Here is a 144,179-nt window from a genome sequence, read left to right on the forward strand (position 1 = left end):
GCTGTGTGGTTCGGTTGATATGCTGGAGGGAAGGAATGCCATCCAGAGGGACCTTGACACGCTTGTGAGGTGGGCTGATGCCAACCTCATGAAGCTTAACCATGCCAAGTGCAAGGTCCTACACCTGGGTTGGAGCAATCCCAGGCACAGCTACAGGTTGGGCAGAGAAGAGATTGAGAGCAGCCCTGCAGAGAAGGACTTGGGGGTGCTGGTCGATGAGAAAATGAACATGAGCCAGCTTCAGTGTGCGCTTGCAGCCCAGAAAGCCAAGCGTATCCTGGGCTGCATCAAAAGGAGTGTGACCAGCAGGTAGAAGGAGGTGATCCTGCCTCTCTACTCTGCTCTCCTGAGACCTCACTTGGAGTATTGTGTACAGTTCTGGTGTCCTCAACATAAAAAGGACATGGAACTGTTGGAACAAGTCCAGAGGAGGGCCACGAGAATAATCAGGGGACTGGAGCACTTCCCGTATGAAGATCGGCTGAGAAAGTTGGGGCTCTTCAGCCTGGAGAAGAGAAGGCTGCATGGAGACCTCATAGCAGCCTTCCAGTATCTGAAGGGGGCCTATAGGGATGATGGGGATGGACTCTTCATTAGGGACTGTAATGCAAGAACAAGGGGTAATGGGTTCAAACTCAAACAGGGGAAGTTTAGATTGGATATAAGGAGGAAATTCTTTCCTGTTAGGGTGGTGAGGCACTGGAATAGGTTGTCCAGGGAGGTTGTGAATGCTCCATCCCTGCCAGTGTTCAAGACCAGGCTGGATGAGGCCTTGGGTGAGATGGTTTAGTGTGAGGTGTCCCTGCCCATGGCAGGGGGGTTGGAACTTGATAATCTTAAGATCCTTTCCAACCCTAACTATTCTATGATTCTATGATTCTAAAAAAAACCAGCCTCAAGTAGTTTCACATGAACTTTGTTTTACTTGTATCATCACTATTAGATTATTATTTCTATATTATTATTTTTATATTATTATTATTACTGTTATTCTCTGACCATGATGAGAAAGACCACTTTTGTGAGCATCATCAGAGATTTGTCGCAGCCATGTCCCCCTGAGCTGTAATTTTTGGATACTTGAAAATACCATAGTCCTTCATGAAATAGTATTACACAGTTGTGCTTGGAAGCTGATTATCCACTTGGTTCTTTTCTTCCTTCCTACAGAGCTTTAGGATAATTTCCTGCCAGAGGTCCTGGTTTTCTTTCTGATAAGTCATAAGCTGCTAACATGACTGCATGCTAAAATGAAATGCCTCTTTGCACTTGGGGCAAGAGCTGGGGATGTTCTCTTGGTCAAATTACAGTTTGATAAAGTACATCCTACCTTCTGCAATAGCAGCCACACATTCAGCTGGATACAGTACTTATCACTTCCCAGCTTAAAATGTAACAATGAGGGGTGCTTTTAAGCAGCTGCTGCCTTCCACTCTCCCTCCCCCCCAGGTGGCTGCACTTTGCTGATGGGTAAAGTGATTTCTGTTTACAGAAAAAGCAGCTTTTATAGTTTGTAAATGGTTTTAGAGTCCTCTGGGAGGAAAGGCATGGTGCAGGAATGTGAGCTATTCTGATTCTTGTTAAGAGAGGGGGACAGAACCCCCTAGGAATTAGACCAAAACCAAACTCCTGTAAAAACCTCCAGGTGCACAGTCTCCAAGAGCAGAAACACTGGTTCAACAAAACGATCAGTTGTGGTTTTAATTGAAAGCTTTAAATGAAAATAAGGCAGTGAATATAGTGGGATTTCTGGGAGAGGGAGGGAAGGAAAGGGACTGGTTGATAAATAAAAGGTCCCACCCTCAAATATGTATACAACAGCAAGAAACTTCTCTAAAGTGCTCATGACATGATCAGAAACATTCCCAATTTGCAGTCAGAAGCTGATTTTTGGCAAGCTCACGTGGACTGCACTATGCCACGTTTTCTTTGTGGGACCAAGGAGGGATCCATTAAATTGGGACCCACAGGGATTTATTGTGCTAAAGATGTTAATCGATGTCTGACTAACTATGCATGCAAACACAGACAGCCCCCACGGCTGCTGACTTTGGGCTTCAAACTCAGCCCAGCACCACTGGCGAGCTTTAAATCCTGTCAGCAACGCGCTGAAGAGTCTCTCTGAGACACAGCCAAGATACAGGCAGCACACTGGGAACATTACCAAGTGGGAACTAGACTCTCCTTTCAGTACAGAAAGTTTTCTTCAATTAAAAAAGAAAAAGGAAAAAAAAGAAAAGAAAAAAGTGATCTGGGATTTGAATAAACTTGTTAGATTTTCATCTGCAAGCTTATGTCATTTTTTCCATGCTTCCCCTCAGAGAAATGGATTCCACAATTTAAATAAAAAATCTCCATTTTCTTGTAAAAATATTTACATTGACAACATATCCCAGAATCCTCCCTCATCCCCCCCTTCCCTGGCTGCTCTGCTGCTGGCGGGACAGGCATTGCCTGCTGGGACCATAGGCATTGCAGGAAGCAGCATGTGCAGGCTCATGTGCAGCACAGGCCCCCCTGTGTGTTGACATGTGGTGGGAATGGTACCCCACGTGAAGCCCCTTCCTTGCCAACCTAAGGTCCATGGTGTGGATCATGCTCAACACTGCTTCAGCAGGTTCACAATGAAGATGTGTTGAGCAGCTCAGGTTTAACAGGGAAACTTACTGGTGGGGTCTGAAGAGGATTTAGATTAGTGTTGTAGAGCTACCCGGGCACTTTCAAGACTGAATGCACACGTGTGTTTTTTTTTTTCTGATACACTTGTCTCACTGTGCTTGAAATGTATTAGCATGCTGCTCCAAAGGGATCTGAATGAAGTTTATATGCGAATTAGCTCCACTTACTGTTCCTAGCTGCAGATCACCACTCCTGCAGCAGATGCTGGGCTGGATGATCTAACCTGCTTCTCTTCTCAGCTGCCAGTTTGCAGTTCAGCAATAAGCTCCTTAATTGGGTTCACAGGGACATGGTGGGATGTGAACCATGGTGGTTCACACAGCCTGCCCTGCTCCTTTGCAGCAGAATGGGCAGTGGGCAGGTGAGACACAGCAGTGTCAGCTGTATCCTGCCACTGGGGATCCAGGCAATTTTACACACACAGAAGCACTGGCTCTGAGATTCTGAAAGCTATTTGTTTATTTGCTTGTTTGTAAAGAGGCATTTTATCACAAAAAACCCACCTAGTTTTAAAAGAAAGATGTAAAAGTACTCATGCTGCAGCTGTAACTCCCCTCTGCCCCCACACTATTACAGCCCAAAACTTTTAATGCTCAAGCCCTTACAGAATCCTGGGATTCATCTGGCATATGGGGCAAGCTCAGAGGAGAGTCCTCTGTGCTGAGACAAGGACAACTCAGCTTTAATCCCAAAGGCAAGTGGTAAAGGGCTGGACCATGGGGTCTGTACTGGCGCTGGTGGGCAAATGCCAGCCGGCGTGCAGCTTTCCCCCGCTGTGCCTGAAACAGTCATGTATCAGGCAGGGACAATAAGTGTTTCCCTTACCATGCAGATGTCTTGCGGGTGTGAATGAACCGGTTTTTCAGAAGGAGCCACAAGGGTTCTTAGTAAAACACTATGAATGTTACAACATGACCGGTGCCATTCCGGCCAGTGCAGACCGTCAGGGAGAAGCCAGGGGTCTGCAGCCCTCCCCACCAGCCACCACTCCATCTGGTGCAAGTGCTCCTGCTCACAGTCATGCGGCATGGCTATATCGTTCTCCCCTCTTTGCCACGGCCTCGTCTCCTTTCTTTATGGTGCTGTGAAAATAATGAATAGTAGTATCAGTAGGTTGGTTATAAATTAAGCAAACTATATTAAAATTGGTTTTGTGTTGCGGGGAAAAAGTAAATTATGAGGTGTTACAGTTGCAAACATTTTGTTTTATACGCTACTTTCAAGAAGAAAAATATTATGCCAAATGAAAAAGAGGTGTCGACCAATTGGCTCTCCCGATGCCTGTCCCTTCCTCCAGTAGTAATAGTCCCATCGTGCTGTTTTACAAGGCAGTAAGCCAGTCACCAAGTGGAGAAACTGCCAGACTGAAGTTCTCCTGGTTTATGCCAGGGAGGGAATCAAATTATGGTCTTGTAAAACAGTGTGATAGTGCTATTATGGGGCTGGTCCTACAAACTGCTTAAAAAAGAGTTTTGAACAAGTTTCCCAAAATATTCCCAGGAGCTGGTCAAGCACAGAGAGTCTGTGATGCCAAGCAGTGTAAAGCAGAGCAGGAGATCTGAAAGTAGTGTATGTCTACCCAAGAAAGGTGCGCATGAACCAGGACCTAGCACACACCATTCCTCGTGGTGGGCTGGACCAGTATCTGACTGGGGCTTGTCAACCTGATCATAGGATTTTCAGCCCTTTCTCATCTTCTGGCAGAAGAGGAAATAGACATTTAATGAGAAAATTTGTTATCTCGATTTTACAAGGGTGAACTAGGGTGTCAAGATCAAGGACAATTTAGCTGGTTTTGAGCACAGTGACAGAATGTTCTGCCTTGCCTTTTGTAGTCTGTCCAGGCCTCCCTACAACATTAGTGCTGAAAGGAGACAGTTCTTGAGCCACACTAAGATGCTAACTGTGATAAAAGCATATATGAGCTCCCTAGGCCAGAGATAAAAGTGGTGGTTTAGGACAAACCCAAGGGCAGTGTTTAAAACCAACCAGATGGGAGAGCAGAACAGTGATAGCTCAGGGGACGTCAGTTCAGAGCTCTCTTGGATGAAAAATGAAGTTTCAACCAAAAAAAAAAAAAAAGTCTTTTTCCACCAGAAAATGCTGAATTTCCATCAGAAATAAAAATTTCTGCTTGACAAACTAAACATCTCAGTTGACAGGAGGTGTTCCCACGTTGGAAATGCTGTTGACAGCATGAGGGCTGAAATGCAGTTGTCTCATGGTCCGCAGGGCAGGACTCTCCAGCCATGTTTTGTCTACCATGACACACTATAGCCAGGGATTTTTAGTGCTCACATTGTGTCCTAGCAAGAAAGAAGCCTGGGGTGTGGGAGGGAAAACATGGATCACAGAAGGAGTCTGTGCTCGGGCCAGAAATCCCCTCTAGTGCTGGCACATCAGTGAAAAAGGCACAATGTGAGCAAGGCATCTCAGGGAGAGACCTGCAAATAGCATTCAGGTACCCCTGAAATGCCACAGGCACACCCACTTACCCAAGACCGGAAGGCAGGGAACAGGACAGACTGAAGCTGTTTAAGTTGTAAGTTAGCACCAACTTATTTCCTTAACCTTTGAAATGTGGGTTGCAAAGGAATTAAGAAAAAAAAAACAACACAACAGAATTACAATCCTCGTCTGTGGAATCTACACTTGTATTTATGACTTGAGTTCTTTTAGGCAAGCAAAACCAGACTGGGAATAAGCTGGCACTGTTGCTGAGGAAAAGGCAGTTTTAACTTGTCTAATATTTGTAAATACACCAGAGAGGAAATCTCATTGCACTTAATTCTAGGCTCTGTTTGTTTGTTGCCTCCAGAAAATCAAATTTCCAGATAAAATTACCAATGGGCATGTGAGATTTTTTTTTTTTTAAGTGACATAATTACATAAGGAGTCTGGCAGAGCTTTAAATAAAATAAACAATGCACAAGGAAATCTATTCATTTTATTAGCTTGAATGTATCCATGGATGGTGATAAGGAAGGCAAAGCCCTGGTGCTTAGAAACTCAGCAATAGTGTTCAGAAAGAAGGCATAAACAAGGCCTACTTGCATTGTCCAAAAAAGGGTAAGAATGAACTAAGAAACAGGATTTTTTTCAAGGCCTCAGTGTAATCATATATTTTACATCTCTTTCAACACAACACTTTGTTTAAGCATGGGAATGTTCTAGCAGACTTATAACAATATTTCCATACCGTACATTTATTGTAGCTACTCATTAAGTCAAATTGCTAGCATATGAAGTCATGTGGAAAAAAGAGGGATTTAAGACATAACATTTGCAGGATGCAAACATTAGAAGTGAAGACTTTTTCATCAAACTCTGGTTCACAGTCAAAGCAAAATTCCAACAACTGTGCAAAGGCGAGCTAAAGGGAAGGGAATTACTATCAATTCAAAAATGATTTTATATTCAATTTCTTAGCAAATTGCAACCCTTGCCATTCTGTGGCATATGTATGTGTTGCTACTCATATGGAAACAAATGAAAGTGTATTAGGAAGTTGACCTTCAAAAGCTTTCAATGAAGAGAAATCAAAAGAAGCATTACTGCGACCAATATTTCAATAATTACTGAAGTGCTGTTATTCTCACTCTAACAATAACCCATGCAGACACTCTATATTAAAGTTTTCTGCAGAAAACTCTAAAGCACAATGTAACTGAGCAAAAGAAATAGTTGGGGTGTGACGTAAGCTTCGGTGTTGTCTCTTCCTCTTGAAGCCATATGTGTGCATACTGCAAATAATACTTTGACCTTGATTAGTTCTTTGGTTACGCTGCGTTTGCTCTGCCTTTCCATGCTAATTTTTGAACCTTAATGTTTCCGTGGTCACTGTTCATTGGACACAGCCGTATTTCACAAGTTAACTAGACACAAACCTGTGAGCTGTACTGCTCAGTATCCACCTTCTCCTGAGCTGTTTTCATCTCCCATTCGCAGTGGAATTGGCACCCGAGTTTGTGGAGAGGGCACAGCAGGAATGCTGGCTCCCCGCCCCGCCAGCCAGCCAGCAGTGTGGCCAGTTCCTCTGCCATGAGCAGGGCAGCTTCTCTGAGGGGAGCTAGTCCCCAGGCCAGAATCCTGCCCTCCACAAGTGCTATTGCTATTCTGGGTGGGACCAAAAAACAAGCTTCAGCCACGTGAAGAGGAAAGGAAGTGGGGGAAGTACCAGCGGGTTTGAGGGAGGCAGGGAAGAAAGACTATGGAAGCTATATGTGTGTATATATGTGTATGTACATTTTGCAGAGACAGTGAGACTTGTGTAACTGATGGAGTTAAAATATTGGCAGCGTGTTCCTGTTGAGGAACAACAGCTGTAGCAACACCAAGAGAAACAACAGCAGCCACCCTCCTGCACAGCACCTGGGGTGGTCAGTAGTCAGATGTTTCTCCTGTTCATCTCATTACAGCGTGACCAAAATATGTAGCTGTAAGAAGGCCTTTGCACTCCCTGGTGTATATTATTTGCTATTCGGTACAGCAGAAGGGGGGGGTCCGTAACAGCTGCTGCAGCAACAGCTAACCCTGAGGGTGAAACAAGAGTTTCTGAGAGGTGAGTCCCTATCTCTGGCAACACTGTATTTCCCCAGCATGGACAAATCTAGGAGTGAAAGGGACAAATAGGGGCTAAGTGTAGAAAGGAGGCAATTCTACTGAGAAGACAGCAGTTAAAAAGAAACTAGAGACTCCCCACCACTCCAAAACTCCTGTGCCTGGTAGGACAGGAGCTACTGAGGTACCTGAGCCACACCAGCTGGAAACCTCAAAGGAGGCACACAAAAAGAAACAGCAAATAAAGGAGCACAGAGGTCTACCTGCCTTCCTCCAACCTAATCACGCAAGTCGTCACCTGCCTACTCTGGGCAGCTCAAGAGGAAGTAGGCAGGCACATCCCAGACACAGCGATGCTTTCAGGTCTTCATTTAGGAAGAGTACCTTGGTGTTCTGCCTTCCTCTGTTTTGGTATGCCTCCTCCTCTCCCCTCCCTAGCCTGCCCAGGTTCTTCTACCATATTAGCAAGAGTTTCACACTAAAAGGTCATGGTCTATCTCAGTAGTTCAATTACATTTTCCTGGCAAAGTAAGAAATGTGTGCTCTTTTCCACTACATTGTCAGCGGATTTACTGACCGAGAATAGAGATGGGGGTTATATGCTGATGGATATGACAGGCTCAGGAGACCTGGATTTTTAATCTTGTTATTTTTCATTAGTGTAGTACTATCAGTCTCAGAAAGCCCAGTTAGATGCTCAGGTATTGCTCCGTGTTCATCCTTCCTTCCTCTACTTGTGCAAGAAAGGAGAGTCGCTTACCTAAACTGACCTGGTAACTGCTGGGCACACTTCCTCACTGTTCACTTGTGAAACCAGCTTTGCTCTGGTTAACCTCCAAAAAGCCACTTCCCCAGACCATGCTGCAATTTCCTCACCTGTACAATGACTTCTTTGTGAACTACCTCAATGCCCACTGTATCACAGCTAGGTATTTATAATATTACAGTTGATCTGTTTTCAGATGGAATGACTCCATTTTAGACAGATTTTTTCAAAGCGTTGATACATTTCTCCTTTTTAACCCTGGAATGTATAAGCACAGTGGATTGCAAATTTAGAAAATCCCAAAGAGTAATTTTATTAGCTGCTGAAATATATTAGTGTTCCTGGACTTTGAACTAGAATTAACGATAATAGCCTTTCCTTAGAGTGGAATTTTTTCCTGACAGACATTTTTCTGATGTTAGATTAAATTATCTTTGTACTGCTTTAGCTTTAGTGGGACAGAAATAGCTCCTTTTTACCCTGCCTTTATGTGAGAGGACAATAAATACAGCTCTCTTTTTGATCTAAGTTACTTATTGCACAGTGATGGTTAGCCAGATAATGGCTGTTTTGGGCAAGCTCAAGAAAGAATCCAAGCCTGTGATCTTTCTTGTCACTTAACAGGCCTTATTTTTTATGATGGCAGTTTTACCTGGGAGGCCTGTAAAGAATCACAGGAAGGCATAGAGAGCTGCGGTTGGAGAAATGACTGATGATGTATCCTGTGCTCCGTGTAAAGCCTCTGTGGAGAGCACTCACCATCTCCAGTCACCCAACCTTTGTGCTACTGTACTGGTAGTTACGGAGGGTAAAGTGATATCAACATCGGGCAGATCTTCGTTCAGACACCTGACTATGCTAAATATCATCACACTGAATACCTTATTCTTCTGCTGACTTTGAAACCAGCTCAAGATGTTGTCAGTGCACTGAAGAAGCAGGGTTATCAACCTCCTTGCCCCATCTGAAGGTGATTTACACCATACTGGTTAAACGTCTGTGCAGTCTGGAAGAGCCTGTCTGGGTCCATAGGTACTCCGTTACCTGGGACTGCAACTCTTTTGTACGGTACCTTCATATACAGGGACTGTGGGGGACCTCTCCAAACCTCCCTGTTTAAAACCGAGATGCAATTCTTCTAGTGCCGGTGAGAGTGAGTTCTGAGTTGCGTACACCACTGCCAAGTGCATAGAAGACTTTTTATTCCATAAGCATTCAAGAGCTCATTTAAAATTCTTTCCCTTCCTCTCATGAGAGGTAAGAAGTTGTTCTTCTTAAGCTTGAACATTCAGTATTTGCACACAGCAAACACCAAAGGTTCACAGATATTCAGAATTAAATTCAGAATTTGATCAAACAGCAACAAAGAAAAATACCTTCAAGTTTCACAGACCTAATTGTCACAGAGTTTATAAGGACCCAAATATACAAATTCAGAATGAAGAAAAGTCTGTGCATCAACGTGTATGAGAAGATTAAATAATGCTTCCTTAGCAATACATTATTCACTGCTGAGGGTACACATTGCTATTTTCTACATACTTAAACATGTTACATACTGTTACTGTAGCTGAACAATCAGGAGCCAGATAAGAAAGAAAAAAAAAGAGAATGGAACAATGACAATCAGGACTTAAAAAAAACCACCAATGCAATTGGTCCTATTGTTAAATGGATTTGAAGGTGTGTAATCATCATACCAAATATTAGTCAAAATTGGGATTAACAGGAAGTTATACTGAAAAAATGAACTCTCTTGTAGCACCATATCTGGAAAGCTAAAGAACTTCCTGGGGGTCAGCAGGCCACAATTATGTAGTCCTAGCTCTTATAGAAATAATGTCCATAGGATTTTATCACAGGTTTCCTGAATTGCAGAAATCTAGACCAGGAGCTGAGCATCAGTTTCGTGAGCCACTTCCCTACAGCAGCTGGTGGTCAGAAAACCGCTCTCTGAGATGGGACTGCTATACATCTGTGTAGCCCTGTCTGCAACAACCCAGACACCTTGGGCACTATTTGCCCTGTCAGCTAGTCAAAGAAAGAAAGACTGTATAGAGGTGGGAGGCAAAAGTTTGTCATCTGCACATTGAACACTATTCAGACACATCAGTACAGTCCTCATCCATGTGTCAGTGGCGGGGAGCAGTGTAAACTTAGGAAAGTCCTTATGCGTATAAAGAAACTTTAACACCTGCTTAGTCCCAAGGAAGCCAAAGGAACTGCTTGGGAGTTTGAAGCATGCATGAAAGTCCCCAGTTAACGAGTGAGGGTGGAATTTCTAGGATAAAACCTTGCCACTGGGCATTCATCACAGAAAAGCAAACACTGGAGGTTCACATTCATGTTGGTTTATTTTTTTTTAACAGTCATTTGCTGTTTCTGACTCTTCAGTTTCACATTTTAAATCTTGATCAAATTCATTTTCAGTCTTACACGACATGTTTTTTTCAGATAAAACATTTACTCATAAAAGCCAATGAAAAGCAAAGTTCTAAATGGTCCCAAATTTGGAACAAGGCCTCACTTCTGTGGCTGAACACCATCTGGGCATCGGTCATGTGATAAATAGGAACAGGAAAAACATTTACAAAATTACCCTAAAAGCCCTGTATTTCCTCATGTTCTCCAGCTTATCTGGCTGTGGCTCTGGCCTTCCCATATACCTGACTGAAGACTTCATTCAAAGCCTGCTCTGAGGTTGATGGAAACAATTCTATTGTTCTACCAGCAATTTCAGCAGAATCATTGACCGATAAGAACAGAGACTTTTCTCTCTTTTTTTTTTTTTTTTTTTTCCCTCCCCAAATCAGCCACTGATGCATTTTCAGGTATTTTAAAGCTTGCTTTTCTCTTCCTAGAGGTGCTGATCCATGATTTTATCCAGATCCTCAGGATATCTGGAACCTCTTTCTTAAACCCTCAAGCAGCTAACTTGTTGAATTGAGTGTTTTTGTGATTAGTGTCTGGACTTCCCAATTAAAATTCAAAAAATATGGTGCAGCCATAAGCCACAAATGAAGAAAGTAAAATAAAAAGAATGTGACTTCCATTATTGTATGCATTTTTAACACTTGATTTAAGGTAGTTTAAAAAATTTTTGATGCTTGATCATTATCACTTAATTTTGGAACTGGCAAACCCCATAATTTCTTCTCTAAAATTTTGGTTGCCTAGTTCTCAGCAATATTAGTAGTACATGTTCCCTAAATACTCATTCTAAACAACAGCATGCTCAATGTCTTTTCTGCCAATATTAGAGTCTGCATCTCCACATCTTCTCAAGCTGGCTTTCAAACTCAGCACTGAATGCTGACCTATTAGCTCTGTCACATTAAGAGTAGAATCTATAGGTTTCAAGCACATGTGAAAAGGTGGTGTATCAACACACACATGATTCAGACTGCAGTGTTAACCAATGCAGGTAACACTTGCAAAAGGAAAAAAAAAAAAAAACCAAAACAAACCAGATGAGGAAATGAGGAATTGTAGTAATACACAGTAGCTGCCTGACCACAGGCTATTTTATATTGCAAGTCTGTAATTGAGAAATGTTATCTGCTATCATTAGGCTCCAAGTGCCACCATCCCCCAGCATCATACATGAAATGATGTTGGATAGGAGCAGAGGATAGTGGAGGGCTACAGATATACTAAATTGGGTTTATTAAACTGTCACAGACTGTTTATACAGAAAGCTCAGGGGAAGGCAAAATCTAGCATCTAATGTCACAATGGATGCACTGCTTCCACATCAAAAATTTGCCAATTCAGGTAATATTTTTATTTATCAGTCATATATCAGTAGCCATTTCAGCATTTCCCATTAACATAAAGAGCTCTGTTCTCATCTCCCTTATAAAAAAAATTGCCACAGATGTAGATGTAGAAACAGCATGTGTCTTCTCTGCTCAGCCAGTAATAGGTTACATATGGGAAGACAAACTGATTTCATTTTCATGACTTTCATTAAAATAATGTGATGCTCAAAAAAGGTATTCCTGAAGGCCATTTAATAAACAGCAAGCATTCCAGGCTATTGCCTTGCTAATGAAATTTAAAGTATACCAATCTTCTTTGGGAGGCTCAGTGCAATTTTTGCTTCCATCTGCATGGCTACTGGAAAGGGCATCTGTTTAACATCCCACACAGAACATTACCTTTAAAAGAAAACGACCTGTCTACAGCTATGCTTCAGTATCAGTACAGATAGAGGCCCAGCTTCCAATGTACAATCTCAGCTACTTTGCCAGGCGGCGCAGAGTACCTTGCATGAACGCATTCCCATGTTTAAAAAGATGTGTCTTTTTCATAATGATGTAAGCAATACATTAACACAGCATCTGTCTATACTGAGGGTTATGTTTAGAACAGTCTCACAGAGACAAACACAGCAGGAAACTCTGTCAGTGAGTACATTAACATAGGAGGATTGGTTTGAGTTTGTAAACAAGAGGCAGCACACCTGGTCTGGGAGACTTTATACACTTTCACAACAGTCCAGATCCTCTGGAGCAAAACTAAGGCACCTAAGCTTTCCACATCCTTGAATGGGTTTTAAGGAAGATTTCAGAGCTGTGGGTATAAAATGCATATGGAATAGAAGAAGGGGGGGGGGGCAAAAGAACTGGGAACAAGAGATTAATTCAAAAACTATCAGAAGCAGGGACTCACATGTGAATATTTTTTTTGGAAAAAAAAAGATTTGTTATTTTCTTTTTCATACATGGAAAATGCTTCAAGTTCAAGCCATGCTTAAAAGAATAACCATATGGGGCAAGAGAGCAAGAGAGCAACAGCTGCACTCAGATATTTTCTTAAGAGATGAACATTCATGCTCACTCTCTGCTATATCAAAATGAAAATTCTGTATATCAGCTTAGTTCACAAGTGCTTTTGAAAATGAGTCATTGTTCGTCCTTTCCAAAGCCATTTTTATCTGGAGCCACCATTGCTCGCTCTTCCCTGGTGACGCACAGTATGCTGGATCCTCCTAAGTGGAGTAAAATATCCCTTTTCTGGCAGTAAAGAGGGCACTGGCCCCTTAATATTGCCTGAAGAAGGAGAAAGTGAGGAATATGTTCTGCCCAGGAAATTTCAATATTTATCCATCCTTGAAATAAACATTCAAGTATAACATGTTAAAAATAAAATATTCAAGATCTTGTTCATAAATACCTTATTTATGGCTTTGAAAATATAGGTTGGAATGTCAAACTGAAATATGTCCTGCACTTATAAATTATACACCACCATAAATTTACTGGACATTTTACAAATACAGATACTTCCGCTGTCCCAAAGAATTTAAGTCTAGATCAGGCATGACAAACAGAAGGCATGTCAGAGGACAATAATTCAAGACAAGAATGATGATAAAAGATTAAACATTGTCTGAAGTGATGGGCTTAAAGGAGAGAGGGGAGAAGATGAGATAAAGGTCTCCTTTTAGGTGCAGGAGAATTTTAATTTTAAATGCATCTCTGTTCCCCAAAGAATGACAAAATGGATCTCTGGGTGTCTTCATTTACTGATAAATCCACTTGCTGAGTTTTGAAGCTTCGTTTGGAACTTGTTTATGTTTTTGTTGTTAATAGATTATTATTCCAAGTGATTTTACAGAAGGACACTGAATTTACAAGTGACAGCTTTTGGCTTAGTAACAAAGCCAAAAAGCTCAGCCAGAGGTGGCAGAGGGCTTTGTTTTGCTTTGTGTTCCCAATAGGAAGAGCCTGTGCCAAGCACAGAGGGAAGCCATGGCCGCGGTGCAGAGCTGACTTCACAGCAAGCATGGACAGAGTCAGCAGCATCTGTGCAAAGCTGGCTACTCGGGAACTGAGCTGGTGCCAGACACCCAAATCTAACTCGCTGCAATTCTGGCTGGCAGAAACAGGGTTGATATCACTGACAGTACGGGCTGAACTGTGGGCTGGGACCAACAGCTGCTGGAAGACCTCAATGCATCTGCAGAGGGCTGCCACTTCCAGGAGTCCCTTTTCTACCAAGAAGGCAAGAATGGGGTTTTAGGGTGGATGAAGTTGGGATTAAACGATTTGGACCTCAGAAAACTGGACAATAATTACTTGGAGCTCAAGGATGAACAAACTCTATGTACAGTGCTTTGAGGCAGTCACTTTCTCAAATATGTGTTAAAAGCACAGAGAATTATCAAACTTTTCTTTGTTGGTCTTTTCATCCTTCTGCAATAATGCATTAATTCGCTCCTCTTAATAAATTGTCGGGACCGGTAAAAAGCCAGAGCTATTCCTCTACACCATAGCAGTGGTGTTATAGCTAAGGTACCTCATGGGAGACATAGTCCAGCTGCAGCACCAGCTACAGTTGCTTCAATGCAGGAGACTACTGTGATCTGAGACAGACAACCTCAGACACCTGAAACCCTTGTAAAGGACTTGTGGGAGCTTGGCAGCCATTTGGGAACACAGCTGGTGGGAAGGTGTGATATCCCAGAGAAACTAAAGTGATGCTAGGCATCTATGCTCAAGCAACTGAATTTCTCCCATGGTGTCAAACAAAAGGACAACAGGGGTAAAACAAAAATTACTTTAATACATGGAACTGAAATTATACTTTGCCTCAGCCATTGTTTCCTGACTACCACGAAGCAGCAACAAATCTAGATGAATTCTCAAGCCATAAAACACCTTGTTTACCAGCAGCTGAAGCTGCAGAATTTTTTGAAAGCATCTTTTGCACCATACCCACCTCGGCTTTAGATAAAACCAGCCTTCTTTTGTTGGTCTTTGGAAGTTAAGTGGAGTAGCTGAGTGATGAAAGGGATATCAAGTTGCCAGAGGTGTACAGACCAGCCTGGGCCTTGGTGGTCTGACACGTCCCAGAGAGGTGCAGGACAGACGTTTAGCAGGACATGCGATAAGACACAGTATAAGGAGCTCTGGCAAACGGCACATTTTGGCAGCACAGAAGCTGAACAACTCCCCTGGCTGACTGCATTTAATAGGCAGTGGAGTCAAAGCTCCCTCAATACTACTCATCCTTCTTCCCAGAATGACTGCTGTACACCACTGTCAGTCTATAGAGTTTGTCAGTATGGGGAAGCTCTCTGGGAATAGGTTGGCATCCACAAATCTGTCAGGGAAGTGGCTGGAATATGTACTTACATTTCTTACATTTTGATTAAACTTTAGTTACTCAGACTGTCACAAACAGCAAGTTTATATAACACTGCAATCTCTCCAGACAATGTTAAATAGCTACACGTTATGGACATTATCTATTACATAGGCTAATTTAATATAAGTTTCAAAGCTATGTAGAACCAAAACACTAATAATGAAACAAATGTTGTTTTTGTTTTTTTTTTTTCCAGGTAATTAAAGTAATCGAACCCTGACAGACTTCCTTTTTTTTTTTTTTTTTTTTTTTTTAATGGGAGCATGTTAGCATCTTGCTCCATTTTGGAATAAGCTTTGTTTCAAACCATTGGAATTTCCTTCAGAACAGAAATCCCAATTCCCAACCATTTTTGTTCCCATTGTTCCTGCATCCCAGATCCCAGCACCCAGAGGCTAAACTTCTTTTCCAGGGCATGTCCCCATTCCACCTCCCCATGCCCACAAATCCTGCTGTGTAGAGTCTCACAGGCTGTCTTTTAGAGACACAGACTGCAGACAGCACAGACACACAGCCCACTCTTTGGAGAGCAATTGTATTGTGCTAGATTCCTGCGCCTACGGCTCTTTGTAGCATAATCTCTTACAGAACTAACATTAACCATCTGGTATCATTTAAAATGAGAGGCCCTGTGGACTACATTACCCAGAATCCTTGACAGAGGAGTTGATGAGTAGCTAATGAGTGAAGAATAAGGCTCACTGTGTTCCTCAAAGTCATGCTCTTTTTCTTGGCCAGACATTCACGATGGATGATGGTGACATCAGGTTAAATTGTAATCCAGACAGGTTGCGCTTTGGTTCATCTCAATAATGAGTGAAAAATTCAGGCCCAGTCTTTCTTTTCAGATCTGTGAGTTCAGCCAGAATATACAAAAACTTTGCTATCTCCTGACAGAAACATCCAAAAAGTCACAGTCACTGTAGAATTCTAGGTAAAAAAAAATAAAAATATATATATATATTTAAAAAAGCCCAAATTCTATGAACAAATCACTCACTGAAATTAACCAAGGTTAATCCCAGTAGAGTAGCTGGAAGCAGTGGTTAAACACAGATGAGACTGCAGATGCTGTAGCAGGGCATCCATAATGATTGCATCACAGGCACAGCTGAAGAGATGCCAAACTTCCTCACTACAACTGGAGCAGGTGACAGCGAGTATCTGGCTCTTCCTTAAGCAGCCACACCACAGACAGCTTGGCATTTGCACCCTCTCCTACCAGCTTGTTCAGATCAGAGTGCTGCTGCTTCCAATGCTGACAGCAGGCATGCAGTTTCAGAGATGGATCACTATACTTTAAAAAAGCTTCCTTAAAGTTTACGATTGTGGAGATGTCACATAACATTTGGCTTTTGATGTGATGCAGTGTAAATGCTGTAATCATATTTACAAGACATGATTGATAACATGCTGTGCATGAACTCCTTTCTTTCAACTTTCCCATAAAAGACATTCATCTGCCATTTCCGAATCTCAACTACCAAAGGATCCAAACAAAAAAGACTAAAATAAGTCCAAGCAGGGCAAATTGGCCAGGAGAAAGTTCAGCTCCAAATCTGTGTTTGCTGAATGATTATGTGAGATCCCAAGTAAGGCTAAGTCCCACAGCCAAACTCTTCACCTGAATACCAGTTTAATTAATCCTTTCTTTCAGCAGTGTGATCTCACCGATAAAGTTACTCCTGAGCTTCACTGCTGTACAGGGATCCCCAGCAGATGCTGTAGAGGGGACTATGGACTTGTTGAGCTGCTCTGCTGCCTGATAATACTCTCCTTACTCCCACAGTACATCACCCAAAGTGACTGCTATGTTAATATAGCTAACTCCACCAGCAGGGAATCAGGGAGCACTTTTTTCATCCTGTCTCTAGAGCTGGGAGGTGGTAATCTCTGATATGGGTGTAAGATACTTGTTAGATACTAAAGACTTCCACTGCAGCTTTAAGCACCATGGCCTGCATCTGGGGAGGGGACATTTTACAACTGAGTCAATCAGTTGCTTGAAACTCCCTTTCAACACTCATACAGACAAAGTCTGACTTCTGTAAAAGACCAAGAATGTGACCAGCTCACACAATAGGAAAGGGATTATTGTAACTAGATGGTGATGGAGCAATTAAACCAAAGGAATAAAAAGAAAATTTGCCACAGTGAAGGAAAAACATGGTAAATAAGCCCAACTGGAATGGAAGATCTTAATACACATTTGTGTTGCACTATACTTTCACATGATTCAGAGAGTCAGGCTATGATGCATTAGCATGTTATTAGAAAACTCCAGTTGCAAAAGAATCAAATTCAATTTTTGTGTCGTACAGAAATGTATTATTTTTGAATTTACAGCCAAGAATGTTTAAAACATGCTGCAAACCTTTCAGCAAATAGGAGATGAAGTTAAAGTTGGAGAAAAATCATCTAGCATCCACGGTCTGGCATGTGGTAAAGTCATGCTGGAATCAGTTAAGGTTATCTCATGTAGTAATGGGAGACACTTTGAATGGTAGAAGGACATCCAATCCTGCAGATGTTCAGATAACAAATGTTTGCAAGGCACTTTGAAGATGAAGCACATAAATAGAAGGTTTCATTATTAGATATTAGGAAGAGTAATAAAAACAAATACAGTTCACACTAAAGAACATCTGAAGGCTCTTCTATGAGATCCAGCATAGGGGTCTTTTTAAAGTAGTGATTTATTTTTTTCACATTACTCCTTTTCATTAGCAGAGTTCAGAAATTAATTTGAAAATTTCTGTTTCATTCAATCCAGCAGTGTCAAACATTTCTGCCAAAGAAAGACACAACTCAGACAGCATAAAAAAGCTTGTAAAAAGCTACTAGACAGAGAAGTTCACTCAACCACTAGCATCACTGATTGGATACAGAGCCACAATAAAAATGGATAGTCAATATATGCCCTTACCTTAAACCATCTCAAATACCACACAAAGGAAAGGGGGGCAAAGGAGCAAAAGAACGAACTGTAGAAAAAACAAAATGAAAGCCATACATCCAACATCTCAATTTCGAGCAGTTGTGTAAAACATCTGGAAGTTGCAAATCCTGAAGAACCCAGCAGTCCCCATATCTCATATTTCACCCAAGGACACCATAGTTCATCTCTACGAGCTAAAGAAGAGGAACAAAACCAAGCATAGCAGGTCAAATAAGGTGTGTGCACAAGCTAGAGATTTGTTGGCTTCATTACAAATATTTTCTGTATGATGAATGAGAAATGTTTTACAGACTTGGGCTGTGAGAGCAGTATACAGCAAAATTCCTTTGTTGAATGGACAGGTGTTAGAAGAGGATCTTACATCCCAAGGCTTACATCCGTTAAGTGTGTTCTTGCAGCAATGTCCCTACAGTTATCATAAATGCACACTTTTTCTAGTCAACCTTTTGCTTTTCCAGGCATTATATGTAATGACAGTTTTAATGGATATACCTTCAAGAAGAGAAATTCCAGTAAGAATGTAGAAGTGCCTTTGAAGTAAGGAATATGCTGAATCACAGCCACTAAAAATTTATGAGGTTTCCTTTACCGTTACAAGAGAAAGCTCTGTGGTATTTGATAGACCTGAAGTGACACATATTGCAAATTTAAGTACCGCATACAAGAGAAGGTAAGAAAGCAACTCATAATGTGTTAGGAATAGAATGTGTTATCTTGTGCACAGTCCGAGGCAATTTTTTTGAATGCTACGGTTATCAGACAAATCCTTTCACTGAAATACCAGACAGGACATCCTCAGAAAGAAGGACAGAGCAGAGAGCAGGGAGGTAGAAACAAAGCACATGCTGAATAATTGTCAATTTGCTCAGTAAATGACCACTTACAGAACTGAGAACCAAAGCAGGTAAGGACAAGAGTATCCTACAGAATACAAAGCTCATGATTTTCCTTGCAATTCTAGAGAAAGAGAGGGAGAAAGGGTGGGTTTGATTTTGGACAAATAAATACTTATTTTTCTGATTTAGACATAAAAGATGGCATCGTGTAGAAAACCCACAAGAAGTCTTCAGTGAAAGAGAAGCCTAGGAAATATAAAGCATATTTCAGGAACTTTCAATTAGGGTTAGGAGTATAAGGATACTGAAAAGCAAAACTATTGGGGACTGCAGTATTTTGCATGTGTGGTGCACACATGTAGAACTAAGAATACACAATGAAGCTGCAGATTCAGTTCTTTACAGTGAAGAACACCAGAAATTCTCTCAGCCATAAAGTCTTCCTGGGTTCACTTATGTGTGTGCCTCAGGGTACAGTGAGGACCTACAGGCTGGGCTGCTAGTTATTGGTGTGTGCCATCCTCAGTGTTCTGCATGTGCCTTCCGTGTGATTCAGACACAACTTGAAAGACAGAAGTGACAAGCTGCTTGTAGGTCTCTCTGTTTTTTCTTCTTACTATAATACTTGAGAGCTTCACAGACTGCATTTATAACATGCCTATGAAATGAGGGACTACTATAAAGATGGGATTTAAAGCACAGATTCATGTCTAAGGGGTCCACCTCTTTTAGGTGCCTAACCTGGGGCTCTGAGGATTTATTTTATTTGTCAGACTTTCTGGCACTAGCAGGCACTTTACATTTTCCAGACACCACTTCCATTGACTTCCATGGCTCTTGTGAATGCTCTGCAGTTCTGCAAGTGAGACCCCCTGCACACAGCAAGCAACGGCCTGCTAAATTCTTGGTGGCATGATGCACATTAAATGTATTAGAGAGAAAGAATTCAGTTGTCAGTGGCAGCGTTTCACTACCCGAGCTCTACGTGATTCAGTAAATACCTTCCAGTTTCCTCAACAATGAAGGCCAAAAAAAAAAGATAACAAAGTCTTTCATTAAAAAGTCCTGTCCCTTGTGCTACCACATTCAGGGTGCTGAATAGGCCCACTCAGATTGTTGCCAGAAAGGGTCTCTCATGCAAACTAAAGTAGCAGTTTTCTCCTATTATTCCAATGAGATTCCTTTTCTTGGAGAATATCTAAATTCTCACTGTGAATCCAGTCATGAAAGGTGAACTCCATATTGGAGTTCCCACTGGAAATCCTATTCAGCAATTTTAAACTTAAGCAAGGCAGTGGGATGGAGTCTGGAAAATATAAATCCTGCATGGATGCCTATACTCCTGTTTCCAGGGAAAAAAAGAAACCAAATAACCAAAACCCCAAACAAACAAACAAAAAAAACCACACACTTCTTTCTAAGCTTTCAGGCACTCTGGGCCATATGCACTGATACTGCATGCCTGTTACAGCCTCGAAATTCAAGAGCATAATGAGTGATTCAGACCAAAGCTTGAGTGGGGGAAGGTGGCGAGATTCAGCACCTAATTTAGGCTCCATAGTAAGCTGTCTGGATATTCTGTACTTCAGCAGATCAGATGAATATCCTTTTGACGCTCTTTGCCAAAGAACACAGCACTCTGCACTTCACAAGACAGAGTTTTAGCCTCAGCTTTTTACAACTACATGTGAACTTTACTGTAATAACACCCAAGAGAAAGAGATGGATTTCCCCTGTTCAAGTTGCTCACAGCATCAAGATCTTTGCATATTCATCGCTCTAGGTTGTCTATGACTGTCTAGCTGCAAAGTTAGAAGAAGCATGGAGGTTATATCAAGCTTGTTTTAACTTTCATTTAATAACATTGATTATTGATTATTGTTATGTCATGTAGCAGCTACAGAATTGCTAAAGCGTTTTCAGCCAGCTCTGTGCTGTCACCTGCGACCTGATGAATCCAAAATACCCTGGCATTGTCTTCCTGAAAGGCTTGCGTTGACCTGCATATTTTTTGAATTTGTTCCAATTTCCAGCAGCTTCTCCAAGATTTATTCAGACGAATAAGCATTTGCATTTGAGGCTGTTTCCCACAACAAAAGGACACAGTCTCTGAATGTAGTCTTTGTGCTTTCTCTTTGACCCCAGTTATTTGTTGCACAGACGACATGTCGCTGTTGCAGCTCCCTGGCATCTGTAGTTACCGTTGCCAATAATCCAGTAATTTCTAGTCCACATTTTAGGACCATGCCAGCCAATCACTGCTCTTTGATTGCCTCCTGTTGCACACCACACGCTAACCAAGCCTTCAAAACAACAGTGAAACTCTGCAGCTTGACACAGTTCCATTAATTTTCTTAATTGAATCAGTCAGAATTTCCTTTGTTTCATTTGTTCTCCATTTGGAGAAACATTTTTTGCTAACAATATACAAACTACATAGATTCACCACAAACTTTGATAACTGTACTAGGTAAGTACAGAGGCTCATGGAGGTTAGCTTTATATAGGCTGTCTTCTCTGGCTTCTCAAGTAGCTCACAGCGAGCGTCAATAATCACTCAGATAAAAGGTCTCACCAAACATTTATGTCATTACACTATGCTTCAGTTTTTTGACCCTACAGCTTCTTGAATGTGCTGTAGAGTATGTGCAAATTTTGATAGATAACTCAATTTGTGGTACTCTGACAATGTATCTGCAGAAAAAACAGCACAGAGAAGGCATGAGGGGATATCTTACTGCAGGCACACTGGAATTAAGTGTGATCTTATGCTTTTCAGCAAGCTGACCTAACCATAAGTAGAAAACTGCCAATAGGGTGGTAGTGGGTATATCCTTAGGAGGCAAGAGACATTTTAACTGAGAGAGAACTGGCTATAGGGAATGGGGGCAAAGGGCCAGGATAGAGCTGAGGACCTAGGATGTATGCTGTTGGTGTTGGATAAAGGCTATAGCTGATTTGGAACAATAACTCCGGCCTTCACATAGATGTACCAAGATGGCTGCTATGATCTGAATTTACAGAAAGGTACGCTTTGAGCACTAAGAATACACATAATCAATATTGAACAAAAGCCACAGCATTCCCTGAAAGAAGTAACTGCTTAGAAGACATTATTTATGCTGTGCACAAAATTGTCAAACTTCCCATGCAGTGTTTATCTCAGATTTTATACATTTAACCCTTAAAAAATAAAAAGGGTGAGGTCTGCAAATGAAGTACAGAATACAGCAAACCCTCACAGGGAGAAGAGAGGAGAAAGCAAAAAAAGGCCAAGAAGGATGTACTGTCTTTTTGGAATTTCAAAGAAATTTAGGTTGGTTTTTTTTATTAGGGTTTTTTGGTGGTGGTGGTTTTTTTTTTTTTTTTTTGTAGTTATGCTTTTCAGTGAACATGACAGGGTTCATGAGAAGAACTTTCAGTGTTTGGGAGCTTTTACTTTATTGATAAATGTTACACACAAAATGCTGTATTTTCTTTTCTGCATTTCTTCCATTCACCCCTCTGGCATATTTTCCTCAGAGCTTCTCACTTCACCGGTTCAGAGGCATTTATTGCCAGGATCTTCTATCCTTATTTATTCAAGCAGAAGAACTACATCTACTGTCCAGAAAGAAGGCAAATCATTACAGTGAAAAAAAAAAGTTTTTCGAAAGAGCTACAAAGCCCCACTACTTAAGGGCTTTACAAAATAGAAAAGAACTACCTGGAAAGAAGAGCAGGTAGTATTGCTTAAAATCCCTAGGTTACTGCTTCAGCCTGTGTACAAATTATCCCTCTAGAGGCCAGCAGAGTATCAAAAAAGTTATCATGAACTAGACCATAATAGCTCCGCAGACCCAAATCTTACCCAAATTATTAACATTTAAAACTTCTTCCAGCTGTCCAAAGGCTGTCTTTTGCACTGAGACTGAACTGTCCTGCAATTACAGTAGGAATTTAAGAAGTGTGCTGTAGTATTACCTTTATTATAGATCTAAATTCCTTACATGGGGCCATGGGTGTCTGAAGTAAGAGTGCTTACCAAAACAGATATATTGCCTTCACTCACACAGGGAAGTTCTGCTCATTTAAGCAGTGTGTTTGAGATTAGTGCATGTTTAGGAGAAACAGTGTACTGTAGTCAGAGTCATACTGGGGTCTGCCATGCTCTGGCACCTACTGCTGTCTCTCAACTTTTTGTCTTGGTATTACCATCTTTAAAATAGATGTTGTAATACAATGCACAGTTGACCTGGAGGAAACCTCCTGCCTCACAGAAGTGATGAGAATATTAACGACCTTAATCAGTTACATGGAAATGCCTTGTTAAAAAGTGCAACAGGAATGCAAAGCGATGAGAAATTTGGCAAAGGAAATACGTACATGCATGCTTTAGTATTTTTTTACTAATGAGCTGATCTAATTCTTTCACTTTAAGCAGGTCTTATTCTAAGGCTTGCTCCTGCAGTGCTCACACAGCCACATTCCCACAGAAGTTTTTTTGAGGAAGGCCTCGAAATTCAGCTTTGTGTGTTTTGTCTTGATGCCAGGAAATATTATCCTTTTAATTAGCAGGTCCATTTCTTTGATAAGTGTTTAAGTGGTTTCAGTGCAATTTCATCTCTTCAGTTGTCATTCAGCACTTGGGAGGTAAGGAAAAAGGAAGCCAGCACTGAATTTTTCCATCATTTCTACAGAGGGATATTTCTGTACTTTTGTGGGTGGGCGGATGGATGGATAGACAGACGGAAAAGGGAGTTTCCTTTATGGGATTCCAATAATTGGTATGTGGTTTACATTCCATTCATCTGAAGGACTCTTATTTTAATCAAAAACAGGCTTAGACTACTAAACTACCTCTAGTGTTCACGCCCCTGCTTTCAGCCAGTGGCTTTTCTCACATGCACCTTTTCTTTGACACCCACAGGCCCCAAAGAGTAATGTGGTCATTTACCACCAAGAACTCAGTGTCAGGTCCTATAATAGGAGTTGGTTCAGAGCCCTGTTCCAGGCAGAGGTTTTCTGATTGCTAGCTTCACAAGCAGAAGGACTTTACAGTGTGGTATTTGAAATTGGCATTGATTTCTCAAAAAGGGTTTTGGTGGTTTTTTTTCCTAGGCTCATCCAGCTCTGGGAAAGCCCTGCCTGGACAGTGTCGTGGAGGTTTGGCAGCACAGCTTGGTCTTAGTATCCAGATGCTAATGCAGAAAACTGCCAACGACAGCCCAATATTTTGCAGCGGGACTTGCTGCTGTGCATTAAGCACAAATGAATGAGGGGCTAACACCTTGTCCAGAACTAGTCAGACTAAGTAAACAACAACACAAGACAAATTTCAGCTTTGGAGTTGGTGAAAATGCGGAGAACTTCAATATTAACTGCTGTCATCCAAGAGAAGGGAAAACATATGATGACTTTTGTAGTACTATTACTCAGAACTCTCTCTGGACCGTTTGTGATAGGCCTGCAGAAAACCCTAAAATCTCTTCAAATCCTGCATTTCCCCATCAGCTAAATTGTACTGCTGTCCAGATTTTTTACCTTTCACTGTTAATTATGCATTTCCCAGCATATTTATCTTTTCTGGGCCTCTGTGGATTAACCTGTCTAGATTGCAACTGCACAGGCTTCGGAGATTTCCATACCATCCATCCTTGAGTGCACAAAGTACTTCATGTCACAACCCCCTCTAGTACTTACCCTTTGGGCAGGTCTGTCAATCAGCCCAGCAGGAGACGTGTTGCAGGATGCTACACAACCTAAGAAAGGAAGAATAGTTTCACAGCTCAGGTCTACAGCAACCTGGGTCCATCACAGATTTCTTGCCTTGTGCCTCAGCTTCCCCATGGGGAGTGGGTAACTAGGGACAGATGCAGATCTGACATCAAAGGGAAGGCTAAGCCTCCATCCCCTTCTTTCTACATGGAAGATATGAAGCAGGAGGTCTGTGGCACTAGGCTATGAACCCAGACAAGAAAGGTACAGTTCATTCCAGCTCCATGCATCCTGCAAAGACAACGTGCAACATGGCTTTGGCAATTCATCAGTCATTGGCATGCACCAAGCAAGTAAAAATTGCTAATGGCATGAAGGAAGCAAAAAAACCATCAAACACTTCTTCCTTCTACCCCATGATTCAACAGCCTCTGCATTTCTCTGCTGTTTATTTAGAACTTGAGACCCTTGGGACATAATTTAGCCTCAGCATTGGCAGATAAGAAGTATCTGAAGTTGGGTTGTGGGTTGCAAAGTTCTCAGCAAAATCATCCATCTGCAACCTGACAATTTCCTCTCTCTTGCCTCAGTGAAGCAGGAACACCTCTCCTTGGGCAAAGGTCTTTAGACTCTGATAGACCTCTGAGAAGCGTGGGTCCAACCTGTGCTACCCAGGGCAAGGAGATCATTAATGCATACCTGTCACAGGATGCCTTAACCAAACTATGCTACCATGCATTGCCCTGCCTGGGCTTTTGTTGATCCTGATCTCTCAAGCTCCAAGATTTCTGCCTGAGATTTGCTTTGAAAGAGATCCTTTCATCTTGATTCAGCCCAGAGCAATAATGAAGTCAACCCTGAAAATAAAAAGGTCCAACAGTTGAGGTGCTTGCTACATTGCTCATTTGGAGTAAATCTATCAAGATCAGTGATATCCTGATCACTGAATACAGGATTGAAAACAGAATTTGGAGTGCTCAGACGTGTTCTGGCCAAACCACTTCCAATTAGGTGAATCGTAACATTTTGTAACGCTCCCTGGTGCTGTTATTTGGGTTTCACCCACAGTTGTTGGCTGGGCTCATTAGCATCCCAACTGCCTTCTGGGATGTTTTTTTTGTTGTTGTTGTTCTTTTTTGTTGTTGTTGTTTTGTTCTTCTTTCATTTGTTTGTTTTTTCTGCCATGAAATAGCCCAGAATTTATTTTGGATGCTGAGATTTAGCACAGAGCTAGCATTTGCTATAATAACGCTTTGCTGCTGGACACCCATGGTTTTCCAGGGTCAAAGCATTTACTTACATCAGACATCAAAACAGCTTGATACAAAGAGTCTTTAGATTCATCTTTTCTGGGGTAACTACAATGAGTTTGTACCACATTTGACTAAAGGAAGGTGAAATGCTGAATGAAGGTGAACACTGGTCTTGCTAAACTATGACCAATGCACCACAGGAGATGCCTAGCAGCACAGCCGGTTCCTTTAATCATTCCCCAGTATTCTCCCTGGACTGATCAGACAGTACCTTCACACACCCAGACCTATAATCCAGCCTTTAATGTTAATTAAAGTATGACTGCTTAAACTTCTGTGGGTTTTTTCCCTTCTCTTCCTCTAGCTGGCCACAACTGTTCAAGTGTTGCTGAAGGTTATTCTGTTTAAGTATTAAAAAATGCTTAGCTAAATAGGTTAGCTTATTTTCTTTTGCTAATAGTAGCAGTCCACCCACAGAGCCCTTTCAAATATCTTCAGTGTTTTGGAAACTGGATAAGGGACTTATTCAGTGACGTGCAAGTTTTGCCTGAGCCAGGAATGAAGCATGCATTTCATGAAATGAGAAATAACCTCAGACCACACACAGAGTATAATTTCTGAACTCTGTCTCGGGCTCTCTTCCCCTCATACCCACACACACACACACTCCTGCTAAAAAACAAGATGATGACTGACATCCCTAAATCCTTTAAGCATTCTTCTATAGCTAAGAGCAGAGAGAGGTTTTCAGAGCTTAGGTGGCTCATTATTAGCAACAAGCTGATGAAAAAATGGATTACTACAGTATGTGCATACCATACCAAAGAGAAATAAAAGTTGACGCCATCTAAACACAGCTTTCAAGAGTAGAAACTGCTGATGCAAACATATTAAAGCTATATTTACTGCATAATGAGATGAGGAAAAGTCCTCCCCACAAGAATATTTCCTTAAGAATAATGTTCATTCTGTCACTGCTTGTTTAGTTAAGCTAAGATCACTGAGTACTTCTCATGTTACTTTCCATTATAATCCAGAGAAATAAAACAGGTAAGTTTATTGCATATGAAAACCTCACATCCTTTCCTCTCCCAAGCGTAGGAGCTGTGTTGCATGGCTCGTGAGAACAAACTATACAAAGAATAGGCAAAGGGCAAACTTTTCCGCAGCTGTTACTCCATTGCCTCAATATCACCTCCAGAGCTTAATTCTCCACAGCCTTACAGCAAGTGAGTGCACTTAAACACTGAGATGCTGGCCAAACCCCTGCTCAGCTCTCCTTGAATATTTCCGTTATGCTGGTCTAAAAGAAGTAGCTTCATTGCGTTCAATAGTTCAGGAGCTCTCCTGCCTTACACTTGTAGCACCTCTTCTGAACAGCCTCTGCAGAGCTTAAAATGAACAAGTGAACATGCTTACAGACTGATTTCTGTACCTCATTCATTGCTGTGTACCTGATCAGTAATACTGCCATACAAATAAGCCATTGACACCTACTCCATCATCCTGGATACTCTCTATCTGCTTTGTGCACACAAATGTACATTTATACTTGTATTGCATGCACTGCTGTTACTTCCTCCAATAGTTAAGCTTGCTTAACGCTTTCCATTATAGGACCCTGCTTTCAGTTGTTTATAACTTTGCCAAACTCTAAGTGCTCAAGATGAAATTTTCCATGCTGAGTGTCTGTGTCAGGCTGACTTTTTTCTGGTAAGTTTCAACTAAAATAGTACAGCTGTTCTGAATATGGGGTTAAAGGGGAGCAATCTCCCTCTTCCCTATGTTTTTCTTACAGCCATTTCACTGAGAATCTGTTTTGTCTGCATGCTTTGGGAGAGATATTTAGGGTGGGGAAAAAGGTGTTACCTTACTGTAAGGGATAAGACTGTCAGGGTCATGCCCAGCTGAAAACCTGACAAATTTTGGCGAAGTTATAGAGTTCTGAATACTGTGTTTTATCCATGCTCCATATAAATCTCCTGGAGAGCAGCACCATTGTTTTCTAAACACTCCACCGAAACAGTAGACGACCCTGACCTCACACACCTCCACATCCATCACCAGACTGTGTGCATATCCTTCCCAAAGATGAATTGAGCATCCTCCCAATTACAATGTCATTTATAGGGCAGTTTGGGACTTTCCATGCAATTTCTGATCCTGGCCCCCAGGAGCTGCTGTGGCACCAGAACTGAGCGCTGAGAAATTCGGTTGTACCATCAATACCCGTGGATGGTGCCCAGGCAGTGCACTTGAGGAAGATTGTTAGCTTGGAAACAAGCTGAAAAGGAACACAAAAGAAATGGAAAAGCAGGGCAGACTCAGCAGACTCCAAGAGACTGATGCAACATAGCCAAGGCATAATGATCCATTGTGTAAAATACACAAACACTGTCTTCAGATTGTAGAATAGAACCAAAAATTCAAATATGCTTCTTTTGTTTTCAACCAGTTTCTGTGACCTCTACTTCTTTCTGTTACTGGCTGGTCCACAGAAAAGACTGTAACCTATTGCTTCCTGCTATTAGCTACTTCGTTTGTTCAAACAGGAATGTGTGATTCTACATGTTCATTATGATACATCTGGGAATCAATCACCTCCAAGTAATGGAATTTTCTTTTTATCTGAAAGATTTCAAAAAACACATTGTCAGAACTGCACAAGAGATATCAAAGTTATAAAAACACTAAAAAGAAAATGAGAGCATTACAAATGCTCATGCAAACTGGTGTAAATGCATCACAGAACAGTACTCAGCTGTATGCTCACCAATACTAACTTTTTCCCAGGGACATCAACCTTCTTCTCTGCAGAGAACACCACAGCTCTGAAAGACTCCTTTATTTCTTTTTCTTTCAGATCTGGAGTTTTCCTTATGACTGTCCTAGCACAAAGCCAAGAACGAAGAAATTCCAAGTTGCACCCCAGATCAGCTGCAGCCTCTGTTGCTGTAAAGAGGCTGCAGCTGCACAGTGGTTACCATCTCGACTCATCCAAACCAAGCTACTGGACAGCTATAATCTTTTCTACTTAAGTCACAGTTCCCTGCCTGAACAACAACAAAAGGTAAAGCCAGACACATATCACAGACTTCATGTCTGTTACCCTGTAATTCTGCAAAGCTAAAAATGGAAGCTCTCTACTATCAGGAGGAACAGACTCACTGCAGCTTTCCAGGGGTTCTGAACACCCACTTCTCGCTTGAAGGAATGAAACAACAAAAGACAGACCAGTGACATGCTTAAATTACAATAACTCAATTACAGAGCATTTTATTGCTCACTCTGAGTCTTTAACATGAACTCTTCTGCTAAGATGGAGAGCAGAAGAGCTCCTCTTCTGCTTGGAGGCCTGTAACTAGTGGAGTGCCTCAAGGGTCGGTTCTGGGACCAGTATTATTTAATATATTCATCAACGATTTAGATGAGGGTATTGAGTGTACTATCAGCAAGTTTGCTGATGACACTAAGCTGGGAGGAGTGGCCGACACGCCAGAAGGCTGTGCTGCCATCCAGAGAGACCTGGACAGGCTGGAGAGTTGGGCGGGGAATAACTTGATGAAATATAACAAGGGAAAGTGTAGAGTCCTGCATCTGGGCAGGAACAACCCCAGGTTCCAGTATAGGTTGGGGAACGACCTGTTAGAGAGCAGTGTAGGGGAGAGGGACCTGGGGGTCCTGGTGGACGACAGGGTGACCATGAGCCGACACTGTGCCCTTGTGGCCAAGAAGGCCAATGGCATCCTGGGGTGTATTAGAAGGGGGGTGGTTAGTAGGTCGAGAGAGGTCCTCCTTCCCCTCTACTCTGCCCTGGTGAGACCTCATCTGGAATATTGTGTCCAGTTCTGGGCCCCTCAGTTTAAGAAGGACAGGGACCTGCTGGAGAGAGTCCAGCGCAGGGCAACTAAGATGATTAAGGGAGTGGAGCATCTCCCTTATGAGGAAAGACTGAGGGAGCTGGGTCTCTATAGTTTGCAGAAGAGGAGATTGAGGGGTGACCTTATTAGTGTATATCAATATATAAAGGGGGAGTGTCACGAGGATGGAGCCAGGCTCTTCTCAGTGGCAAACAATGAAAGGACAAGGGGAAATGGGTACAAATTGGAGCACAAGAGGTTCCACTTAAACCTGAGAAGAAACTTCTTCTCAGTGAGGGTGACGGAACACTGGAACAGGCTGCCCAGGGAGGTTGTGGAATCTCCTTCTTTGAAGACATTCAAGACCTGTCCTGGACACGTTCCTGTGTAACCTTATCTAGGTGTTCCTGCTCCGGCAGGGGGATTGGACTAGATGATCTTTTGAGGTCCCTTCCAATCTCTAACATACTGTGATACTGTGAAGATGAGTCTTGGGATTTCCACCGTGAGGAAAGTAAAATAAAAACATCCCATTCTATTTTTTTAAACTCCCTTAAAACTTTCTAAAATTATTTTCTTACCATGATTTTTTTTTTTCCCCAGAACACATCATCCTCCAGAATACCAGTAGGAAGTTGTCTCTACACATGGTAGAAGCTAAGACTTTACATATGAGATGAAAAACTGAGGTCACACTGAACCTACCACCACTGTCTAAATACGTAACCATGCAGAGAAAACACCGCAACATTGCTAAAAGGCCTGAATCTTTACCTTTCTTGACTGAAGGTAGCAGAAGAGTTTGACATCCTGGACAATAGGGTCTCCATGTGAAAACAGATTCCATGTCTTGGGTTTTTACACTCATTAGCTAGGATATTCCTCCTTTACTGGTATTCATGAATGTTAATATGCGCCTGAACCAAAGGTAAAAAAAAAAAAAAATTAAAAAATTTAAAGAAATCAACTTTAAACAGCTTTCCCTATCACTGAGGATTTTACTTTTTCCCTTACCTAAGCAGCATCAAATCCAGCTTTCCCCTTTAAAAGCCTTCCTACTACTTCTGTGTCCTCCAGTGAAATGGAAGTTAAGAAGAGAATTCCTTCATACATACCCATAAATGTTTCAAGACAAATACCACTGGGCTAAGTGCATTTTCTTATTTAATTTCTTCTACCTTGTTCATGCTTTCAGCTTACATAGGATCAGAAACGAATGCCACTGAATTCAGGCATTTGTTACGGATGCATGCTGTTTTTAAAGTGTTCTCTTAGCAGCCCAAGGTTTCTGAGTTTGAAATAAAGTGCCATCAGATGGTGAATTACCCAGTTGCAACAATTTGATAGAACCACAAAATTCTAAACCACAAAATTATTTACTTTCCCAAGGTTCAAATAACAGTATGTCAAGTATGTAGGTAAAATACTTACTATTTGTTTTTCCACAGACCTAAAATGTGTGTCATACAATCACAGTTTCTTTCCATATATGTTAGAATTTGACTATATTGTACTGATAGTCTACCATATAATTGTAATTTATACTACAGAGACGTAGGTATACAGAGTATATATATTATATATAAAATATACCAGTGTATCTATCTCATTGTGTACATATAAATATAATATTATGTACTTCTAATGATTGGGGCATGTAGTAAAGTCAAGCAACAACATCCATTATAAGGAACTTAGATTCTGGTTTTGTCAAATACTGCATAGAGTGACACATCAGAAGCAGAATGGAATCTTAAGATTCAATTAAAGAGAAGGTATTTCTCAGTACTCCCTCCAAGTATAAGAGTCCTAAATTAGAAGTAGCGTACAGTAATACAGCAACATATATATTTGCAACTACAAAACAGTGTGGGGCAGAGAGGGAGGCAGGAGGAGCCTGAATTACTCTAACCATGCTATTACAGTATTTGCACATAGACGGACTAAGCCAAGTTCATATCCAAATCCACTGGGGTGGTGATGAGACCAAAGCACAAAAGAGCAGTTTTAAGACAACAGCTTTCTCAGAGACACTTAAATTACATTCCCAATTAGACGACATTGTGAATTATAAAACAGAACAACTAGAAACTCTGCTGGAACTTCCATCACAACCTGGATCAGACAGGCCAGCTCTTCCAATGGTTGTGAGCGTTTGCCTCAAACAATATAAACAGACATCTGGTATTTGTTTTTAAAGTAATTGGCATAGAATGATTTTCAGGGTGATATAGGAGATCATGTTTATATAAGCATTCACTTGATGGAAACAACTTAATATCAAACCATACAGGAAGAAAAGCCCTGTAGTATAAACAGTCCTGTTGAACTAAAATACAGATTCATTTTGAGTTGAGCTGGTATTTGTTTAGCATCTGAGCTATCCCCACTGCTCTGCCATTGTCTTTCATGGGTGCAGCGTTAGGGATTGTGAAGTTGATATCAAATATGCAACCAGTGTTCAGTCATTGGAACATGCTGCAATGGACTAGTACAAATTCTAATGTGATTACACGGCATGTGTGCATTTTCAGAAAACAATGCTTTAGTGCAGCTGGCCTGCGCATGGCTCAGTTTAAGTTATGTGTGCAGTCGTAACCCAGTCATACCGCATGAGGACACACAGAGACAACATCAAGTTCTGACCATCCTCTCAGCTCAAGCATACTCAAAGAATAATTGAGATAATAATTTAAAAAAGAAATTCAGCTTTTTGGATGCCAAACAAACAAAGGTTAGGATGTTAGCAAACAACTTTGAAACCCTGCAATCATCTTGTTTAGATGTGCTTTACTTCTCTCTCAGAATTAGCTTCCAGAATCACAGAGATACAGACTCATGTAGCATCACAAGGACCATCCTATGATCTACACGTGATCTACAGGAAAACAGGCATACCTCGAGTGTTCTCAATCATTGCCTTTCTCATCTGCACATCTAGACACCCAGTTTAGAGAGAATAAATTGCATTTCCTGAATTACCATAAGCCAGTCAACTATTCTCAGGTGCTTAATCAGGAAGGTAGATTCTGGCACACGGTCTACTTAGGTGGTCATTACTCTTTTTCCATAGGATGCACCAAGTCAAGATGTGCAACTTGGAATGAGCAAATGCAAGGAGAGAGTTTTCATAAGAGTATTACCTCATTTGTTGCATAATCTGGAAGGTATGCAGTGAATAAAATATGCAGAGCACTCCAGAAACAGAAAAATACGTAGCAGCTAAGGCAATTAAATGCTTCCTTGGAAGAACAGAACCCTCTCTTCCTTCTGCTGCTAAGATTCCCAAGTAACTTAAACCATCTTTTTCAGACATAGTATTATGATCTTTGACGTATCCTGTGATACTTTGATTGTGCTATTGCCAACTTCCTTTCCCTCTTATTAATGCCGCTTTTACTCACTGTGCTGAAGCCATGGTGCTGGCATCAGTCTGCCTTTCAGTGCTTGAAGTCATGACCTGCTAAAGCTGAGCAAATACATCCTTTCAAACCGCCTTAATGTGTTCACAAAATGTTTGCATGCACTCCCTGACTTTCTCAAACATATTCATTACCCAAAATTATGCAGTATGCCTCCCCCAGACCAAATATGAAATCTGTGTACCACATGGCTACTCCCAAGTGTAGTTATAAGCATAGCTCCAGTTTGCAAACCATGGTTAAGATCCAAACTTCACTGCAACTCAGACCAAGGGCACACAGTGTTTTTAACTAGGTCTGGTGACAGTTTTGTAAACAGGTTGCTGACAGAGCTGCATTTGTTAGCTTAGGCGGGGTCAGATTTCTTACTATTTCACAGACAACCTTTTTTTTTCCCCCAAGTTTTTTTTTTTTTTTCCAATCAAAGAACTTCAGTTGAAGAAAATGCAGGCTATTGGTACTCCCTGTTAGGTCAGGGACGCATAGTCAGACCCACAGGAATCCCACTGAGTAAAAGAACAAGGAAATTGCAACAAGGAGCAGTAAAAACCTAGTCTGCCATTTCCAGCTAAAAGTAATGACAAAACAGACACCCTTCTCCTCCTGGCTGATTTATACTGAAATCAAGTGATAACTAACATGAAGCTACTTCCTTACACTAGAAGGCTGTCACAGTTACCCTGTAGCCTGTACCTCCCTGCAACCATGCAGGAACATGCGGAAGCTGGAACTCCACTCACTATTACATTCCCCCCCAAACTTCCTTCATTTTTAAAGCCAAAGTAAATGATAATCATGTATTTCCAAGAAAACAAAATTGATCTTTTGAGGGTTTTTTAATAGTTAAGGAATATACCTTCAAACATAGGTCAAATTCTTCCCTTTTGAATTTATTCAGATTTTTTTTTTTTTTTAAATCATACAGACATCTTTGTCATGACATAAATATTTTATACACAGATCCCTAGTGCAGTAAATTGCAATATTTATGGTTTAGGTGACATTTCCTAGTAAAATACATTAAATCTGCACAGGAAGCTACAGAGTGACATACACCTTTCTTCCAAGACATCTCCCTGTAGCTCAGCTCAACTGCAGATAACAAATGTATATCCACAAATATACCATCAGGACTTGGCACACACATGAATAAAACATGCACTTCTATGGATGTTTTGATTTATGCGTGTGATATTCCAATTACTTCAGGAAAATGAAGATGGCTTCATACTTTGTAATCAGCCGTATAGTTCAGCCTTCTACCTGTACAGTTCCACTGCTCTGAGGTTCTTCTAAAATAAGTAAAATACAAAATCTTACCTACCTCAATCAGATTTTGCTCTCCCAATGTCTCCTGATGCAGACTATGACTGAGCTGGTGGTGCTCAGGTGAAGGCTCTAACTAGTGCCCTGATAGCAGCTGAAATCAACAAGCCCTTGAAGCCCTCTGACTAGGAAGTTACCAGTCCCTCCTGGCCTAAAACACATCAGTTTTACTGATGCAACTTCTAACAGATACTTCTCTCTCCTACTCTGATGAGCACTACATAACCTATTACACAACATGTACTCTCACAGATTTTCCCTTTTATCTAACTTCAATTATATTTGGTGCAATTTAAGCCGTTTAATTTTTTTTCTTTTTGCTGTGGACATGAAGGGACTATTCTCTTTCTCTGTGCAGTCTTTTTCTGTATTTGATGATCATATTCTTGATTCCAACAAATCATTGCTTCTCTGAGCAGCAGTTTGCCTAAGCAGAAGAATGCTAACCTGTAAAGAAAGTCAATACTGATGCCACCAATAAAAGGCCTTAGTTTATGCCATACTTACTAAAATCAACACGAACAGTGCAGATATTCAGTCTCAAGTTAGCTTCCTTCAGCTGTAAATAATGCAAATGAATGAATAACCATCAATTTTCAAGTTCTTTTATTTTCTTAGTTGTGATTCTTTTTAAAGCTGCTCCAATTGACTATCCTACATTTCAGTTTGTATCTTAAATATCATTGGGTATAATAACGTGGTAAAAGCATAGATCAAGGGTGAGAAAACCAATTAGGGAACACATTTTTCTTACTTATGTTAGCTGCTTATAAATACCAAGGATTTTACTACTTTATCAAATATGTTAAGTACTGAGCTCCTTGTTCAGGTAGTTAACTCAGATTTCCCTGTTAGCTTTTCAGATGGCTTCCAATTACAATAAGTGCATAATAGTTAACACAGAGACAGAGCAAAGCCTAGAATGACTTCTCATGACCTAGAGTAGAAGCTGCTGCAGATGAAATTTAAGCTGATTTTCCAGTGGGCAGACATCCAGACCACAAAAACTACCACCATTCACAGACTGCTGCTGTGCAGCTTCAGTGTCCAAGGTTTTAAAATTTTGTAACATTCACCCTTGGCATAAAACAACTGATACATTATATTCAATGTACAACTCTTTACTAATACGGCATTACATCTGAGATTTCAAAGTTTACAAAAACCGAGGATTAGAGTTAAGGTTTCCAGAGCAATACGAAGCCCTGGCCTCTTTTGCTTACTATGATAAGGTACTGCTTCACGACCCCACACTGACAAATGTGATTAGACTACTCAGCAAATAAGATATGACATATCTCATTACCACTCCTCCAATCTGTGAAGAACAGTTTTCATTTAGAAATTTTATTACAGCAAGCATTTCAGAAGTTGATAATTTGCCAGTATGTAGAACCCCTTTACTCCATACATACTGTATTGCATATTCTCAACAACTGACAGGTGAACCCTTCCTTTTTGAAATACTGGTAGCATATGAAGTACTGAAATAAAAATGAGATCCAGCAGCTTTATTTTGTCATAGAAAAATAGAATGGTTAGGGTTGGAAAGGATCTTAAGATTATCAAGTTCCAACTCCCCTGCCATGGGCAGGGACACCTCACTCTAAACCATGTCACCCAAGCCTTCGTCCAACCTGGCCATGAACACTGCCAGGGATGGAGCATTCACAACCTCCCTGGACAACCTATTCCAGTGCCTCACCACCCTAACAGGAAAGAATTTCCTCCTTATATCCAATCTAAACTTCCCCTGTTTGAGTTTGAACCCATTACCCCTTGTTCTTGCATTACAGTCCCTAATGAAGAGTCCATCCCCATCATCCCTATAGGCCCCCTTCAGATACCGGAAGGCTGCTATGAGGTCTCCACACAGCCTTCTCTTCTCCAGGCTGAACAGCCCCAACTTTCTCAGCCGATCTTCATATGGGAGGTGCTCCAGTTCCCTGATCATCCTCATGGCCCTCCTCTGTACTTGTTCCAACAGATCCATGTCCTTTTTATGTTGAGGACACCAGAACTGTACACAATACTCCAGGTGAGGTCTCAGGAGAGCAGAGTAGAGGGGCAGGATCAACTCCTTCGACCTGCTGGTCACATTCCTTGGGATGCAGCCCAGGATACGGTTGGCTTTCTGGGCTGCAAGCGCACACTGCTGGCTCATGTTTATTTTCTCATCGACCAACACCCCCAAGTCCTTCTCTGCAGGGCTGCTCTGAATCTCTTCTCTGCCCAACCTGTAGCTGTGTCTGGGATTGCTCCGACCCAGGTGTAGGACCTTGCACTTGGCATGATTAAACTTCATGAGGTTGGCATCAGCCCACCTCACAAGCATGTCAAGGTCCCTCTGGATGGCATTCCTTCCCTCCAGCGTATCAACCGAACCACAGAGTTTGGTGTCATCGGCAAACTTGCTGAGGGCGCACTCAATCCCACTGTCCATGTCAGTGACGAAGACGTTAAACAAGACCAGTCCCAACACCGATCCCTGAGGGACACCACTCATTACTGGTCTCCAGCTGGACACTGAGCCATTGACCGCAACTCTTTGTGTGCGGCCATCCAGCCAGTTCTTTATCCCCGGAGTGGTCCATTCATCAAATTGACGTCTCTCCAATTTAGAGATAAGGATGTTGTGTGGGACAGTGTCGAACACTTTACACAAGTCCAGGTAGACGACACTAACTGCTCTACCGCGGTCCATCAGTTCTGTAGCCCCATCACAGAAGGCCACCAAATTGATCAGGCAGGATTTCCCCTTGGTGAAGCCATGCTGGCTGTCACCAAGCACCTTGTTGTTTTTCATGTGCCTTAGCATGCCTTCCACGAGAATCTGCTCCAAGATTTTGCCAGGCACAGAGGTGAGACAGACTGGTCTGTAATTCCCTGGGTCATCCATTTTCCCCTTCTGGAAAATGGGGGTTATATTCCCCTTTTTCCAGTCATCGGGAATTTCACCTGACTGCCATGATTTTTCAGATATGATGGCCAGTGGCTTATTCATTTGCCAGCTCCTTCAGGACCCGCGGATGGATTTCATCAGGACCCATGGACTTGTGCACGTTCAGATTTTTAAGATGGTCTCGAACCAATTCCTCTCCTACAGTGGGCCCAAGGTCTTCATTCTCACAGTCCCTGCATCTGCCTTCCAAGACTTGGGTGGTGTGGTCAGAGCCTTTGCCAGTGAAGACGAAGGCAAAGAAGTCATTTAGAACCTCAGCCTTCTCCAAATCCTGTGTAGCTAGTTCTCCCGAGAGCTTCCTAAGGGGGCCTGCCTTGTCTGTAGTCTGTTTTTTATTTGATACGTACCTATAAAATCCCATTATCTTTCACATCCCTAGCCAAGTTTAATTCTATCTGGACCTTAGCCTTCCTAACCTGGTCCCTAGCTTCCTAAACAACATCCCTGTATTCTTGCCAGGCCGCCTGTCCTTGCTTCCACCTTTTATAAGCCTCTTTTTTTCTTCCAAGTTTCCTCCTCAGCTCCTTATCCATCCAAGAAGGTCTCCTGGCCCTCCTGCTGCACTTCCTTCTAGTTGGGATGCAACGCTCCTGAGCTTGCAGCAGGTGATCCTTGAATATCAACCAAGAGTCTTGGGACCCCCTGCCCTCTAGGGCTATATCCCATGGAACTGTACTAAGCAGGTTCCTGAAGAGGCCAAAGTCTGCTCCCTTGAAGTCTAGGGCAGTGAGCTTGCTGCACGCTCTTCTCACTGTCCTGAGGATCTCAAATTCGACCATCTCATGATCGCTGCATGCCAAGTAAACAACTGTCCCTGAAGTACACAACGGAATGTATTCATTATGTTCTCAGATGTACAAATTTGCCTGTTTTGTATCCAGAACACAAATTAGAACTCTGAGGTCATGTTCCTCACCATCTTAGAAAGAATTAGCATGTTCTGTTACGTAAGTAGTTGAATGGGGTGCAGTCTGTATATTCACAACTGGATAAAAAATATTATCCATCATTCTTTTTTTTAACCCATGCATTTGATGCATCAGAAGGAGGACTTATGGTTCAACCCAATCCTAGTTTTCCACATTTTTCTCCTGAAAGCTTGGGACTGCAACACTACATAGCATTAGTAAACTGTTGGGCAAAGCTATTGTTTAATAAAAATTATTTGGCCAGAAAGCTGAGTGCAAAGTAACAGTATACATTATTTGATGTTGTAAGAAATGCTATGATCATAACCAGGTCCATTCCAACTCCAGTGTTGAGGATAAAGTCAAATGTGGAAGACAAATGCAAATACATTTGCTTTGGCTGAAACATGGCAGACAGAACAGGCACCCAGCAGCTCTCATGCCAAAGTCAGAACACACAACACCCACTGCTACAGACAAATCTGCCTACATAGCAGAGGTGGCATAAAGCAGGGACTGGCACCAGTGCTTTCCTCAAGCATAGACTGCTGTATAAACATGCTCGAAGGATAACAGAGTTAATAGTCTGATATGATCAGGAACACAAAATTCCGTATGCTTTCATTGCTGAAAGGATTCATGGTGCACACACCCGGTGTACCTGTACATAAATGTACGGTTATTTATTCCTTGAAGTACTGGTCACCTGCATAGATGAAGATAAAAGGAGTAGCATGAGAGAAAGATCTGTCTAGAAAGTGCGTGATTGACTGATCTTTCGTAATTAAGTGCGACTGATCCCTACAGGGGTCCTCCAGGTAGCAATTTTGGATAGTAATTCTCCTCTAAGTCCACTCTCATGAGACTCCACCTGGAGTACAACATCCAGATATGGGGTCCCCAGCATAAAACAGGCATGGACCTCTTTACAGCAGGTCAAGAGGACCGCCATGAAAACGGCCAGAGGGCTGGACTGGAAGAATTGGGGTTGTTCAGCCTGCAGAAGAGAAGGCTCTAGGGAGACTTCACTGTGGCCTTTCGATACTTAAGGGTGGCTTATAAGGAAGACTGAGAAAGACTTTCTTACAACAGCCAGTAATGACAAGAGGTAATGGTTTTAAACTGAAAGAGGGTGGATTTAGATTAGACACAAGATTTTTTTAATGACGAGGGTGGTAAGGCACTTGAACAGATTGCCCAGAACAGCTGTGCAACCCTGGCAGCTGTGGTCCCTGGCAGTGTTCAAGGCCTGGTTGGAGAAGGCTTTGAGCAACATGGTCTAGTGGAAGATGTCCCCACCCACACTACTGGGGTTGGGACTAGTTGATCTTTGAAGGTCCTTCCAACAAAAACCATGCCCTGATTCTATAATCGTATAGGTTCTTGAAATTCCCTCAGGCAGCTAACTGCTGTGTCTACTCTAATTTATGTATTATAAGACAATAAAAAAATTTGCGAAAGATATTAAGACACAAAGATATCATTCCGATCTCATGAAGTCCCTGAGTCTCTGGCAGCTGAGAAACTATGTGAAATATCACAGTCAAATCCTGCTAATATCATTAGGTTCTACATTGATGACTGAGGATATCCAAATGTAATTAAACAGGAAAAAGTACTGCTACTGAGTCTAGGAAATAAACAGAATTCAAGAAAAAAAATGCACTCAAAACACTTAAAAAAGTTTAATTTAAAATTAATATATCATAACTTACAATATATAGTATTTATGTACTACTATGCATATATGTACAATACATAGGTAATAACATATATATACATATCTGTAAAATGCATATCCATATCATGACTTCATCACTTTGCCTTTAATCTCATGAAGTTATATTTTGCTGAATACTGCTGAAGCTGTGGATATTTTAATGTTCAAATAAAATAATTATAGTGCAAGTCACATAGAAAACTCTCATTTTACTGCACTACAAAATGTAGCAGTAGATGGCTCATCTGAATCATCTGGACTGTATTTTTTCCATAGAAAATTTTCATTTTTTTTCCAAAGAGAACTTTCATGCACTTCTCTCTCTTCTGTCACTGGGGGAGGAGCTGCTTTTTCACATAGCTTCTCTACAACTGCTATGTCTGTGAGCTTTCTGAGGTTCTCCTCATTCTGATCATTCAGCATGTCCCAGAAATCTTTTGGTCTCTCCTTTGATTTTTCTACTTGCCCTGAAGGGAATCTCCTTAGTGAGTCTCTAGGCCCACTTCCATCATTTCTGAAGAGGTCATTGAGAATAGAAGTATCTCCAAGTAAGTCCACAAAAGACTTTTTCTTACAAGTATGAGCTTTTCTATCCCCATTTGCTGACTGAGACAGGCATCTTTTTCTTGGCAGCTGTGTTCCTTCTGAGTCCTGCTGTCCTTCACAACTTTTTATAGGCAGCACCTCAATTATTTCTGATTTATTGCTTAATGAGCCAGATGCCATAAAATCCTTGAATGCTTGACTGTTTCTCCTTTCGATATGTTGAGTAGCAACAGTGGGCGATTGTTTATATTTTGCATCAACACACACATCTTGCAAGTACAAGTCATTGTGAAGCTGCTCTACTTTTACTTTATGGCTCTGCTGGCTCTGTGTTTCTGTAGTTCTGCTCCGAGGTAGTCCTTTAGCTGATGAAGGTGTAGGTTTAGATCTTCCAAAATTAACAATGGATTTTTTTTTGGAGTGTGTTGTACCCAATTCTCTTTCTTCACAGTCACGTGAAGACTGTGCTAATATTTCAGTTTGGAAGAAAGACTCCATCTCTGGATACTTCGAAATATAGAATTCCCTCAACATCATCTGCCTTGTTTCTGATGTAGCTTTTACAATATGTTCTGCAAGTTCTTCTGCTGATCCCATATTAAAGTGGGACACCATTTCCTCAAACTGTCTCCTGTAATTAACAGGGAAAAATGTTATTTTGATACCTTTAACTAGAAACAAAAGCAGCTTTCAAGCCATTCACTCAATTCTCCTACTTCACATATCCCAGAAAGTAATCACTGAAAGCAGCTTCCTACTTTAGTGGGGAGAGGTGACAGGAAGGGAAGAAGGAAGTAGCTGCTCAAACTCCTTTTAAATTACTTGCTAAACAACAGCTGGATAAACACATTCACAGGAGACAGGGACTGTACCTCCATCCTATTCAGTAAGCTACAGAGTATTTGTTTCTGCTGAGAGGCCAAGCTCTAACTAAAGGAAATTACCCTGAGTTAGCCATCACCTAGAGACTGTTAACCTAACTGGAAGGCTGGAGAGGCGCGTTTAAGCTCCCTTGTCAGAGAACGAATATGAAACGTGTTACCTTTCCTGTATGAGGGCTCCAACAGGCAGTGAGATTCAACCCCTTCTGGACTCAAACACTAATTGACTGGCTAGCTCCAACTATATCCTTTGTGATGCGGTGACTGTAAACGGCTTCCCATTCTGCCTTACAACACAAACTGAGGCATCTAATAATCCTCATTAATTGCACAGCACATTCAGATGCACCACAAAGTAACTGCAAGCCACGTGTTAACAGATGACCTGCTTAACATTTAAGACTGAGCATGCTTTTAAGCTTTTTTGCAAGAGCTATAATAGTAAGCAAGTCTAGCACTTCAACAATAACAGTACAGCTAAAGCTAGATGGCTAATAAGACAGATTCTGAACATTAACAGGTATCACCCAGGTACATAACTATTGTATAGTAATCTAACTGTCTCAAGGCCAAACTGAATATATATACCAAATACCAGTTCTATAGGTTTGCCTAGTTAGCTACAGCTTTCTCCTATTTCCACATACCACCTGGCTATTGTTCTTGAACTTCTATCTATATACCAATGGAATTTAAATATTTATAATAGCAAGACCTGGGGGTAAAAGGCAAAACAAAGACAGAAAAACTATTATCCTTCAAAATATTAGGGGGCCAATAAAATCAAATATTAAATAACATTAAGACCTATGTTAAAAATCCCATTAAAGTCCAGTGCTCTTCAATAGTCTTTCAAAGAAAGTGATGAGATCAGAACAAAACCAGTAGGCAGTCAGAAGTTCACACTATAAAATTTCTTGTTTCTCTCCAGTTTAAACATTGGTTTGTAGTACTGTATGATGCACATAGCATGAACACTCATGGTGATGACAACTGCACAGTTCTGTAATATATGAAACATTGAATCAACATGTTAAAGTGATTTGTGGGTTCAGTTCATCTTATTAATCAATTGTGGTACTCTTTGTGCAATGTGAGTGGAAGTTTCCCATTTGTTCTGCTCTTGCCATAGAAAATAATCAGTATTCTACGACTATGGTTGAAACAAAGGAAAAAGCAACTCCTCACAAGGAGATTAGTTTCAGCCTTAGGATTTTACTTCCATCTCACTAAAACAGTCTCACCTGCGGATTCCTTCAGGTGTCTTCCCAACCAAGAAGGTGGTTGAACCTTTTTTGTGTACTTTTTTGTTTTTCTGGGTCACAGGATGTATAACATACAGGTGGTGTCGATTATTGTTTGCCAACATTTCTTGTCGTCCCTTCATAATGCTCTTCTCTGCTGTGTTGTCTTCATTTCTCTAGTTAAATGAGACATGGAAATCGTCAAAACACTGTGTCTCCAACATAATGATAAGATCTATTGCACCCACTTCAGGCACTATTAGCTAGCACTCTATGATTTGAATGCTAAGACCAGGGATTCAGGGCTGCAGTGTAGACTCCCTAACTCAGTCACAAACTTTCAGAGACACCGACGGCAGTCTTGGTTCTCCAAGAATAAAGTGAGATATTTTTTCAAACAGGTTAATTTTAAGGCTAAATGGAAAGTATCTGAGTAATCTAATGCAAAACCAGGGGTTATAGAAATGCTTAATCCTGTACTGTGGGACCCAAAGGCCAGTTACAACCTCCAAATATTGCTATAAAATAGAAAATGCCTGTGTCAATAGCTTACACTCAGAGAAAAAGAAAGCTAAAATTAATCACAATGCCACTCAAAGATACCAAGATAAGTGAAAAATTTGTCAGGATCATAATCTTTAACATACACACACTTACTCAGAATTGTGATACTTTTGGAAAAGGTATCACTATACTCACATGTAAAGGAACAGAAAAAAAATGGAACATTACACTCATAATACTGGCAAGCCTAAGACACTAACAACCACACAACGCTTCTTACATAAAGAACGCCAATTTCAAATACAACAAAAAGCTAATGTTTTAATCAAACTCAAGAAGACTTGAAGAAGATCCTACAGATCAACTCATCATGCATTGACAGTCACTGAAAAATATAATCCTATTTACACCTTATTTTTCAGAAAATTCCCCTTTGCCAAAAGGTAAGCCAAAAGAAATATGAAAACTAAATAATGTGTTTGAAAAGCAGGGAAAAACAGGAGGAAAAAAAACCCCAAAACACAACAGAGGAGCAACTTTTCTTCCACCACCTTTAAATTTATTTTTCTCAAATGAGTTAGGGGGAAAAAATGACTGCTTAGTGATATCCTCAGCCTCCCTACTAACGCTACTTCAGAGATGAACACGCAACCTATGTTCACAACTTGTCATTTGGAGTTCAAAATTTGGGTTTGGGTCTATAGTGTTTCTTCCCAATGTGTTTCTATTTGATCCATATCCATTGCCTTTACTTCCAAGGGTTGTTCACAACGTTCTTGAGCTTTAGGATCTCACGTCTGTTCTCAATCCATTACTTTGGCAAGTAACCTCAAACTAGAATACACAGAGTTAATATTAAAGGACCTACAGGCATAAATTAGCACTTGTAAAGCTAAATGCACAATTCCAAAGATGAACATTTCACTTCATTATTAAAAACACTACACAAAACCAAAACAAATGTTCCAATTAGGATTAAAACCCTATTTTCCCAATAATGTTATGATGATGGTAGCAAAATTAAAATTGAATTAGCAGATGTTAATTATCGCATAAATATTCTAGTTATTTTGCCAGGTCTGTATACATTAAAGATGTTTAAAAATTATTATTAAGATACAAACAGATAATACTGAACTTTACTTGTAAAATTTATTGTAAAAGAAAAAAGTAATGCTAGGTTTAAGACATGTTTATTTTGATGGAATTTTTGCATGAAATATATTCATAGTGTTCAGATCTCACTATGACAAGACCCAGTGCATTTATCAGTCTGTCATGAAATCAGGACTCTTAATTTAATTCAAGCAAGCGTAACTTGCATAGAATACAACTTCCTTCTGCAAGTAATAGTGGAACCACAAGGAGAGGTGCCATGCTTGACCTCGTGCTCACCAAAAGGGAGCGGCTCGGTGGAAATGTGGCACTCCAGGGCAGCCTTGGTTGCAGTGACCACGAGATGGTTGAATTTGACATCCTCAGGACAGTGAGAAGAGCATGCAGCAAGCTCACTGCCCTGGACTTCAAGGGAGCAGACTTTGGCCTCTTCAGGAACCTGCTTAGTAAGGTACCATGGGATATAGCCCTAGAGGGCAGGGGGTCCCAAGACTCTTTGTTGGTCTTCAAGGATCATCTGCTACAAGCTCAGGAGTGTTGCATCCCAACTAGAAGGAAGTGCAGGAGGAGGACCAGGAGACCTCCTTTGATGGGTAAGTTGCTCCGGAGGAAAATTCAAATGAAAAAAGAGTCTTATAGAAAGTGGAAGCAAGGACAGGCAGCCTGGCAAGAATACAGAGACATTGTTTGGGAAACTAGGGACCAGGTTAGGGAAGCTATGGCCCAGTTAGAATTAAACTTGGCTAGGGAAATTAAGGATAACAGGAAGGGATTCTACAGGTACATAGCAAATAAAAAACAGATTAGGGAGAAGGTAGGCCCCCTCAGGAAGCTCTCGGGAGAGCTAGCTATACAGGATTTGGAGAAGGCTGAGGTTCTGAATGACTTCTTTACCTCGGTTTTCACTGGCAAAGGCTCTGACTGCACCACCCAAGTATTGGAAGGCAGATGCAGGGACTGTGAGAATGAAGACCTTGGGCCCACTGTAGGAGAGGAACTGGTTCAAGGCCATCTTAAAATCCTGAACAGGCCCAAGTCCATGGGTCCTGATGAAATCCATCCGCGGGTCCTGAAGGAGCTGGCAAATGAATAAGCCGCGGGCCATCATATTTGAAAAATCATGGCAGCCAGGTGAAGTTCCCGACAAGTGGAAAAAAGGAAATATAACCCCCATTTTCAAGAAGAGGAAAATGGATGACCCAGAGAATTACAGACAAGTCAGTTTCACCTCTGTGCCTGGCAAAATCTTGGAGCAGATTCTCGTGGAAGGCATGCTAAGGCACATGAAAAACAACAAGGTGCTTGGTGACAGCCAGCATGGCTTCACCAAGGGGAAATCCTGCCTGACCAATTTGGTGGCCTTCTGTGATGGGGATACAGAACTGACGGACAGGGGTAGAGCAGTTAGTGTCGTCTACCTGGACTTGTGTAAAGTGTTCGACACTGTCCCACACGACATCCTTGTCTCTAAATTGGAGAGGCATCAATTTGATAGGTGGACCACTCGGTGGATAAAGAACTGGCTGGATGGCCACACACAAAGAGTTGTGGTCAATGGCTCAATGTCCAGCTGGAGACCAGTAATGAGTGGTGTCCCTCAGGGATCGGTGTTGGGAGCAGTCTTGTTCAACATCTTCGTCGCTGACATGGACAGTGGGATTGAGTGCGCCCTCAGCAAGTTTGACAATGACACCAAGCTGTGTGGTTCGGTTGATATGCTGGAGGGAAGGAATGCCATCCAGAGGGACCTTGACATGCTTGTGAGGTGGGCTGATGCCAACCTCATGAAGTTTAACCATGCCAAGTGCAAGGTCCTACACCTGGGTCGGAGCAATCCCAGGCAAAGGTACAGGTTGGGCAGAGAAGAGATTCAGAGCAGCCCTGCAGAGAAGGACTTGGGGGTGCTGGTCGATGAGAAAATGAACATGAGCCAGCAGTGTGCGCTTGCAGCCCAGAAAGCCAACCGTATCCTGGGCTGCATCAAAAGGAGCATGACCAGCAGGTCCAAGGAGTTGATTCCGTCCCTCTCCTCTCTGCTCTCGTGAGACCTCACTTGGAGTATTGTGTACAGTTCTGGTGTCCTCAACATAAAAAGGACATGGAACTGTTGGAACAAGTCCAGATGAGGGCCACGAGGATGATTAGGGGACTGGAGCACCTCCCATATGAAGACAGCCTGAGAAAGTTGGGGCTGTTCAGCCTGGAGAAGAGAAGGCTGCGTGGAGACCTCATAGCAGCCTTCCGGTATCTGAAGGGGGCCTATAGGGATGATGGGGATGGACTCTTCATTAGGGACTGTAATGCAAGAACAAGGGGTAATGGGTTCAAACTCAAACAGGGGAAGTTTAGATTGGATATAAGGAGGAAATTCTTTCCTGTTAGGGTGGTGAGGCACTGGAATAGGTTGTCCAGGGAGGTTGTGAATGCTCCATCCCTGGCAGTGTTCAAGGCTAGGTTGGGCGAGGCCTTGGGTGATATGGTTTAGAGTGAGGTGTCCCTGTCCATGGCAGGAGGGTTGGAACTTGATGATCTTAAGGTCCTTTCCAACCCTAACTATTCTATGATTCTATGCCAATGCCTATCTTTAAAGTATTTTATATCCCCTTATATGTGTATCCATCTACCCCTTATTAAACAAGACCAAAGTATATGAGGCAGCAATACTTTGGTTTATGCATCTGTTTAAACACAGAAGATTAAAAATCTATTTGGGAAAAAAGCCAAATGTTGTAAATGCACTGAAAGTCATAAAGTTGCTTGTTTTTGCAGGGAACCAGAATTAATGTAAAAAGTACCACTAATTGCAAATAAACTCACAAATGGTATATTTAGTTTTGGAAGTACAAAATTTGAGCACATTGACCCACACTGCCACACCCGAAAGCAAATCAAAATACCACCATATACACACAAAGAGCTCCTCCTCTTCTACCTGAATTAGCCGCTCTAAGCTTTTTCTTAAGATAAAGTGACTATAAACAAGTTACCCCAAGAGCTAGAGCAGCTAAAGCCAGTGGAAGCTCATGGCCAATGTGAATTTCTCCTGAAAAATTTATCTCAGCTCTCTGGAACAAAGCCAGTTAGTTAAATGGCTCCCATTAAATGGCTGAAACACAACTGGCTCTGTTGATCTTGTTAATGTTTTAGAAAGTTTGCCAACTTAATCCAGCTCCCAACTTCCAAATCCAGTAATTTATTTTTAAAAAATAATAAACATTTTGTCAGTAGAATCAAAACACTTAGAGAACACAGAGACATCTTAAGAAAAACTGAAGGTCAAATCTGAAGTTTACTATTCTGAGCAATACGTGGATGAGGGTCTAGATAGAGGAAAGTTTTTACACACACAGATGAAAGGACTACTAGTATTACCTTTAAAGAAAGTGAAAACTTCAGTGAACATTCCACACTATTTTGCTTTCTTTTGAATTCAACTTCATCTGTTATTCTCCTGAATTCTTCTCTCCTATAGCCAATTTCTGATTCTTTTTTAACTTCTAACACAACAACTGAAATCTATTTAATGATGAAAATTTCCTTTCACAAGCTTTCTACATTCTGTTCTTCAACTACTTGTCTACCAAACTACTGTGTGTGTGTCCCCATTATTTGCTCCTATATGAAATCCCATGTTGACCTTACAGAACTGGTTACATTCACCTGAATTATCATGTATCTCATATGCATAAGACAATCTTGCAAAGCAAAATAGACATTAGTACAATTTGATTGACCTAAGAACCTCTGACTGTCGTTCTTACACTACTGATACTAGCACGTTTACCTGTTTAAATTATTGAATGTCCAGACTCATTATGAATAAATGTTATGACAAAGAATAAAATAGTGAAACAAAAAAACTTTCAACACAAGACGTATTCTGTACATTTAGAAGTGTGTGTAATAGTTGTTTAACTGAAAATAGTATATACTAATTAACAGAGTTAGGTAAGTGCAAGTGTTGCTGAACTTTGTGAAAGAAAAATTTAATAAGATCTGACTGCAGTGTTTTCAAATCATTATTGTAAAGATGCTAGTGATTAGTACCTAAGCATATCTCAGGACTATAAAGAAACTGAAACTGATTCCACAGGAAGAAAGAAAGGACAATTGAGAACAGGTCAACTTTTTAGTGTAAAAAAAAAAAAAACAACCCAAAAAATTTAACAAATTTAACACAGGAGAAGAGAATTAGTCAAGAAACTGAAAGGGCACAATTACTGACCCAAATTCTTTCTCCCGGAATTAAAATTCCATCCCGTACCAAAATAAGTAGTAGCATGTTTTTCTCACTCTAAATATAAATATGCTTACGAAGTTTCAAAGACATTATTATGGCCAAGCTACTCTGAATGACAAGTAAAATCATAGTATCAAAATCCAAAACTATTCTTGCAAATATTATACCATACACATATGTACTGTTAAAACTTTTTCATGTGCTGCACCTAGCGCATCTTCTGATTAGCATTCTGAAATACATGACACAAAACTAAAGAAATACTTCAGCTTACTTTTACTTATAGTGTCTGCTATATGTAATTTAAAATAATTTTTACAAAAAAATTGACAGCAATCATGAAAACAGTCTTTGCCAAATATTTAACTACATTAAAGATAACATTTGTGGTGCATGTACAAAATTTCCACAGCTGAAACTGGGAAAGTTTCACTTAAAGTTGTCCACCTACTTCTCAGTCGTATCTATCTATATATTATTAACGCCATTACACATTTTGGTATTCTTCATATTTTCTCCTTTCTCAATACAGTACTTCAGTGGGGGAAAAAGGTGCAGCAAAATAATTTCTTTGACAAAGATAAAATATTTTGATTGAATTATTGAATGTAACGTTTTTACTACTTTAGTCAACTTTCTACACTTCCATGGGAAAAACCTTCACACAAAGTTCAGAAGAAGCAATTTAAAGTGCATACATATAAGAGAAAGGCCACCCATGCAAGTTGCTTAGTAGAAGGCAACATGTTTTGGATTCAAAAAATTACATGAGAAAAGGTGACACTACTGAAAACATACCTGTTAATGTAAAGAAATAAAGTTCATGACTATATACAGTAAAGTGAAATTGTGAAGTGCTGTGTAAACCACAGAAAACAGCATGTAGAAACTCAGTCATTCCTTCCTGATTTACACTTGTTTCCTTATTCCATCACCCCCTCATTTACTGCACATATTCTGAAGAGGCTTTCCATATATCACAATGGGAAAGAAGTGGGATTGTTACATAGCTGTGCAGAAAATAGTTTTTAAACTATTCAGAAAACCTAGGGACTCTTACCACACATGAAAGAATACTTCAAAGCAAGCATTTGTTTTCAGTTTTCATGTTCCATTTAGTCTATAGGTTTCCAACATGAACATGTTCTATCTTCCTGCCACAGCAGATCTTTTCCTCCATTCATTCCTTCTTGTTTCATTGTTTATGTAGCTTATTCTTAAAAGTATATATCAGCCTTTGGATACCAATTATGAGCATCCATTTATTTGAACTGCATATTAAATACAGGCTGTAATCAAGAGTCCAGCAAAATGGTAGCATCTGCACATTTAGAGTTCCACATCAGTTCACAGTTAAGGGTAATGGTCTTCAAGCAGAAGGAAGACACGCAGCTGAGCATCAAGCAAAAATTTAAGTGCCAGAATGCAGGAGTATTTTTTACTTAGAGATTGCAACTTGAACCTGCAACAACTCCTGGATCTGTTAGCTCTGTGTAACAGTCTTTCCTACAGCATAATTTTAAAAAGAGTATACACCCACCAAACCCAACTTTTGCATATCTTTGAAGTACAAACCTTCAGTATCTGTTCTTCCTACAGGCATTATGAAGTAGTTCTATGCTCTGGAACAATGAATGATAATCCATGTATAAGCACCCTCAGACATTACTGAGATGACTGGCCACCTTCAGCCTATGACTTCCTTTTTCCTCTCTTCATCCCTTGCAAGCAACGCAAACGAAAACAATATTCATCATTTTACATACAGCATGATGAAAATGTATGGGAGAGTAAGTAAGCAGAGGCCAGGAGCAAGATGAGTAGAGAAAAAGAGAAACGGAGATTCAGAAATACTTGGTTTTTAAACTGTGCCACATTTGCGGTTAATTCCTCAAATCACCAGCCTTAGAGGATAATGAACTTCCTTCAAAAGCCTGAATATGAAGTTGAAAACATGCTTGCATAATGATTCCTCTGCCACAGTTGCACTGTGTCTGAGCATCTTTCTCTGTTTTAGAATCACAAAATGGTTTTACTGCCTGACTATCCGAAGTATCACCACTGTAAGTATCTTAGCAGATACTGACTTCCAGTCAGCAATAACCCTCACTGACTTCCCCACTCACAGCTGAAACAGGGTTAACAGGCTTTTGTCTTCAGGTATGCATGAAACCATTACTGCCAGACATCCAAGATACTTTCCACTGCAGTTTGTTTGTTTTCATTTCTAAAATAAACAAGAAAAGCCTTCTCAAATCTCTAGCTGCCTTGCAAGTCATCTAAATCATTCAAAAGCATGAAGCACAGTGAATTCAGTATGACTGTCCTCTTAAAATGCAGCTTACAAGCAAGTAACAAACCCTTATGCTATATATTCTACTTCGTATTTTCCCACTCTCCTCAAAACTTGAGAAAACATATGACTTTGCAGATATATCACAAATTGCAATAGTTTTAGATAACTGTTATTATTTTGATCAAGTGATACTTACTCCATTCCAGTTATCTACCCAAATTACAATTCTAAGTTATTTCAGCTAATCTTTTTCCCTTCACAGTTTTTGCTGAATTCCCCCCCCCCACTCCTGCCACTGGGAATATTTATGAATTATTATCACCTTTCTACATGCTTTTCACGAACATACGCTCTAGTCCTAGATATTGCTTTTATTTTACCTATGTCTTCTCTAATTGTTGGGACATAGATAAATACCCTGAAACATTTGCTACCTGATTGTTTCTTCCTGGTCTGCTTTCCTTCTTTTTTATGCATCTACACATGTCAAACAAGAATTTCTTCTTAAATTATTCTGCATGCTAAAGAAGATGAAGTATAAGTGTCCACATAAAACTTAATGTAGTTTTTCTAAAAATGAGGTCACATGGTGAAAACAATAAAAAAAGTTGTCAAATAGTAAGGTTTTTTTCTACTTTTACCTGACTCTTAAATGAAACAGAATTGCTTTTCTGATTACAGAGGACACACTACTAAACACGCTATACTAAACGAAGCTAAGTTACAGCTTTGGATGGTTATGGCTAGTTACCCATTTCGCTGTATGAAATAAGCCTGAATCTTATGATATTTTAAGACTATTTCTGATGTGGACATTAGTTTTCCCTCTGAATTTAACTTTCTTAATTGAAAAGCAGTCCAAGACTGAATTTGTCTACTGTTCTAAGAAAACAAGATTGCAAAATAAGTATTAGAGGTAATTGTATAGCTAACTGTCAATACCTCAATTGTGGTAGAAAGTGAAGCTAAACTGCTTAAAAATTTTAGACTACTCTAGGACAATCACATTTATACCCAAGCTTTCTGAATTAAACAAATACTCAGGATGTTGGCTATGACTACAAATGTTTCTAATATTTGATAGTATAACAGCAGGCCAATAGCTACAAAAACTGTTTGGCTTATTCTGGATCTGAATTACTTCTCCAAAATACCCTGCCAACACCCAGAGACCAGCTATACCTGCTGATAAAAGTAAAGAAATTTTATCAGAGTAATACATAGTTATTTTTTGCCAGGTTGTCTTATCTAGCTTTTCTGCTTGTACAAACTGAGTCGAAGGACATTCCATGAACTCTAACCTTCTGCTTGGTGGTGGAGAATCAACTACTAAGTCAACAGAAGATAGACTGTGTTCTATTTCACATCTACTTCTGTTTTTAGTCCAATCACATAACAAAGCAAGAATTTCTCACGGGGAGCAGTTCTATTTAAATTGTTGACTCTTTAACAAAAAGAATTCCTATAAGGCGTACCACCTTCTTGCACCAAAAACTTGACCATGAACCAACACAGTTACTACTACTGTTGAGAATGAGAGGACATAATCAGCCTGCCTCAGAATTCAAAACTAAGGTAATCGCTCACTCCAGCAGAAGTGGGCTTGCACCTACTTTCATTCACCCCCTCATTCCTCCATCAAACAGTAGCAGAGCCAAAAACCATGCAAATACATCATATAAAAATGCAACTACATGATTCACAGGATGAGGGTAGTGAGGCACTGGAACAGGCTGCCCAAGGAAGTGGTAAATGCTCCATCCCTGGCACTGTTCAAGGCTCAGTTGGACAGAGCCTTGGGTGACATGGTTTAGTGTGATGTGTCCCTGCCCATGGTGGTAGGGTTGGAACTAGATAATATTCAGGTCCTTTCCAACCCAAACCATTCTATGATTCCATGCCATATATGACTCACTGCATTTAAGAAAAAAGAAAATAAAACAACTGAAAGACATACTGAAATGGTTAATTCCTCTGTAAACTGAAACAGTAAACTCAATAAAACAGCATTACAGGCCAATCATTTGGGAACAATTATTTTAAAGCTGAATAGCATTCCCCATCCTAGAAGAGCAAGGATAATGGCATGTTATCTCTCAAAAGCCTACTCTTTGTAAACAACTATCTTAAGTTGTTGAATTTGAAAGCTGTGCAAACACACTGCAATCAGAGTTACCATAGCTGGTAGAAGTCTTTGTTTAAATAATCTACAAAATGTCAATGTAATACAAATAAGATAAAGAGGAGTTCTTAATGACACAACTTTAGTATTTACAGTATTCTCAACAGCACTTAAATCTGCATTGGAGATACAAAGGGCACGTTTTTTCCTAGGCTGACAGCATGCTTAGTTCTCTCATTTACACCACATTGCAATAACATAAAGAGGGGTTTACCATTAATCCAGGTTTTACTACAAAGCATCCCGTTATTTCTCTGTCAAACACTGGCAAGACTGCCAAATGTCTGTCATCCAATTCAGAGGATTAAGTCTTCTTTTATAGTGCAATTCTTGTACGAATTTATAAAAATACAGATATAGTTTCTTAGAGCTGGTCACAGTCTATATTTTGGCCTGAATTCATGCCGCAGAGGTTGAATATGACAGCTGGCAGGAAGCTGAGGGGAGAATACATCCTCCCCCTTTTCAGTCACCACATTTCTGTTGCCATAGTGATTAATCCTCAATTGAATGGCTGTCTTTGTACATTTCTTTTCAGTAAAACTTTAAGTAAACTTAAGTTGAAAACATGCAGTTGACTGAAAAAGAAAAAAAAAAAGGAAAAAAAGATTCCACATATTCAACAGGTACAGCACAAGTTCTTGTGACTAATATTTTTCCACATATTAAAAGGTGCAAATTAGCTTTAATGCAGGACATCATCAGTTTTTCGAATTACTTAGTATGCCTGTTCCCATTTTGTGTCTTTTTTGTGAAGCCTCCAGGCCTTCTCCAAAGTCATCCCCATGCTCCAATCCCCCAGATTCTTACTGAAGAAATACTACTCAAATTCAGCCTTACAGGAATGACAGAAAGCCTAGTCCGAACTTATGCACTTGTGTAAAACATTTCACATACGCTGTTTTTGCCAATTAACATAGAAATTAATTAGGAAATTAAGGAATGTAGTCATTTAATTCAGAATAGACTAGAAACATTAGAAGGCATCTGTTGACTTCAGGAGGCTTTTATTTCCTATGTCAGCTAAGAAAAAGCTTCACAAAAAGGAGTGCAAAACCAAAGTAAGTAATGACCTCCTGCAGTGAAAATCATCCAGGTTCCTTTGGAACATGGAACTCATCAGAAAAAAGGATCAAAAACTTAAAGCCCCTAAAAATACTTAGTAGACACCTATGGTCTTAGAAAAGTTCTTAACACTTTTCCCCCCCCCAATAATAATGTCAGAATAATTCTGAGCAAAATATCACATGAATATCTCAAGGTTTGGTGTGGTTTCCTCCCTTTCCCCTTCTGTCTCCCCCCACCCCCACCTTGAAAGGCTGAACTACATGTAGATCTGCTCTCAAAATTATAGTCTGGCTTTTTAAATCTGCCATATCCAGTCTGCAGGCTCATTTCATGTGTTTTCTTTTCGAAACTTTTGGTTTTGACGTTCTTATAGCTGTAGTTACACAAGACTGTTCTTCACTCTGGATTTCAGCTATCTTCTTAACAGATAGTCATGGGGCAATACAGACAATCTCTCACTTATTCAGTGAAAAAAAATGAATTTTTAACAATGCCTATTTGGACACACATGTAAACAGAAGACCTGAATTTAAATTAAAATGTAGAACACAGATAACTCAGTGTCATTAAATCAGGCTAAACCGAATAAAATAATACAGGAAAAAACAAGTTAATTATTCCACTAGTTTAACTTTTAATGTAATCTTTCCTCACACATCTACATGAGGACCAGAAAACCCTTCCTCTGAATAATTTGTGAAATAGAATTTCAAGGGTGTTTTGTGGTCATTTGCGTAAGGAAGCAACAAAACCCACCTCTCAGTAACTTTTACTGGAGTGGCTATCTTCCACGCTAAATGATGTGCATGTTCTGCCCTCAGATGTTTAGAATACTGAAGCCTGGCATGAATTCTCCCACATCATGCATCACGGATCTGACCATAACTTCTGCCTTAACAGTTACAGATTACTACAAAAGATTACAAATAGCCAGAGATCTTCAATTGAAAAGAGACACACTTGTCTCCTTTCTAAGACACTTGGGTTCTGGGACATCCAACAGGTTTTTAGAACTACGGAAGCTGAGATGTATTATTAGACTATAATACAGTATAAACTGTATCTCCAGAATTTTTTCAGGAACAGCTTTCTGTCAGACTCTGCACAAAACAAAAATTCCTGGTTTGGTTTTGATCACTGAGGCTTTTAAACACCTCTAATTACTGGTGCTTCAGCATCTCCTACATATGCAGCACTACCAGAAACATCAACTATTTGAGAGAAGATTATCATACTTCACTATGTCCTTCTCAAAATCTACACTGATTTCACAGCCAGTTGCAGACAATGGTCAGAAAACAATCTTCAGACACGTGATAATACATACAGTTCAGGAACTGTCAGTCATAAGTTAAAATATTTTACTGTAATTCTAAGCATTCTACATTTAAGGGATATCATTATATAAATGCCATGTCTACCTAAAACCCCCCAAAACTATTAAATGCTCTCCCCACTATACTTTCAAAATAAGGTATAAGCTGATCTCTGCTAATGTAGATGGACTTACGAAAGCCATCTCCGTAACAGACAACATTACCTCTCTTCACTGAAAACGCTACTCCTACTTGCCTAACAGCTACAGAATCCTCTACTTTCATGCAGTCCCATGGATTTCTGTGATGAAAGGAATATACTCCAAAACACAAGCTAATTTTCCTTTCTTCAGGATCTTACAATTAAGAAAAAAAAAAAAAAGGAAAAGCTTTCACATTTGTTTCCTTTTACTATCAGCATATACAAACTATCTTCAAATAATTTCCTTTAATTCAAATGCTAAACAGGATTTGACTAATGATATTCAACCAAAATACGGTTTATTCTCTTGCTTGTGCAATTAAAGCATACTTTATACTGTTACTACTGTTAGATTTTACCTCACATTTCACGGCTGGTAAGTTATGAGAGAGTTCTCATGATGTTGTACATTTCTTGACAGCAGACTTCATATTCTGGTTGCTGTTACCTACACTGTATTTTCAATAGTCATACAGTATTCAATACTGTAAATTTGAACATTCTAGCTAAACTACTTGTCAGTTTACACAATTGATTTAAAACAAAAAAAGAATAGAAAATATGACTTCACTCCCTACCACCTCTGGAGAAAGAAGAGTCAAAGGCTCTGTAGCAATCTTGAAGCCAAGTACCAGAATTGTCATGGAGCCTGGAGCATAAAGCAAGCAAGAACAGAAGAAATAGTAGCAAGACCTATTTTTTCATAAAAGTTCTATTAAACCTTTAAAGGTGCAGAACAATAGCAGGTTAAAATAACGTATTTTATGACTTCAGAGTAAAGGTAGCTGGGCTATATGAATACTAGCACAGGTATTAATGACAGACTCACTACTTATTACTGGATTAAACAAGGTACGCTGGATTGAAACCTGCAGTTTCAAAGGCTAACAGAGATTTGGCTGAATTACGTTAGTGCCAACTGTTCAGATCCAGCACAGACCTTGGAAAGCCAAGTTAAGGAAAGAAACTATCACCAAGGCCAGCACCTTTTTCTATCCAAAAGTTCAAATCTTACAATTTTTAGAAGCAATTTAAATCCAAAGCTTATTTATTCACTAGTTAACCATGTTCTTAAACAAGATGTTCTACATACCTTCAAAGTTCTCTTTTAAGAAACAGAACACCCTTGCACCTGTCCCTTCTACCTTGGCTCTCAGGGATCTTCTTCCCACACAACCTCTCTCACTTTGAAGGAAGTGTTTGCACAGGTTCTGCATTTTGCTTCAGTTTTAAGCAGTCTTTACAACGCAAGTGACTGCATTAGTCTCCATGCTTCAAAAAAAAGGAAGCAGTAATACACCTGATTTATACTCCTTTTAGCCACTGCAGGTAGAAAACCATAAATTAGTTACTGAAACTAAAGAGCTTAAATTACAATATAAAAGTTAATAAGAATTTAGCGAAGCCAAAATGCGATGACTAGTCAATAGCAAGAAATAAACAAAATACCAACATTCTTACATGAGGTTTTATTATTTATTACACTTTGCTTAATATTTATTATTATAAACTTGTTTATTTTTTATTAAACTTCACTTGAAATCACCATTCTCTTTATGGTAACGCAATCAGTTACTCTAACAATGAATGTCGTAACTGATGGTAAGTGAAAAATGACCAGCAAAGACCAATGGCCAGAAAAGCAAAAATGATCATGTTTTTCACAGAACACCTTGCAAAATAGTGAAAAAAATGAAAATAGTAGTAATAATATTCTAAGAAGATCATATTTCAAAGTTGTCTATACCCTAGCTGCTCTTCTTTTAAGAAGAACATTAAAAATTCAAAGCTCTGCATTTAAGAATAGGCAGACATCTCAGGATTGTTTCTAGATAGTGCCTCTATATAACAGAAAGAACAGGAAGTGAAAGAAGAGGCAGCCTTCCTAATAATTAGTGATATTTTTCTTTTTACTAAGATCTCCAAGAGAATTTATACTATTGCTTCTGGGTGAAAAGTACGCAGCGCTGAAAAAAATCACTGACAAGTTAGTTGACTAGTTAATTTGTTATACCTGCAGTCACAAACTGTAAAATAATGAGATATAAGACACATGAACAATACAGATGAACTGTCAAAGACTAGTTTTGAACACCCGTGGATCAACAAACATTTGCTCGAAGTACTCTCTTCAAAGTTCCCTTCTAATTATATATAGTTTTAATAATATTGTGAGCCATTGACATTAAGTACTTTTCTACAGTATTCCTGAGTATTTCTGACCAACTCTTCTGTTAATAAGGGATATTCTAATGCAAATATGTTAGAATTGAAAAGACCTCACTTTTACTAGTTCGCCTGGTTTGATCTTCCCAGTGTAAAAATTCTTTGGCATCCCTGCTAATGGCTTAATTAAATACAGTACATAAACAACACTGGAAGAAACTCTGCTACCTCCGGCGGATGTCCAACACCCCAGAACACAGTCCTATGTCTACAATTCCTATAATGATTGCTAACATGTTTGTAAAGACCAAACTGCATACTCACCAATTCCTTACTCTATGCTTGTGGTTTATCTTAAGAATCAGTGTAGGAAACTGCAAATATTTATTACAAGGCAAACAACAAAGTGCCCAGATAATCAGAGTAGATTCAAACCACTGTGTAATGAGAACAAAAATCTGAAAGCTGTATCTGAATTTATTCCAGATTTGTATGTAGTCTAAATGTAATTAAACAAGACGCACGACTAACAAAAAAGCATAAAACGTATCCATTGCTAAAAATTAGCACTCCCAGTAAGCTCCAGTTTTACATTTCGGACCTTAAACATAGACAATTTGATTTATAGCAACTTCATGTCCCCTCTACTGCCCCCATTCACAAGCTCCCCAAAAGAACCTGCAAACTGATTTATGTTTAACTCTCTATGCTACAGAGATTCCAGTATGCACTGTGGCAACTGGGTTTTTGTTAACTGGATCCAAGTTGAGAAAACTTATTTTTTCAAGCCTCAAATCAGAAAAACATGGCATAGAATTTGATTTCAAACACACAATCTCTAATCCAACCATTTCTCTCACAGAAAAATCCCACAGAAGGTGCTGGGCTGCTTAATTCCCAACTCTTTCAGAGCTGGCCAATGTAAAAACCACCCCAAAAACCAAATCACAAAAGTAATTTATTAGACCTCCTCCTCCTCCACCCATCCTCAGTGGCTTTGATCATTCATGGTGGTCATTAAGAGAATAACAAGTCTGTTAGAGCTTCTTAAGATGAAAAATGAGGATTAAACAAAAAGTAAAAACAACATTTCCCAAACATTCTCTTTACCTTGGCACTACAGACTGCTACATTAGCAGGGAGCTGGGAAAACTGCTTCAACTCAAATACGTCTCGTACGGCCCAATGGCTCAAGTGATTCTCAGCCTTGCTGGATCCAACTACATTCTGATTTGAATGAATATATGCCACCTCTGGAACACCATCTAATATTAGGAGAAAGATACAATCAAAGATGTGACTATTCCAAAACTCTGAAGGTATACAGTTGCACTGAAGGATACTGGAATTAAAAAACCCCCCCCCCCCCCCCCCCCAACAAACCAACCAAACAAAAGAATCAGAGTTGTAAAATTTGCTATGATTTTACCCAGCACAAAGTTTCTCAGCTCCATGAAATCAACAACAATCATTAGACTTATTCAGATTTATTTAGATAGTTTAATACTGCTTTCATTTCAATGTGGGGTTTTTTTTTCAGATGGACAAAGAAGTGTCAGAGCATCTATGCTTTAATGTCTGCAATATTAATAAAGTTGTCTCTAACAGAACCAAATCTTCTCTATGGTATTTCAAATTCCCAGATCACTTTTTTTAAAATCTACTTTTTATGATCAGCCCTGTCAAGACTTTTAAGGGTTTACATTTCAAGTATCTAGATTTGTGAATTCTTAACACATCTTCAACCAGAGCATCTTTCAACAGACTGCTTTTAACAAAGTATTACAAAGCTTCTCCACACCTGGGAACACAGGAAAGTAAAGCTAGCAGTTAAAAAATGACAGAGAAAGATATCACTAAATAATTTAGCAGAGCACTTACTCCTGTAACAAAAACATGTATAGCAGGAAGAACTTTAAACCTGCCAACAATGTTAAATTAAGTATATGTTACTACTTTAGTAGAAATAAAAAATTAAAAAGTTACCTAAATATCTGTCCATTGATTCCACTTTCTGCTCCTGATGCTCAAATTCAGTTTTACTTGCAGAAGTTCTACACACAGTGTAACTGCCAGTCTTCATTTGTGCAACAGAGGTATCTTGAATAGGATAGAGTATTTTAGACCCGAACCGAACTCTGCCTCTCTGGTTTTTACGCTTATAGCTTTGCTTTCTGGCGTGTGTTTTCTCAACTTGCAAGTTATCTTCAGAGGATGAAAATTCATCTATATTCTGAGAATCACTTTCCTTTTCTTTTCTATTGGGCTTCTTCGCTTGTAGCTGAGGTTTTGAGACATTACCTTGTCCACTGTTACGGGTATTTTCTTTCCATTTCGGAAAGCTGCAAGTTTTTGACTTTCTTGATTTAGAATTATGGGAAATCTCAATATCATCGGACTCGTCACTTACATCACTTGCTCCTTTCAATTCTCCTGTACGGTTCTTGATGTTCTCAAAAGACACAGTTTTGCTGAAATTTGACTCACTATTACGGAATCCAAATTGCCTACTGTCTTCCTTAAATACAAACTCATCTTCTTCTGCTAACTCTTCACAATTTTCAGATGTTGACCTGCATAATTCAACTTTCTTAGTAAGCAGTGGTTGCTGGCATGCTGAAACTTGGGTAGGAAAGATGACATCATCATCATCACCTTCAGAACTGTTTTCAGTATTCATGACTGTATCACTGTGCTTTGAAATGCCTTGATCAACACTTTCTATGTCCCCTTCCTCCTCAGAGCCTGATAAAATAAGACAGTCTATACTACACAAATTTTGTTTATCAGTTCTTTCTGGTGAGTGATCAGTGTTCCCATGCTCCAAAACAGACACATGGCTTTGACATTCCTGACAATCAGTGTGTTTGCTATTTACATTTGTTTTTAAAGTCTGATCAGCAGAACTGGAATGATGAGAGTCGTAATTATTATCCTCTTCTTTGGTAGCTTCAACTTCTCTCTGCAACAGCTTAGAGAATCCACACTGCATTAAGGAAAGCTGTCCCTTGGTTTCCACTGAACTATTTGCATTGCAAGGCTTCCTTCTGTGGCATTTTTTCATTGAAGTTTCCAGAATATCATCATCACTAAAGTCATCACAAAAGTCTATTTCTTCTCTTAGTAATTGTGCCTGAATGCTTTGGGAATCTCTATCTTCTCTACAATCTGGTTGTTCATACTGAAAAGAAATTACAGCAAAAGTATTTTTAAAAACACACATAACATATGTAACACACCTAATTCCAAAGCAGTGTAAACAAAAGTGGATATGTAACACACCTAATTCCAAAGCAGTGTAAACAAAAGTGGGTTCTCACTATGTTAATCAAAAAAATGTATGAAACAGTATTACACAATGTCATGGTTTAAACCCAGCCGATTTATACTAATCTTGTTGCCGCTTTTCATCTTTCAAAGGTGGTTTGAAAAATGACTTAATAATTCAAACCTAATTACTGTGTAATGACACAGCAATGGTCAACCTCCTTGTGTTTGGGGGCTAACAGTTTAAAAGAGCAACAAGTACATAACATTCTGCTCTAAAATTAGTTGAGGCCTACTGCAGTCAAACAAAATTACCCACAGGCAACCTTAAAACATTTTGAATACACAGAAGTCCAGAATACAGATCTAGAAATACGTACTACTGAGACCAGAATTATGATAATATGTAAAGCCTGAAGGGTAAATACTAAATTCTTTTACATTAAGTTTTAAAATTGATGTATTAATCCTGTTTATCACCCTATTTAACATAAGATGAAAAAGTTGGTTTGCCACCAAGACCAATCTGACATCATGACCATACAGTGATGTAACAGCAACGGGAGGTTACGACGGATGTGACAGCATCCTGATTTAAATATTGACATTTACCCACAGAAATCTCCAGAAGCATAAGAGACAGTGACTGATTTTTAGTACCATGCAGTGTGGTCTAATCTAACAATATTTTCATGCTTACAATGCCATATAGTAGATCAAACTGCTCCTTTCCTAAAACACATGAACACTGTACAGTTAAAAAAACATTCATAAAAATGACCCAAGCTTTTCAGGGGGAAAAAAAAAATAATGAAAAAAAAAAAATCTTATTCTAGAAAGAAACTGTCAGAAACAGCATTTGGGGGGGAGGGGGGGGGGGAAAAGTTGAAAAAACCCACACCAAAAAAGAACCCCAAAATAAACAAAAAAACCCACCCGAAAGAAAACCGAAACAGAGGTCCACAAAACCTTGAGAAAGTTTTCAATCCTCAAAACTAACTGTACTCCTTTCCACAATCTCCTAAGTCTTCTAAACAGTATCTGTCAGATTTTCAACTGACTTCTTGGTCAGAAAGCTGTTATGTCATACTGTATGACAAGGCTTAAGACATTACAGAGCAATAGCTACAGGGGACCTACAAAAAATCTAAAGAGGGACTTTTTACAAGGGCATGTAGTGACAGGAAAAGGGGGAATGGAGACAGTAGATTTAGATTGGATATTAGGAAGAAATTCTATACTGTGTGGGTGATCAGACACTGGAACAGGTTGCCCAGAGAGGCTGTAGCTGCCCTATCCCTGGAATTGTTCAAGGCCAGGTCAAATGGGGCTTGCAGAAAGCTGGTCCAGTGGAAGGTGTCTCCTGTCAAGTACAGGGGGATTGGAACTGGATGTTCTTTAAGGTCGGAGAACATAAAGAAGGACTACAGAACTCTGAGAGGTGGTTAGGGGCTCTGGAGCTCAGACTGTGTTTTTGTCAGTTCTCCAGGATACAGGGGAGGACCTTAAAAAGGCTTGGAAGATTGGTCAGGTTAATAAATGGTTAGAACGGTGGTGCCATAGTCAGGGGTTTGGGTATTTAGAACACAGAACCCAGTTTAGGAGGCCAGGTCTACTGGGGGCTGGTGGAGCTGGTTTTGGTAGGAGGCTTCCCAGACTGGTCAAGGATACTTTAAACTAAATGTTTTGGGGAAGGGGGGCATCATTCCATCCCAACATACCCAGTCAGTTGCCAGCACCTATAATAAATGCTCAGAGCAATGTAGAGATATTCCAGCTGCTCCAGCCAAAGAGCCAGCTTTATTTGGAGCTCGATTCAGATGCCTCTATACAAACACCTGTAGCATGGGTAACAAACAAGAGAAATTAGAGATGTGTGCTCCTCTAGGGGGAGATGATATTATAGGCATCACAGAAACATGGTGGGATGGCTCCTATGACTGGAATACTGGAATGGAAGGTTACAGGCTCTTTAGAAAAGACAGGCCTGACAGGCGCAGAGGGGGAGTTGCTGTTTATGTTACGGATAGGCTGGAGAGTATGGAACTCTGTCTGGGGCAGGTGAGCAGTGAACAGAGAGTTTGTGGGTCAGGGTTAAAGGGAGAAGAGCTATGGGAGACATTACTGTGGGGATCTGTTTACAGATCGCCTGTATCAAGAGGAATCTGTGGATGAAGCACTCCATGAACAGATAGAAGCAGTCTCATGCACACAGGTCCTTGCTCTCATGGAGGACTTCAATCACCCTGATGTCTGTTGGAGGGACAGTACAGCCTGGCACAAGCAATCAAGCAGGTTCCTCAATTGTGTGAAAGACAACTTCCTCCTGCAAGGAACAGAGAACCCGACAAGGAGAGGCGCCATGCTTGACCTTGTGCTCATCATCAGGGAAGGGATGGTTGGAAATGTGACTTTCCAGGGCAGCCTTGGATGCAGCAATCATGGGATGGTTGAGTTCGAGATCCTCAGAACAGTGAGAAGAGCGTGCAGCAAGCTCACTCACAACGCCCCCTCAGGAAGCTCTCGGGAGAACTGGCTACTCTGGATCTGGAGAAGGCTGAGGTTCTGAATGACTTCTTTGCCTCAGTCTTCACTGGTAAATTCTCTGACCACACCACCCAAGTCTTAGAAGACAGACACAGGGACTGTGAGAATGAAGACCTTGGCCCCACTGTGGGAGAAGATCTGTGGACTGAAACCATCTTAAGAACCTGAACATAGACAGGTCTATGGGACCTGACAAAATCAGTCCGGTGTCCTGAAGGAGCTGGCAAATGAAGCTGCTAATCATATTTGAAAAACCATGGCAGTCAGGTGAAACTCCCAATGACTGGAAAAAGGGTAATATAAACAGCATTTTCAAGAAGGGGGAAATGGATGACCCAGGAAATTACACACCAGTCTGTCTCACCTCCGTGCCCAGCAAAATCTTGGAGCAGATCCTCGTGGAAGGCATGCATTTGACACTGTCCCACACGACATCATTGTCTCTAAATTGGAGACATCAGTTTGATAGATGGAGCACTCGGTGGTAAAGAACTGGCTGGATGGCCGCACACAAAGAGTTGCGGTCAATGGCTCAATGTCCAGCTGGAGACCAGCAATGAGTGGTGTCCCTCAGGGATCGGTGTTGGGACCGGTCTTGTTCAACATCTTTGTCAGTGACATGGACAGTGGGATTGAGTGTGCTTTCAGCAAGTTTGCCAATGACACAAACATGTGTGGCTCGGTTGATACGCTGGAGGGAAGGAATGCCATCCAGAGGGACCTTGACACGCTTGTGAGGTGGGCAATGCCAACCTCATGAAGTTTAACCATGCCAAGTACAAGGTCCTACACCTGGGTCGGAGCAATCCCAGACACAGCTACAGGTTGGGCAGAGAAGAGATTCAGAGCAGCCCTGCAGAGAAGGACTTGGGGGAGCTGGTCGATGAGAAAATAATCATGAGCTGGCTTCAGTGTGTGCTCACAGCCCAGAAAGCCAACCGTATCCTGGGCTGCATCAAAAGCAGCGTGACCAGCAGGTCGAAGGAGTTGATCCTGCCCCTCTCCTCTCTGCTCTCATGAGACCTCACTTGGACTATTGTGTGCAGTTCTGGTGTCCTCAACATAAAAAGGACATGGAACTGTTGGAACAAGTCCAGAGGAGGGCCACAAGGATGATCAGGGGACTGGAGCACCTCCCATATGAAGACAGGCTGAGAAAGTTGGGGCTGTTCAGCCTGGAGAAGAGAAGGCTGCGTGGAGACCTCGTAGCAGCCTTCCAGTATCTGAAGGGGGACTATAGGGATGCTGGGGAGGGACTCTTCATTAGGGACTGTAGTGATAAGACAAGGGGCAACAGGTTAAAACTGAAACAGAGGAAGTTTAGATTGGATAAAAGAAGAAGTTCTTTCCTGTTAGGGTGGCGAGGCACTGGAATGGGCTGCCCAAGGAAGCTGTGAATGCTCCATCCCTGGTGGTGTTCAGTACCAGGCTGGACGAAGGCCTGGGTGACATGGTTTAGTGTGAGGTGTTCCTGCCCATGGCAGGGGGGTGAAACTAGATGATCTTAAGGTCCTTTCCAACCCTAACTAATCTATGATCCTGTGATTCTAAGGTCCCTTTCAACACAATTCATTCTATGATTCTCTTTCAGTAAACAATATTGTTGTGTAATAACAGCATATTAGTAAAAACTTCAGACTGAAGATATGATATCCAGGTGTTGTAAAGGTCATAGAATACCACATTACCAGATATTCAGAATACTCTACTTTAAATACACAATGAGAGCATGATATTATCCAATACTTTACAATACATGAAACCAGGGGCAAGCAAGCAATAAAAGACACCAAATTCAATCTAAGGTAAACATATTATCAGTCTAATTACATACTGTCTATAATTGCCTCTACAGTGTCAGGAACCAGAGGGACTACCATGCTCTAGTTCACAGTCCTCACCTTTTCTGAGCTGCATGGAGAAGTCTCTTCCTTTAGCCACGTAGTTGCTGTTATGACTCCTGCTTCTACCCGTCCTTCCCTCTAGAACAGTCAAGAATGTTTGCAATAAATTTTTTTATCTGTTCAAGTTAACAAAGGCAAGCCCAGTTTTTCTTCCTTTTTACAGATGTCTAAGCACCAGAAACACAATCAGCAAAGACCAGGCTTGCATTTTGGCAATACACTTACTGCTCTTCGATCTAATGCATATCCTGCAGTAGAAGCAACATGCTGCATAAATTTGGAGCATTTGATTTGCACACTATTTTAATAATTTTAAACTTTCTTTTCCTAAAACAGAATACCTGCTTCAATGCTCAAATTACATGCCATGTTTTAATTTAATTTAGAGAAGTTTTGAGCTTAATATCCCCAAAGTTACTCTTTTGGCTATGCTAACTTTGTGTTACTGTATTACATTCCCAAGCCTCCTCCTAGCAAAGACAAAATAACACAACAGAGGGAAAGAAACCTAGAAGAAAGCTGCAGTAAACTCCAAGATGCAAGTTAGCTGCAACAAACATACTGGATACTGAATATACTTAAAATCAGTTTGCACTATACACTCTGAAACTGGACCATAATTTTTTTAGAATAACTAAGAAATTAAAGCATAAAGCCTCAGTTATTTACTTCACCCTGTAACGTTTTTAAACACAGCATTCTAAAATACATGTTATTAGATAGCTTTTGACACTTCAAAATGTACTATATAAAGGTTACTGTGATCATAAAAAAAATATTCCTATTATCAGAACTCTGGCTTACATGGTCACTGATCTACTGATGAATAAAAGGTGCCTGTACACAGTGTTAACAATATGTGAAAGTATTACAACAGTAAGTTATGGCATTTTTACTAGGAAAAGAAACATATTGGCAAACTTTAGAAAACTATAATCAGAACTTTTTCCAGGTTTTTTGTCTGATTTAAGGAAATTTAGCTGGTCTACATCAGAGTCAGGAATTAGCATGCCTGTTTCATTTAATGCACTCCTAGACAGGTACTTTTTAGATTTCACCATTCAGCTTCATAAAGTGTTTCCATTTAAAATTGTAACAAAGTAACTAATGAGGAAAGCAAAAATGTAAAGCTAATATCCAGAATTAAAAGGGTAAGACTTCACACCTCCAGGATGTCTTTGGTAAGACAGGACCCATGAGTCCTAAGTTTGAAAAGGTTATGGATCCCAAAAAGCTCTCCTTGATGTTCCTTTGATCCTTGCACTGCCTCAAAATACCGCTTGGCATTTTCACTTCCAACCACCGCACAGTGAAGTTGCTAAAACAGAACAACACAAAAGATTTCAGAAGTGTTTGCTCCAACTACTCATCAGAATTTCCTGGCATCCACATTATACACACAGCTTTAGTTGGAGCAGGCAAAAATTCCTACAGGAGGATATTTTGTTTTGATTTTCCTGGCAGATGTCAGTATAATAGATTGTGTTATAATATGAACCTGCTTGGTTTTACAGAAGAAAAAAAAAAAAAGAGTATTTCAAGTCTTTCACTTCATTGTTGTCTGATACCAGACACCTACCGTACACACTACTGACACTTCTCTGTACCTTGACTGCTCATCTTTCACCAGTACTGAATGTTTACTAACTTTTACCATAGTCCTTTGCATTGTATGTTTACTTGGTAAGGACTAAATAAGGCCACAAGATTACTCCCAATGATCTTTGAATATTTTAATTATCATGTACTCTAAGTAGACTGAACAGAAGTGACTTAAAAATCTCCTAGGTAAAAAGGAAAAACAAGTAAATGGTTTGTCAGGCAGAACTAAAACATTTTTGTAGCCAGGCAGGTTTCAATGACTGTAAATTTTCAATATTTGGATAACTGGTCTATTTGATTTTAAACTGAAGAACATCAAAACCATGGTTTTATGGATGCAAGACTTGTAATATTTTTTGTGACAGTCTCTAAGTAGTTGGTAGTTCTTCAGTTCTCCTCCTAGTTCTAGCACTGAACAGGCATTTTCCTGGACAGCACATCCCTGGAATTACACAGGCCAGTAACTAACTGTACAGTCAAATTCTAGTTAAACTTTAGCCAAGCACAGCTTACATCTTTCTTGAATTACTCATATTATTTACAAAAGTATACTTTAGGATCCATATATAACTTACCTGGGTTTCTATTATGTTAGATTTCAATTTTATTTACATCAGATTACTCAATCACAAATGACTACATCAGACAATCAAACACCACAAATTAAAAAAGAATGTAGCAATTTTAAAGTCAAATAGGTCCCTTGGTTAAGAATACACTACAAACATGAGAAAGCGTTTTCACATAAACTTATTTCTGAAAGGCACAGATGACAACATTCAGCTCTCTGAGAGCGCATTTGTATAGCTCACCAAAAGCCACATGCACACAAGTACTCTTGGTTTCTGAACTTTCAATATCAGAAAAACGCATTTGCTTCAAAACCAACTGAAAAATTCCTAACTGTGTTCAGGTCAATAGCAGGCAATGCAATACAAGTGTAGACTAGAAAAATTAAAATTCAAGATTTATTCTGTTTATTGCTTCCTATTCAACTTGAAAACCACAAGCCAACTTGGGGCAAAAAAAGAAGCCCCCAAAAAACAAACCAACCACATGAGCCTTTCAACAAGTTTTATAGATGCCTCTTGGAAAACCAAACAGACCAATATCCAGGTTTTCTTTATCTACAGGATTACCACCTGCAAAGACCTCTGTGAAGCATGACACTCCTCCAGGATTTTAGTGAATACAGCTGGTGGTAAATTGCTATTGCTCATTTTGTTAGCCTGAGATCTCACTACCGATAGTTGCTGTTGAAGTGAATCCTCCTAAGTACTTTGCATGACAGAAACTTTGAAACAGGATGCTCTCTAAGCTTTTCCATTAATGTGGATATAAAGAATAAATCGACGAGGTTTTTTGGCAATGAACGCTCCTTTAGACCTTGCTAAAGTAACGTCCATAGAGCAGTGCAATTCCTGCTCCTGATGCGTTTGAAAACTATATTACTACTCTAGAATCACAGAATACCTGGTTGTGAGGGACCTCAAGGAACACCTTGGCAAAAGCAAGGTCTAGCAAGATGTCACAGCACCCTGTCCAGCCATATCTTAAATGTGTCCAATGTTGCTTCCCTGGGGAGATTATTCAAATGGATGATTGTTCTCACTGCGAAAAATTCTCCCGTATCCAATTAGAATCTCCTTGGGAGGAACAGGTACCCATTACCCCTTGTCTTTTCCGCATGACTTCTTGTAAAAAGGGAGTCTCCATCTTCTTTGTAGCCATCCTTTAAACACTGGAACATGGTGATGAAGTCTCCCCTAAGTCTTCTTTTCTCAAGGCTGAACAAGCCCAGCTCTCTCAGCCTTTCCTCACACAGCAGGCTTCCCACTCCTCTGATAATCCTTGTAGCCCTTCTCTGGACTCACTCCAGCCTGTCCATGTCATTTTTGCAAGGCAGAGATCAAAACCAAACACAGTATTGTAGGTGTGACCTGACAAGCAAGGATAAGAGTAGGATGACTTCCTTATCTATGCTGGCAATGTCCCTGTTGATGTAACCCAGCATCTCGTTGGCTTTCTTTGCCGCAGCTGTACACTGTTCACTCATACTGAGCTTGTTGTCCAACAGGACCTCTAGTCTCCTTCCAGAGCTGTTCCACAGCTGGGTAGATCCCTCCCTGTGCTGCACTCTTGGACTGTGTTTAGCCAGGTGCAAGACTTTCCAGTTTTCCTTGTTGAACTTCATACGGTTCTTGTTTGCTCACTCTTCCAGCCTATCCATGTCCTCGTGCAGACCAGCTCCCCCTTCCAAAGTGTCCATTTCCTGACTCAGTTTGGTATCATCAGCAAGTTAATCAGGGTACACTTCATCCCATCTTCCAGATCACTTATGAAGGTTTTAAGCAGTCTTGGGACCAACATCAATCTCTGTGGGACCCAACTAGTGACAGGTCACCATTCTGAAGACTACCTATTAACCAAGCTATTATTCATTAGGAAACAGTTGCTAGATTCTGTGTTCCTCAAACTTCTGGTTTTCCCACTCTTAGGTGTCTAAACTTATCAATGTAACTAGCAAAATTTAGAAAGCGTTCCAGGTTCAGTATTGTGGCAAGCAACATCTCTTCTTCTCTTTGTAATAGCAGAACTACAAGCTGGTTTTCCCCTCTTTTACAAGCAAGTTTTTAAAGGCAGGAGCGCAGATATGCCTTCTTGCTTTTCTTCCATAGCACCAGTAAGATTTTTGCTCGTCTTTCTCCAACCCTTTGTTGGAGGGTTGGACAAAATCAGACTCCAACCAAATCAGACTGCTGCAGAGTCTAACTACAACTCTCAAAGATATATTTTACAAGTCTTGAAGTTTTCCATATAACTTGATAAATGTATATTGTATAATTAAGCTGTCCAAAGTTACAGAAAAACTCAAATACAAATATAATTGTTTTGTTCTTTAACAATTACTTAAAGCTGTACCTTTGCTTAATCAGTTAAGGTAATAGCATATATCATATAACCGAGGTAAACTACAATTTTGCTATAGGCTATCTTGGCTTTCAGTCACTGAAACTGCTTCAAAGATATCCCAATTTAAATAGTTTCTGAACTTTACCTGTTTATAAACTTGTCGCAAGTACATCATCTCCTCCACAGTTCCTAAGGATATCAATCTGAACACTTTAACAGGTTTGTATTGGCCAATCCTGTAAGCTCTGCAGGGACAACGACATTAAAAAAACATTTTTATCGGTTAAAAAGAGAAAGCACTCTTAGGAGTAGTAAAATAAATAAGTAAATAAAAGCATTCCAATAAAACACTAGTACTCTAAATCATTTATGAGTTGGTTGTGTTTTTTGCTAGTTTGTTTTTGTTGGGTTTATTTGGGTTTTTGTTTGGTTGGGTTTTTTACTTTTCCAAATTTTCCTCAGTATTTAATTCCCTTTACCCTTAGTTTTCAATATTTCTTCCAAGGTTTATCCAGTTGAAAAATCTCTGTCCTAAGTTTGTATCACAAGGCCTGTCTCCCACCTCTCTTGAAAACACATCTTCCAATACGTTTTCTCAGTTGTGTTTTTTCACCACTCCATCCCGTGTCTCCATCTGCTCTCTCATAAGGTATTCTATTTGCACTATATAGGAGTTAGATCACAGGATTACTTGGGGCAGCCTGTTCTTTCTTAACTATATAAATTACTTTGCAAGTCACAACATCATAAAACAGCTAATAAACAGGTAGTGTTCTATCTAAATGGTAAATTCTGAGACTTCTAACAGATTATATTCCAAAAATATCAGAGGCTGATCCAATTTATAGAAATGTGATCTTACAGAGATTCTTTAAAAGCAGACCGTTTCAACAACACGCATTGCTGAAACAGATATTTCTTAGAAGCCAGAAAGACTCTTAAGATGGAATTACATAATTAGAAGGGACAACAGAAACAAGTTTATTTCTGCTCATGAAAATACATATGTATCTACTAAATTTACAAGGCTTCCAGTATTTTTTATTTCAGCTACTCAAAAGCCTGCCCTGAATTCCTAGGCAAGCATCTTACGGTCAAAAAGCCCTAAAAGAAAAATCCAGATTCCTGGAAATACTCCAATGGCATAATATCAGAGATGGGAGTGAGTGCTGAAGAGACACTAATCTCCACAAGTGGGAAGCGGAAAAGAGCATAAATTTTTTTTCAAGGATTCTGGAATTCAAAACATCCCTTGAACGAGGGTCAACTACAATGCATTTTGTCTTGACAAACAGGAGAAATGCCATCCAGCTACACAGACACACACATTCTAGAGATCATGCAAAGTTACAGCAGCTACAGTTTGTTGTTTGCTTGGGTTCTGGTTTGTTTTTTTTTTGGCGGGGGGGGTGGTGGGGGAAGATGTGGTGTTGCTGTTGTGTTCTGGTTGGTTTGTTTGGGGTTTTTATGACCCTACATAACAGTGCCACAAAAATAAAATGTAAAATAAGAAATAAAATTCAGGGTTTAAAATATCAACGCTAAAAAATAATTTAGCTGGACATCTCTTACTATCTCATGGACAAGCAAGACTATATTAAAAACTTCTTCCCTGAGGAAAATTCTACTTGAACAACCAGATTATAGAATCAAATCTAAAGAAGAATACAACATGGACTGAGTTCTGTATATTCAGAATATACCTGTCAATAGCCTGAAGATCATTTGCTGGGTTCCATGTAGGATCAAACAGTATAACAACATTGGCACCAACAAAGTTAAGACCCAGTCCACCAGCCCTAAAAATATGAAAAAGAAAAAATAGGACTATTTGACAGTAAGAAAAACAGAACTCCCTCTCCCCCCCCCATCCCGTGTATTAAATCCACATTGACATACCTTTCCCCTACATAAAAAAAAGACCACAATAGAGATACTGAAAATAGTGGGGTATAGCTTTGTGTTACTGTTGTGTTAATAACCACTAAGTACTCAAATAACCACTGCTGTAAAATACAGTCTTCTCTCTTAAGAAGTAGATTACAAACTGTATGACTAGCTGTCATAACCAACTGCTATCACTTTATAACAGTAGAAGCCCTGACTGCTACTTCATACCCACTAAGCCCTACACAGGTCTACTCCACCAACGATTTTACTGAAATTCATAACCACTTTCATGCCAGTTAACATTACAGAAGAAGGAAAACTATAGCTTAAATAAGAGTCTGCATTAAACTTTACTTCCTCTAATCCCAGTACATAGTTTCACAGTAATGCTATGCAGTTTCTACTAAAATGGCCATAGTCTAGGATATGCCATACCTTTAAGAATTAACAATGGTCAGTTACCTAGAGCCTGGCATATGCATAGCTCAATGTTTTATTTTGAAGGAATAAAAGTAAGGAAAATACCACTTTTCATTCAGCAACAAATCAGGCAATTAATAATTCTTTTCAACTGGCTCAACCAACACTCCTACAGGAAGAGACAAGATCCTACACAAGCATGTACTAAATACTATTATTAATTTAACTTTTAAAACAATTCTTCACATTGACATAGGCAGCACTAATTTTTAAGTGTGTGTTTTTTCTGAGTGAGGTACTGCAAAATTGAAAACGTCAATCCCATTTAATTTATCAAGCACCTAGTTTTGGAAGAATACATTTTGCACAGGGAAAGTTAAAATTTTCACGTGTAAGAATGAATGGATACAGAAACTAAAAGCTTATGGAACTCCACTAGTTTTTGGTCTACATGGATTTCCTGTCAATGTAAATACAGTTGTGGCCTCTTCCTTCCAGGTGTGATGTGGTGTTGGGTTAGTTAAATCTGGGAAAAGAGAGGAAGTGAGAACCTGCCAATATTAACGGAGGTTTCCAGTGGATAAGCATTCTCAAAGTTTGTAATGCTGAATAAAAATCTTTGTATTTTTCAGAATACCTTACTGTATGTTGGAATTTTGGTGTATTTCTTTTTAGTGAAGGCAGAATTCAGCCTCTCATCTTACCAAACCAGCCCTGTAGTCAAAGTGAAATATAAGTCAACATGTTTCTCCAATGCTTTTTAAAAAAAATTGCAATATTTGGAACTGCAATATGAATTATACCTCAGTGTAAAGCCTTAGCACAAGTAAAACATACTGCCTATAAAAATTAACTGAATAGGCTACTTAGCTTTTTAAAGATTTTGCCTTTCATTATTTTTAGGTATGTCACAAAAATTCAGATACTCCAAAATGGAAAAAAAATGGCTGCTATATCCTTAATGGAGACAATGAATACAGTAATCAGTTTGTGCACACTAAATAATATCTTCCATTTTAACTAGCTCTTAGTCACTGCTGCAAGATGGTCCATGCAAACTACTGTAGTATGACTCAAATGAAGAGCCCTATATGAAAGGTCCCATAACAATTCTGTTACAAACAGCAGCTTTGAAAAGATCATCTTACTTAAAATTGCACACTGTGTTAAATAAATGCCTTGGTTTTATAACCCATCACTGACAGCTTAATACCTCAATGTTCCAGAGAAAGGCTAGCATGGAAAACCCAGTAAAACACTTTGTAATTTTAATCAAGGGCCTCTCTTTAATCACAGAATGGACTGGGTTGGAAGGAACCTTCAAGATCATCCAGTTCCAACCCCCCTGCCATAGGCAAGGACACATCCCACCAGACCAGGTTGCTCAAAGCCCTGGCCAGCGAGGCCTTGAACACTGCCAGGATGGGGCAGCCACAACTTTTCTGCGCAGCCTGTGCCAGTGCCTCACCATTCGCACAGCAAAGACTTTCTCCCTAATATATATTCTAAATCTACCCTGCCATCTTAAGGCTATTTCTCCTCTCCTGTCACTACGTGCCCTTGTAAAAAGTCCCCCTCCAGGTTTCTTTAGGCACCTTATAGGTACTCTAAGAGTGCTCCCTTAGACTTCTCTTCTCCAGGCAGAAAAAGCCCAGCTCTCCCAGCCTGTCTCAACAGGAGACCTGCTCCATCCCTCAGGTTATCTTCATGGCCCTCCTCTGCACTTGCTTCAACAAGTTCACATTCTTCTTGTTTTGGGGGTCCCAGAACTGAATGCAGGACTCCAAGTGGGGTCCCATGAGAGCAGAGTGGGAGAATTACATCCCTCAACCTGCTGGTCATGCTCCTTTTGATGCAGCCCAGCATACAGTTAGCTTTCTGGGCTGCAAGTGCACATTTCAGGAGCTCATGTTGAGCTTCTCATCAACCAACACTCCCAAGTCCTTCTCCTCAATTCATAGCTGCTCTCAACTCATGATCTATACTTAATGGTTTGACAGAATTGACAAGCTCTGTAGAAATCAATCATATTTCCTCTCAATACCCATAAAATATATTTATCCATATAGCTACATTATTCATAGCTATCAATAAAGGTATTATGGGTGCCTATGACTGTTTAATACTACCATTAACTGCAAGACTTGAGAACTAACACACCTGAAATTGAGTGGAATGCCATCAGCGTGAGTGAGTATCCCACTCAAAGGTCTGCTAGACTCAGACATACTATGCTCAGATTCTTTCTGAGGTCCCACTAACATAAAACTAGTAATGAAATGTTTATTTCAAAATGTTCATTCCATCTTGTCCCCTCTCCCCTTTTCCCTTCTCCTATCCCATTTTTTTTGGCATTGGTTAATGGGAAGCACAGGGGAGAGGAACTGCAGCGAGTATGGTACCTGGGCTGTATTCACAAACAGGAGCACCTCTTAAAAGGTCAGATACTTTCACTATCTTACAGCAGAACAGTTGGCATACCTTCCTTAGGTTGCTTTTTGCAAAAGGTGACCTTTTGAGAGAGGGGAAATTCTTAACAATGGATGCTAAATGAACATTTATGTACTGTTGAGTTACCCTGTGGTCCTCAAACTTGCCTAATCCTTATGTTCTGTTTCTTCGCTGGATGTTTGGCTCCCCATGCCTGCGGCAACAGCGAATTTACACCTATTAGTGATCATCCAATACATTTTTTTAAAATACTGACTGTACCCTTGGAATGGATTCCCATAAATAATTCCTTTCCACTGGATGGTTTTATTTTCATAAAATCACAGAAACATTGAACAGTCTGGGCTGGAAGGGACCTTAAAAATCACCCAGTTCCAGCCCCCCTGCCATGGGCAAGGACACCTCCCACCAGACTAGGTTGCTCAAAGCCCTGTCAGCCTGGCCTTGAGCACTGCCAGGGATGGGACAGACACAGCTTTTCTGGGCAGCCTGGGCCAGTGTCTCAGCACCCTCATAGGAAAAAACTTTTTCCCAATATCTAATCTGCATCTCCCCTCTGTCAGTTTAAAGCCATTCCCTCTTGTCTTTTCACTACACATCCTTGTAAAATGTCACTCTGCAGATTTCCTCAAGGCCCCATTTAGGCTGCTATAAAATCTCCTGGAGCCTTCTCTTCTGCAGGCAGAACAAGCCCAGCTCTCTCAGCCTGTCCTCATAGGAGAGGTGCACTGGCATCTCTAGACATCTTCATGGCCCTGCTCTGGGCTTGCCCGAAAAGGTTCATGTCCCTCTTGTTTTGGAGGCCCCAGAACTGAATGCAGGACTCCAAGTGGGGTCTCATGAGATGGGGAGAATTACCTCCCTCAGCCTGCTGGTCATGCTCCTTTTGATGCAGCCCAGCATACAGTTAGCTTTCTGGGTGCAAGTGCACATTTCAGGAGCTCATGTTGAGCTTCTCATCAACCAACACTCCCAAGTCCTTTTCCTCAGGGCTGCTCCCAACTCATGATCTATACTTAATGGTTTGATAGAATTGACAAGCTCTGTAGAAATCAATCATATTTTCTCTCAACACCCATAAAATATATTTATCCATATAGCTACATTAGTCATAGCTATCAATAAAGGTATTATGGGTACCTATGACTGTTTAATACTACCATTAAGTGCAAGACTTGAGGTCTTGCTATACGGACACATGGGATTTTTTGTTTGTTTGTGGGTTCTTTTTTCACTTAAGGCTCCACTTCTCAGAAAACTCACCAACCAACTAAAATGACGTTTTCCAAATGCCTGTGGGCTGTACGTAGCCAACTGAAGGCAGAAACAGTGCTTTGCCAGTATTAAAAAAAAAAAAAAAAAACGAATATAAACTAGGAACATTGTAAATTTAACAGTGAAGTCACCGCCACTGTCTGCTCTGCAAACGGAATTTATAGATTGGTGGTTCCTGTTTTAATGCTGTATGTTGCCTATGCCAGTGGAATACAACGGCAAACTTAACATCACTGTGCAGGGAATTCACCCTTTGCAGAATGCATTCTACAGCCAAAAGACTGTGTATTTTCAGCAAAAAAATCAACATTTGGTTCTCCAACCAATACGACTTTCAGAACACATACAGGTTGACTACACGGGAACAGTTGGCCAAAACCAGACATAAGCGTATAACCCAATTCTTTTAATTCACTATGTGTTGAGAAATAAAGAACATACTTGTTGTGGTTTAAGCCCAGCTGGTAACTCAGCACCACACAGCTGCTTACTCACCTCCTGTTTCCCCAGGTGGGATGGGGAGGAGAATCAAAAGAACGTAAACCCCACGGGTTGAGATAAGAACAGTCCAGTAACTTAAGTATAATACAAATACAAATGCTACAACTACTACTGCTGCTACTACTAAAAATAATAATGATAAGGAAAATAACAAGGGGAGAGAATATAAAACTAAAAAAGGGAAAGGGGCAAAAAAAAGCAATAAACACAAGTGATGCACAGTACAATTGCTCACCACCTGCCAACCGATACCCAGCCTGACTTGAGTGGTGAGCTGGCCTTTCGGGTGGGTCCCCCCAGTTTATATGTGCTGTGGAATGGAATACCCCTTCGGCTATTTTGGGTCAGGTGTCCTGTTTCTGCTTCCTCCCAGCTATTTGTGCCCCTCCCTATTGGCAGAGCATGAGAGACTGAAAAGACCTTAATCAGGTCATCAAACAAAATACAGAGTGACTTATTCACTAAACATTAGGAAGGCAGAATGAAACAAATTTCAAGTTAAATTTTCTTACATTGTAGATACAAGACATATGTTAATTTCTTGAACGCTGTTGAACTCTCTTACAATTCTCATTCTATCTTCTGATTTTGTATTTCCATCAAGTCTTCGGTAATCTAGCCCAGATGCCATACAGTATTGTTCCAGCACATCTAGCAACTGGGTGGGAAAAAAGAAAAAAAAAAAAAAAAGAAGAAGGATGAAGTGCTTACGATTATCTTTCTAATTAAACTTAATTACGGAGGACATGTTTCTGAAACAAGAGGACATATTCTATTTTTAAGAGATCAAGAATTGAAAGGGAGAGCAAATCTTTGTAGTTTTGATATCAACACTGACTCTTTAGCTGTGATTCTACAGCACTCAAGGTGATCAGTATTGGTCTGCTTTGGTCTTACTCAATCCTCAAACCATTATTTGCTGTCCCCCCCCCCCAAGGTATGGTGAATCAGTTCAAACCAACAGACTGGAAGGCAACATAAACAGTTCTCTACCATCTTAGCAAATTACAATGGCTTGAAATACAGTAAATGAACACCAGGAAAAGCAGCACACTGGTATGCACAGTCAGAGTTCAGAGGAATGAAGTGAAAGACATGTGAACATTTTGCTGCTGCATCCAAATACTGAACTTGCAATCTTTCTTGAAAAAAAATAATTAAATATTGAAGACTATGAACTGTCATTGATGCTATTATTTTAAAATACTTTTTAGCACTATCATCACACATATTTAAGAAAATACGTATTTTAGCTTGCACCATTTCAGGAAACACATTACTCCTTAGCAAGAAAATCAAGAAAGTCTCCTAAAAGCAAAACATACATACACCTCTTGCTCTAGTTAACAGTTTTAAGTTCAAACCAACTGATGAAGTTTCATGGCTGCTGCTGCTCAAAAGCCAATCGAGCAGAAAAATTTACCTAATTTAAATGGTAACACAAAGGTTGTGGGATCCTTCAGTTGTACTTGGCTGTGACACTGCTCTAACTCAAGACACACTAGCTGAACTCACTATGAGCTATCTACACCTGAAGTAATACAACAGTTTTGAAGAGCTCTTAAGTAAGGCAGCAGTTTTTCGTTTGTTTTGCTATCACCATTTTTATCATGTTCATGAGGTTTCAATGGGGTTCTGGAGCATGTTGCACTGTCCTCATCATTATTACCCATAGCACAGAGAGAAAGAGAAGTAGTCGACAGCTGTCACCTCCAGGCTTTACACTTCAGAACTTGCTACTGCAGTTAATCGATAAAAATCATACGGACCTCACCTTTGTGGAAAAGGAGAAAAGAAGAACTTTATCCTTGTTCCTTTGGAAGTGATTTAAAAGCTGCTGAAGGACCTGTAAATGAACCAGAGACTTTACCTTAACACTTACTCGTGTTTTCAGTCTTTAAATAGGCTACACCATAATTAATTGTTTGCAAAGCCAGAGGCATAAGAAACTCTACTAACGATAAATATGCCAAGCATACATTTCTTCAGTGGTGTACTTGGAACTCCTGCTGTAAAAAGGCAATCATACCACTAATAGGTAAATTCAGAAGCTATCTGTGTCAGTGCATAGACTGCAAAAAACATTCCTTATCTCATGTGCTAGCTCAGCTTATGAATTCTTGTATTTCACAAATGCACACAGTACCCTGAAAACATGAAGGCCTGTTTAAACTTTCTATACTACATCTGAGCTCAGAACTGCTTGGAACTTGTCTTCTTAAAATAATCAGTGAGATGTATGCCCCTCCTGATTCCCACTCTTGCCTCTTGCTCTGTTTACAGTAGGATCCAGCTTCCCAGAGTCTGCACAGACCTTGAAATGCCAATAATCTGCCCACACACAACGTTCTTCTGGTGGGGAAGCAAATAATCCAGAGCCTTGTATATAACAGTGATACTGTTATTTTCAAAGGAAGCATGTCCACATCTGGCAACGGCAGCTCCAGAGTACCGTGCAGAAGCAATACACAAAGGGGAAAGAGGAATTTTCTGTACCAGGCCTGCAGCTTTCTCCCACTGGGCAATAAATATTTTAAAAATTTGTATTTATTTAGTAATAAACATATAACTGTTAATCAACACTGATTTCACCAAAAGCCTAACAAATCTTATTCAACCAAATAATGATGAGTGTTCATATTAATCTTACAATTCTGGATGGTATCTAGACTATAAAATACTAATTATACATCACTTACAAGCCTTTTTGTATGTGTTAGCCAGCCAGTTACAAGTGAAAACAAGGTACAAATGAGAGCATTTGCCTGGCTTGTACAAAAAGATATAATCCTGAATTTATTTTATTGGGAAAAGTCTGTATCAGGTAATTTAGAAGAGCTAAAAGATTTATATTTGCATTTCAATTTAGCTACATTTGAATGTCAATTTACCAGTGACATTCTTTGAAAGTAGAAGGAATGTGGCTACGGTACTGTTGCTATTAAAGTACAAGTCAAATAATGAATTTCCTGTAATACACACAAACAAATCCACCCATATTGTTTAAATAAAATGGATCAATGGCATGCCCTTTGGGATTTCTGGTATTCTGAAGAACAGCTCTGACTAACAAGGAAAAATAATGGTTTTGCACCAAAAAGAAATAAATCCTGTGTTTGCGCACCAACTCCTGAAAGTTGTTAAGTCTGAAAAAGACACACTTGATCAGACTCAAACAAAAGTAGAGTGCTCTTTTTAAGAGACCACATGGATTTAAATGTGTATCTCTCCATTATTACACACTGTGAGTCCCCTGTGACGAAGTGGTACCTATCACATTTAAGAACACCTTGTCTGCATACAGATGTCCAAGTTAGCCTACAGTGTTTTTAGGCTTCAGAGACACACCTGCCTGGGTTAGGGTTAAGTTTAGCAGCAGAAGTTACTATAATTTGCAAGGTGCTCTGAAACACATACATACTTCACTGAAATAATGATAATATGCTAGGTAAAAATAAATAACAGCCTCTGCTCTTTTGCCACCACAGTTACGCTCATACTCTGGCACTGCAATAGCAGAACCTTCTTCCTTACCACCCAAGATCACCACACACAAGCATGAGAAAAACCTTACTGCTACCAGCCAAGGTTACACCCAACCCACACAGCCACAGCCAGCTGCACCCGCCGAGAAGTCCCTGCAGTCTGTGCTGTCCCAAAAGCAACTTAGACCTAGAGCCATGGTGTGGAACAGATTCCTCTCAACAGGCAGATGATGTTGGGACCTGTGTCTTAACTCAGCCATTTCTGCTTGCCTGTGTTGTTTGCTACTCCATCAAAACAGACATAATCAAAATGTTGTAAGGCAGTGTTGGAGTGAAGGATGCAACAGCCTTAAGACACAAATTTTTAGAGCAAGGAAAGTTATTTTTGATCAATAAAAAAAGAGCTTCATAAGCACTACTGAAGATCACAGACTTAGTTTTTACAGGTATGTATTAAACATTTGCTGGCAATTTAACAATAAAGTTGCTTTTCATGAGATGACTAAATGTTTATAACCAAGCTAATATGCAGGCCTCTCACATGTATGTAGTAACAGAAATGAAAGATGTTGCTCGCATAATAACAAACCTATAAAGTGATAACCACTGCTGCTGCTAGAAAAATGTGGCCCTGCCACTGCTTCCCTGACAGTCCCAACTAGCAACTGTAAACATGAAGATTTATAGAGAACAAAAATATAGTACACTCAATCCTGCATAGCTCCTCGCCTCCAATTACCCTCAGGCCAGGAACGCTCCTAAACCTAGTACGGTTTTCTTTCTAATTAGTTATATTCAACGTCTTTTCCAGTTATTCATCTTGTTCCCCTCTGAAACCAGAAAAAGTCACCATTTTTCAGGTAAGGAGTTTTACAGGTTTAGACTTAACACATTTATTTTGTTCATCTTTAATGTGGCTATTACTAGCTTCATTTGATGTCTGAAGGGTTAGAAGATGACAATAAGCACTCAGTATGTCTTCACCAGTACATCTTCACCAGATGCTACTCATGACTGTGTAGGTCCCTTCTGAATTCATTCTAAGACATTTTTTCCAGGCTGAAGAGCCACATCATATTTGGTTGCTTCTGTCCCACGGTACTGATCACCTCTGTGGCCCTTTCCTGAGCCTTTCTCTGAACCTTTTCAAGGTCTAACAGATGCTTTTTGAGAGAAGGCACCGGAACTACCCACAATACTGAAGGTGTGCAGAAATCATGAAGCCCGTAACGGTTTTGTTTTGCTCCATTTCCCAAGTATTTCTGATTGCCACCGCATCAATGGTTTCATGGAACTCTGTCATAATACGTCTCTAACCCCTTGAGTGTAAGGGTCATTTCTGTGCCCATCACTGAATATGTGAAGGTTATATCTTAGATTATCTCAGTATCACAGATCACTCCTTCGAGTCTGCCCACAGACATCCTGATCCACGACAAGAGCTACCTGTTGTCATGGTAGCACAACATATATTATTCATAAACAGAATTATTAAAAACCAACAACCATTGGGTGCACATTTTCTTATAAGCATCTACTACACTAGCAGACCTATTACTATTACCAACACTTAATTTTCCTCTAAGAACGCGTTTACCTTCATTTTTCCACTGTACTTTGGATCTGAAATGGTTTCAAAGGCTGCATCTTTGCTTAACTGCACAAAATCTGGAAAACTGGAAAACACTTGGCTGCACACCCGTTTGATATGTGCTTCCTGGAAAAAAAGCAGAAAGTTTGAGTAAGCACTAAAAATTACAGAACTACACTGGGAAACCAGTAAGCCATATAAGGAGTCAAACAGGCTGAAACAAGTGACCTGCTGAAGTAACTCAAGCAGAATGACTCTAGTGTTTTTATTCAGTCCTCTGCAAGAGTGCTGGATAAAACATCTCCTGTGTGCTTCAGTTTGCTTCATTTAAAAAGGACCTTAATCTGAAACCATGGATTCTAGTTACTACAGTAAGAGATGTCCAAAATTTCTTCTCCGGAGAGAGACAGCAATAGGACTGGCCAGAATCATCAGCCTCAAGAATCCTGATGATCTGAGGTTTCTGTTACCCAACAGGTATGTACCAGCATTTATTTCTTCTGACCCTCCTGCATAAGCCAATACATTAATTACGTACTGTTCCACCAATATGACAAAAAAAAAAAAAAAAAAAAGAAGTGGGGAATGCATTTAAACTGTTCAAAAGCCACTGCTAGAATTTGGGTAGCTCAGATCTTGACCACACACTCTAAGTTTACCTTTTCAGAAGAACAGAAAAGGTCTTGTGACTCACCTAAGAACGGCACATGTGATAGACTTTAACCCTAAAGGTAAGAAGTACTACAAAATACCAGTTTCTTCAGTAAATTTGAGAGGTTAATAATTATGTACTCCTATATTGTTATTCCTATGGCTATTTAAACTCTCAAATGTTACTACAACAAAAACTACATCCACAGTACAAAAAAAAAAAACAACAACAAAACACAACCCAACAACCAACCAACAAAAAAAACAAAACAAAACCAACACTGAAAACATTTGGGTATATACTGCATATAAGACTATGAATACTAACACTCCCTAAAAAAAGTCAAACTGCTTTAATGGAACAAACTTGCTAGGATTTTCTCATTTCCATTCCTCTGTGGCTTCTGAGGGGAAGTGGCAATACCCCTTGATCCCTCTGCTCATTCTTGGATTTTAAGGCTCACATACAATAATTTTTAAAAACTGTGGGTCTTGTAGGTGAGATGCCACAGTAACAAGATAAACTGATACTGATCTCTCACTGAATATGAAGTACCACAGGAAAAAAACAATACATTCTAATTGCTATTATTTATTTGCACAAATATATTCCTTTTACTAGGCACTTGTCATAAATGGGACAGAAATGCCAATATTATAAATGATTACAAATTACTCTCTCCCTTAAAGCTCTTCAGTGTGTCTATAACCCTTATTTTAAAATATGCATCAATTAAATGATATATAGAGAGGTGTTACACAACATTACAAGGCCTGCATTCTAAATTACTGAATGGAAAAGGAATTCTGCAAAATATTTTAATGTCAGTTAGATAAAACTTAAAAAGGAGGCCAGCAGCAATTCAAGAGCTTCCATCCTTTTTTCTATTAGACCATCCCTTACATACTTCCGAGACTAACCTGCTGCTTGCTAGTGTTGTCTGTCTGCAGCAGTGCAGCATGATTTGCAACCTTCTGTAGAATTGTCAGGTAACTGAAGCGCAGCGACTTAACTGTTTCACCGTAAGCATTTTCCTACTCCCCATTAAAAAAAAAAACAAAACAGAAAAGAATGGTTACACAAACAAATACTCCTGAAAATAAGAAAACATCTATAATAACTGCTTTACAAGGTTTAATGCATTAGCAATTGTAAGTAGTACTATAATTGATCCCAAATAGATGTATACTGTATTTCTAACAACAATTAAATGGCTTTTTTTTTTTTTACTCAGCTTTGTGATACCATTAACAGAAAACATCTTCTCAAAAAGAAAAACCCCACACCTATGTTCATAGTTCGATAAACATTTCAGATAGCATGGTATCTACAGAAATTATTAAAATAACCAAGAATTCCTCAATAGACAAAAAAAAAGAAAAAGACAAACTTTACAACTGATGCAAAAGTAAATCAAACCAGAAGTGTTTGTATGAATTCTTATGTAATGACTCCTAACTTTACAGCAAAAATGTTTAAAGTTTTATAAAGATCTCAAGTAACATAATTCAAACAAAATATTCTACAATGCAGCAGCAACAACATCAGCTGTTTTTCTGGTTATGGTTGCCTGATTCAACCAATATTTGTTTTCCTTTCCTTTCTGAAGTTACTAAATTTCATGGTTAACTTTGGAATAAGACAGTCCTTGAGAGCACTTAAGTATCCGCAGGCCTGCTTACTGCCCTTTGTGAATCAAGTTCAATAGCATTTTAATTTTTCTACAAGACATCATGAGAAACAAAAGTCTGCAAAGAACTAATGCTTGTAACCATGAATTATCAAACAGGCTGGTTGGAAGACTGTTTTAAAAGAATGATGTGAAGACTGAATAAGCTACGTCATTTGGGAAAAAAAAAAAAAAAAGGCCAAACAAAAAACAACAAACACATCCACAACATGAGGATCAAAACAGGACAGAAGGAAACAGCGAGATGTAAGTACGAGACATATGCTTCTAAATGCTTAAGATGTACTTAATCTGAGTGACATGGGCAAAACAAACCCAAAGCTGGACTCACTGAATGCAAAAGAAGTCTGTGGAAGACAGAAGAAATCTGCAAAGCTGCTACTACTGAACAAAGTTCTGCTTGTGCTCTACAGCTACTGTCAGAGTTCTCCTTTCAGTGACGCAAAGCAAAGCGCATGTTTATTGGCACAGAAAGACAATCCAGCTGCAGTTGTAATGCAAAGCTCAGCAAGCTGCTAGGTCCAGAATGCCTCTGGTTTGCAGCTTCTGCACAGACTGCCGGAGGTATATGGGAGCAGTATGCCCGACACATCCTGAACATGCCAATGCAATACCCATGCCAACATCAACTATATCACAGGTGGACTTCAGACAAAGATCCAGAATTTACTGCATAAACACCTGCTTGGGGCATGCAAAACAGCTCTGCTGTGATCCCAAAGTGCCAAACACCATGATGCTCCTGATGCACCCACCCGTTTCCAGTCAGGCCTTCCCAAACAGATGGCTTATGAGCATGCAGCCATTTCAATCAGCGTTTCATTGGCACTGAATCTCTGGAGAAAACCAGAAAGATTACATTCTAAAATCCAAACAGTTCAAGTTCTTACTTTGTAACAACAGTTCCTTCTTTTACGACTGCTGTTGCAGCTGCAGGGCTCTCCTGCTCGTAATACTAAGCTCACATCCTCTGTCTCTAGCACAGCCTGGTACACTGCTTTCTGGAATTCGGTGAGAGAACAGTACACCATCTGCCAAAGAGAAGCCCCAAAAACACAATTTCACGCAGCATGCAATGAAAAGCAAAAGAGTACTGAATCAAAAAACATACACCATAGAAGACAAAGTAGCAAACAAGATTATATTTGCTCAAGTAGTTACAGAAAATTATTCTACCACGAAATTAAAAAATGTGGATCTTGACAACAAAACAGCATTAAATTGTAGCCAAAAATGAATGCATACTTTTTTTATCACCTCCCAGAATTCTACAGAGTGTCAATTTCAAGCTACAAGAACCTGCTGCTAGGTTTCTATAAACCTTTCAGTATGGCTTTTGTAGAGGTGGAAGAAGTAAGAGAAATAAACATGTAACTGTAATTGTGGACTTCCCTCTGCTTTGCCAGTTGCTTAATTTGCCCTTTCGTTCCTCTTTTTAGGCACTAGCTGCTGTAGGGCACCACCACAGGCAGGGCAAACAGAATAAGGAATGAGAAGGCAAGGATCTATACAGTACTATGGCCAAAACTCTTATCCCTCTTCTTAGAGACCATGGGTGGCATCTCCATGACATCTTTAGCCTTAGCAGCAGGAGACAGAAATCCCAAGATCATCCCTTAACCTAGGCTACCCACACAGCAGCAGCACCATGCTGAGCTATAATAATAAAGCAGTAACTTGAACATATACTCACATTAACAAGAGAATAAAAAGAATAAAACCTGCTAGATTCAGAAAAAGCAACTGACTGATGTTTGTGTTAATCTTCTCTTCCAAAGACAGTTTAGATGACATTATTATACACTAAGGATAATGAATAAATACCAGATTTTGAAAATAAAACCAGCTGCAAACTAATGTATTTGTCTATTTAGAAGGAAAGCACAAGAATGTGCAATAAGAATTTATCAGAACTCTCAGCTGTAGTCATAAAGTATTATCACTTCATATAATGATTACAATGAACAAGATCCCAGACCTATCAACAATCAGGATTTAGCGTTTTCTTTTATTTAGTGATCAAAAATGAGGGAATTAAAAATTAAAAACTAAAAACATATAGTTCCACGCACAAGGTGTTAAGCTGCAAATTCTGAAGTCCTACATAGAACTGAGAGATTTACATACATTGTACTGGCTTTGCACAGATAAGTACAAAAGTGCACATAAAATAGATGTATAAATCACTAGTCAGAAGTCTAGCTGAGCATTTTCATGCTTGATTAACCCCATTTCAACAAGCAATCATTGTAATTATGTGAACAAAGCACACTACTGCATGTGCATTTTTTCCAAGGCTCTGGATTATTCTTAAATTTGTAAGTCCAAGACAGAAACATAAACTACTACAGGCATGATGAAAGAAAACACAACAAAAACAAAAAAGAAGATATATATTCATTAACACTGTATTTGAAATGTGCAGGCACTCTTACTCTGTCTTCCTTTTTTGGCAACTGATCACTGATAAGTGCTTTGGTTCGCCTCAGAAACCAGCCAGACATTTTTCTTGCTAGCTCCACCATGGCCTTACGACCTGTTGCTAGCTCCCTTTTAGTTGCAGTGTGCCTCTGGCCATGCTCCACTGGATCAGAAAACTTCTTCTTGAAGTGTACTCTGCTACCCAAAAGTCCTGGTACAGCCCTATAAAAAACCAAAAGGGTGGGGGGGGTGGAGTGTGTGCAAAGGAATAACAGCATTTTCTTTACTCTAAGGCAGTCTTCCTTTTTCCATTAATTAAAAGCATACCATGAATTGTTTCTGAACAACAGCAAGAGATCTTAGAAAAATAAATAAAAATTGGGTATATAGATAAAAACATATACTACTTCCAGATATGCCATTTTTTATCTGCCTTCTGTGACCCTCAAACATTAAGAGATTCCCCTTAAGAAAACAGTTGTTACCTCCAGAAAAACAAAAGCTCAGCAGACTAACAGAAGTCACAAGTATACAGAACTTCTAAAGTATCAGACCATTACTGTTCTGGAGCCTGAACTGGAAGCTAAGCAGTCATGTTCTCACTTTTTACTGTTTTTATTAGAATCACATTATGCAGATATTACAATTTACTAAATAAAATCTTAAGATACCCAACAGCAAAAAGGGGTTGGTAATCACTGGCAGCTTTACATATTGGAACAATTTATTAACAATATCAGCATACTTTTAATGGACTGGATGCAACAGTAAACTTACTGTTAAAATATTTTCTTTGCCATATTTCAATTCACTATGTATATCCCTATATTTAAGGTATGTTTGCTCTGTTCCTCCTCTGTAGAGCATCTCCAGAAAGTCGCCTACATTTCAATTTCTACCTAGGGCTCGTTCCACCCCTCCCGCTCCTTTTTCTTGGAGAAGACTATTGCTTTGCAATTACATGCACTTGTGTATTTTGGAAAACAGTAGGATATCATTACTTTCATCTTCTAAGTAAGTCAGAATGACCTGCACATATTGGACAGAGCAAATGCACAACAGTGTTCAAACTTCTGTAATGACTCCCCATCTACCCTGTGGAGGTCAAAAGAAGAAGGAGAGAAAAGTCTGTCCTTGGAAAAGAAAGGTAAACATGGAGGGCAGGAGTGGGATGGGTAGCATTTTAACTGCTTCCCATATTCCCCAAAGAAACCAGATCTGAGGAGTTCCAAATGTACTAAATAACATAAAAATTCTTATCAGGAGCTTACCTCCGCAGATGCACTGGAAAAACATACTTACATACTGACAAAACATTGGGGTTTTTTGGGGAGGATTATGACTTGTTGGGTTTTCTGACACAGATGGGTCCATATCATCCATCTCCTTCCCAGCCCCACTACATGGTTAACATATAGAGATGTTTGCCCATAAAAAAAAAAATAAATAAATAGATACTTTATTTACCAGTCCATAACACACCAAAGTTCCTTCATATCATTCTGAAGAATGGTTCCAGTAAGACCAATGCGAACACTGCATTTTAATGACTTCATGGTTTGAGTTATTTGAGCCTTTGGATTCTTGATTCTATGTGCTTCATCCACTATTACAGCAGACCATTCTACACTGCAGATCGATAAAAAATACTGTGTTAACTGAAACTGCTTACCCCATCATTCTACATGAAGTCAGCCACACAAGCAGCTGTGATTATTATAAGACACTGTTACTTTTTGTTTGCATTACATACTCAGTTTCTCTGTTTGTTTAATAAATTCAACTGCCATAGTTGAGTATAATGGCTAAACAACACCGCCAAATAAATGAACTAATGCTAAATGTATCAAATGCTTTCTCTGAAGAAGGCAGCTTTCAATATCTGGAGCAATCAATCCAGCATATCTCACCAGCACTAATTTAGCTCATAAGTAAGAGTTAGAAAAATTAAATCTCTGAAGATAAACTACTGAAAGATGCTTAATGCAGGTATGCTTCATTTTCCCAATGAAAACTATCCAGTGTAACTAGAAGCAGATTGAAAGCACTTCAATCTGCATGGTGTCCTACATCACTCAACTTCTTTAGTATGCGTATGATACCAATATGGCAGAGGAGTTTAAATATTTTGTGATTTCGCAACTAGGAGAAACATATCTAGAAGCAAGAACTGAAAGGTATTTTGCAGCCAATTTCAAGCATAAAACTCGGAGGTAGAATGACCTGTATGTATACTGTGATACTAATTTAAGTTATCAAGTACGTAGGAAGACATTTGTTAACTGTATGAGACTGCTTTATATACATGAATGCATATTTCACAGCAAAATCATATCCACTTCAATGACACTTCAGACCGCAAAAAGCTGAAACAGACAGGATTAGGAAGAAACCTCTCTCCTGAACGGGCTGCATTTAGTTCACTAATCTGAAAGCCAAACTTGTGGCATTTTTGATGCCTGTTACATTCCTTCATATCCAAGTTCCTTATGTTCCTAAGATCTGCTAAAAATTGGGAGTTTCTGGAGAGGGTACAACAAACTATCATATATTAGCTCCTTCAACTTAACCTCTCACTATGTGGATGTACACACATAACTGATCCCATGTATTCTTCTCCACAATAGTTAATTACTTAAGGCCAGTTGAGACCAATCCATCATTCTAGTTAAGCAAGACACATAACCTCTCCCAACATCAAGGTCGTAGGTTCATCCAGTCACATGCTCTGTAGAAACAGAGTATGGGTAAACCTGTATGCTGCAGCAATGTATCTGCAAGCAGTCGATCAGATCTGCTCTGCATATATACCTGTTTCCTGAACATAGCCGAAGGAAAGCCAAAACTTCTAGTTTGAAAATCCTGACAGCCATGGCAGAAATAAAGTAGCATGTCTAATACATTCACTGTCAGAAAGACCTTGATTCTACTAAGTCCATCAGGTATTTAAAACTATACAGAGACAAATATACATCTTTTATCTCAAGTTTTTTTGGACTCAAGAATTTCCTGAAGCTGGTGAAAAAAACACAACAAGGAAAATGCACATTTTGAACATTTGCTAAAAATTCCAGATTTTTACCTTACACTGAAAGATAGAAAATATCTTCTGCATACCCCTTAGCTACCACCTGTTTTCAGACAAGCAATTCCTATGTCTTTTACAGAAACTTCATGAATGGTGAAGACTACCTTCAAGAAAACTATTCAATTCGTTACTTTTCCTGAGCATCCCATAATAAAGATAAAAGGGTAAACTGTGCAAAGACAGTTAAATAAGATTTTCCTCTTCAGCACAGTGAGTCACTGAATTTAGCAGTATATGTATGTATCACACAGGAAGAATAAGTACTTGCAAAGAACAATGCAAAACTATATAATTAAAATTCTGTGTGTAGAAAAATATACTAAAATCATTACCTATTAAATTCATCCAAATACAGGCGAAGTACCTCATACGTTGTAAGGGCAACTTCACATTTCCCTTGCTTGATGCGACTGAAGTCATCATCTTTTTTACTGCCATGTAAGACACAGATCTTAAAGTACCCCCATGTGTCTAACTCATCCTTCCAGTTGTAAAGCACTGAAAGAGGGGCCACTATGAGGAAAGTCTGAAAACAAATAGATGTTATAGCATTACTGGAAAAACTGCAACCTAGCACTTCTTCCTCAATAACAGAAAGCAAATGCATGGTATCTATTTTACTGATTTCAACACTTTGAACATGTCTAATTCTGTCACTTTAAAGCATATATAGAAAATACCTGAAGAATCACTACAAACTCAAAAGTAATGTTTACTCAGTTTGTGAGTAATACAGAAGTACTGTATGTCAATAATACAAATGTACTGCAATACTAAAAAAACCCCACAAAGTAGTGTTAATTACTCAAATTACACTCTAAAACTGCAATAAGACATATGAGATACTACCACTTTGCTTTGCTATAGCATCTGTATGCCATAAAATGTTTTACAGATGGAGAAAACAAAAGGATGAAGAGGGTAAGCAACTTTGTCCAATCCACAGGTCATCATATGACTTCAAAACAGAAAGACATGAAAAGGCTTTAAAGATGTAGGACAGATCATACAACTGATTTAATATCATAGAATAATAAAATCAGTGAGGTGGGAAGGGCTCTCAAGAAGTTTCTAGTCTTAACATACTGGTCAAAGCAGGGGGTAACACTGAATTAAGAACCGGTATAAAGGGCTCCCCCAGTTCAGGTCTTCAAAACCCCGCAGGGATGGGAGTGGTCTACAACCTCTCTCTGTAACCTTCAGTACTTACTCAGCCTCAAAGTGAAACTCTTTCTCTTATTACCAATCAGAATTGTTCCTAGTTTGTTTTTATTTGTTTGGTTGTTTTCCTTCTTTTATGTGAAGTGCTACCCCTTCACTTTTTCCTCTCTGCCTCTATGTCCTGAGAAACCTGCATCCAATCCTCAGAGAGCCATAGTCATACAAGCAGCACTGCCAAGTATTCCAATTTTTTCAATATGATAAAAACAGCACTCAAAACCAGAAATTGCTTAAGTCCTATGCTGGATAAATTAAAACAATCTTCAGATTTCTCTCATTCACACAGAGCTTTTAAATGTATCTTTATTAGCTCTAATCCAATGCAGTTCCCCAGATCATCAGTCTGACTCCAGAAATTATGACAGTCATTCAAGAAAACACGTGCAGTCACAAGAATATTAACAATAAATTTTCCAAATATATATATTCACCTTAATTATTTATATATCCTGTTAATACAGGTGCACATGCTTTTCTTACTTGAGAAACACAATCCTGCAAAACTGTAGTTTTCTATTTACTGACACAGGCTTTTCAAATTACTTTAGCCATAGATCTCATGCAGGTATTTCCAAACATTTTATGTTACTGCTGATCAACAGTTTTACCAGATTCGACAATAACAGTTAAGTAACACACTATGACAGTCTGGAAAACTAAAGGCTTCCCTAACACTACTAAGACCATGAGCCCTTAATCTGCTAAATTAGCTGAATTTTAAAAATAAATATGCATAAACTCCTAAAGCAAGCAAAAAAATGGAAAAAAAATAAAAATCTAAGTATTGTCTTTTACCAAAATTCTTAAGCTTGTATCACTAAAAGCTGTACCTTCTTGGGGTTACACTTGGGTTCTTTTTTCATTGTCCTCAGTAAAAATTCTGGCATATTATTTTCAATATCCTCACGTGTTCCCTTTTTGTGCAACACTGCAGCCAAAAACGAAATGACCTTGAGGAAGAAAACAATTCTCAGTGATTATGTACAAAAATGCAAGCAGAAATTGAGTGAGATCCACTGGGAAAAAAACCAACCAAACAACAACAACAAAAAAAACCCCAAACCTCCCTCCCAAAAAAAACCACAACCCCCCCAAAAAATAACCCAAAACGTTTAGGACAAAATCTCGGACGGGATGTTGTAAAGTGGTTTGGAGCGGAGCTGGGATTTTGTTTGGGGGGTTTTGTGTTAAATCGATCTAATTTTTAAAATAGGAACCCCTTCCCTTGAAGAAACCCGAATTCACAGTAAGAGCAATTAACTGCTCTATTTTACACGTTCATCCTCTAAGTGGAAAAGTCCCCAAAACACAGAAGAGACTATGAATGAATTTGGAAAAGCTAAAACTGAGGTATGCCTTGCAGTTTTCCATTTTCAGGATGATACTTGACTCAGCATCAATAAAAAAAACTAGAGTAAACAGAAGGAAGAGATACTTGCTGAGTACCTCTTAGAGAGAAGTATACTCCCCACTATACTTATGAAAAAGCAAGAGGTTTAAACTAGAGCTTAATTTAACAATTTTCACTAGTATGTTGTTTCCCGTATACTCCATTCCTTCCAATTCCTGTCATAAACTTCAAAACCAGCTCTTCCTGTTGTGTTTAGGCTTCACTATCTTACCTGTCCCAAAACAGTCAAGGTGATTTTCCTTTGATTATGGTAAGACATCCGTTATTATGCACCACAACAAGGACAAACATCCCAGGGTAGGCTATTACAAACTTCTCCCATGGCAATCCAAAACGGGAAGGAGGCACAGAGATAGGCCAGTATGCGCATACCGATAAAATCCACTTGGGATAAAAGGTATCCATGGGGCTAAGCAGCAGCAAGGACCAGATGCATCATCAGAGTGGTGCCCTTCTTTTGAAAACTCAACAGGCCCCCTTTACTCTGAGCAGTCAGCTCCAGGCCCTTCCTTCTGCAGCTGCTACACAGCTGTTCATAGCAGGGCTGCAGTAAAGCTATCAGCTGTTGATTTCCAAAAAAGAGGGAATTTCCAGAGCCTTCTCCCCCTAATGGGAGGGGGAAGAGGAGAAGATGGAGAAGAGAGGGCCAGACAGGAGTGCAGAAGTCCAGGAAAAATACGCAAGAACAGTAAGGGCTGATGAGCAAAAGAAAGAAGAAATCCATCACATATGTGGCCACAGGGTGAGAAAGAGATACACAGGAGAAAAGAAAACCAAACATTTGCATACATAATATTTCATATAAACTGAGGCTAAGAGGAACTGCAAGTTTTCACGTGTTTGACCTTTTTTCTTTAGTCCTTTTGAGAGTAAGAATGAAATTCAACCAAACATAAAATCTCCATGTGTCTTCCAGATCCTCAAGTTTTGGAAGAATTATGCATCACAAATTTAACAACAGAAAAGACTATAAAAGGGCAACTGTGATGAGAAACCTTTGGTTTGTCCAGATAAAGCACGAAGCAACCTAAAGGCCTTGACAGGAAACTAACTTAGTGCAATCACATTAAGAAACAACATTATTCTACTTGCCTCCACCTCAACTTCATCTTGAAATTAAAGAGCCCTACAGTCAGGACAACTCAAGCAAAAATCAGTTCAGAAGTACAAAGAGTATTAAAATGTAGAAGTTGTGTAGAACACCCTTTATGTCATAAATCACCCTATAATTCAGAAACAATAAGGCTTATGCAACTGACAAACATAAGTTTTCTGTAAGACTAAATAATTACTTGAAGTTTAACTGACACTTCTTTTTTAACTACGTGAAATCCTCTTTTACTTCATATCCACTGGACTGCCTTACCCCTACTGAACCTGAACATAAATGCTGTGTTTTATAAGAAATATACAAGATACTCTTCAAAACTTGACACTATGAGGAAAAGAAATAACCACGAGATCTTAATTCCACACAGGAACACACTGTCACTGTGTGACAAATGTGACCGAGTCACTACAGAATCAGCTCTGAGGTACAAATACATGCATTGCAAGCAAGACAACTCATTTCCTCCTGTCCAGTTTACTGTCTTATATAGATGCTTCCTGCTACGTGAAATTGGATTATTTGCAGTTCTGAGTAGTAACAAACTTCTGTAAGTACAGAGTTCTTAAAGTGCCATGGACAAGAAACATGGTTAAGCTTAGTAAAACACAAGGTAAATGGATGAAGTTTAGTTTCAATAAACGTGTCAACAGCAGCAGCTACACAAATTTGTGAGGGACCTCTAAATGCTCTATCCAGAGAGGTTTTCCCAGTTTAATTTACTCACTCCTTTTGCCAAGCTTGCTACAGAATAATACTTCTTTGCACTGAAGGGTGTCTGCCATCGTCCTGAATGGAAGGGTGAAAGACAACAGAAGCTACAGCCTGTATTTGTCAATGAAGGAATGATCTTGCATCTGACACAGAGAGGGAGAAAAGAGATGGGGACAAACACTAGCCACCATAGGATTCAAGCTGCTAGCTTAAAACGGGAAAGAATAATGGGAATTCTCAAATGTAAAATCACCCTAATTTTAGTAAAATAAATAAATCATTTGGGCCAGACTGATCCAAAGCATAATGGAAAAATCCTGCTATACTTTGTCTTTTCATCAACCAAAGTTGTATTTCCAAAAGAGTAATAAAATATAGAACATCTAAGCACTTTTTCCAGAAATGGGAGTAAATGTGGCTGCTCCTATTCATTCCCAGTACAGCTGAACTGTTTGTTTTCAGGAAAAAAAAAAACATATTGAAAGAACAGTCTGATAAGAGCTGTAAGTTCTTTTAGCACACTCCAGTGCAGATTGTTTTCACGATGTACAAGTAATCCTCCAGGTAAATTCAACATAAAATGAATACTAACATTTTAACCACCATAATTATCCACGCTTCCACCAAAAGGGGACACAGCTCAGTTTTGACGCTTGTCAGGAGTGAATCTTAAAACAGCAGTGGCTCCTGGCCCTAAGTGCTGTCCTGGACAGTCACATCCTGCCACCTCCAACTCCACAACAGCAAAGGGAGGTTAAGCTCACTGACATGGCTTTTCTTAAATAAGTTACTTTTAAAAAGATTAAAACCTCATAGAAGATACATTGCCAAAAAAATTTAAAGAATACCTGTATTGTCTTTCCAAGGCCCATATCATCTCCAAGAATACACCCCCTTTTATTAGCATAATGTCCATACAGAAACTGGACTCCCTCCCTTTGATAATCACGCAGGTATCTGTTAATTGTATATGGAATAAAATCACCATTGTCAGATAATTTAAAAGCAACTGCAGGAGACGGAAGATTCTGGTCAGGAAAATAAGGCTTTTCCAGATCACCATCATCAAATATTAAGCTTTTCCAGGGCCCTCTTCTGTCTTTGACTCTACAAAGTTTAGTTATTAGTATTTTCCTTTCTTCAGACTCTGAGAATGATACAACAGCAAATGATTTTCCATTCTTGTCCTTTTCAATAGAAGATATTGTTCCTTCATGAAGTTTCCCATCTTCAAGACAAGGGGCAAGGCACTTCTCCCCAATATGCCAATTATCTACAAAAAAACACAAAGACACAGAGTGATAAACTGGCCAGACATACAAAGCATTTCATTATGTCACATTAATAAAACATTGGCTATAAATTTATTTCACAAAATGCATAGAACTTACGATAGAAGAATTTATTGAAATAGCACTAGAATCAGGATACCTGTTATTGTTTATAACTAAATCCTGAGGTAGACATAAAATTATAGTTTGCTGAAACACTGCTATGTTACAAATATCTGGAAGCGTGTATGAAAAAAATCTGATGTAAAAGCAAAATTCTGATACATTAAGTTGTTACATAGTGGCTTCATATTTGCAAATACTGATGCCTGCAGGTTTAAGTGTCCAATTAAAAGACCGTGGGACCTTCCTTATTAGACACTTCGGATCTACCAGAATTCACTACTGCAGTGTTAGTAAATTGTTTCATGATTATAATCACAAAGAAGAACATCACCTTTCTCACAACACAGTCTGGAACAGGTAAAAACAAACAAACAAACATGCTTGGAAACAACAGAAGTGTACTTTAAGTGCATCATTTGCCTATATTGTTCAAAGTGGCTAATTACTCATGAACTAACTGCCTACAGCTGTCAAGTCTGGAACTGTTAAAATCCCCTCCTCTAAGTGGTCTCACTACAGCCTTATTACAGCATATCAACACCACAGATGACTGACCTGCTTCATTTTCAGCTATCTCATTTTTACATTTAATGTGCAAAGACAATTTTTTTTAAAGAATCATAGAATCATAGAATGGTTAGGGTTGGAAAGGACCTTAAGATCATCAAGTTCCAACCCCCCTGCCATGGGCAGGGACACCTCTCTCTAAACCATATCACCCAAGGCCTCGTCATCTCTAAAAAGAATACTGTAGTAATATACATCCCATCTTACATTTCCCCTGTATGGCCCGTATTATTTCTTCTCATCTGTATTTAAGTCAAGCAGGTTCTGTATCAATAAGTACATGCATGCTTCCAACAAAGAATAGGGAAGATAAGAACAGCAGTGTATCAGAGTTCAAATAAACCACATTGAAAAACCCAACAAAATACCTCTATCAGAAAAAACAAGGCCATCACTCTTCATAGTAAAAAGAGAAAGACCTTGTAAGTAACAGTTGTACAGTTTTCCAAATCTGAACTGAGGAATTCTCATCCTTCCAAATTTGTGAAAACAGTTTCCAACTTCCCCAGCTCTGCCACCCCAAAACAAAGAAAGGGACATGTAATTAATTTTAGGACTTTTATTGTTTCTTATCTATTTGTTGGAATAAGCCCTGCTACTTCTGAGAAAGTCATTATCAGTAGCAGTGAGAGGTACCTCAGCTTTTTATGGAAGCAACCAAGTCAGACAGAATCTTACATCAAAGCACGTATTTGTACTTCATACCTATGACCAGTGGTAGTCCACTGTTTCTGGACTTCTCAACCCAGCTACTTTCCAGAGGGAAGAAAAATAAAACGGGAAGTCCTGAAGGCAAGAAATTCCACCTTCCCCCATTTTTCTGTGTCAGTGCAAAAAAAAATTTCATGAAGACAGGATCTTCTCACCAGTTCCTGAGGTCCTGGAAGTGTACACTTACAGGATTATTCTCTACAATGTACGAGATCAGTGATAACTACTCATTTAAAAAATTTAATTAAATTGTATATGCTAAAGAAAACAAACCACTCCAGTGGTCATAAGCTGACGTCCATATAATAGTAAAAATAAAATAGTAAAATAAAAGAATGGGCAATTCTCTTCTAAAATACTTTGGCCTTAAAGTATTCTTTAGCCACACAGACACCCTGGGCTAGGTATAGCTTGTGCATGTAGCAAACCCCAATGCACTCCTCTCTTTCAAGTAGCTCCATTTCCTCTTTACCACATGCAGATTCCTTGCATTTGGGGTCTTATGACTACAAATTTTACAAGTATGCTCTTTAGCACTGTCAAGCTTTTGCCTGCTATGAACTTGCATCCCACAACCTATACTGATGGCCTGGTTCTTATACTAACAAGATTATAACTACAACCTTTCAATTAGACTCATTATTTGAAGGTTTCTTTCATAATGCCTCCCATCACCCTCACTTGAGAAGTTCAGCCCCACACCCTGCGATCAGTATATAAACTACCCCATACCTTCGGCCATTCTCAATGGTTTTCTCAGAGACTCGAAGCTCAAACGTATCTTTTTGTGGCAAAGGGTGAAGAAGAAACAGTATATCCAACATATCATACATATCCAACCTCTTAAAATTTAAGGCATCTGTACTGTGCATCACACATGCTCAAATCAATGCAAAAAATGTGCACACGAACTTCTCCCAGTAGCATCTAAGTCTTTGAGCAATTTCTGAAAAACAAGAAGCAATACTGAAAAAACAAAAGAACACACTGTTAAATATGCAAAACAAAGTTTAAAATAAGACAGCGTTTCCATAATTACTTTCTTTTACAGTAATACCTGAAGCAACATGGGACAGTAAAGACTCTCAAGTTAAAACCAGGATTTCAAATGGCAGCACCTTTGTCTTTAACTAAGCATTTTCTTGAGTTTAATAAGCTGCACATAACTCGTCAGAACTGGAATACCAGGTGCAAAGTGGAATAAATTGCATGCTTCAGTGCTACCAAATCCCAAACCTTGTGAGAAACAAGGCACAGAATAAGAAAAAGGGAAAGAAAATAAATGCAATGGTAGTAACGACACCATTGCTACAAAACTCCAGAAAATAATGCTGCACAAGCCAAAGCAAGAATTACTACTTCAACCAGATTGATTCACTAATTTCTTGGGTTACGAACCAAAACTATATCTGTAGGGTACTACATTTAAAAATGCAGAAGATCATCTGGTATGTCTTTCTAACATCGATACAGTACACATATCATCAACAAAGGAAGTTAATATGTCAGCCTCTACTCATCGCTGTTGAAAAAAAAAAGTGCTATTACATATTTACTATGAGTATTAAATCACAGTCATAGAATCAGGTAGGTTGGAAATGACCTTTAGTACCATCAAGTCCAATCTTTACCCCAGGGGCAGCCAGTTTCTCCAGAACACTGTGTGAGAAAGTGTCAAATGCTTTAAAAAGGTCCAAACAGACCTTATTAAATGTCTTAACAGACCTTATTAAATGTCTACAGCCTTTCCCTCTTCAACCAGGTGGGTCACCTTGTTGGAGGAGACCACGCTGGTCAAGAAGGACTTGCTCTTCATGAACCTACTGTCACACACTAGCTCCTTTCAACAGTTACTCCTTCACAAAAAAAAAAAAAAAAAAGTTAAAACTATCATGACTGCTTTATAATTTTTGAGGACTGATCACTGAATGTAGATCACAAACGGAGTTTTGTACACTCCAGTAAATTACTTGTCACAGCAAAATTCAAGGATACTGTAAAGCAAAAGCATTGCCATACTTCAATTGTAAAGCTTAACTACGAAGTTGATAATCAGTCTAAAAAAAACTCAAAAACGTTCTCCTCCAAAAGATGACAAAGCAGGATGTCATGAGTTCACACAACCACGCATCCACTTGTCCCAAGAACCAAACTCAAAATGTATGCCGCTGGTTAACAGATCCAATTTTAAGAGCATTTTCTCCCTTACTATTTCTAAAACATATACATGGGCACACTCCAGCACCTTAGGTCTGCCGTTAGCGAGACCTCACAGCACCACAGTACCAAGATGTGTGTCCTGGGCACTACCCGATCCCACGGGCCCGCCGTAGAGGGAAGCACCTTCTAACTACCACACCTGTTTTTTCACCTGAGCAAAGGTGCCTGCACATCGCTCTGGGAAAATAACACGAACATGCTTACCTGGGACACCAACACTCACTTTAACCTTTGGCCGTGCAACACCCTTGCCTAGCCGAAAGCAACCAGGGGGCGAGCGCAGATCCTAAGCCTGCCGGAACGCCGCCCTAGCGGCCTACAGCAGCAGGACGGGAACACGGGCCGGCCTCGCCGGGCACCACCACACCGGAGAGCACGGGCAAAGCAGTCACCCGGCAGGCACCTCACACCATGCCAGGGAAGGGAAGGACGCTCACCCCCCTGCCGACTCCAACAAGGGCCGGGCAGCCTCACTGCACCCCTTGCCCTGCCGGGTTGCGGGCACAGTCCGGCACCCGTCACCAAGAGAAACCCTCACCGCATCCGGCCACAGGTGCGTCTGCAGACTACTGGAGAAAGGGAGCTATCGCGAGAAGAGCGGTGTGGCGGGACTTCCTTCTTAAAGGAGCCCGCGGTGAAGGGCGGGGAGCAGGGAGTATCGCGAGGTTTGCTGGCCTTATCGCGAGAGGCTGGAGTGGGGGTGGTCGTGCTGTGTGTGTCGTTGAGAGCGGGGGAGTGTTCTCTCTCGCCGGTCGTGGGACCGTGTGAGGCAATCAGTAGCCGCGGTGCTGAGGCTTGAGGGGCGCTTGGGCCAAAGGTGGCGAGCCTCCGGGAGAGCACCGCAGAGGGCTGGGAGTAAGTCGTGTCTGTGCCGTATTACACCCACAGGAGCGCAGCGAGATGTAGTACGTGTTAGCCGCTGCTGCAGGGTGCGGCGTTGCCCCTCAGCCTGGCTGCTGAGCGGGGCAGAACTATTCGGGGTGGAACCGTTTGGCATGTTGACCCATACTGCTATACTGTAACGTGAGTTTCCTCCTAATGCAGCCCTTGTTTGTAACAACATCTGGAAAGGATGTTGTTGCAAACAAAAGAGTCAAAACAAGCCAAGAGCGAAAGTTATTTTGCATGAAGAATTTGCACAGGTAAAGAAGTAGGGAAAGAAACTGGTACCCTGCAGACACTGCAGAGCCCAGCGATGCAGCTGGCGTGGTGGACAGAGCTGGCTGCAGTGGGGTGGTGAAAGTACAGTAAAGCCCGATGTGCCGCAGGAGATGGCACTTGGGAACAGGCCTAAGTGAGAGGTTCACTGATGCCCGTGCTCCACTGCTATCTTCAGGAGAGCTTGCCTGGTCATAGCAACGCTTTGCAAATTGTAAACTTGATCTGTAACAAGCGTCTTGCTCTTGCTGAAAAAATCAGACCCACCAAAAAGCACCCAGGTTGCTTCACATCTTAGTAGGAATTTAATAGAAAGTACATGAAGGACAGAATTTTCGAATCCCTGTTATTAGCATGGCTCTATGACAAAATGCTTTCAGATGTATCTAGCAGTGCAATACTAAGTAGTTTCACTTACAAGAGTTAGGTGTATTATGTGCAAATATAATGCAAGAAATATTTTTAAACCTTCAATACAGAAGACATTAGTTTGGGATGAATCATTGCTTCTACTTATATTGTAAGTTCAGTCATTTTAGTGAGATGTTAAGGAGGGATTAAGCATTAGAGAAAAAAGTTAGGATTCTTTTGGCATATGCAGTAAAACTGCATGCAATGAAGATGGATATTCAGACTAGCTAATCAAAATCCTACATCCTACAGTATTTTCAGCAACCAAGGCGATACATTTTCTAATACATGGGTCTCCATGCTGTTTCTGCATGCAGCTAACATTTAGGCAGCTGCCTGCCTGCTCGAAGAATAATGAAGCCTTATAGAAACTGGAGCAGCATAGTGCTGCTTCTTTAAGTTGTCTGCTATTAGCCAGAATTTTGTTCTAACAGAAGTTAATGAAAGATGGATGGTGTTTGATCAACTAATTATATTAGACTAATGGGCATATAGCAAGTATGAAAGCACCAATATAGTTGTTACAAAATAAACTGCATTAATATTGGGCACTGCATATGTTGGGGGAGGTTGTTCAACAATAAAACATAATACAGTACCAATAAATTACATTGTTTTAAAAATATACATGCCATCATGCACTTAACTATGTTCATGCCAAAAGAATGTGGGAAGAACTAAACCAACATTAAACCAAAGCAGAAAACAGGATGGCATTCAGATTTTAAAAATCTGACAAAATAAACACAATATAACTTTACCATGACCTCAGATACTTACACTCTCAGATTCTTAGATACTTTATATCTCAACACTCAGAGCATCTTGCTAAAATCAGCAAGAACATAGGCTCCAATTTGGACACAAGCTATTGAAGCTATTAAGCTGAATCATGTTTGAAGATAAAGGTGTGTTTATACTACAGGTGCTAATTTAACGAATGCTATGTTGCATTTCACTCTTAGCAAGATATTTGTGCTTAATAAAGACATTCTCATGAGGTGTACAGCTATTATTATAAAGACGTTCTCAAGAGGTGTACAGCTGTTATTTTAGTCACAGATACAGTATTACAACTTCACTTTTAGAAGGAAATAAGAAACTTATTAACCTCTTGCTCAAACATGCTAATTTTTCTAATAAACAGGCAGGTAAATTCTGCCTACACTCCAAGAATCCCATTATGCTTTTATGTCAGTGGTAAGACCTCAGCTGGTTAGCTGGAAAGAGAATTGCGCCTGAAAATCCCAATGAAGTCACTAGGATGAGTCTCCATTACAGTTGTTAGGTACACTCTTGATGCTCTTCCCCTCAGGAGGGAGATCATTAAAATTCCCAAATTAAGAGCAGTTTCTGTGTCTTTACTTAGCTTTGTTAAAAAAAAAAAAAAAAAAAAAAAAAAAAGCTATAAAACAAGATGGCCCAGTAAGATTAGGCCTTTTTTCATGTAGTACCCTTATAGGACCAGGTCCCATAACAAAAATGTTTTCAGAGGGTAGAGAATTCTTTATCTCTGTCATGTACCTTTAAAAGTTTCTGTGATATAAAAGTCCCATCTTTCAGGAATCTTTCTAGCACAAGTTAGAAGTTATTTGCTAGGATGCAAAGAATGTCTCACACTTTTCCTTCAGGGAAAGATTTGTAAAAGGATTTCATTTTGAAAAGCTGTTGCCATTACTGAAAAGTTGAATATATCCAAAACCCTTATTAAAATTTGAACTCTGCTCATATTTGACTTAGTTTAGATTTCATAAGAGGAGTGTCAGGCTCAGATAACAACCAAAATGAATTGGATGATGGAGATAAGCACTTTTTAAATATGTGCTATATCCCTGAAAGCATTTCACATGTAACATTGTGGCCTTCCTGTTCACTCTTCTCTGACAGAGAGAGGAGATAAATTAACTGATGTGCATCTAAAAAGAGCAGCTTAGTTACATTTGCAGCATCCTGCATGTCGGTATATCTGAAAACAAAGCAAGCTGGTGATTCTCAGATGCACTCAGCATTTGCAAGCGTAACTGAAAGCCTTGGAAGGTACAGGCGCATAGAGCTTTTGAAAATGTCATTCAGTTGTTTAATTCTACACTAGAAGAAAGAATAGGTGGTTCAATTCACTGGTATAAATTAAGCATGGAAGCATTAACAGTGCTACAAAGAGTTTATAATGGGATGTGCACTGAATTAGCATGTTGGAAAGGTTTTGGTCTCTTCAGCAGTTCATTTGCCACAGTATTTTACACATTACCGATTAACAGTATTGAAGATACTCTCAGAGTTCTTTGTGAAAGTAAGCCTGACTAGGTGCTCTGAAGTGCCTGTTCACTGATGCACACTCATAGGGAACAAAAAAAGAGGCATTAGAGCCCTAGAGCGCTGAGCTGCAGTCTTTGGGAACACAATGATGTGGAGGAATAGTTCTGGGCAGATACAGGCTGTTTAGTAAGGATGGGCCACGACAATGGGGAAAAGAGCTGTCATTTTGTGCGAGATAGCAGCAGGGGTACATGAAGTTCTGCCTGGTGTGTAGTCACCATGAGGTGGCAGAGTCTAGGATCTTGAGAGAAGGGAATAAAGCAGGATCAGAACACTGAACCTCAAGAGTTCAGACTCATGCTTGACCAATCCACTGGCCTTCTACAATGAAATGACTGCTTTGGGGGGGCTAGAGGAGACCAGTGTATGTTGTTTATCTTGATTTCAGCAAGGGTTTCACCTCTTTCTCCCATAACATCTTCCATCTACAGGCTGATGAATTATGGGCTAGATAAATGGGCAGTGAGGTGGATTGAAAACTGGTTGAACTTCTGGGCTTAAAGCATTATTATCAGCAGCAGAGAGTCCAGCTGCAATCCCATTACTCGTGGAGTATTCTGGGGTCTGATACGGGGGTCAGTACTGGCTTTGCATGACTTGAATGGTGCGACAGAGTGTATCCTCGGCAAGTTTATAGACGGTATATAATTGGGAGAAGTAGTTGACAGACCACTTGTGCTGCCATCCAAGACTGAGACAGCCTGGAGAAATGGACAAGTAGGAATCTCATGAAGTTCAACAAAATCCTGCACCGGGGTGGAATAACCCTGTGCAGTAGGATAGGCTGGAGATCAAATAGTTGGAAATATGCTTTGCAGAAAATGACCTGTGGGTCATGTTAGACAGTAAGTTGGCCAGTGAGTGCACCCCTGAAGCACAGGCAGCCAACGGCATCTTGAGCTGTGTTAGAAAGAGCGTTGTCCAACAGATTAAGGGAGGTTATCCTTCCCCTCTATTCAGCCCAGGTGAGACAACCTCTGAAGCAGTGTCCAGTTCTTGTCTTCCCACAAGACAGAAAACGGACATGCTGTAGAAAGGCCAAGTCCATGAAAATGAAGAGATGGGAGCATCTGACCATACCAGAAGAGCCTGAGAGCTGGAACTGTGCAGCCTCCAGAGAAGTCTTGAGAGAAACCTTTTCAGTGTGCAAAAATACCTGATGGGAGGGTATAAAGAAGATGGAGCCATACTTTCTCAATGGTACCCAAGGCAAGAGGCAATCAGTGCAAATTGAGACAGGAAATTCCATTTAAAGATAAGGAAAAGCTCTTCAGCTATGAGGGTGGCCAAACACTGCTGCAGTTTGCACAGAGTTATTATGGAATCCCTGTCCTTGGAGATACTCGAAACTGAACTGCACATAAGCCTGATCAACCTGTGCTAGGTGACTGTGCTTTGAGTAGGGGAGGCTGGACTAGATGTGCTCTGGAGTATTCCAACCTCAGCCATTCTGTGGTTCTTTGAAGAAGTCTGTAGGACAAACCAAGTTCTGGCTAACTGCTTATGCTATCTGTTATGTAAAAATAAGAGTTATAGATAATGGATGGAATCCAGTTTATCCTGTCTGAAAATGCTGCACAACACTTAAACGTATTCACAACACATGAAAAATAAGCGACAGTTGAGAGTTTAACTCAAAGGTTCAGATATCCTTTGTATTGTTAACTCGTTCTCTCTCACAAAGATTGTGGTTAATCCTGAAACTTACTAACTCCTAGAAGCCAGGGTAGTATAATTCTTATAAGGTGCTGCAAAATTGTCCTTTAAAGTTCATCTGCCAGATGATGTGTTACTCAGCTGAATAAACCTGGGAGGCTGATTCCACAAGTGTTACGAAGTATTGATTAATTTCCTTCGAGTGTCTGGTTAAAGGCAGACTTGAGGAAAATGTAAAGTTTTGTCCTTAAATAAATATTGTGTATAAATGGATCATGTCAGCAACACTCAGATTTCATGATTGCCTGGAGTGGGAACTGAATAATGAGACTTGTCAGCTCCACTGGATTCGCAGTGGATATTTGTGTAGAGCAGTTCTGAATGTTTCAGAAAAATATGTGAACGTTCAAAAGGCCTGTGGACCAGCCTCAGTTTTGCTCTGGGTCTGGTTAAACCAAATCAGCATAATTGTTCTTTGGAGGATCTTTTATTATGTGTTACACATTTCACTTTACAAATAAAAATTATTTAAGAAATGGAACAGAGCTTTCCATTAGGAGTAGTAGTCATAGAAATGGTTTATGGAGATTACAGTCAAGTTTGGTTCCCGTAATCCCGTTTTTCCTTAAGGAAAAAATAAAAAGTATTTGCTTCCTGAGGTTTGACTTCACTTTTTGTTTTTATTTTTGATTGACAGCAAAGCATGGAGGGAAAAATGTAACAGCAGTGTACATACAGAGAGAAAAAAAACTAAAACTGGAAGGATAGAGGGGTTTATTTTCTTTTTTATGAGGGGTAACATGGTAAGCTGTCCTGAAGAGATAAGAAAGCAATCACTTAAAGCTTCCTAAGCAAGTGTGATCTTGGTGCGGGATTCTGGGACTTGCAGCTTTGATAACTAAGCCCACAAAACCTGGAGTACACAGCCCTTGTAAATAGCTCTCTAACTTGATCATCAGGTCAAACATAATCAGAGCATTTCTAATAAAATGAAACTGGAGGGTCATTTTGGAAATGTGATACCAGCTGGGAAATGTCAGCCTGATACGATGATCTGAAAATTAAGAAAGCATTATGCAATTATCCCTTAAAAGTTAAAACTTTTTTTCCTTTCTGATCTCTTTTAGGCAGTTTACGTCAGTAATTGTGTGAGCCAAACCGGTGTGTTACACTTTTGAGGAAACATACAGAGGCATACACACATACACACACACAAAAGAACCACAACATATTAGGAAGCACTCTGAAGCTCTATTAAAATATATTACTCCTGTTTAAACAAAAACCTATTCCAGTACTGTGATTAGAATGCAGTGTTTTATACAAAGTTATTTCCTGTGTTTCTTCTTTGTGCTATCTATATAACACATCTAGCAAAATAGGGTAGCTTGATGAAGTGGCAGTTTTTAGAGGAATACTGTAGCTGTGTACAGATGTTAAAGATGTAAACTGGAGCTAGACAAGCTAAACTGGGTGCTTGTCAAACAATTCATCAGTCAGTTCCCCTAAAGCATGTATGAATGCTGCATGTTCATGTGGAAAGCAAGGATATTTTTGCTCCTGGGGGATTTTTCCCCAACTCTGAAGTCAGTTAACCTCTTTTACTAGGAGGATCAGACTGCTGTTGGTGCCAGAAACCACAAACGTCTGGGACCAGTATGTCAGAGATTATTTCTGCTGAATCAGCTCTCAATATAACAAATGCATTAAACCAGTAACCCAGGCACAGACGCATTTCATAGCACAATGGGACTTGCACTGCAAAGTGTATTTTTTATTTAAGCAAATTCTGAGCCCCTGGTCAATGTTCAAGGTTAAGTGAAAAAATTGGACAGTTTCTGTGACACTAGCAAAAGGTTACAGTAACAGTAAAACTACTGGTAGACTTTTTCAAGCCTTGCTTATAAATGAAATTGAAGATAAAATAGGAGAAAGAATATGATATAATTTCTAAAGTTTCAAAGTAACTATTAAGCCAATTACACTAGAAGTTAGTATAATTTACTCTTCAGAAATACATTTTATATCGAAAAGTAAGTTGCCATGCATGCCCTTTAGTGAGTTAATGTAACTTATGATTGTCAGGTGTCTGGTCACTGTAATAGGTAATATTTCTGTTTGTTAGGTTTATTCCAAACAATCTGGCTTGTACACATACATGTACAGACATGCATCTACCGTGCTACTGGCCCTCAGACAAACTGAAACCCATTCCTTGTTTGTAGGTAAGCGTGTACAAATGCAAGTATCAACGATTAAAACCTAATAAAACCACAAAATAGAAAACTTGATTCATATGCCATAATAGCTAAGTCTTGCTGTCCAAATTAAACATATGTAGGTTCTTCATCTGTAAACAAATTTTCTGTTACTTTGAACTGCAGTGTTCTCTTATTTTCTGATTCACCTTACCCAGTAAATTCTGAGTTGATACCCCATTTTTTCAAGATGTAGTGTATAAAAGTTACTTATACACCACACAACAAAAAAATACAGCTTAAAAAAAGGAATCACTGTTAAAGACATACTTATTTTTTCTAGCTTTAATTTATCTCAAAGACAGGTAGTAGGCTTCCTTATAAAAAAAACCCTCTTGAAACAAAAAAAACCAAATATTCAGCCTTGCTCTGGGGTTGGATTTTCCAACCTTAATGATTGGGGGTTTTTATTACTGTAACCAGCACAAGTTTCCCTTTTTTAAAAAAAAATAAATTTTTTATATATATAATATTTTATATATATATGCTTTTATATATATATGCTTTTAAATTAGTTTTAAAATACTGGGTTTGCTAGCTCATTTTAAGGAACAGACTAGGGCCAAAGAAGAGGAATATTGGAGTTTCCAAAAATACTTTTGTTTCTGAGGATATTGCTTGCTGACTTGGAAGTAGACTTGCACAGCCACAGGACAGCACTGAGCAATGGACCAACCTTCTTCAGCATGGCACGCTCTCATGCTTACTGCTTCATTTTCTCCACTAGGAGAAGATTCGTGCTTGAAGTATAGTAAGTAAATAAAGCCAAAGAAAACCCCAACAAACCAAAAACCAGAGAGAAATAAAAAATATACAGCATTCGATTGCTTGTGCTTTCTACACAGGCCTGCCGTCCTCAACGTGTTCAAGATTACTCCTAGTCCAAATTCATTTGTCACTATTGGTCAGTCCTAGGGGCCTATTCGCTCCATGTGGCACTTTGGTTGTAAATATAAGGCACAAGTAACTGAATCCATAGGCCAGTTGTCAAATGTATTCCATTGACTTCCACCAAAAAAAAAGGGCATGCTAAAAATCCAAACCTGAACTCACAGGTATAATTAAAAGGGGAAAGGTTAGCACAAAGGAAGTTCTCAAGAGCATTCTTATTATAGCCAGTCACTCATATTGCATGTCTTGGTTTGGGTTTTTTTTTGTTACTTTTGTTTGATGATTGATTGGGGATTTTTTTGTTGTTTTTTTTTTTTTTTTTGTTGGGTTGTGGTTTTTTTATTTGGGTGGTGTTTGTGTTTTTGGGGGTTTGGTTTTTTTTCCTTTTGGGTTTTGGTTGTGTTATTTATTTATTTTTTCCTCAAAGAAGAGATTAACCCAGCTCTGTATGTGTATGTGGGAGGGAATAATTCTGTATTAAGACAGATATGCTCTTGTTATGACTTCACTGATGTTTATCATCTAACTACTACAATTACTGGAGCCATAAAAATAAGTGGAGTAGCAGCATCCTCTGTAGAAAATATGGCAGAGTTGAGGTCTTCTAAGCCAAACTGTTGAGGTACCGTATCTTCTGCATTGTAAGAATAATGTTTATTTGCATTCATGTAGTGTTTTCTTAGAATAACTTAGCTGTGTTCATTTATACTTGTGTGTATATGAAGTTAACATAGCTCTTACAAAGTAACACAAGCCAGTTTTCTACAGAAACTGGGCTGTTCATTTGCAACAGAATGTTTGTATAGATGTACAGAATAAAAATCACCAAAGTTCTTAAACTTTTGCTTAATGCACATTTTCTGCTCAGTACCATCCTTTCACAACAAAGACGGTAAACCAAATTGTTTTAGCTGAGTGGACTTAAGCCTTAGCTTGAATGATTTTCTAAACCAGAATGAGATTAGTTAATACTTAATGCTAGGACAAATGACAGCATAGGTTATTACTTCACCTTGGAAAGACCACAGAATGCAGAAGAATTCTACGTTTTTTCTAAAAAGCCACGTAATCTTTATTGCTTTAAAAAAAACCAACCAACAAACCAGAAGGCTACTGTTAACTCTTGTGAGGTAATAGGTTGTTTTGACAATGTCATTATCCAGATTTATGGATGTACCTTCCAGCTTCACTCAGTATCTAATTCTCCTCAGTCACTCCATGGATTACCCCTGATCCTTAAGGACGTGAGAGCAATTCCAAATTAACTTCCAGATACATTTATGTAAGCTGTGTATTCTGCCTCAAAAAGAGTCATCCACTGCATTTACATATAGAGAACCTTTAAATATGCAACAGATGTTCCATTTTTTTAAAAGCTCTTGAATTCATTGACAGGCCTTTGGCTAAACTGATGAATTAAGTTGTTCAGGGCAGATTTCATAAATCCGCTAATGATTCTTACCGTTACACATCTTGACTTGATTTCTGAGATCTACAGCATGTGTTTTAAATGTTTCAACCTTTACTACTTTAATCAGGTAACATTTATTTCAAGGTTGGATGATGATCGGTCATTGAAAGATATAGTTGAGTAGGAAATAAAATACAATTTGTCAGTTAAACAAATGTCCACATCTGAAGTAAGAAGAAATCAGTCTATATTACTGGATACCTGAAATGCTTAACAGTTTTGATGTCACTCTCTCTTTCAAGAATATATGGTGCTGGATTGCTAAGTATTGCTGGACAGCTATACAGAAACCACAGTTACCATACTTACGTACAACTGATTTCTTGGGTTAGTTTGCATGTAAGCATTTACCTCTATACTGAGAATTATTTCTATCTATTTCATTAGACAGACTTTTGTATTCCATTGCTAGACAGCTGGCATGCCAGCCACGCTCAATAAACTTCTGTGTATTTTCTTACTGTAATGGGACATTCAGCTGTCCGGAAATCTAGTCTCTAGGATATGATAAGAATATATTACATTTATAATGTTTTTATTTCTAATTAAAATCATAAACAGAGCAGACATTCTTTGCCTCTTCCATGACATTTGCGCATAAATCTAGGTTTAGCTAGATTAAGAAGTCTGAGTACATCAGTGCTGACTGTATGTCAGTAGTCCTTATCTGTAGTGAATCCACAGAATGATAGGTGTTACAGCTTAATTTGAGATACTGACCTCCATTCTTCAGAGTTTGGTGCTTTTTCTCTCTAAGGCATTGCTAAATGAACTCTGCTATATCAAGTAAGAATATGGATTTGTGAAACAACTGCAGGATTAGACAGCACATAACAGAAACATTCCTAGCCACCTGAATCCAGCCTTCAAAATTAAACTAGGTTCTAGATAAAATCCATCTAGGTGGTTTACATTTATTTGAAAGAGGTCTGCAATTAAGCTTTTTTCTTGGGCCACATATGTGTATACGCATTTTATATCTCTAAAGTGAAAATGCTGTACATAAGTAGAACTACATTTCATAAGTGAAAAAATAGTTGAAAAAAGAAAATCCTACTTACCATTCTGTGTTTATTCCATTTTCAAGCTATGCTGGAAACAATGAAACTTTACAAAGCTTACTTTTTTATCCCGTATGTTCACCGGGTTCTTTCTTGCCTGTTTCTCCATAGGCCATTATAATCTCAGCTATCAGCTGAATATCTAACTAGAGAAAGCCAAGCAAAATGTATATTAACTGCCTCCAATCTGCCTTTCCTTTAGCAATGCCACTCATTGACCTCTCTACCCAGATTTAAAAAAGATAAAAAATCCCTAAATTTTAGAAATGTAGTTACAGAGATTCTAAAAAGGAATAATCTCCTTCTAGAGTTTTTTTTTTTTTTAAATGGACTGAACAGAATGCTGAGCTTCTAACTGAAATTAGGCTTCTAATTTGAAATTCTGACTTCAAATTAGTCATATTTTCAGCAAGAGGTTGGATATATGGTCAACCAAAACCTGTTCTATTTTTCTATATTTCTATTTGACAATAGCGTTGTCAAATATCCTGTGATTCTGTCTCGCTGTAGTTGAAATTGGCCCAAAGATTTAGAAATTACTAAGGGAGACTTGTAGATGTTCTTTTCAAAGTCATATGGAAGTTTACAACACATATGGTGCAATATCCAAGAAAGATCCCAAGTCCAGAGTGCACATAGCTGAATTCTGCAAACCACTGTGCAGCTCACACTGGAACAACCATAATTCATTGTTATTAGGGGTCCTTTAAAGGTTATGATCTGGAGAAGTCAGTCAAAATCTCCTGGTGTACAATTTACTTCCTACATCATATTTGGCACTCTGTTCCCTCTTCATAAATGATGAGGAATTATTATTCCTGAGAAATGAAGTGCTTTCATTTTATTCACTAGACAGGATTTCCTGCAGAGTAGATCTGGATTACAGTATTCTCAGAGATCAGGACTGATGCTAATGTGCTGTTCACATTTCAATAAGAAAGCAAACAGATCTTGTGCTTTTGAGTTGCTCACCAGAAACAAACCTAACTGCAGGGGAAAATTCTGGAGGAATTTTTAATTTGTTGTCAGACACTGTAGCATAACAGTGAAGAAAAAAAAACAACAACCCAAAAAAACCAGTATATTATAGAAATAGCTGTGTGATTACCCAATTCTCCATTTTGCTGTACTATCAGTTTTTAAAAACACTAGTGAAAATAAGCAACAGAATGAATCTGTAACGGGAAACCAAATATACCATAAACTGCATGAAGTCGTTGCTAATTAATTTCCTTCAAATACATTACTTAATAGTAACAATACCTTCTGTCCCTGCATCTCTGATACCTAATTAGTAACTTATTGCAGCATATACAGAGGGTAGCAAAGTACTTCACAGCTAAGTAATCAAATATGAGAAGGCTGAGTAAAAGATGTGCCCCACAGAAAAAAAAAGAATTCTTGGAGTAGCCGAGATTAGTCAATTGTAGTTCTTTGTAGTCCTTTGTAGTCCTTGTAGACAAGAGTAGTCCTTTGATTCTTAGTTTCTCATTTCTAAACTCCAGATTTGCACTGCTAAAATCAAATTCTGAGATCAAATTTTGTTGATAGTATGTTGTTTTCTACTAAAAAACTTGAGTTTCATAGAGAAGTCAAAGGACTCTCATTTGCAAGCTTAGCTGCAGAAACACAAAATATACAAATCTGCAGTGAAACAGGATTGTTCATGCCAAGAAAATAATCTTATATAAACACAGATGTCATTCCCCTATATCAACTAGGGTGGGTGTGGCCATTTTAGTAAGAAAAGACTGTATTGCTTAGTGCTTGGCTCTGCAGTCTTTGTTTTGGAATGGGTATGCCTCTAAGATAAGAAAATGGAGTACTGTTTTACTTAGTTTACATACCATTTTACATGAAAATACACCACCAAACCTAGCTGCTGTCATATGACAGTTTTATTTGGCAAAAACAGCTAGTCCACATGTCTACTGAAAACTTTTCCCAGTATTGTAGTGTAAGCGGTATGTTTTCTAACAATATATTTTGAGTGAGAAATTACTGAATTATTTTGTTTAGAGAAATAGCAGAAATTATTCCCCCAAAAGTAGTATCTTGCCAGGGTGGGTGGTATCTAAATTAAAAGATTCTGCAAGCGTAGCTATATTACAGTAATTGTACCAGGAAATGTGTTCTTCAATGAGGAATGTTGTCTACAATTAACTAGCTTTAAATTAGCTAAACTTGATATCAAGTAGCAGTTCAGCCACACCAGAAAAGAGCTCAACAAGGGTGGAGTTCTGTTTGTTATTTCCAGTAAGCTTTGTAGCCTGTGTTGTGCTCTGTCTTGTTGAAATGATACTGATGACTGCATCCAAGCAAGCCAGTTTAAAGGTTCCTTAGATTATTCAGTATCCAGTCATTGGCAAAACTCTTAGATAATTAAGATAATAAAACTTAGATAATGAAACTGCTAATACCTACCCAGTTTATTGATATTGCTGTGTGTTTACTTTCAGTTGTGTCATAGCTGCGGCCTCATAGCATGAGTGAAGGCCCATCATTTAGACAGGGAGAAAAGACTTGTCAGTGTGGCTGGTTCTTACAGAACTACTATTTCTCTAAAGACAGAAACATTCTAATTGAGCAGTCATAACTGGCTGCTACTTTAAAACTTTGCATTCATGTTGGAGTTGACAACCACAGAATCTTTTAGATTGGAAAAGAACTTTAAGATCATTGAGCCTTACCATTAACCTGGTACTGCCAAACCACAACTAAACCTGTCCCTAAGCACCACATCTACAAGTCTTTTAAATACTCCAGGGTTGGTGACTCAACCACTTCCCTGGGCAACCTGTTCCAGTTCTGCTGGCCAAACTTTCACCGATACTGGCCAGGATGCTGTTGGCCTTCTTGTCCACCTAGGCACAAGCTGGCTCATGTTCAGCTGTCAACCAGCACCCCCAAGTCCTTTTAATCTGAGCAACTTTCTTGCCACTCTTACACATCTCTGTAGTGTTGTATGGCATTGTTGTGACCCCATGTCACAACATGACCTAACCTGGCGCATAGTCTGGTTGAACCTCATACCATTGGCCACAGACCATCAATCCAACACGTTCAGATTCCTCTGCAAAGCCTTTCTACCCTCCAGCAGATCAACACTCCTGCTCAGCTGGACATCACATGCAAACTAACTGTTGGTGTATTATATGCCCTTTTCCATATCACTGATAAAGATGTTATACGGAACTGGCCCCAGTACCGAGCCCTGGGGAGAACCACTTGTGAACAGCTGTGCACTGGATTTATCCCCATTCACCACCGCTGTCTGAGCCCAGCTCTCCAGCCAATTTTTACCTAGTGAACAGTATAATCATCCAAGCCATGAGCAGCCAGTCTCTCTAGGAGAATGCTGTGGGAGATGGTGTCAAAGGATTTACTGAAGTCCAGGTAGACAACATCCACAGCCTTTCCCTCATCCACTTAGCGTTTGTCTTGTCATAAAAAGAGGTGAGGTTGGTCAAGCAGGATCTACCTTTCATAAACCCATGCTGACAGGACCTGACCACCTGGTTGTGCTGTACGTGCTGCATGATGGCACTCAGGCTAATCTGATCCATCCCCTTCCCTGTCACCAAGGTCAGTAGTTCCCCAGATCCTCATTCCAACCCTTCTTGTAGCTGTGCCTCACATTTGCTAATCTCAATGAAAAATACTCAAGGCAGAGAACGGAACTTTGAAAAGTGTTCCAGTCACATTACAATCCCACATTTTACAGAAAGGCATTTTCTAACTTTTTGAGTAATATAGAATAGTTCCATTGACTCCAATGAAGACATTGGTTATATAGGATCTCACTTACTTTTGTTTCTCACTTTTATTTTCACCTGTTTTCCTTCTGCCTTCAGGAAGGAGTCCTAGGACCAGAGGGGAACTAGAAATAAGAGACCTAACTTGTTGATTGTGGGCTTTCAAAAACAGGTACAAGAACTCACAGGGCTGAGAGACACATCCATATGTGTATTTGCTGACTCACAAAATTATTTATGTCCAAACTTCCTACAGATGGAGCTATAAGGCAGTTTGTAAAGGCCTGTTTTCTTTCACAGCAGATATGGTGGTGGCATCTCTTCTTGTTTAAATGCCATATGTTTTGTTTCCAATTTACTTGTCTTTTTCTGGAGTAAGTATTTTTCAGAAAAGATTAGTTTAAAATGTACATGTAGGTCGAGTTTTATTGAAAAAAAACCAAACCCCACAACAAAAAACACCTGAATTTTGAGGTGGCTGAGCTTCATTTTGTTCCTATTTAATGCTAGTGCATTTAGCTTCCTACTTCCTTCAATTCTTTCTTCAATATAGCAGTTTATACAGAACAAGAAGAAAAAACCCCAAATGAACTTATTTGAAGAAAGTGGACGAAAACACAGGGTCAGTGTCCTGGCTATATCATTTTGCTCTTATTGCACGCCTTCTGCTATTTTGCTTTTTCTCTTATCTGTCTATATTGCAGGCTTTTGGGACCAAAGCCATTTTTTCCACATGAGGTTACATGAATAGTGTTTTAAAACCTTTGTTTCAGAAAAAGGACAAATGGCTGCAATTTTGTTTTTCTTGCAGTCCTCCAGAACTTTAAAGAGACATCTTAAATTGTGTCTTTTGGGCTCCTCAGATACTTTATCCCTACATATTCCTAATTTCTGATCTTCTATTGTGCCACTTACCTAGCAGGCAGCCAGTAAGAGTGCCTGGGTTGGCACCATGGACAGAGGCCCCTTATGAAGTGGCTGGAGTTGTAGGCAATACATTCCTGACAAATCTTTCTCATGTGTGTAACTGAGCAATTTAAATTACTTAGTTACGTTAACTGAATTAGCTGCATGGTGGATTTTGAGGGTAAGTAATTCTTCCTTCAAAACTGGACAAACCCAACCATTCCTCTCCTATGAAAAATCTGTGGTTTGGGGGAGTTTTGAATTGACAACTGCTAGCTGAAAGATTCTTCAGTCGTATTACCTATCACATGATGTGAGGATAATAGTAAACATCATTATGAATCAGTAGCCTAATGATACTGGCAGACTTTGCTTTTTGATAGTGGTCTTCTGCCCTCCAAAACACATTTTTCACTCTTTGCAGTGTTCTCCATTGCTATATTTAATAAATACAAACAAACCTAGCCATGGTTGGACACAGTCCAGACACACTCCATGGGGCATGGGAGGGCTTCCATTTTGTTTTCCTCATGAGAAATGGATTGGAGCTGGAAGAATTTTCCTGCCTCCAAAGGGCACTATAATTCAAACACAGCTTCTGAAATTTCAGCACTGCATTTTAATTAGCCATGTTCACAGATGTGAAGAAAAAAAGAGAATAAGGGGGCAGTGGATTGATGTGTGTGTCCTAAAATTATTGTAATAATTGTAATGTGCAAGTTTGTCACACATTAATAGCTGTGGACCTTTTGCTGGTAGCCTGGGACTTCTTAGTCACATACTAAATCGTCTGCCAGAGGCCCTACAAGTGCATTTTGGGGGAGTCCTAATTTTGCCTAAACCCCAGGGGCTTAAGAGAGGTTCAGGAATGGAGAATAGATTCTTGCTGGTCAAGAATATGGGCATGGGGCCTCCAGGATAGCAGGGAGAATAATTTCTATCTGAATTTATGATCTATAGTGGTGGCAGTGTTAGACTGCAGTCTGTGCATTGTGTTGCATGCTAAATACTTGCATCTTACTGTAGAAGATGATCTATTTGTGGCCAACAGCTATTTATCTGCCACTCTCCAAACAATGGAAATTCTCCTTGTCTGTTGAGGTAGGCCTCCAAAGTGCTCTGTACTTAAAAGTAACAAAAATGCTTCTTGGTGGACTAATATGAACCATTTGGGCATACAGGCTTGTTAGTCTTGTGCTTCTGAAACTAAATAGAGAAACACTTGGAAATACAGAAATTAGTTTCTGTGGAAAACAAGCTTTTCTAGATGGAATCACTAAAAATCTGAATAGCTGAATTCCAAGTGGTCCTTGATTGAGAGATTCAGTTGATAACTGTATAATGATGACTTCGGAAGATTTCAGGCACTGAAAAGATGAAGCCTGTTTCATAAATTCCATATTCCATCCTATATGTCATGAGTTAAGCCAGTTCTTCCTTTTGACTATACACTAAAGTCTGCACTTCTTGCCAGCAAGATTGAGCCTTCTCTGACAGGTATTATGAAGAAAATGAACCAAAGATTATTTGATGGTAAAAAGTTGTGTATTTTGCTTCTTGAAAGGCAGCTTGTCTCAATAATAGGTTCTTTTCTATGCGAATTATAATAAAGCTTTGTCCCTCAGGGACATGCTTCTAACACAGAACTAAGGGCATTCTGAAAAAAAAAATTAAAAAAAAAAAAAATTGATGATATCTCCCAGCTAAACCAAAAACTGTCCAGAAAAAGAGGTTTATGGTGCAATTGAGATATTGGCCTTAAACTTCCTTCTATCTTGTTTAAGGAATACTGTTTTCTGTTAACAGTAATGCCTGTATATGATGAAGGAAACACTGCCTTTCCTTCTCCCTGCTGCCTGGGGCACTGTTATTTATCATTTCAGAGTTGTACCTTTCAAGTTCATAGAAAGGACAGAAAACCTTAGTCTTGTGAGGGCCAATGATTCAGACTTGGTGATGAGACTGTAGGCCCTATCTTGACATTAGGCTATGTAGTGGACAGTTTATTCTTGAATACTTGTAGGAAACACATTAAAGATTTTAAGCTCCTATGACAGCAGAGGCAGCCTATAAAAGGGGAGAATACTGAACTGGGTGATAGAAGAGTTGAAACTTGAGAAGCATGGTTGCATGCAGCTTCTGTGTACTCTGTACTCTTCTTGCTTTGGTTGGGGAAAAAGTCTGCAGTCTTCATAAGGATCCTGGCACTGCTATGCACGTTTCCTATGGGTACTACTTGTAAAGTTTACAGTGTGTATAAGATAGCTGGAAGGTTGGATGCTGTCAAAAAGTAGACTGCCACAAAATAAAAGTAGCTGTTAGAAGAGGGAGAATGATCTGCTGTGCCAGATTCAACCCCAAGAATTAACTACTTTCCCTTCTGTTGGTCTCTCTAAAATATAGCACATCCTTAGTCCCCTCAATCTACTGAAGAGTTTGTTTGCTGTTAAACTAGAGAGAACTAATATGCTGTCTGTCATCATTTATCCAACTTACATTGTTTGCAGTTTTAACCACTGTAGTCTTATGTGTCTCAGCTTGCATTTTATTCCCTAACCTGTTTTGGTCTAACACTTCTCTATGCATACAGGTCCTATTATAGAGGGCTTGAATCTGCTCTGTGCTATTAAAATATAAAATTAAAAGCAGTCTAAGAAGATACGATAATTTATAACATTTGATGTCACCACTGTTCCAGTTCTTCATGGCTTCCTCAGTAGTTGAGGACGATTCTTACCTAAAGTTTACTGGAAGTCATGAAACACAGCTACTGATTTCAGTTAGGTGTGTTTCATTAGAAATCTTATCAGGTCTTAGAGCCAAACTTTATACACAGTTACAACCCCTTGACTATACAAGTTTTTCAAGATACGCATTCAAGTGTTACAGATAAAGATTTGTTTTCAGAATAGAAGCTTAACCCCTACAGATTATTTCTGCATCAAATAACTCATCTTGCATATTCTATGCCCCATAGCCTCCAGAAGAATCCAACTCAGCATCCAAAAGAAATCACTCTACACTTGCTTGATATTTAACACCAACACCTGGGAGGGCAACTTAGGTGTCGAGTGAGAGGAAATGGCAACACCCCATTTAGCTAGAGTGCACCATCTGATCTTACATCTCTTTTCTTTTTCTTGTCAAGCAAGTTTTCAGGTTTGGTTTAAAATTCCTGCTCCTTTTACTTAACAAACAAGTCCCACTTGGAAAGTGGAGTACTGAAGCACAAGCCTAAGCTCTAGAAGAAAGCCTTGGTGGGTTAACATGGAGAGCATCCAAGTACAGGAATATAAGGAGTAAAAGTTTCAAAGCAATCCTCCAGTAGATCCATGCCACACTAATCTTCTGAAAGATGATAAACAAACCATGAAAATGAGTGGAAAGGAAAAGCGGGTGCTAAAACCAAAATCTTTATCTGCAACAGAAGGTTCGTGCAATGGAAGATGTAGAGATCACAGAGACATGAATATTCCTTCAATCTTACTATCCTTTTAGTCTGATATGTAAATAAAAGGATTTTTTTTTTATTAACCATATTTTAAACCAACAACCAAGCAGAAGAAAAAAAGGATTAGTCATTGCACAATTCAAGTCTGTTTTCTTTTTTTTGTTTTTTTTTCCCTCTAGATAAAGCTCCTGCCTTTGGCATTGACATAATTCCCATTTCAGCATTTTCATCTGATATTTCCTGTTCCTGTTTGCTTTTCCAGAGAGAACTTGCATATTTAAAATATTTACTGATTTTAGACTCTCACCATAGACTTCAGTGTCTTTTAGAATAACAACTGAACATGCTGTCTGTCTCTGAAATGTAGTTTCTCCTTTTTTGGATATGGGACCATTAATTCTAGGGGACAGTTGGAGTCATTAGGTACGTTATATCCTGTGTCCAATTGTAGGATAATCCTATTGTGTATGGGTCACAAAGATACCAATGTTAGCCACAAGAAATCATGGAATGCTGAAGGCAAGATCTGCTTCCAGGAGGAATGTGTAACTCAGGAGAAAAAGTATAAACCTTGGTTATTGTGATGCACCATTTTTCAGAACCTCTCTTTGAAACGCAGACTAGAAGTAGATGTAAACTTCTCCTGAGAAACCCATTCAGGACACTGCATGAACACCAGATGACAGAAAGCAAAAGCTTCGTATGTATGTCTTTCCTTTACTGTGCATAGAACTTCTTTGCTATAACTATATATGTCAGGAAGTCCATATTGCATCAAGCTAATTAAATTGAATAAATTATTCAGTCGGTATCAGATAATTAGATACTTTTGTCTGCATTTTGGTGAGAATGCCATAGCAGTAATGCCACTTTTGCAAAGAAAACAAGTTGACAGATCCCTTAATTATGACAGTTGGTCATAATGTACTGTTTCAGTCTCATTTGAAAAGTGGCATCAGCAATGCAAAATATTTTTAATACATAAACAGGAATTGTAATAGGGCATTGCATTCCTAGCACTGGTGAAGATCTGCACTGGTATGTACAAAATCATTCTTTGGCTAAGAATACCACAAACATGTAATTCACTGTAAAAGTTTGTGCTGGGTTTTTGTTGGTTTTGCTTTGTTTGGTTTTGTTTTCCTACTATATAGGGAAAAAAAATCACAGAATGCATGAAAATAAATTGTTTTATTACTGAGACTGAGTAACTTTGTGATATATATTATGATTCACAATTACATCACATATAGGAAGCAGCCAACTAACACCAGAGGGCCATTACTCAACCCTCTGGCCATGTTCTATTATTTGAAAAATGTGTGTCTTGTGGAAGTAGGATAACTTGGCAAAAACATTTAATAGTAATGTTCCCAGCATCTCAGAACTTGTTCTTACAATTGCAATACTCCCTGCTACTGTACTCATCATTACAGAGTTGTCAACCAATAAGAACAAGCATACAAGACATTCAGTTACATTTAAGAATCAACAGTGACATAATACTGGGATCTGCAGTGGAGCTGACACAGCCAATACGTAATAAATCTTTCAGTAAGCAGCAAAATAAACAAGCAGAAAGACCTATACAAGGGATAGGTTTTTTGGTGGTGTTTTTTTTTTTCTGCAACATACATATTAAGTTGGATATGAAAGGTACCAATGGCCTGAGGCACTGTTCTACATAATAAACTTTGATAGTAAAACTTGACCTGTTAGGCCATTGTTAGGGCAAATGAGCACAGTGGTGTCAACAAATATCAGCATAAATGGATCTTACTGGGTGGTACAACTTATGTTTGGTGTTTTCCGCTGTCAGAGTATTGGCATATAGTTACAGCTTCCCAGACCACCTGTATGTGTTAGTTCTAATTTACAGTAGGATTGAAACAACAAGCAACAATCACAGTACCAGAAAATCTTTCTAGATTGTTGCCTTTGTACACCTGCCTATGAACCCATAGTCTTACCCATTAGAGCTTTCCTGTATGTATCTCAGTCAGCATGGGTCCATGAAGGGCAGGTCCTGCTTGACCAACCTGATCTTCTACAGCAAGGTGACTTGCCTGGCTGATGAGGGAAAAGCTGTAGGCATTGTCTATTTGAACTTTAGTAAAGCATTTGGCACTCACAACATTCTCCTGCAGAAACTGGCTGCTCGTGGCCTTGATAGGTGTATTCTTCACTGGGCTGGAAACTGGCTGGGTGGTCGATCCCAAAGACTGCTGGTAAATGGTGTCACACATAGTTGGTGACCGATCATTAGTGGTGCCCCTCAGGGCTTGGTGTTAGGGCCAGTGTTGTTTAGTATCTTCATTGATGATCTGGATGAGGGGATCGAGTACACCCTCAGTAAATTTGCAGACAATACCAATTTGAGTGGGAGGGTTGATCTGCTGGAGGATATGAAGGCTCTGCAGAGGGATCTGGACAGGCTGGATCAATGGGCCAAGGCCTATGGCATGAGGTTCAACAAGGAAAAGTGCTGGGTTGTGCATGTGGGCCACCACAACCCCATGCAACGTTACAGGCTTGGGGAAGAGTGGCTGGAAAGCTGATTTGCGAAAAAGGATCTGGAGGTGCTGATTGACGGCTGAATATGAACCAGCTTGTTCCCAGGCAGCCAAGAAGGCCACAGCATCCTGACTTATATTGGAAATAGTGTGTCCAGCAGAGTCAGGGCCGTGAGTGAGGCTGCATCTCGCATCCTGTGTTCAGTTCTGGGCCCCTCACTGCAAGAGAGATACTTTGTTGCTGGAGCAAGTCCAGAAGAGGGCAATAAAGCTGATGAAGGATCTGGAGAATACGTCTTACGAAGAACGACTGAGGAAATTGGGGGTGTTTAGTCTGGAGAAGGCTCAGGGGGACCTTATTGTGCTCTTAATTATCTGAAAGGAGGTTGTAGTGAGACAGGGGGTGGTCTCTCTACCAGGTAGCAAGCGATAGGACAAGAAGTAATGGCCTTGAGCTGCATCAGGGGAGGTTTGAATTGGATATTAGGAAAAATTTCTTCACCAAGAAGGTGATCAGGCATTGGAAGAGGCTGCCCAGGGAATGGCGGAATCATCATCCCTGGAAGTGTTCAAAAGCCATGTAGATGAGGTCCTCAGGGACATGGATTAGTGGTGGAATTGACAGTGCTGGGTAATGGTTGGACTTGATGCTCTTAAAGGTCTTTTACAACCTAGTTGACTGTATGATTCTATAACATCAGGATGAAAGCTATTTGGTCTAATTAATGTCACATGTCTATGTTTGTTATTTCCTTGGTACAATGAAGTATTTGAAATGCTTATTCCTCCTTTGTTGCACATTCCCCCAGGACATTTGTGTGTATGGTACAGGTACAATCTATACGCTTTGAGACACTTCTTGAAATTATTTTTGTCAAAATCTGTAGTTTGAACAGTGCATGATGATGTGGTCTTCCTTTTCACCTCTTTTTTCTTTTAGAAAAAAGGCACTCCATCTTTATTTTTCTTTAATTAGGTATTCCAAGGTTTAGACAGCTCTACTGAGATTTGTCACCCTTGCACAAGAGATTTACAGTGCACTCCAAGAAATCTTAATTGGTAGCTTTGGAGCAACCGAGACCAATGTTAAGCTTCTTGGAGGATTCAAAGGAAGAAGCACTGGTTTCGGTTTGTTGTTTTTTTTTTTTTTTCTTTGATAATGGGAAGAAGAGAGTTTTTTTAATCTCTTATACTCTGGGAGTATAAGCACTGGCTGAGTGCCAGGATCTAAGGAAGTTTGTTCTCTGCGGAAAGGTAAAGCTTAATAGGAGATGATTACTTACTTAGCTGCCAAAAAACAACTTAGGCTTGCCTGAACCTGGGCAGTATAGAAGCATTTGTCTATCAGAATCTATCACCCATGAAGAGGCTCATGGAAGTCTGGGCCAAAAAGTGGTGAAAGAATTTGGTGATTTGTGCTTATTTTGGACTTGGGACGGTTTTATATGACCAAGAAGATATATACATATCCAAGAAGGGACGGTTTTATATGACCTTGTAAGAGAGCTGTTCTGGAGTCCAGATGTGTAAGCTGAAAGGTCAAGAAGGTCAAGAAGAAAAAGGTTCTCACAGTCACCTGCGAAGAGTAAGAGTACAATAAAAAACATTGTACTCTTCTTCAGTGTTGTTTTAGAGGGCTGTGCATACCTATCCTAGCTGTGTGGGGGACATTTAATGAGAAGGATCATCAGAATGATGATTTCATTTTTCTTTTCACTACATGGTCACTTACACAGAAGACATCAAAACCTTTGGGTACAGAAATATGCCACAAAAAGTTTCCCTGTGTTGTATATGCTGTGCATGCGTCCATATACTCAAATGCACATTCCCAAATTCATTATTTTGTAAAAGATACTGATCATCCAACAAGGTGGGCAAAATAATTTTCTGTGACTATTCATGCTAAAATTTTTCCCATTTATTAAGAGCTATACTCTGGTAAATAAGAAGATTGCTTCTCAAAATTTTACAGAAGTAAATTTCTCCACTGCCATCTGAATATACAGTGGAAATATTTCCCCTTTATATTGATCAAAAATGGTGACTTCTCCTGTGTTTTCAAGTTTATTTTTTAAATAAACTTGATCACTATTAAGTCTAGCGTTTCAGTAATATTCCTAGTGCCTAATGCTGTAATAGATTGTCAGCACAGTCCTCATCCTTATGTCAGATCTCACGTCACTTTTAGTAGGAAACTGATGTGAATTCTCTTTTCACCTGCACTGGTGAGTAATGATACTGGATTGAATTTACCACTGTTATCCTTGTTATGTCTTTCCCAAACTATGTTGCTACACAAATCCAAAAATCATCAGAAATGTTTTTTATTAGCAGTGATGCAGTTTCCCTGAGGTGGAGGAGTAGATAACTGATACTAATTGCAAAACAACTGCCTAATGATCTAGGCAGATTATGTAGAATCACAGAATCAACTAGGTTGTAAAAGACCTCTAAGGTCATCAAGTCCAACCATTACCCCAGGACTGTCAAGACCAACACTAAACCATGTCACAGAGGGCCTTATTTACACAGTTTTTAAACACTTCTTGGGGTGGTGATTCCACCACTTCCCTGGGTAGCCTCTTCCAATACCTGCTCACCCTCTTGGCAAAGAAATTTTTCCTATTATACATACCAAGCTTAGTTATGGACTTAAAATTGGAAATCAAGCCAAAAGCATATCTAAAAAATATAAACACATGAGTAATGACATTTAAAAATAAGATACATGTTGGGTGGTAATTCAGACTTCCAAAGTGATGTCTTATGATTATTTTTACTGTTTATACAAAAATTAGTTAGCCACCCTGAACAAGTTTCAAGTTTGTTGGAAGCAAACAATTTCTAAGGAAAAACTGCTACTAAAAATTAGTAAGAAGCAAAGCTTACAATGTACTTTATATAAAATCTAGTGTGCTATCTAAACAGTAATGAAAATACAAGTCATGTTCTTTAGTTAAAGTTACACATCCTTTTTCTGTGACTAGTGTTTATTTTGTTTAGTGAATAGATTTGAAAGACAGAAGAAAGGATTGCTATAGCATTCAGTGATAATGACCATGCATTCATGAAATACATGCATTTTAAAAGTTGAAACTTTAATTGTAGGAAATTTTTGATAGGAAGACGATAAACTGCATTATATTTTGTTTTTCTGCTCAGTGGTGACAAGATGATAATGAAATGAATGTTCCTATAAATTCATTGGAGACAATATGAACTATGTAGTACTTGTCAGGAATTTTTGAAATAATGATTTTCTCAACTTGCTGTCTATAAATTCCTGAAAAGGTAAAAGAGGAACATGAATGGAGACTAAATTACAGTGAAAGTCTCAAGTCATTCCACTAGATACTGATTTAAATAGCCATTAACATGCACATAAGACACCCAGGCCTTCTTTTTTGTATCAGCAAAGCATTCTTATTTCCCATTAAATGCCCACCAAAAAAAAAAAAAAAAAGAAAAATCCAGAAAGGTCTCTCATAAAATAGAATCTTAACTTCATTCAGTTTGTCTGTCTCTAGAGGGAGGCAATTATGCTGATCTACATTACCACTGCAAAATTAAAACATTACCACTTAAAATTCTCCTGAAGGGGTCTGAAGTCTTTTGACAGGAGATATCATTACTCTGTTAAAATTGTGCATAGTCATCTTCAGTTAATACAACCAAAATGTTAACCTATAAATCAATACTCAACTTGCTTTCATTAGCATTAAAGGTTTTCACACTTTTCCAAACTACTGCACATGTTGTCCCTGTTGCTGATGAGGGAGAACTTATCACTGATGACAGTTCAAATTGCAAGGAATTAAATTAAATCTGACATTGCTTTCTGCTATGGTGGGAGCTTTTCATATCACAAACAATGTAAAGGTCATAGTAGGCTTTCTTTATTAGCAAAATAGCTCATTTAGTGTTAAACATTGTCCTGAGACTCCAAAAAGAGTCTCCTCCAAAAAAAGAAAAAGAAACTTGGACATGTTTAAAAATCCCTAACACTGAACATCTAATTTCTGTCATTCTATTTTGAAAAATTTTCCCCAGTATATCATTTGATGAATCTAGACCAGTATTTCACCAAATACTGAACATGTTATTAAAATATTAAAGTGATAGGTGAGAAATACCAAATTTTGATTAACTGAGGCCTGAATAAATATTACTGTATGAGGTCCTATCTAAAACAGCATGGTAAGCCGCGTGAAAACATAAAAAAAGGTGATTCAAGAAATACATTTGAGACCATTTGAACTCCAGGTTTAATTGCAGTCTCACTTTTATGTCCACCTTTTTGTTAAGAACTTTCTTTTCTTGTCCTCATATATGTGTACAGGTAGGCATAAAAGAATACGTGTGTGTGCTCTTATATTTGTTGCATGAAGACTTGTTTCTAATTCCAAACAATTTTATTCTCACCGCCTTGTGATGTGTGGGGAAGCTGCAGCTGCAAACTGCTGGCTCAATATAAATTATATCTGTACAGGCTCGTAGGTACTCCAGGCTGCTGAAGGTGTGGATTGTCCAGAAAGAGGGCATAACTGGGATGTATAACAAAGGTGTTGACTTGGAGCCTGCTGCCAGCAGAGCTCTCACAAACCAACAATACTCTCCACAGTGATGAATTGCCCCCTCTGGCACAGAAGGGTTGGCTGATGTTAGGAAGTGCAAATTACATCTGCCTGTGGCAGCTTGTCTAAATCTGAACCTTTAATTGTAATTAAGTGATGAATACATTCCCTTCATTTTTGTTTTGTTTTGGTGAATTTAGCTCAGATAAAGGTGACAGATAAATTGCACAGGGGAATGAAGTCATTGAAACTGGTTAAGAAATGGCTCAAAACCTATTTCATTAACTTCTATTTTTTTCTTGAATTATCTGAAAAATGTTTCAGCTAGGTCTAAAGATCACAGGTTAGTAACAACAGGAGAGTCTTTCATTCTTACCTTCATCCAGGTATCTGTACCACACACTGAAATGCTATTTCTGTAATACAGCAGGGCACTAGCCACATAGTCCTGTCTGTGCTCTAACAGGACAAGCATTTAAAAAATATTTCAGAACGGCCAGACAAATGTTCACATGGAAACCTCTCTTCTTGATGATTCACAGGATTTTCCTATTCTTAAGAGAAATATATACATATATATATCAAAAAATAAAAATCTCACAATATTTACAAAAGCCAATTGAATTTACTATCAAATATGTACTCGTGTTTGTGGGGCTTTACTTGAAACATTAGTTGTGAGTGACATGTGGCAAGAAATTCCTCTCGTACCTACAGTCACTGCTAGTTTAAGCTGCTTTCTCCTGAAAGCTTGAGGAGAGTCTAACAAAGATCTGGTGGCCTCCTCCAGGGTTCTCTCTGGAACAAGAAGACGGCATGCAGGCAGGGTGCTGCTTCCCTTCTCTCCCCAGAAGAGACATCATCCCCCTCTGCTTGCAAATGGGGAGGGGAGATTGAGGATCAAACCCAAAAGTTGCTATAATCCAATCGCTAGACTTTAACTTTTTATTGTATCTTTTGGGGGCTTCTCTGCTAATAAACTAACCAGAGAAGGAAAGTAAGGACATATAAGCAGATAAATCATGATTTAGAAATTGTAATGGAGTATTTTGGTCTTCTAGTATTACTCCACAGTTTGCTTTTCATATCAGGAAACTTTAACCAGGAGAAACATACTAGCATAAATAAGGGAACATCTAGGAAATTGTACTAGAGCTGATAAATAGTGATAGTTGTTTATATGTGTCTGTTTTACTCCATGCACGTAGCAGGAAAAGGCAGCTTTCCACAATCCAGTGGGGTTCTTTGGCACACAAAGTAATGGTTGCCACCAAATTAATGGTTTGTATAATATGTAGTTCTAGTTCAACCTACAAAGTTTAAATAAGTGACAAAGGATCAAATCTTTTATGACCAAATGTTTCTGCTAATGTGCATTTTCCATCTTATCTGCTCCGTTTCTTTTTTTTTAAGCAAGTTGTTTTTATTGGACTATGAATAGCAAATTCCTACAATTTTATAGCCATATGACATTGTTGTCATTGCTTTTAGCACAGGAAACAGTACATCTGTTAGTAAAGAGACCAAAGGAACTCTCCCATGAGTCACCAAAAAGCATTTGCCAAAACTAATTAAACTAATGCCAAATGTGACAAGTCAGTTTAAGACCTGTAACTGTTTACAGTACACTGACTTTGCGGGAAAGAGGTAGAATATGGAGATGAAGGTAATGGGAGGTTAGGGTAAGGATCTGAAGTATAACTTCACAGAGGATGTAAATTTGCCTTGCCTGAATTTTTTTCTTAATAATTCACCTACCTCTGGTGAGCTAGCAGAAGAACCATTTTCAGAGCCTTTGTTTCAGCCACTTACCCTTAAATTGCAATTAACAGGAAAACTGTTCATTCTGTTTGAACTCACTCTTTATATTTCTCCAGGTGTGAAATTTTAATTGTTATTCTCAGATGAGAACTTTTCTAAAAAATAGTTTATCCCTGTACATAATGTTTGCTAGGAGTTCTGCTAGATTTCATGGGACTATCATGAGGTTCTGCTAAAGAGATGTTTTGATCTTGGTTTTTTTACAGAAATTCAGAATGAAATACAGAATTCTTTTAAGTATTAAACTAAAGAACATGCCAAGGAGAGCAATATAAGCTTTGATAATAAATTTTGCAGAAATCAAACTATTTTTTACCATTGCATCTGCAAACACAAAATGTTACATGTCCAGCTAAGGCCTGTGGTCTGCTTGTAACTTCAGATACTCATGTGAGCTATGAAAACAGTGCATCAAGAAAGCTGAAATATCAGTAACAATCAACCTGATTTCTGCAAGCAGTTGTATATAATACTTAAGAAAATTATTTCTTTTGAGTTAGTCTATTTACTGAATGCTCACAGTTTCTGAAATGAGATTTTTTTCATTTGTATAGCAAATATAATTATTAAAATGCCCCTATTAGAGTACTGAAGAATTATTTCTTCTAGATGAGAATTTCTTTCCTATTGTTAAAAGCATTTTTGTATGGTTGCATTTTTTGGACCATGGTGCACTGTGGAAGCAATGAGAGACACAAGGAGAAGAGATGGGTCTTGTCTAGAGACAAGACCAAGGCTCTATCACACTTGAAATTTTTAGTTGACAAATGACCCTCCAATCATCTGCCAACCCAGTTCTTGTATCTAAAAGTGTGGATAACTGCTCCTGTTTATATCTTACCTTGCATTTGCCTCCAATGTCTTAACTGCCAAACTTTGTGCTGCTACTGCTATGAGCTCTTTCTCAGATTTGAGACAGAAGTATTAGTTTTAGTGATATTTTTAGTGAGAATTTGCCCACCAGGCTAACATTAATAATCAGAAATCCCTCTACTAATAAATATTCCACTTCATTCTTGCATAATTCTATTGACACATCAGTGATTTATCATTCTCCATCTTTGTTTCAGAATACCTTTGTGTCCTCAGCCTTCCTTCTCATGTTGATATATCTGCTAAAGTCACTTGAGCAAATCCAATTATTATAAACTAGTTTCTTCCCTCTGTCCAACCTAGTTTAAAAGCAGTGTAGCAGGTCTTACTCATTTCAAATCTGGGAATTTGTACTTTTCAATCAAAGGAGGATTTTGTGATAGAAAAAAAAAAAAAAGTTATTTTCAGAAAAAAATTCCAAGCTCTCATCAGTCTTGAACATAATAATGTGATTAATTTCTGGCATTTGCAGGTGTCTCTCTAGAACCCTGAAAGAATTCCTCAGAATTACGAGTTTTCCGTAACTTCTCACTCCGCTGACTCACTGTTCTGTACACAGATTTCCTGTTTATAAATCAAACATCTTCTGATAATTTAGAATATTTAGTGTTCATAAATTAATATCTAATCCCGTTATGTAGGAGGAAGTATGTAACACTACTCTCATTAGCTAAATTGCAACATCTGTGGCCCAAAGTTCCCTGGCACGGACTCAGTGCCAAGATCTCCTTAATAAAATCATAGCATCATAGAATAGTTAGGGTTGGAAAGAACCTTAAGATCATCTAGTTCAAACTACCTTGCCATGAGCAGGGACACCTCACACTAAACCATGTCACCCAAGGCTCTGTCCAACCTGGCCTTGAACACTGCCAGGGATGGAGCATTCACAATCTCCCTGGATAACTCATTCCAGTGCCTCACCACCCTAACAGGAAAGAATTTCTTCCTTATATCCAATCTAAACTTCCCCTGTTTAAGTTTTAACCCGTTACTCCTTGTTCTGTCACTACAGTCCCTAATGAAGAGTCCATCCCCAGCATCCCTATAGGCCCTCTTCAGATACTGGAAGGCTGCTATGAGGTCTCCACGTAGCCTTCTCCAGGCTGAACATCATCAACTTTCTCAGCCTATCTTCATACAGGAGGTGCTCCAGTCCCCTGATCATTCTCATGGCCCTCCTCTGGACTTGTTCCAACAGTTCCATGTCCTTTTTATGTTGAGGACACCAGAACTGCACACAATACTCCCAAGTGAGGTCTTACAAGGGCAGAGCAGAGGGGCAGGATCACCTCCCTTGACCTGCTGGTCACACTTCTTTTGATGCAGCCCAGGATACAGTTGGCTTTCTGGGCTGCAAGTGCACACTGCTGGCTCATGTTCATTTTCTCATTGACCAGCATCCCCAAGTCCTTCTCTGCAGGGCTGCTCTGAATCTCTTCTCTGCCCAGACTGTAGCTGTGCCTGGGAATGCTCCGACCCAGGTGTAGGACCTTGCACTTGGCATGGTGAAACTTCATGAGGTTGGCATCAGCCCACCTCACAAGCATGTCAAGGTCCCTCTGGATGGCATTCCTTCCCTCCAGCGTATCAACCGAACTACACAGCTTGGTGTCATCGGCAAAATTGCTGAGGGCGCACTCAATCCCACTGTCCATGTCAGCGATGAAGATATTGAACAAGACCGGTCCCAACACCGATCCCGGAGGGACACCACTCATTACTGGTCTCCAGCTGGACATTGAGCCATTGACCACAACTCTTTGTGTGTGGCCATCCAGCCAGTTCTTCATCCACCAAGTGGTCCACCTATCAAATTGATGTCTCTCCAATTTAGAGACAAGGATGTTGTGTGGGATATAAACACCGTCTTTGGTGGTTTATGATTATCTTTCTCTCATAGAAACTCCTGGTCTTACCATCTCTTGTTTGGATTGCTATGATCATCTTAACTGGGAGTAAATTATGACATTCATTTAAAATATACAGCTAGGTCAAAATACAAAATCTTTTCCATTACATGCAAACTACTTAGAAACCTACAGTAGTAACAACTGTAGACGTAACTGTTCATACCCACATAAATTTCACTGTATGGAGAATAGAAATTCTGTGATGTGTGAGCATTAGTTTCTGAAATTGTTCCCTTTTCTAAGCCTATAATTTGATGATGCACTTTTTCTTCATCCTTTTGTTGCTGATTCTATTCCAAACTCACTGATTTAAGAAACATGGAATACAGATCATCCATTTCCTGAATTTCTCCTGAAAGTTGAGGTGAGTTTGGGGTCTATACAAATGGGAATCCCCATCTCAAGGAAAGAATAATCCTACCTAGTGGATTTTAATTTTTAAATATGAAAAACTATAGGAAAAGAAAATAAAGGAGAAAATTGCGAATGTTAAAGCTACATTATGAATTTATTCTCCATCTAGTTGTAAAAATAGTATTTTTTGCTCATGGTCAAAGACAAAAATATACTGCAGTAAGAGACATAAAATTACCAAAATTGGGAAATGCAATATTTTATGCAGTAATAAAGCATTTATACTCTAAATGGAGACAGACATTAAATGTTGTTGCTCTCTGACATATATAACTTTTGGTTTATGTTATTTTTATCAACAGATGAGGACATTTCCTTTTATTTCCTTATAATTCTGTGTAAGGGGTAGATAGTAGAGTAACTTTAGACTAGAAGACTGTCTTATCAACCACATATTTATAGTTTACACAAAGTAAAAAGTTTTTACAGTTACGCCATGTTCCCAGTGACTGGAAAAAGAGGAACATCATACCCATTTTTTAAAAGGGTAAAAAGAAGGACCCTGGGAGCTATCAACCTGTCATCCTTACTTCTGTACCCTGTATCCATAAGATAATGGAGCACATCCTCCTGGAAGCTGTGTCAAAGCATCTGCATGACGGGGAAGTGATTAGAGACAGGCAACATGGATTTCCTATGGGAAAATGAAATGATGCCTGACTGATCTGGTGGTCTTCTAGGATGGACTAAGGACATTGGTGGATAAGGGAGGAAAAATGATGTAGTCTGTCTTGAGTCCTGTAAGGCCTTTGGCACAGTCCCACACAACATCCTTGTCGCTAAATTAGAGAGAGTGATTTGATGGATGGACAATTCAATGGCTAAGGAACTGGATAACTACATCCGAAGACTTGTGGTCAATGGCTCAATGTCCAGATGAAGATCAGTAACAAGTGAGGGCAGAATGGATTAACAGCAGCCCTAAGGAGAAGGACTTAAGAATATCGGTAGATGAACAATTACATACGAGTTGGCAATGTGCTCTTGCAGCCCAGAAAGCAAACCATATCCTGGGCTGTACCAAAAGGAGAGTTGCCAACAGGGTGAGGAAGGTAATTGTCCCCATCTACTCCCCTGCAATGACATCTCACCCAGATTACTGCAGCCAGTACTGGGGCCTCCAGCCGTGGGGTCCCCAGCACTGTTAGAGCAGGGCCAGAAGAAAATGCTCAGAGGACCTCTTCTGTGAAAACAGGCTGAGAGAGTTGGGTGTCAGCAGCCTAGGGAATAGCAGGCTTTGGGGACACCTTAAAGCAGCCTTAAAGTACCTAAAGTGGGCCTATGGGAAAGACAGAAAAACTTTCCACTGGGGCCCATAGTGACAGGACAAGGGGCAACACTTTTACACTGAAAGATGATAGATTTAGATTTGACATGAGGAAGAAATTCTTAATGACGAGAGTGGCGAGGCACTAGCACAGGTTGCCCAGAGAAGCTGTGGCTGCCCTATCCCTGGCAGTGTTCAAGGCCAGGTTGGACAGGGCTTTGAGCACCTGGTCTAGTAGAAGGTGTCCCTGCCTGTGGTAGTTAGAATTAGGTGATCTTTAAGGTCCTTTCCAACCTGATTTTCTGATTCTAAATAGAATTTTCTGATTCTAAGTAGAAATATAGCATAATATAGCAAGCAGTTTTACATGTTATGGCCTCAGATAAGAAGTTATTGCCCTGTTACCTTTAGGAAATGCTAGGCAAAAATCAATTGGTAATCCAAAAATTAGAGTAGTTTTTAATATATGATGACTTTCAGGAGTAGATTTTTCTTGGAGAGAAAAACAGTACCTTGTGGAATGAAGAACGGCCTAGATTATTTTGTAAATATATGAAAAGCCTTTTAAATAGTCTTGGCAGAATCATAATCCTTTCAAGACAAGCAAAAGACTCCATATGAAACTGGGACCAAATTTAGAGGAAAAACAAGCATTCTTTTGAAGACTGAGACACTTTCATTTGTAATTTTTTGTCATAAATAGAGATGTACTGATTATAGCCAGATAAAGCAGTTCATAGGGTTTATATATGGGTAAAGCCTAATCTGTTACACCTGTACAACTAGAGGAAATCCGCTGACTTTATTAGAAGTTTTTGAAACGATATTCTACAACTGAAAGTAGCATTTGGCTCAATGTATTTTTCAAAGAAAAAAGATTAAAATAATGACATCTGTGTTAAAAGCCATCTAAGTTCATTTGTCATCCCTTTCTCTTTCTTCCAAATGAAAATTTAATAAATAAAATGCTATAAAAAAGCACAGAATTTAAAGAAAAAATTAGATTATGACAAAAAGCAGAGGCTTTTTCTTATCATTATTAAAAAAAACTCCCCGAATAACATGTTAAAGTGAATTAAATCTCCAGTGAATGCTGTTCTTTGTCATAACAAGAAAACAAAAAAATGACAAAATGTGTACCAACTTTCAAAATAAGGTTACAATTTAGCAGAACAAAACCAAAGCTTTTGGTATTGCATTTGTTTATTTGTTTTGGCGCTAGCATGATTTTTTGATTGTTCTTCAAGTACTCGGTTTTACCCATCTGTATTTCTTGCTAGTGTAGTTGGGTTTGTAAAACAAGAAATCTCTTGAAAACAGGCTTTGGATGAAGTTGAATAGTATACAGAATTGTCAGTGAAAATGAGCTATCACACAGACATTAATCTGATCTATTTGTGGTCCAGCATCATGCTTGAATGAAATACAGAAATTTAAGGAGTTCCTCCAGTTATTCTGTTCCACCTATTCCATCCCTCTGGAATAAAGTCCTGTGTTTTGAAACAAAAAGTAAACCAAAGAACAGAAAAGTTGTAACTCTTGTACTACTGTGGTATTACTGTGTCCTGAAGAGGGAGGTTGAATTCTACATCTTGTTCCATAAAGATGGAACTGGAGTTCCTGAGCCCCTTGTTAATAGACCCTTTTGACTGGATAAGCTGAAGTTTTCCTTTAATATTTTTTTTTATTATTATTACTTTTTCAGTTATGCTTAAAGCTCTTGTGCTTTTTTTGGCAAGTATTATGAAGGGGTGGAGATTCATAAATGGAAAAAGAGATGCTTACTGGATTTTTCTTTGCAGTAGTAGGGTAGGATCAGAGAAATCAGCTCTACATCTAACATGCTTGTTAAATTCTGCAGTACATCATGATGAATCATCCTGACAAATCTCTGAAATCCTTAAATTTGACCTTGTCTTTGTTGCTGTGATTATGGAGGGAGAATCTTTTATACTGCAGGAGACATCCCGGCTCCTCATTCCCCCTCAGGAAAAGCATTTTCAAAGTACAACCATGTAGGCTGTGTCACCAGCCTGAGAGGGGAAGCAAAAGGCACACCCATGTTCTTTTAAAAGCTTCTCTCTGGGGGCCCCCCCCCCGAATCTTTTTTGTTTTAACAATAGTCAAAGAAAATAAAATCTCAATTGAAAGCAGAAGTCAGAAGCCTTCCTGCTTTGGCCAGCCAGAGAAGGAAAGGGAGGAAAAAACACTCATTCTCCAAAGCTATCTCCATTTTCTAACACAAGCACAGCTGCGGAAGAGCCAGATTGCAGTCTTTTCCATGGAACTTTTTTTCCTTTGACATGATGCCGGTTGATAAGCTACTGTATAATTAGAAAACACCCTGGTGGGTCAGAAACCACCACTTCAGAAGAAGCAAAGATGCAGAACACCTAGACTTGATTGATTTGTGAGGAGTGAGCAGGGGTGAAGGTTAGTTAATTGTTTGCTCAAGGAATATTTCATGTTCTGCCTTGTTTGGTGACATGTTTTTGAGGTAGCCCTTGTGAGAGGTTAGAAACCCTACCATTATGCCTGGGTTTAAACAACTCACTACAAGTGCAGGTCTGTGTCTAAAAGAAGAGAAATCTAATTCCAAAGGAACTGTAGTCATCAGGCCCTAGGAATTTCCTGCCAGAGGTAGAAAAGGGGATTGGCTCATCAAAGCCATGGGAAGATGCAGACGTGTTCTGGAAGTCCAGGAAGGGACTAAGTGAAAGCATGCAAAACACTCAGAAGAGAGGAAGCAAAAGTGTTATACTGAAAGGTACTGATGTTTCTAAAACTAAATATTTTGCACAGTAACCTGGCCGTATATTGCTATAAAGTACCTTGTTAATGTGCTGGTATGTTAGTTTTAGAATCTGCCAAGAATATCTGCCTGTATGTTTCCTTACTTTGGAGCCCAGTAGGGTATATTTTCCAAGTGCTTTATTTTAATAGTGTAGTTGCAAAGACTTCTCTGATACTGGAAATGTGGCACACAAAAATATTTTTCACTTCTACTGCAATCTCAGGCCAGCATCATATAAACATAAATTAAACACTTTTGGGAGAAAAAAAAGAAGATACTATTAAGGTCTTCAGAACACTTACTGCAATTTAACCACTTGTCTCTGTGCATTTGTACCTGTAAACTTGAGAAGCAGTGTATATACAGTAACAAGAACAGAGGAGAGAAAACCCAGAACCAGGATGTGCTGAAGAGCTGGGATTATTCAAGGTAAAGAGACTGACAAAGATTTTGAGGTAAGGGTTTTTTTTTAATCCACCAGGCTTCTTTAAATCCTGTTGTGCTGAAGAAACACTTAAATAAAGCTGAAACATTTTAAATTAACATGTAATTTTGCTTTGCCTGTTAGTTGTAGTGAGAGGGATGTGGGCATCTCCAGCTGAAAATAAATTATTTATGCTAGTTCACAGCTTTAATTCGCTGATTAGTAGGAAGTCTACTGTAATATTCAGAAAAAAAAATTGGTTTTCTGTTATTTTGTTGGTGTTTGTGAAAGCAAATCTAATTTTGGAATCCTAAAATCTGAAGTCTGAAAACAGTTGCATTAACTCCCCTGAAAGGTAGCATGCAGTAGCTGAAATTCTAAATTTTAACCCATACTCTAGAAGAAATACAGTATTTTGAGCCAGTTTCAAAATGGAAATACGAAGTCCATATGGAAGGTACTGGTGAAAACACACTATGTTACAAGCCTGCAGATCTTTCATCCTTGACATAGATTGAACCATGTAGACCAATCTGAAAATTTGCCCTCTTATGGAAGAGCAAACCAACCTCCCTGCTTCAAGCCTAGCATGTCTTTTGTTGTTTTTTTGCCTCTCAGGTTTTATGTACTTTCAAGCACCTTTGAAAACCAAGAGTATAATTTTGAAGGACACATAAAACAGGTTTCACTCACATAATTGAGTGTACATAAATGCAACAAGGTTAAAAACAGAGATCACCAGTTAAGATTAAAGAGGGCAGTGACAGGCATTCAACATCCTATCCAGTGCCAAATGTATCAGGAAGCCTCCTTCCCATGAAGCAGTGATACCAAGACAACTGGTGACAAAAATTGTTTTTCTCCTCAAATGAAGATGTTGCAAAGTATTGACCTGAATTGAGGCACTCCTCCTTGTTCTGCACAGGGATGGAAACATGGAAAATGTATTTACAACTGAACTGCAACTCATTACACAGTGACCTCATACAGAGACCTTTTGTTTAGCAAAGTGAGCGTGCCAGCAAGGGTGTATAACTGCCTGCTCCTTTTGTCTGTGCATGAAAGGCTATGGAGTCTCCTTTGGCTACAGCCAAGATACTAACACACCTGAAATTGAGTGGAATGCCATCAGTGTGAGTGAGTATCCCACTCAAAAGTCTGCTAGATTCAGACATGCTATGCTCAGATTCTTTCTGAGGTCACACTAACATAAAACTAGTAATGAAATGTTTATTTCAAAATGTTCATTCCATCTTATCCCCTCTCCCCTTTTCCCTTCTCCTATCCCATTTTTTTGGCATTGGTTAACGGGTAGCACAGGGGAGAGGAACTGCAGCGAGTATGGTACCTGGGCTGTATTCACAAACAGGAGCACCTCTTAAAAGGTCAGATATTTTCACTATCTTACAGCAGAACAGTTGGCATACCTTCCTTAGGTTACTTTTTTGCAAAATGTGACCTTTTGAGAGAGGGGAAATTTTTAACAATGGATGCTAAATGAACATTTATGTACTGTTGAGTTACCCTGTGGTCCTCAAACTTGCCTAATCCTTATGTTCTGTTTCTTCTCTGGATGTTTGGCTCCCCATGCCTGGGGCAACAGCGAATTTACACCTATTAGTGATCATCCAATACATTTTTTTTAAATACTGACTGTACCCTTGGAATGGATTCCCATAAATAATTCCTTTCCACTGGATGGTTTTATTTTCATAAAATCACAGAAACATTGAACAGTCTGGGCTGGAAGGGACCTTAAAAATCACCCAGTTCCAGCCCCCCTGCCATGGGCAAGGACACCTCCCACCAGACTAGGTTGCTCAAAGCCCTGTCAGCCTGGCCTTGAGCACTGCCAGGGATGGGACAGACACAGCTTCTCTGGGCAGCCTGGGCCAGTGTCTCAGCACCCTCATAGGAAAAAACTTTTTCCTAATATCTAATCTGCATCTCCCCTCTGTCAGTTTAAAGCCATTCCCTCTTGTCTTTTCACTACACATCCTTGTAAAATGTCACTCTGCAGATTTCCTCAAGGCCCCATTTAGGCACTGAAAGGCTGCTATAAAATCTCCTGGAGCCTTCTCTTCTGCAGGCAGAACAAGCCCAGCTCTCTCAGCCTGTCCTCATAGGAGAGGTGCACTGGCATCTCTAGTCATCTTCATGGCCCTTCTCTGGGCTTGCTCTCTCAGCCTGTCCTCATAGGAGAGGTGCACTGGCATCTCTAGTCATCTTCATGGCCCTTCTCTGGGTTTGCCCAAAAAGGTTCATGTCCCTCTTGTTTTGGAGGCCCCAGAACTGAATGCAGGACTCCAAGTGGGGTCTCATGAGAGGACAGTAGAGGGGGAGAATAACCTCCCTCAGCCTGCTGGTCATGCTCCTTTTGATGCAGCCCAGCATACAGTTAGCTTTCTGGGCTGCAAGTGCACATTTCAGGAGCTTATGTTGAGCTTCTCATCAACCAACACTCCCAAGTCCTTTTCCTCAGGGCTGCTCCCAACTCATGATCTATACTTAATGGTTTGATAGAATTAACAAGCTCTGTAGAAATCAATCATATTTTCTCTCAACACCCATAAAATGTATTTACCCATATAGCTACATTAGTCATAGCTATCAATAAAGGTATTATGGGTACCTATGACTGTTTAATACTACCATTAAGTGCAAGACTTGAGGTCTTGCTATACGGACACATGGGATTTTTTGTTTGTTTGTGGGTTCTTTTTTCACTTAAGGCTCCACTTCTCAGAAAACTCACCAACCAACTAAAATGACGTTTTCCAAATGCCTGTGGGCTGTACGTAGCCAACTGAAGGCAGAAACAGTGCTTTGCCAGTATTAAAAAAAAAAAAAAAAAGGAATATAACCTAGGAACATTGTAAATTTAACAGTGAAGTCACCGCCACTGTCTGCTCTGTAAACGGAATTTATAGATTGGTGGTTCCTGTTTTAAAGCTGTATGTTGCCTATGCCAGTGGAATACAACGGCAAACTTAACATCACTGTGCAGGGAATTCACCCTTTGCAGAATGCATTCTACAGCCAAAAGACTGTGTATTTTCAGCAAAAAAATCAACATTTGGTTCTCCAACCAATACGACTTTCAGAACACATACAGGTTGACTACACGGGAACAGTTGGCCAAAACCAGACATAAGCGTATAACCCAATTCTGTTAATTCACTATGTGTTGAGAAATAAAGAACATACTTGTTGTGGTTTAAGCCCAGCTGGTAACTCAGCACCACACAGCTGCTTACTCACCTCCTGTTTCCCCAGGTGGGATGGGGAGGAGAATCAAAAGAACGTAAACCCCACGGGTTGAGATAAGAACAGTCCAGTAACTTAAGTATAATACAAATACAAATGCTACAACTACTACTGCTGCTACTACTAAAAATAATAATGATAAGGAAAATAACAAGGGGAGAGAATATAAAACTAAGAAGGGAAAGGGGCAAAAAAAAGCAATAAACACAAGTGATGCACAATACAATTGCTCACCGCCTGCCAACTGATACCCAACCTGACTTGAATGGTGAGCTGGCCTTTCGGGTGAGTTCCCCCAGTTTATATGTCCTGTATAATGGAATACCCCTTCGGCTATTTTGGGTCAGGTGTCCTGTTTCTGCTTCCTCCCAGCTACTTGTGCCCCTCCTTATTGGCAGAGCATGAGAGACTGAAAAGACCTTAATCAGGTTAAAAGCTACTGAGCAGCAACTAAAACATCCATGTGTTACCAGGACTGTTCTCAAACTGAAGCCAAAACACAGCTCAGTGCCAACTACTATTGGAGGAAGAGAAAAAAATTAAACTGTTACAGCTGAAACCAAGACAATACTGTAGATTCCTATTGCCTGAAATGTAAGAGGGAAAATTAATCTCTTGTAGAGTAGCACTAGGATAAATCACTTTGATTTCCACATGATTATTAAATTTCCAAAGGAAATATTAAAGCTGCTTCCATTACTGCCTATCCAGCAGGAAAAAAAGATCAGTTTGTGTTATCTGTGGTGAACTACACAAAGTATCACCCCTTATGTTTTGCTTAGTAAACACTGGTTATATTGACTGTGATTCCATCGTTGTTCTCTCCATTTATTCAGTGACGGGAAACACTAAAACCAACAGAACCAAGACTCATCTCAAGTACCACCAGCAGGTATAGAAAGTTCACCAGTCTCTGTATTCAAAAGCTCTCATAAAGAAGAGGAGAAAGTCCTTCTCTCTTTACCTGACCTTCATTTTTAGTCCCATGTAAATTAGAATCATAGAATCATAGAATAGTTAGGGTTGGAAAGGACCTTAAGATCATCAAGTTCCAACCCCCCTGCCATGGACAGGGACACCTCGCTCTAAGCCATATTACCCAAGGCCTCGTCCTTCCTGGCCTTGAACACTGCCAGGGATGAAGCATTCACAACCTCCCTGGACAACCCATTCCAGTGCCTCACCACCCTAACAGGAAAGAATTTCCTCCTTATATCCAATCTAAACTTCCCCTGTTTAAGTTTTAACCCATTACCCCTTGTCCTATCTCTACAGTCCCTAATGAAGAGTCCATCCCCAGCATCCCTATAGGCCCCCTTCAGATACTGGAAGGCTGCTATGAGGTCTCCACTCAGCCTTCTCTTCTCCAGGCTGAACAGCCCCAACTTTCTCAGCCGATCTTCATATGGGAGGTGCTCCAGTTCCCTGACCATTCTCGTGGCCCTCCTCTGGACTTGTTCCAACAGATCCATGTCATGTGGAACTGTGTCAAATGCTTTGCACAAGTCCAAGTACATGACATCAGTAATTTCTTCCGTATCCACCAACACCGTGGCCCCATCATGGAAGGCCACCGAATTTGCCAGGCATGATTTTCCCTTAGAGAAGCCATGTTGGCTGTCACCAATCACCCCCATTTTATCCGTCCTGTCACAGTCTGCAGAAGGGTGTGCTCCATGACCTTGCCAAGCACCAAGGTGAGACTGACTGGCCTGTAGTTTCCTAGGCCTTCCTTGTTTCCCTTTTTAAAAATATGGGTTATGTTTTTGGCTTTTCCAGTCACCGGAAACTTCACCAGACTGCCACGACTTCTCAGCATGATAGCTAATGGCTTGGCAACTGCATCTGCCAGCTCCCCCACAACCTGCAGATGCCTCTTGTCAGGTCCCATGTACTTGTGTACCCTCAGGTTCCTTAGATGAGCTTGATCCTAATCTTCTCCTGCAGCAGGGAGTAGTATTTTAGTGAAGTACTTACCCTTTGAGCATAACTCAATATGGTTTCTACCTCTTACAATTCTCTTAAAATTACTATATAATTTCTGATACAGCATCATAACAAATGTCTGACTGAATCTGGATGAATTAGATCTACCACCTTTTGTACTTCAGAATATTATTTTTTTTTTTTTTGTCATTAAAGGTTAAATACTGTATTACCATGGCATGGCCACAGAAAAATAATTCTAAGGTCTTAAAAATGAGACAGACACAGTTTGGCTCAGGCTGTCTAGGCACCTAAAATCCTAAGATTTTGGTGTGAAGTATGGTGAACAGAATGCTTAGCATGCCCCCTGTTCTGTTGCCTGCCCCTAAAAGCTGAACCAGAATACTTGCTTTCAGTTAGAATTCTTACCTGTTTGGTGAATTTAGCTTACCTGTGCCCATTTTAAGGCCTCCTCTAGCTTCTGCTTCCATGAATTGCATCACTGAAGTCTGCATAGAGCGGGTTTGCAATATGTAAAAGAAAATAATGCTCTTTGCTTTGGAAAATTAGGCATTTCTGACATAGAGGTATTTCCAACTTTTTCCTTAAGAAACATGCTCCAGAGGGATACATTACTAATTCTAAGAATTAATCAAGTTTTAAAACATTTTTTAGAGCTCTTTGCAGTAAAAAATAAAAAAGACCTATTGCTAGATGTTGACTTTTTATTAATTTTTTACTGACACCATTGTTCTAACTTCTCAGGGTATTAAGCCAGGTCACTGGTACTGGGGCTTTGACCTTGATTATGCAGAAATGACACAAATCATGTAGAGCTGTAAGACATGCCTCCAGAAAGAGGCTTTCAAAAGGCTGGAAACTGAAATTTTTTCTTGTTCTCTGGGTGGAGAATTCACTGCCTACAGGTTTAGCCAGCAGTTATGACAAGCCTTCTGAGTACCCTGCTGTACTAAGGAGCTGTTTCCAATGACTGACTTTTCTTGTCTTTTAGCACATCTGACATGCATTTAAATAAAATAAGCCAATTTCCTATGTCATTAATGCAGAAATTACAGCAAGAAATACAACCTTTTGCTGAATTTGCTCCTGACTTCTTAGAAATTAACTGCAGTAAAAGCTGAGTCTGACTAAATGAGAACATTCATAATTTTTGCTGCTAGTATTGGTACAAACATGCTTCAAGAGAACTTCTTGTGGGTTTCAATAAGCAGTTTTAAGGGCATAAGGTTTATGAAGGAGGGAGAGCCTTCCTGAAACATCAGTGCCCATCTTTTCTAAAGGAAGGAAGAGAGGAGTACAAATAAATTTAAGCTTTTATTTCTGAAGGTGCTGCCCTTGGTCTTGGCAGTGCCTTTTTACTCTGAGATGTCAAAATCTTAGGACTGTGATAAGCAGAGGAAACGAGTTATCTTTCTGTATCTCTTTCATTCTGTACCACTCCCTCTTCAGATTCCCAACTAGAGTTCCAGAGGCAGCCCAATTTTAACTTTTTTTTTTTTTTTCTTTGCACTGAGAATTGACCTACAAGTACTAGTTGACTTCTTCTCAATTACTACAGTGGCAAATAGTTACTTGTCTTAGTCTTTCTGTTAAAAATAGCTTGATGTTTTTGAAGTTCCAGCATCTCTGAAATACTTCACTATATGACAGTTTTCTGGTATTAAAACCCGTCACCATTTTGATTTCTAAATAACATGTAATCTGCTAACCCAGGCTAAAATTTATAAAACATTCAAAGTCTGGAATAAAATGCAAAATGCTTATTAAAAATTACTTTGAAGTGTTGGTGGGTAGTGTAATTAACTATAAAAAGTACAGATCTTCTGCCTTTTTCCGAGCTGTAGTGTGGCTGCTTTGAAGAACACACATTAGATGAGCTATGTTTGTGCCCATGCCTGTGGGAAAGTGTATGTGGAGAGGAAAAAGGCATTTCTGAGCTCTTCAGCTGAAAATAGAGAAAAAGCTAGGGAAGTCTGAAGTATTAGCAGCCATAGTAGCAAGATGAGCTGATAGAGTCTAAGAGCAAGAGAGTGCTCAGTCACAAATTGGAGCTGCTATTAAGCCTGGAGTAAAGATCCCCAGGGGTAGTAATCATTCTCTGAAAAATACGGAGAAAAACATAAAATGCATGTATAATGCACTAACTCAAGACAGATTAGCATATGTTTTGATTATTCACTGTTCTCTGAACTTTGCTGCTGCTATCTGCTATAATGAATGATACATAAATTTCTTCTATGTATTAGACATAGCTGTGCTTTTGTAGTGACCAATTCCAATTTCACCCATATCAGAAATTCCTATTCTAAATCTCTTTTATCATAGAATCATAGAATAGATAGGGCTGGAAAGGACCTTAAGATCATCAAGTTCCAACTCCCCTGCCATGGGCAGAGACACCTCACACTAAACCATATCACCCAAGGCCTCGTCCAACCTGGCCTTGAACACTGCCAGGGATGAAGCATTCACAACCTCCCTGGACAACCTATTCCAGTGCCTCACCACCCTAACAGGAAAGAATTTCTTCCTTATATCCAATCTAAACTTCCCCTGTTTAAGTTTTAACCCATTACCCCTTGTCCTATCACTACAGTCCCTAATGAAGAGTCCATCCCCAGCATCCCTGTAGGCCCCCTTCAGATACTGGAAGGCTGCTATGAGGTCTCCACGTAGCCTTCTCTTCTCCAGGCTGAACAGCCCCAACTTTCTCAGCCAGTCCTCATATGGGAGGTGCTCCAGTCCCCTGATCATCCTCGTGGCCCTCCTCTGGACTTGTTCCAACAGTTCCATGTCCTTTTTATGTTGAGGACACCAGAACTGCACACAATACTCCAAGTGAGGTCTCACGAGAGCAGAGTAGAGGATCAGGATCACCTCCTTCGACCTGCTGGTCACACTCCTTTTGATGCAGCCCAGGATACGGTTGGCTTTCTGGGCTGCAAGCGCACACTGCTGGCTCATGTTCATTTTATCATTGACCAGCACCCCCAAGTCCTTCTCCACAGGGCTGCTCTGAATCTCTTCTCTGACCAGCCTGTAGCTGTGCCTAGGATTGCTCCGACCCAGGTGTAGGACCTTGCACTTGGCATGGTTAAACTTCATGAGGTTGGCATCAGCCCACCTCACAAGCGTGCCAAGGTCCCTCTGGATGGCATTCCTTCCCTCCAGTGTATCAACCAAACCACACAGCTTAGTGTCATTGGCAAACTTGCTGAGGGCACACTCAATCCCACTGTCCATGTCAGCGACGAAGATGTTAAACAAGACCGGTCCCAACACTGATCCCTGAGGGACACCACTCGTTACTGGTCTCCAGCTGGACATTGAGCCATTGACCACAACTCTTTGTGTGTGGCCATCCAGCCAGTTCTTTATCCACCGAGTGGTCCATTCATCAAACTGATGTCTCTCCAATTCAGAGACAAGGATGTCGTGTGGGACAGTGTCAAATGCTTTACACAAATCCAGGTAGATGACATCAACTGCTTTACTGCTGTCCCTCAGTTCTGTAGCCCTATCATAGAAGGCCACCAAATTGGTCAGGCAAGATTTCCCCTTGGTGAAGCCATGCTGGCTGTCACCAAGCATCTTGTTGATTTTCATGTGCCTTAGCATGCCTTCCAGGAGAATCTGCTCCAAGATTTTGCCAGGCACAGAGGTGAGACTGACTGGTCTGTAATTCCCTGGGTCATGCATTTTCCCTTTCTTGAAAATGGGGATTATATTTCCCTTTTTCCAGTCATTGGGAACCTCACCTGACTGCCATGATTTTTCAAATATGATGGCCAGTGGCTTAGCTCCTTCATTTGCCAGCTCCTTCAGGACCCGCGGATGGATTTTATCAGGACCCATGGACTTGTGCACGTTCAGATTTTTAAGATGGTCCCGAACCAATCCCTCTCCTACAGTGGGCCCAAGGTCTTCATTCTCACAGTCCCTGCATCTGCCTTCCAAGACTTGGATGGTGCGGTCAGAGCCTTTGCCGGAGAAGACCGAGGCAAAGAAGTCATTCAGAACCTCAGCCTTCTCCAAATCCTGTGTAGCTGGTTCTCCCAAGAGCTTCCTGAGGGGTCTGCATTCTCCCTAATCTGTTTTTTATTTGCTACGTACCTGTAGAATCCC

General features: G+C 39.6%; 2 protein-coding genes across 8 annotated transcripts; both read right to left on the reverse strand.

Annotated features, from left to right (window-relative positions):
* Positions 1-30,637: 30,637 nt before the first annotated feature.
* Positions 30,638-98,155, reverse strand: ERCC6L2 (ERCC excision repair 6 like 2). Of its 7 annotated transcripts, none has more exons than XR_009729093.1 (19): positions 97,423-98,153; positions 94,864-95,288; positions 91,613-91,732; positions 89,894-90,087; positions 87,941-88,102; positions 86,488-86,695; positions 84,943-85,083; positions 83,283-83,396; positions 81,717-81,836; positions 78,409-78,480; positions 77,147-77,292; positions 71,801-71,896; positions 70,243-70,342; positions 66,748-66,900; positions 65,580-65,660; positions 59,851-61,045; positions 58,975-59,129; positions 56,792-56,970; positions 56,277-56,347 (listed from the first exon to the last, which is right to left on the reverse strand). XR_009729093.1 is itself a non-coding variant. In XM_061377540.1 (18 exons), exons 1-18 carry the CDS (start codon positions 97,517-97,519, stop codon positions 30,653-30,655), a joined length of 3,609 nt encoding a protein of 1,202 aa, XP_061233524.1. In that variant the 5' UTR covers positions 97,520-98,153; the 3' UTR covers positions 30,638-30,652. The 7 variants fall into 7 exon arrangements, 5 of the variants coding, with proteins under 5 accessions (XP_061233524.1, XP_061233523.1, XP_061233526.1 ...); XR_009729092.1 differs by having other exon boundaries at positions 56,792-57,021; XM_061377540.1 differs by lacking the exons at positions 56,277-56,347; positions 56,792-56,970 and adding an exon at positions 30,638-30,682.
* On the reverse strand, positions 40,054-51,618 carry LOC133225311 (DNA excision repair protein ERCC-6-like 2). The gene is made up of 4 exons (XM_061377560.1): positions 51,365-51,618; positions 50,697-50,861; positions 42,775-42,948; positions 40,054-41,280 (listed from the first exon to the last, which is right to left on the reverse strand). The coding sequence occupies exons 3-4, from the start codon at positions 42,915-42,917 to the stop codon at positions 40,308-40,310; spliced, it is 1,116 nt and encodes a 371-aa protein (XP_061233544.1). The 5' UTR covers positions 42,918-42,948; positions 50,697-50,861; positions 51,365-51,618; the 3' UTR covers positions 40,054-40,307.
* Positions 98,156-144,179: the final 46,024 nt, after the last annotated feature.

This window comes from Neopsephotus bourkii, unplaced genomic scaffold (assembly GCF_033783945.1).
Source record: "Neopsephotus bourkii isolate Nb327-2 ecotype Australia unplaced genomic scaffold, CSIRO-AGI_Nbou_v1 NB_1759, whole genome shotgun sequence".
In the NCBI taxonomy this organism is placed as follows: domain Eukaryota; kingdom Metazoa; phylum Chordata; class Aves; order Psittaciformes; family Psittacidae; genus Neopsephotus; species Neopsephotus bourkii.

What these genes read in the sequence shown, in the direction of transcription:
- ERCC6L2 (XM_061377539.1), bottom strand. Translation starts at nt 97,519, where the DNA reads ATGATATGTTGGATATACTGTTTCTTCTTCACCCTTTGCCACAAAAAG. An exon ending in GCCTTGGAAAGACAATACAG is followed by an intron (nt 91,733 to 94,863) that starts GTATTCTTTAAA and finishes TTCTTCCTCAAG; the next exon opens with GTCATTTCGTTTTTGGCTGC. An exon ending in TTACCAAAGACATCCTGGAG is followed by an intron (nt 65,661 to 66,747) that starts GTGTGAAGTCTT and finishes TGACTGTTCTAG; the next exon opens with AGGGAAGGACGGGTAGAAGC.
- LOC133225311 (XM_061377560.1), bottom strand. Translation starts at nt 42,917, where the DNA reads ATGAAGGGACGACAAGAAATGTTGGCAAACAATAATCGACACCACCTG. An exon ending in ACACCTGAAGGAATCCGCAG is followed by an intron (nt 41,281 to 42,774) that starts GTGAGACTGTTT and finishes TGTTAATTACAG; the next exon opens with GAGACAGTTTGAGGAAATGG.